Source organism: Myotis myotis, unplaced genomic scaffold (assembly GCF_014108235.1).
Source record: "Myotis myotis isolate mMyoMyo1 unplaced genomic scaffold, mMyoMyo1.p scaffold_m19_p_3, whole genome shotgun sequence".
NCBI lineage: Eukaryota > Metazoa > Chordata > Mammalia > Chiroptera > Vespertilionidae > Myotis > Myotis myotis.
Window position 1 is genome coordinate 102,812,981 of NW_023416335.1, and position 114,573 is coordinate 102,927,553.

General features: G+C 41.2%; 1 pseudogene; it reads right to left on the reverse strand.

Annotated features, from left to right (window-relative positions):
* Window positions 1-1,522: 1,522 nt before the first annotated feature.
* On the reverse strand, window positions 1,523-70,927 carry LOC118650524 (annotated as a pseudogene).
* Between the last annotated feature and the right edge of the window lie 43,646 nt (window positions 70,928-114,573).

The window sequence follows — 114,573 nt, forward strand, 5'->3', positions numbered from 1 at the left end:
CAGCCCGGTGGATGCGAAGGTCCAAGCCCTGCCTCTGCCTGACAGGCTGAAGTGGTACCTCCTCAGTGAGCACAGCAGCCCCGTTGGAGGCTGACATCTGACCGCTCCAGACCGAAGGGACAGTCTGAGCCCCTCAGCCAGCCCGCTGGTGGACTAAAGTCCCGGCGGCCTTGGGGGAACCTTCGGTCCCACCTGTGAGAAGGCACAGGCTGCCTGTCAGAAGGTGTAGGCTGGTACAGGAGAGCCGGCAGCTGCGGTCATTCCTGTGGGAAAGGCTGTGTCTTCAGGGAGATGGCCCCCATCCCTTTGACAGTGACCCAGTTCTCAACCCACATGGGAGAAAATGACAGGGCTTTGATTTGGGACAGGCGTGAAAGGACTGGTGGGCATTCCTGAGCGCAGGACTCCTGTGAACTGCATGGACAGAGCTGAAGCCAGAAGGAACTGGGTGGGCCTTTGTGGGTGCGGCCCAGGCAAGGCCCTTTACTCCACAGAAGGGCTTTGGTGGGCGGGGAGAGAGCGGAGCTACTTCCTGCTGGTGTCGCCGCCCCGCCCACCAGGGCACAGGGCTGTGCCAAACCCAGCTCTTGGGGACCATGCCTTCTGCTAAAAAGCAATCATGCATGACCAGGGACATTCCAAAATGTCTCCCCTGAGGACGAAAGCTACCAGGACTGAAGGCTGACTCCTGCCTGGTGCTGAGCCTCACAAAGCTGTCACGATGGTCCTTGTGAATTGTGTAAATGCCTCAGATATAAGCTAAGGCAACTAAAAGCATATTTATATTACCCAATTAGACTGACTTCTCTGGTCTTAAAAGGTCCTTGATAACATCTCTGCCCCCCATTTCAGGATGAGGAACCTCACAGCGTCCTGGAAGAGGGGGTCAGCACGAGCAGACACTGCATTAGGGCTCAAGTAACACTTGTCCCATAACAAAAACACCACTCCAGATCGTGGGGCCTTCCAACACAGGTATTCACCCTTTTTATTTCTGACTGAAAACGTCTGCCAAGGAGGAACCACAAGGCATGGCCAAGAGTGAGCTGTGGGCCTCTCCGGCTGCGGGCTGCTGTGACCACCACATTAGGGACATGAGGACCCATCACCAGAGGACTTGGAGCATGAACCTGCCACCAGCTGTGATACAGCGGCTGCGCCTCTCCCCAGACGTCATGTCCTCAGCTGCGGTCAGGGTTCTCTTCCTCTTAAGGCGGCCAGGCCTGTGGCTGGTGATGGAAACCAGGAGTCTCCGCTTCTGATGGGTCGCCATACCCCACAGACCTGCACTGCCCAGGCCCCCCCTGAGGGCAGCTGAGCCAGGCCCCTGCCTCACTGCCCATTGGATGGCACTACTCCCCGGTGGGTCCTGTGGTTAAAAAGAGCCTGTATAGCCAGTGGATGGCAGGCAAGTACATTTACTGGCCTCACTCAACTCCTGCGAACCATCGGCATGAGCCTCTGATGGCACCTGGCTGCCAGCTGTCCGCCCCCGCCAGTCCCTCTTGCCCTGCAGCCCTGCTCATCTCAGGGCCAAGCTGTAGACGTGGTAGATCTCAGCGGGGAGGTTCTCCTGCCGCTCCTGGGCGAGGAGGCTGAGGCCTGCGCTGCGGACGATGCCGTGGACCACCTCGAGGTCTCGGCACAGGCTGCTACCCACATTGTCCAGGATCATGCCCTCCTGGGCCATGTTGTCTTTGATGATGATGATGCTGTTGGGGCGCAGGCCCTGCTTGCAGCACCGCAGAACTCGGCCAGGTGATGATCTGTCAGGTGGCCTGGAAGGCAGAGACGTGGGAACAGGATGGTGCAGGCACACTCACCACTGGCTGCTCCTCAGCCACTGCTCATTCCACTTTGCACTTTATGATGACACATAGGGCCAACTGCCCTCAACAGTCCAGGGGGGTCACTGAAGCCCATTTTGTGAAAGAGGAGACTGGGTCGAAGTCACCGAGCCACAGGCAGCCATGAAATGTGCAGCTGGGATTCCACCCTGACCAGTGACTTCAGGCCCTGTCTGACACCTCACTTCACATGCCACCCACCCTCCTAGGCCTGGACCAGGGCGGTGTACCCAACAGTTCATTCCCTCCATTAGAACTCCAGACAGGCTTTTTGGGACCACAGAATACAGGGCCAGATGCAGTAGGTCCCATAGGGTGGTGCTGCCTGCCTGGAAGGGTGGCTGACCACTGGCACAGTGGCCTGCTCAAGGCCAGCAGTCTGGGCAGAGCACCCTGCACGTGTCGTTAGGCCGAGAGGGCGCAGGACATGATGGCAAAGCCGGCTTATTGCCAATAGCAGGGACAGCCAAAGCTTCAACCTTCCTCTTGAAAAAAACCCTTTTATAAAAATAAAAAATAAAAAATTTTCTTTGCTCCTATTCTTAATGCTCATAATTTTAATAATAAACTGCCACATATGCTTAATTATTTTCAAATTGTTATATAAATCGTTGAATGACTGTAAGTACATTTTGATTAAGAAATACATTTTATTTTCTTATAAAATCAAACCTGAAAGAGTAACATTTATTTCTTTTCTTCCTATTCTGAGCTGCTACCCTGAATCAATACTTTCTATTTGCATTAGAGCACTACATCATGGTGCTCTTTTATGCATGACTTCCTTCATTTTGGGGAAGTATTTTATCTACTTCTTTGTACCATACATTTATTTTGATTAAATTTTTAAAATATTGGTTAGCATTTTAAAGACTAACCTTAAGTAGAATTTTAACCTTCTGAATTACATCTATTTGCAAAGTGCTTTTTATTCTATGGTGTATTCTTCCTATATAATGTATTGTGATTTCATCTGAGATAAAATTTTAAGAATTGAAAAATTACAATTTTTAACACAATTGTATATTATGGGAAGATATATTTTGGAGTGATACTTTTTGAAAATATTTTCATAACACATGTGTACATTTCTACTCAGCCTCCCATTTCAAAAGGAATAATTGGAGAAAAGGAGCCAAGTTTAAGATTCTTATCCCCTGGGTGGCAATTTTAGCTCTATTGCTTATCAGTTGTGTAACCTTGGGCATAATATTTTGTTTTCTATACATCAGATTCATCATCTGTAAAATAGGAAGTGTGATAGGACCTGATTCATAATATAGTTATGATGTTTAAATTAATTAATAACTGTAAGTACTAAGAATGTTTTCTGACCCGGAAATGCTATTTTAAAAAAACATTTACTCACAGTTATTTTCAAATACCTGCCTTCAGACAGGCTTTGGTCCATTTTGAAGTTTGCTAGACTCCATTATCAAGAGGCGATAAACTACATTAAGGTGAGATTTTTATAAAACAAAATTATTAATTCATTAGCTAGAATTCTCTTTTATTATGAAAGATAGGTTAGCTCATGACATTTTGGTGACTACATGGCATAAGCTAAGATCTTTAATTCAACATACTTTACGGGAATTTAACATTATCCAGAAGCTCTACAACTATCATACGCAGTGTCCAGCTTAGAATACAAATGTGCAAAAAAAAAAAAATGAATAAATAACATTCTGTCAAAAAATAAAGCAGAAACTTCAGATATTAGAAGGAGCAAAAGAAAAAATATAAAACATAAAGCTGCTATTATGAATGTTTTAAAGGACTTAATTAAACTTATGGTGATAATATACAAAGAGATAGAAAGATATGTTAGCTTATGCCATTTTGGTGACTACATGGCATAAGCTTTTTTTGCGAAATAGTAATCCTAAGTAGAAATCATTATTATTATTCTTGCTATATATGCACTTAATATCTAGAAAAAAGCAGCATTACAAAATGTATTTCATATAAAGTGTTTAAAATTTTATGAACTGAAAAGTTGATAAACCACTGAGTTAGAAAACCTACCCCAATCTATATTTTTCTAGAACTATTCACTTGCAAAGCAGATATATGCAGTAGAAATACTTTAGATATAAAATCAGAAGACCTGAGTTAAAATTCATCTTTTTTATCACTCTGTCACAATAAGCAAATAACAGCTTTTCTTCATTTAAGCTTTCTTAATATTGACAACAGTTAAAATGTATTTCTGTTTTGAAAGAGTAGCTAGTATAGGACTTGGCATTCCAACACTAACTCCTATAAAATTGTATCAAATTTTGAAATCAATATTTTCAGACATTGTAAAAGAGGCAGTTGAGGACAACTATCCTTGGGGAAAGAAAAGAATATAATGTGAGCCCCAGTATTTCAACAATTGCCACAACTTTGTCTAGAGTACTTTACTGACAGAGAGCATAGAAATAGAAACAAACTTGAGTGAAAGTCTTGCTTAACTGAGGAGACAGAGTCTAGATTTACAGGCTACTGAGGCAGTTGGAATTGTAGGAAAAGTATGTAAGATGGAAAGGATATTTCTACTCTTTCATTTTTAAAATGGTTTGGTTGAAAAAGCAAAGGGTTGAGATCTGTCTGGGATTCCCTGGGATTCCTAGAAGAAAATGGTTATTGTGGAGCTGACCTGTGAAAGGAATGGCAGTTTGTCTAAAGTAGGAGGAAATTATGCAGCTTATTGGTCTTCAGTGGAAACCCAAAAAGATCATACATTTTTGTAAAGGCCATATGCAAGAGTAAGAGTAAAGCCTTAGTATTAAGTAAGAATAAAAGCAAAATAAATATTCCTCAGTAACAAATGAATTCAAGTCTTAGTTATCTACCAACAACTTATTTGCCAAAATAAAATTCAACATACTTTAAGGGAACTTAACATTATCCAGAAGCCATACAACTATCCTACTTGGTGTCCAGCTTAGAATACAAAATTACCAAATGTGCAAAGAAAAATAATGATTAAGTAACATTCTGTCAAAAGATAAAGCAGATACTTCAAATATCAGAAGGAGCAGAAGAAAAATATATAACAGAAAGCTGAAACTATGAATATTTTAAGGACTCAATTAAACTTATGGTAATAATACACAATGAGATATGAAAAAGATATGATAAGAAAATATGAAAAAGAAAAACAAAAATATGAGAAATTTCAAAACAACATAATTATATTAAAAAACAGTACTGGATGAGGTTATTGCAGACTGGGATATGAAAAGAAAAAAAGAAGTGAACTTCAAATTATAGTTTGAAATTCTTTGATTAGAAGAACAAATAGAAAAAAAATAGGATGTGAAATATAAGTAGTCTTACTAAATTGTGGGACAATACTGTTTAATAGATATATGTAATTGGAATTACCAAAAGGAGAAAAAAGAATATCAGGCAGAATAAATATGCAAGTAAATAATGGCCACATATCTTCCATATTATGAAGTTCAGCAAATGTCAAATAAGATAAATACAGCAAAAATTACAAACAGGTGCATCATGTTAAAATTACTGATGACCAAGGACAGAAAAATATGAAGAAGCCAAAGTAAAAAAATATTACATGTAGTAAAATAGCAATAGGAATTACTGCATTTTATTATCAGAAAGAAAGATGGAGAGCAAAAAAACATTAAAAAAATCTTTAAAGTTCTGAAATAATAAAAAAGGACAAAACATCAGTTCCAAATGATCTAATCTAATAAAAGAGAAACATGCAAATTGACCACACCTCCACTATGCCCCAAGCACGCCCACCAGCCAATCAGAGCAACTATATGCAAATTAACCCAACCAAGATAGTGACCAGCAGCCACAGAGCTGGAGCAAGCAGGAGGCTTGGTTTCCCCAGTGATGGAGGAAGCCAAGCTTCCTGCCTGCCCTGGCCGGCTGTGGCCACCGCTCGAGGCAACAAAGTTTCAATTATAGAAGATAAATAAATCCCAGATATCTGCTTCCAGCCAGCCTCCACTGGGAGCTTGGTTGGCTGGAGGCCATGGTCAGCATGAAAACAGCCATCAACCCCTCACCCAGGCTGGCCAGGCACTCCAGCAGGGACCCCCACCCTGAAGGGGGTGTGGCCAGTCTGAAAACGGCCCTCAGCCCCTCAAACAGGCTGGCCAGGCACCCCAATGGGACCCCCACACTGATCTGGGACACCCTTCAGGGCAAACCAGCCAGCCCCCACCCATGTACCAGGGCTCTATCCTATATAATAAAAGAGTAATATGCAAATTGACCCTATCAGCAGAATGACTGGGAATTACTGGTCACTATGACACACACTGACCACCAGGGGGCAGATGCTCAATGCAGGAGCTGCCCCCTGGTGGTCAGTGCGCTCCCACAGGGGGAGCTCTGCTCAGCCACAAACCAGGCTGCTGGCTGCCAGTACAGTGGTGGTGGCAGGAGCCTCTCCCGCCTCCTCAGCAGCACTAAGGATGTCTGACTGCAGCTTAGACCTGCTCACCGCTGGCAAATGGACATCCCTTGAGGGCTCCCAGGCTGCCAGAGGGATGTCTGACTGCCAGCGTAGGCCCAGTCCCCTGGGGAGCAGGCCTAAGCCAGCAGGTGGTCATCCCCTGAGGGGTCCCAGACTGTGAGAGGGCACAGGCCGGACTGAGGGACCACCCCGAGTGCAAAAATTTTTGTGCACCGGGCCTCTAGTCTATATATATAAAAGCATAGCCTTAAGAGATGGTGGTTGGCAGGGTGAGGTGAGGGAGAGAAAATGAGTGAGTGAGAGAATGAAAGGAGAGTGTGTGGATGTGTGTGGTGTGTGTGTGAGTGAGTAAGGGACAGTTAAATCCTTCAGGAGCAGCAGGGGCTGGTGCCGGAAGCTGGTCCATCCTTGCTGCTTGACACAGTCGCTGCAGGATAGAAACATCTGCACAGCATATGTTTCAAGGGACCTGGCGTATATAGCATACTGTTCTTAATATGTTTGCTCCCCTTAGCGCTGTGTGTTTTAACCAAGGTCACCTCTCCGAGAAAGGTTGTTTCCCCAGGTAGGGATTTTTCCCTGAAGTTGGGAGGGGATGAAACTCCTTAACTAAGTGCCAGGTGGGTAGTTAATCACTTTAACTACAAACAATCATGCTTAAGCTACATAATCTTTACTCCCTGGAATGGAGATAAGAAACGCCCTAACCTTTGTAATAGAAATTGACAGGATTAAAATCAACTGGTATAAATACGGATGTAATAAGACAATAAACAGCAGAACCTCTCTGGAGATCCAGACCAGAACTTCTCTGGAGATCCAGACCAGAACTTGGCTGGAGATCCTGGCTGGAGATCCTGGCTAGGCCGCTGATCAACTGAATGCTGTCTCTGTGTCATTCCTTCTTCGCCGACTCCGTCCACACCTTTGGGGACCCCTGGACCTGCTGGGTCCCCAATGCCTCAATTATGCTTATGCGGCTTCAGTGCCAGGGCCCTTCAGAGTGCTTCAGTGCGCTGCGCTGACAAACGCACTGCTGGTGCCCCTGTGAGCCGCCACTGGGAGTGCGCACCTATCCACCACAGGTGCAACAGCAAAAACTAAGTCTTCCCACCCCACAGCTGCAGAACTCTGGACTCCACAGTCTCGCCTTTCCAGAGCACAAGCCTCCTAAGCCCACTGCTCCACAGGCAGCTCTTGGGCACCTCTGTAAACCCCCACTGGCACACACTTATACAAACAGGGAGCACTGCTGGGATGTAGACGTGCTGAATTCCCTCTTCTGGAATACCTGCCCACAGACACCACAATCCCATGGCTTCAGCGCTAGGGCCCTTCAGAGTGCATCAGTACAACCTGCTGGCAAACGCACCATGGATGTCCCTCTGAGCTGCCACTGGGGGAACGTGTATCCAATCACAGAAGCAGCAGCAAAAGCTGAGTCTGCCCACCCCACAACACAGAACTCTGGACACCACAGTCACGCCTTTCCAGAGTGCAGGTCTCCTGAGCCCCACCACCCCAACAGATGGTTCCTGGGTGCCATTGTGAGTCCCTGCTGGGCATGGGTGATTTCAACCAAGGGTGCAAGACAGCAAAAATTGGGACCCCACTCCATGGCTGCTGACTTCTAGACACCACAGTTGCACCTTTCCAGCTCACAGGCCTACATCAAGAGAACTCAAATAGCTCAAGTAGGGAGCTACACTAGATTACCAAGTCCAGGAGACCTGAGAGATCACACCAGTAGCACCATTCCCAAAAGAACCTGGTTAGCAAAGCAATTGGATCTACAATTAAAACGTTACAGCAAAACATGGGAAGACAAAAAAGCAATCCCAAAAGGAAAGAAAAAGAAGATCACCAGAATGGGAGTTAAATGAAACTGAGACAAGCAACTTTTCAGAGAAAGAATTCAGAGTAATGGTTATAAGGATGCTCAAATGGCCGGATGACAAATACACACAACTCAATGACAAATACACACAACTCGATGAGAATTACAAGGAGCTGAATGAGAATGTCACCAACATCAAAAGGAACCAAGAGTAAATGAAGAATGACATAGCTGCAATAAAGAACACAATGGAAGGCTTAAACAGTGGACTACCAGAGTCTGAGGACCGCATCAGCGAATTAGAAGACAAGGTAGGAAAATAAACACAAAGACAGGAAAAACAGGAAAAAAACTTAAAAAGCAAGAGGAGAGCCTAAGGGAGCTTTGGGACAATACAAAACAAAACAACATTTGCATAATAGGGATACCAGAAGGAGAGGAAGAGAAGCAAGGAATAGAAAACCTGTTTGAATAAATAATGACAGAAAACTTTCCTCATATTGGCAAGAAAAAAAACTATGCAAGTCCAAGAAGCACATAGAGTCCCAAATAAGATAAACCCCAAAAGACCAGCACCAAGACACATCATAATTAAATTGGCAAACACCAACAACAAAGTAAGAATCTTAAAGGCTGCCAGAGAGAGACAAAAAGTTACCTACAAGGGAGCTTCTATTAGAATATCAACTGGTTTCTCTACAGAAACACACCAGGTCAGAAGGGGATTGAATTAAATATACAAAGTGATGCAAAACAAGGGACTGAATTTGAGAATACTATATCCAGCAAAACTATCATTCAAAATTGAAGGTGGAATCAGGAGCTTCACAGACAAAAAAGGGCTAAGAAAGTTTATTACTACCAAGATAGCAATGCAAGAAATCATAAAGGGACTGCTGTAAAAAGAAGAAACAGAAAGGCAAGAAGAAACACAAACATTAAGAATAAAAATGACAACAAATAAGTACTTATCAATAATAACATTAAATGTAAATTGATTAAATGCATCAATCAAAAGACAAAAGGTAGCTGAATGGATATGAAAACATGGCCCATATATTTGCTGTCTGCAAGAGACCCACCTCAGAACAAAAGATTCACACAGACTGAGAGCAAAGAGATGGAAAAAAATTTTCAGGAAAATGGAAATGAGAAAAAAGCTAGGGTTGCAATACTTATATCTGACAAAATATACCTCAGAGTGAAGATCACAATAAGAGATTAGGAAGGCCAATACATAATACTAAAGGGAGCAATTCAACAAGAAGATATAACTCTGGTAAACATATATGCACCCAATGCAGAAACACCCAAATACATAAAACAACTTCTGGAAGATATCAAGGGAGAGATAGATAGCAATACAGTCAGAGTAGGGGGCTTTAATATCCCACTTACACCACTGGATAAATCCTCTAAACAAAAAAATCAGCAAAGAAACAGCAATCCTAAATGACTCACTAGATCAGGTGGACTTAATTGACATCTTCAGAATATTTCACCTCAAAGCTAGAGAATATACATTCTTCTCCAGTACCACTGGACATTTTCAAAGATAGACTACATATTAAGGCACAGGAAAAGTCTCTTTAAATTCAAAAGGATATAAATCATAATGAGAATCTTCCAGATCACAATGGCATAAAACTAGAAATCAACTACAATAAAAACAATGAAAAAATAAACACTTGGAGGCTAAATAGCATGCTATTAAACAATTATTGGGTTACCAAAGTGATCAAAGAAGAAATCAAAAGCATCCTGGAAACAAATGACAATGAAAACACAGCAATACAGAATCTATGGAACATGATAAAAGCAGTCCTGAGAGGCAAGTTCATAGCTCTACAGTCCTATCACAAAAACAAACAAAAAAAAAACTGGTAATGAACTACTAACCTTGCAACTTAAAGAATTAGAAAGAGAACAACAAAAAAGCCCACAATATCCAGAAGGGAGGAAATAATAAAGATCAGAGCAGAAATAAACAACATAGAGACCAAAAAAAAAAATACAAAAGATCAATGAAACCAGGAGCTGATTCTTTGAAAGCATAAACAAGATTGATAGTCAAGCTCACCAAGAAACAAAGAGAGAGGACTCAAATAAACAAAATCAGAAATGAAAGAGGTGAAGTAACAACCAATCCCACAGAAATACAAAGGATTGTAAAAAAATACTACGAACAACTCAACTCCAAAAAACTTGACAACCTCGTTGAAATGGACACATTCCTAGAAAAATACAAGCTTCCGAAACTCAATCAGGAAAAATAAAAAAATTTGAATAGGCCGATAACTACTGATGAAGTTGAAACAGTAAACAAGAAGCTTCAAGCAAATAAAAGCCCTGGACCAGATGGCTTCATAGGGGAGTTTTACTGAACATTCAAAGAACTAAAACCAAAAAATTCTCAGACTATTGCAAAAAATTCAAGAGGTAGGCATACTTCCAAGCTCTTTCTATGAAGCCAGCATTACCCTAATCCAAAACCAGATAAAGACACTACAAAGAAAGAGAATTATAGGCCAATATCCCTCATGAACATAGATGACAAAATCCACACACAAAATTATAGCAAACCGGATCCAGCATTACATTAGAAAGATCATACACCCACTGGGATTTATTACAAGGATGCAGGGCTAGTACAATATCCGCAAATCAATAAACATGATACATCACATAAACAAATTAGGAGAGAGAAAGAAAATGGCAACCAGCAGGAAGGTAGGGAGGGAGAGAGTGTGAGAGTGCAAGGAAGTGATAGAGGAGTGTGTGGACGTGTGTGGTGTGTGTGTATGAGCTAGGGACAGTTAGATTCTACAGGTCTTCTAAGGGGGATGCTAAACCGGGCAGTCTTAGGCAGCGGAGTACTGCTCCCTGCGTGGACACTCCTGGGCGGCAAGCAGAGGCACAGCGACATTGCCATCTTGGGAAACAGAGCTGCTTGAGATTATGATCCTGGCCTCAGCACTACCCAGTCTGATCTCAGATGCATACCAGGACCCTGCAGCCACTGGGGACAGAGACCTGTGACCACAGCCACAGACCTGCAGACACCAAAAGTTCAGAAATCCATGTGACAGATCCCTGAGTAACAGAGCCCATCACCCCTTCCCACAGGCTCCCAGGAAGCACTATAGTAACTGATAGACCCATCCCTTGCCGGGGCCTCAGTGCCACAGGAACTTTAGCCTGGAAGTGCAGGAGCACCTTGGAACTGATCCCACGTAGGGCCCAGTTCAGGAGTCCTGGGCTGGGAGCAAATGCACAAACACCTGGAACTGATCTGACACGCACGGCCTGCTCCAGGAGACCTGGGCTGGGCAGAAACACCTGGAACTGGTCCTGCTCACACTGCCAGCTTTGGAGCCCTGGGCTGGGAGCAATCACGCAAACACCGAACACCGGGAATTTGTCCCGTGTAGCACAGGCCCAGGGACCCCGATTCTCTGGGCAGGAGGCAGCACCAAGCACCAGTGACTTGACTGTGTTTCTTATCACCTGCGCCTGAGATCCTGATTCCCTGTGCATTCATACTAAGAGCCAGTAACTCCAATTCCTGGTGCAAGGGCACACAGGGACCCTGATTCTCAAGGCGAGATCGCATGAAACAACAGAGACTCCGATACTGGATTCCTGGGGAACTCTGACTCCTGGCACACGCTAGAAGGCTCTGATTTTCAACACACTCCAGGGGGGTCTCTGTTTCAGCACGGTGCAGGCAGTGTCCTGATTCTAAGGGCCCGCACGAGGCCACATTGAGCGCTGGCAACACTAACTCTGAGCGAGCCTGGTTCCCACCAATCCACAACAACCACACATCTTAGTGTCACAGCTCTTCAGTGACACTAGGGTGGTGGGAGGCTCCACTGAACACGGCCCAGGCACACACAACTCGATGTTTGAACCATCGGGAGATAATCAGAATGAAGAGATGACACAACACCCAGAGGAAAGACAATGAGGAGTCGCCAAGAAAGGAAATTAATGAAGTTGAAGCATGCAACATGACAGAAAAAGAATTCAGAATAATGGTTGTACAATTCATTCACCGGATGGATGAGAAAATCAACAACCTATGCAAGAATCAGGAAGAAATGAAAAGGGATATAGCTACAATCAAAAACACCATGGAAAGTTTCAACAGCAGACTAGAAGACACAGAGGACCGAATAGTGAGTTAGAAGATAAGGCAGAGAAACAAGCTCAATCTGAACAGCAACTGGAGAAAAAAATTAAAAAGCAGGAGGAGAGCCTAAGGGAGCTTTGGGACAACATGAAACTAAGTAACATACGAATAATAGGGCTGCAAGAAGGACAAGAAGAGCAGCAAGGATTAGAAAATCTATTTGAAGAAATAATGAAAGAAAAATTCCCAGATATGGGGAAGAAAAAAGTTACAAAAGTACAGAGAGTCCCAGGCAAGATGAACCCCAAAAGACCCACACCAAGACACGTCATAATAATGATGGCAAATGTACAAGACAAAGAGAGAATCTTAAAGGCTGCAAGAGAGAAACAGAGAGTTACCTACAAAGGATCCACCATCAGATTATCAAATGATTTCTCAACAGAAACACATCAGGCCCGAAAAGAATGGACAGCAATTTACAAAGTGATGCAAAGCAAAAGACTGAATCCAAGAATACTCTATGCAGCAAGGCTATCATTCAAAATTGAAGGGGAAATAAGAAGCTTCACAGACAAAAAAAGGCTAAGGGAGTTTATCACCGCCAAGCCAGCAATGCAAATAAAGCTAAAGGGACTGGTGTAAAAAGAAGAAATAAAAAGCGCAAAAAGAAAACAGGCACAAAAAAATAGAAATGGCTACAAACAAGTACCTTTCGATAATAACTTTAAATGGAAAAAGACTAAATGCTCCAATCAAAAGATATCGAGTGGCTGAATGGATAAAAAACATGACCCATATATTTGCTGTCTACAAGAGACCCACCTCATTAGAAGGGACTCACACAGACTGAAAGTGAAGGGATGGAAAAATATCTTTCAGGCAAATGGAAATGAAAAAAAAGCTGGGGTGGCAATACTTATATTGGACAAAAAAGACCTCAAAGTGAAGGCCATAACAAGAGATAAGGAAGGCCACTTCATAATACTAAAGGGATCAATACAATAAGAGGATATAATCCTGATAAACATATATGCACCCAATACAGGAGGACCCACATACATAAGAAAATTCCTGGAAGATATCAGGGGAGAGATCAACAACAATACAATCATAGTAGGGGACTTTAATACACCACTTTCATCACTGATAAATCCTCGAGACAAAAAATCAGCAAAGAAACAGCAATCCTAAATGACTCACTACATAAGATGGACTTAATTGACATCTTCAGAACACTTCACCCCAAAGCCACAAAATATATGTTCTTCTCAGGTGCTCATGGGACATCCTCAAAAATAGACCACATATTGGGTCACAAACAAAGTCTCCCCAAATTCAAGAAGATTGAAATCATACCAAGCATCTTCTCAGACCGGAAGGGCATAATATTAGAAATAAACTGAAATAAAAACAACTCAAAATACACAAACACTTGGAAGCAGAATAGCATGTTATTAAATATTGATTGGGTTACCAATGAGATCAAAGAAGAAATTAAAAACATCCTGGAAACTAATGACAATGAAAACACAACAATACAAAACCTTTGGGACACAATTAAAGCAGTCCTGAGAGGGAACTTAATAGCTCTACAGGCCTATCTCAACAAACAAAAAAAATGGTAGTAAATCATCTAAATGTACAGATCAAAGAATTAGAAACAGAGCAACAAGAAAAGCCCAGAGTGAGCAGAAGGAAGGAGATAATAAAGTTTAGAGCAGAAATAAATGACATAGAGACCAAAAAAACAATACAGAAAATCAATGAAACCAAGAGCTGGTTCTTTGAAAGGTTAAACATAATTGACAAACCTCTATCCAGGCTCACCAAGAAGCAAAGAGAGAGGACCCAAATAAACAAAATCAGAAATGATAGGGGTGAAATAACAACAGACCCCACAGAAATACAAATGATTGTTATAAAAAAAAAAAAACAAAAAAAAACTATGGACAACTCTACTCCAACAAACTAGACAACCTGGAGGAAATGGACATATTCCTAGAAAAATACAACATTCCAAAGCTTAATCAGGAAGAGTCTAAAAATCTCAATAGGCCAATAACTATGGAAGAAATTGAAGCAGTCATCAAAAAGCTTCCAGCAAACAAAAGCCCAGGACCAGACGGCTTCACAGGGGAGTGTTACCAAACATTCAAGGAAGAAATAAAACCTATCCTCCTCAAACTACTACAAAAAATCCAAGAGTAAGGAACACTTCTAAGCTCATTCTATGAAACCAGCATCACCCTAATACCAAAACCAGGTAAAGACAACACAATGAGAGAGAATTACAGGCCAATATCCCTCATGAACATAGATGCCAAAATCCTCAACAAGATCTTAGCAAATCGGATCCAGCAGAACATCAGAATGATCATACACCATGACCAAGTAGGATTTATCCCAGGGATGCAAGGATGGTACAATATCCGCAAATCAATAAACGTGATACATCACTTAAACAAATTGAAAGAAAAAAACCACATAGTCATATCAATTGATGCACAAAAAGTGTTTGACAAAATTCAACACCCATTTTTGATAAAAACTCTCAGCAAGGTGGGAATAAAAGGATCATACCTCAACATAATAAAAGCCATATATGACAAACCCACAGCCAACATCATACTCAGTGGACAAAAACCAACACCATTTCCCCTAAGAACAGGAACAAGACAGGGATGCCCACTCTCACCACTCCTGTTTGACATAGTACTGGAAGTATTAGCCATTGCAATTAGAGAAGAAGAAGAAATAAAAGGCATCCAAATTGGAAAAGAAGAAGTAATACTGTCCTTATTTGCAGATGACATGATATCATACTTAAAAAACCCTAAAGACTCCATCAAAAAACGATTAGACTTTATGTAAGAATTTGGCAATATAGCAGGATACAAAATTAATGCCAAGAAATCTATGGCATTTCTATACACCAATAGTGAACTTACAGAAAGAGAAACTAAAAAAGCAATCCCATTTACCATCGCACCAAAAAAATTAAGCTACCTAGGAATAAACTAAACTAAAGAGGTAAAAGACCTCTACTCAGAAAACTACAGGACATTGAAAAAAAGAGATAGAGGTAGACATAAAGAGATGGAAGAACATACCATGTTCTTGGATTGGTAGAATCAACATCATTAAAATGTCCATACTACCCAAAGCAATCTATAAATTCAATGCACTTCCCATTAAAATACCAATGGCATATTTCACAGACCTAGAACAAACTCTCCAAAAATTCATCTGGAATAAAAAACGACCCTGAATAGCTGCAGCAATTCTGAGAAAGAACAAAGTAGGTGGGATCTCAATACCACATATCAAGCTGTATTACAAAGCCACTGTTCTCAAAACTGCCTGGTATTGACACAAGAACAGACATATAGATCAATGGAATAGAATAGAGAGCCCAGAAAGCAGCCCCAACCAAAACGCTCAATTAATATTTGACAAAGGAGGCAAGAACATACAATGGAGTCAAGATAGTCTCTTCAATAAATGGTGTTGGGAAAATTGGACAGATACATGCAAGAAAATGAAACTACACCACCAACTTACACCATACACAAAAATAAACTCAAAATGGATAAAGGACTTAAAAATACGAATGGAAACCATAAAAATACTAGAAGAATACAAAGGCAACAAAATCTCAGACATATGCCAAAGCAATTTCTTCACCGATACAGATCCTAGGGCATTGGAAACTAATGAGAAAATAAACCAATGGGACTACATCAAAATAAAAAGTTTCTGCACAGCAAAAGAAACCATCAACAAAACAACAAGAAAGCCCACTACATGGGAGAACATATTTGCCAATGCTATCACTGATAAGGGTTTAACCTCCAACATTTATAGGGAACTCATACAACTCAACAAAAGGAAGATAAACAATCCAATCAAAAAATGGGCAAAGGACCTAAATAGACACCTTTCAAAAGAGGACATTCAGAAAGCCAAGAGACATATGAAAAGATGCTCAAAGTCACTAATCATCCGAGAGATGCAAATCAAAACAACAATGAGGCACCATCTCACACCTGTCAGAATGGCTATCATCAACAAATCAACAAACGACAAATGCTGGAGAGGATGTGGAGAAAAAGGAACACTCCTGCACTGCTAGTGGGAATGCAGACTGTGCAGCCACTATGGAAGACAGTATGGAGTTTCTTCAAAAATCTAAAAATGGAACTCCCATTTGACCCTTGATCCCACTTCTAGGAATATATGCCAAGAAACCAGAAACACCAATCAGAAAGGATACATGCACCCCTATGTTCATAGCAGCACAATTCACCATAGCTAAGATCTGAAACCGCCTAGGTTCCCATCTGGAGATGAATGGATTAGAAAACTGTGGTACATCTGCATGATGGAATACTATGCTGCTGTAAAAAAAGAAGGAACTTTTACCATTTGCAACAGCATGGATGGAACTGGAGAGCATTATGCTAAGTGAAATAAGCCAGTCAATGAAGGAAAATACCACATGATCTCACTCATTTATGGATAATAAAGACCATTATAAACTTTTGAACAAAAATAGATACAGAGGCAGAGCTGCCTCGAACAGATTGTCAAACTACAGCAGGAAGGCCAGGGAGGGTGGGAGGACAGGGGTGTGGGGTTAAGAAATCAACCGAAGGACTTGTATGCATGCATATAAGCATAACCAATGGACATAAGACACTGGGGGGTAGGGGAGGCCAGGGGATTGTCAAGGGCGGGGAAAGAAAAAGGAGACATATGTAATACTCTTTGTAATACTTTAAGCTATATATATATTATATATATATGACATTATATATATATATATATGACATATATATATATATATGACATATATATATATATGACATATATATGACATATATATATATATATGACATATATATGACATATATGACATTAGGAGTCAAAAATCACATAAACTTATCAATCTATTGGGAGGGAAAGCATTTGACAAAATCCAACACCCTTTCTTGGTAAAAACCCTCAGCAAATGAGAATAGAGGGGTCATACCTCAACACAATAAAAGCCGTAAATGACAAACCTACAGCCAACATCATACTCAATGGGCAAAAACCAAAATCTTTCCCTTAAGAACAGGAACAAGACAGGATGCCTGCTTTCACCATTCCTGTTCAACATAGTACTAGAAGTACTAGCCATAGCAATCAGACAAGAAGAAGAAATAAAAGGCATCCAAATTGGAAAAGAAGTAAAATTGTCATTATTCGCAGATGACATAATACTGTATATAGAAAATCCTAAAGACTCCATCAAAAAATTATTATACTTAATAAATGAATTTTGCAATGTAGCAGGATATAAAATTAACACCAAGAAATCTTTGGCATTTTTATACAACAATAGTGAATTTACAGAAAGAGAATTTACAAAAACAATCCCTTTTACCACTGCATAAAACAAAAATTAAGATAAACTTAACTAAGGAGGTAAAAGACCTGTCCTCAGAAAACTGCAGGACACTTAAAAAAGAGATAGAGGAAGACATAAACAGATGGAAGAATATACCATTTTCATGGATTGTTAAAATCCACATGATTAAAATGCCCATACTACCCCAAGCAATCTATAGATTCAATGCACTCCCCATTAAAATACCAACAGCATATTTCACAGAGCTAGGAAGAACTCTCCAAAAATTCATCTGGAATAAATAAAGACCACAAGTAGCTGCAGCAATCCTGAGAAAGAAGAACAAAGTAGGAGGGACCTCAATACCAGATATCAAGATGTATTACAAAGCCACTGTACTCAATACTGCCTGGTACTGGCACAAGAACAAAAATATAGACCAACTAAGGCCTGGTGCATGAAATTCATGCAGGGGATTGTCCCTCAGCCCAGCCTGCACCCTCTCCAATCTGGGACCCTTTGGGGGATGTCCGACTGCCGGTTTAAACAGGCAAGGCAATCAAGCATCCTTCTCACAATCCAAAATTGCTGGCTTCCAACCACTCGCCTGCCTGCCTGATCACACCCTAACCACTCCCATGCCAGCCTGATCGATGCCTAACTGCTCCCCTGCACTCCCGATTGTCCCTAACTGCCCTCCCCTCCTGGCCTTGTTGCACCTAACTTTCTTCCCTTGTAGGCCTGCTCGCCCCTAACTGCCCTCCCTTGCCAGCCTGGTAACCCCTAACTTCCCTCTCCTGCTGGCCTAGTTGCCCCTAACTGTCCTCCCCTGAAGGCCTGGACACCTACAACTACCCTCCCCAGCTGGACTGGTTGCCCCTAACTGCCCTCCCCTGCTGGCCTGGTCCCCCGCAACTTCCCTCCTCTGCAGGCTTTGTCCCTCCCAACTACCTTCCCCTGCCAACCTGGTCTGTCCCAACTAACCTCCCCTGCAGACCTGGTTACTCCTAACTGTCCTCCACTGCAGGCCTGTTCGCCTCCAACTGCCCTTCCTTACAGGCCTGGTCCCTCTCAGCTGCCCTCCCTTGTAGGCCTGATCATGAAGAACTGCCCTCCCCTGCTGGCCTTCTTGTGTCCACATGGGTGCAGCCATCTTGTGTGTTGGAGTGATGGTCAATTTGCATATTACTCTTTTATTAGATAGGATGTAATAGAATAGAGAACCCTGAAATTGACCCAAACCATTATGTTCAATTAATATTTGACAAAGGAGTTAAGAACATAAAATGGAGTAAAGACAGTCTCTTCAATAAATGGCGCTGGGAAATTTGGTCAGATACATGCAAAAAAATGAAACTAGACCACCAACTTACACCATACACAAAAATAAACGCAAAATGAATAAAGGACTTAAATGTAAGAGGGCAAACCATAAAAATATTAGAGGAACCCACAGGCAGCAAGATCTCAAAAATATGTTGAAGCAATATCTTCACCAATACAGCTCCAAGGGCAATGGAAACTAAAGGGAAAATAAACAAATGAGACTACATCAAAATAAAAAGCTTCTGCACACCAAAAGAAACCATCAACAAAACAACAAGAAAACACACTGCATGGGAGAACATATTTGCTAATGATATCTCCGGTAAGGGTTTAATCACCAACATTTACAGGGAACTCATGCAACTGAACAAAAGGAAGATGAACAACCCAATCAAAAAATGGGCAACAAACCTAAATAGACACATCTTGAAAGAAGACATACAGAAGGCTGAGAGACATATGAAAACAAGCTCAAAGTCACTAATCATCCAAGAGATGCAAATCAAAACAACAAGGCACCATCTCACACCTGTCAGAATGGTTATCATCAACAAATCAACAAATCACAAGTGCTGGCAAGGAAGCAGAGAAAAAGGAACGCTTGTGCACTGCTAGTGGGATGCAGACTGGTGCAGCCACTGTAGAGAACAGTATGGAATTTCCTCCAAAAACTGAAAAAGGAACTCCCATTTGACCCAGTGATCCCACTTCTGGAAATATATTCCAAAAAACCAGAAACACCAATCAAAAGGATATATGCACCCCTATGTTAATAGTCGCACAATTTACAATAGCTAAGATTTGAAAACAGCCTAAGTGCCCATCAGCAAATGAGTGGATTAAAAAACTTTGGCACATCTACACAATGGAATACTATGCAGCTGTAAAAAGGAAGGAACTCCTACAATTTACAACAGCATGGATGGAGCTGGAGAGCATTATGCTAAGTGAAATAAGTCAGTCAGAGAAAGATAATTATTCATAATCTCACTCATCTGTGGATTATAATGAACAACATAAACTGATGAACAAAAACGGATCCAGAGGCAGAGAAGCATCAATCAGATGCTCAAACCTCAGAGGGGATTTAGGGGAGGGTGGATGTAAGAGGGAGAGATCAACCAAAGGACTTTTATGCATGCATATAAGCATAAGCGATGGACACAGACAACAGGGGGTGAGGGTGAGGGCAGAACTGGGGGGATGAGGGGACAATGGGGGGGATAAAGACACATTTGTAATACCTTAACCAATAAAAATTAATAAATCCTGTCTAATAAAAGAGAAACATGGTAATTAGCTGTACCTCCGCTACCCTTCCCATTGGCTAATCAGGGAGATATGCAAATTAACTGTCAGCCAAAATGGTGACCAGCAGCCAGGCAGCTTGAAACGAACATGAGGCTTGCTTGCTTCAGTGACAGAGGACTCCAACGTTCCCCGCCTGCCGCTGCCAGCCTCTGAGCTTGCAGTTTGACACATTGTTACAAATATAGAAGCTAAACAAAACCCCAGAAACCTGCTTTCAGCCAGCTGGGATCTCAGAGCTGGAGTTGAAACAGTGTTTCGATTATAGAACCCAAACAAACCAGATACCTGCTTTCAGCAGCCGAGGCCTCAGAGCTGGAGCCAAGCCTCAGAGCTAAAGCTGGCCCAGAATATAAAAAAAGAAAAAAAGGAGTGACTGGGAGCTTCAGTCACCCGCCAGCCTGAAAAGAGCCCTCAGCCCCTCACCCAGACTGGCCAGGCTCCCCAGTGGGGACCCCTACCCTGAAGGGGGTGTGACCAGCTGCAAACAGCCATCATCCCCTCATCCAGGCTGGCCAGGCACCCCAGTGAGGACCCCCACCCTGATCCAGGACACCCTTCAGGGCAAACCAACTGGCCCCCACCTGTGCACCAGGCCTCTATCCTATATAGTAAAAGGTTAATATGCCTCCCAGCACCGGGATCAGCAGAGCCGTGAGGCCTCGCGGCACCGGGATCAGCGTGACAGGGGGGCAGCACCCAAACCCGCTGATTGCCCTGCTGTTCTGTGTGTGACAGGGGGCAGGGCCACAACCTCCCTATCCACCCTGCTCTGTTCGTGATAGGGGAAGGCACCCCAACCCCATGATCAGCTGTGCTCTGTGCCTGATAGGGAGGAGCTCCCCAACCCGCTGATCGCCCTGCAGCTCTGTCTGTGACAGGGTGTGGCACCCCAACCCCCTGATCAGCCCTGCTCTGTGTGTGACAGGGTGCGGCGCCCCCCCCCCTTCCCCACGGGTCCTGCTCTGTTTGTGATGGTGTAGAGCCATAACCTCCCCATCGGCCCTGCCCTGAGTGTGACAGGGTGCGGCGCTCCAACACCCTGATCCGCCCTGCTCTGTGTGTGATGCGGGGGGGGGGGGGTGCCCCAACTCCCCTATCGGCCCTACTCTGTGAGTGACAGATGGGAGCTCCTCAACCCCCTGATCAGCCCTTCTCTGTGCATGACAGTGGGGAGCTCCCCAACCCCCTGATCAACCCTGCCTTGAGTGTGACAGGGGGCGGTGCCCCAACCCCCCCATCGGCCCTACCCTTAGCGTGACTGAGGGTGGCATCGCAACCTCCCGATCCGCCCTGCTCTGTGCATGACAGGGGGCAGTGCCACAACTCCCCAATCAGCCCTGCTCTGAGCCCGACTAGGGGCTGCACCTAGGGATTGGGCCTGCCCTCTGCCATGCGGGAGCAGGCCTAAGCCAGCAGGTCGTTATCTCCCAAGGGGTCCCAGACTCCGAGAGGGAACAGGCCGGGCTGAGGGACCTCCCCATGCCCCCCAAGTGCACAAATTTTTGTGCACCGGGCCTCTAGTAAATATATAAAATAAAAGCATAATATGCAAATTGACTAGACTAAGGAACAACTGGCCACTATAATGAGCACTGACCGGTCACTATAGTGCTTCCTCCTGCCCACAGGCCTCAAGCAACAGATCGGAGCCTGCTGGCCAAACTCTGGGCACCTCCCCCGGCCAGCAGGCTCTGATCACCTGATGGTGAACAGGGAACTGGGGATGGGTGGCAGCAGACCCATGTAGCACCAGGCCAAGGCAGATGTGAGCGGGGCACTGATCGTCCCACCAGTTGCCCCACACACAGAGGGTGACTGGAGGTGGTGGCAGCAGGGGAGGTGGGGGGGAGTGGAGGGCTGCAGCAGCAGGAGGGCTGGACCAGCTACCGGCAGTCTTTGCAGATCAACCTTGATTCCAGGCCAGGCCTACGGACCCTACCCGTGCACAAATTTTGTGTGCTGGGCCTCTACTATAAAGAATAAAAATTTATATTAAGGTGAGGTAATATTTCTGATAAGTAAGACCAGAGATAATTCACTACCACAGATTTGCACTATCAGACACACTAAATAAATTAATTTGAAGGAATAAAAGATATATATAAAAAAAGGAAAAGAACTAGAAGTTGAAAGCATGTAGAGAATATGTATATAAATATATGTCCATGAATCTATATTGTATACCCTTTATTATCTTATTTTTTAAAAGCATGAAACTGTTTAAAATAATATAGGTATTATTTTAATTATATATATTAATTAATATATATTACATTATTGTGGAAAATTTCTCACATTGTTTATCATGAATAGGTATTGTATTTTATCAATTGACTTTCCTGCATCAATTGATATACTTATGTGTTGCTTTAATCTAGACTGTAAATATGATGGAATATAGTAGTTGACTTTCAAAATTGAACTCATTTTCCATTCTTGCAAAAAATGCCATTTCCTAATGGAATATTACTCTTTAATATGCTGTTATATTCTAATAGTAGCCCGGTGCACAAAATTCGTGCACATTAAAAGGGAACTAATTAGCAGAAATATTTTAATATTGATATTTGCCCTTTCTCTATAATAGAAGTGTGAGAGATGAAAGGAAATTAGTAAAATGTAAATGAAAATAATATATAAATTTATTAATAAATAAACAGTAACAAAAGGATATAACAGCAACAGAGGCATGATATAAAAACGACAAAAACATGATATGAAAACAACAAAAACATGATATAAAAACAACAGTGATGCAAACAATGACTGATAAAGTGATTCATCTTATTCTAATATCTCCTTGTACACCACATTAAGAGTGAAAACACTTTCAGAGTGCTTGATTAATTTCAATAGTACCCATTCTTTTTTTGTTGTTGTTTATTGTGCTATTATTATTTATTTATTTATTTATTTTTATTGCTTAAAGTATTACAAAGAGTATTACATATGTCTCCTTTTTTTCCCCCCGCCCTTGACAATCCCCTGGCCTCCCCTACCCCCCAGTGTCTTATGTCCATTGGTTATGCTTATATGCATGCATACAAGTCCTTCGTTTGATCTCTTACCCCCCCCCACTCCTGCCTTCCCACCCTCCCTGGCCTTCCTGCTGTAGTTTGACAATCTGTTCGAGGCAGCTCTGCCTCTGTATCTATTTTTGTTCACAAGTTTATAATGGTCTTTATTATCCATAAATGAGTGAGATAATGTGGTATTTTTCTTTCATTGACTGGCTTATTTCACTTAACATAATGCTCTCCAGTTCCATCCATGCTGTTGCAAATGGTAAAAGTTCCTTCTTTTATACAGCAGCATAGTATTCCATTGTGTAGATGTACCACAATTTTCTAATCCATTCATCTGCTGATGGGCACTTAGGCTGTTTTCAAATCTTAGCTATGGTAAATTGTACTGCTATGAACATAGGGATGCATGTATCATTTCTGACTGGTGTTTCTCTTTTCTTCAGATATATTCCTAGAAGTGGGATCACTGGGTCAAATGGGAGTTCCATTTTTAGTTTTTTGAGGAAACTCCGAACTGTCTTCCATAGTGGCTGCACCAGTCTGCATTCCCACCAGAAGTGCACAAGTGTTCCTTTTTCTCCACATCCTCTCCAGCACTTGTCGTTTGTTGAATTGTTGATGATAGCCATTCTGACAGGTGCGAGATGGTACCTCATTGTTGTTTTGATTTGCATCTCTTGGATGATTAGCGACTTTGAGCATGTTTTCATATGTCTCTTGGCTTTCTAAATGTCCTCTTTTAAAACGTGTCTATTTAGGTCCTTTGCCCACTTTTTGATTGGATTGTTTATCTTCCTTTTGTTGAGTTGTATGAGTTCCCTATAAATGTTGGAGGTTAAACCCTTATCAGTGATAGCATTGGCAAATATGTTCTCCCATGTAGTGGGCTTTCTTGTTGTTTTGTTGATGGTTTCTTTTGCTGTGCAGAAACTTTTTATTTTGATGTAGTCCCATTGGTTTATTTTCTCTTTAGTTTCCAATGCCCTAGGATCTGTATCGGTGAATAAATTGCTTTGGCATATGTCTGAGATTTTGTTGCCTTTGGATTCTTCTAGTATTTTTATGGTTTCCAGTCGTATTTTTAAGTCCTTTATCCATTTTGAGTTTATTTTTGTGTATGGTGTAAGTTGGTGGTGTAGTTTCATTTTCTTGCATGTATCTGTCCAATTTTCCCAACACCATTTATTGAAGAGACTATCTTGACTCCATTGTATGTTCTTGCCTCCTTTGTCAAATATTAATTGAGCGTTTTGGTTGGGGCTGCTTTCTGGGCTCTCTATTCTATTCCATTGATCTATATGTCTGTTCTTGTGTCAATACCAGGCAGTTTTGAGAACAGTGGCTTTGTAATACAGCTTGATATGTGGTATTGAGATCCCACCTCCTTTGTTCTTTCTCAAGATCGCTGCAGCTATTCGGGGTTGTTTTTTATTCCAGATGAATTTTTGGAGAGTTTGTTCTAGGTCTGTGAAATATGCCATTGGTATTTTATTGTATTTATTTTTTTAATATATTTTATTGATTTTTTACAGAGAGGAAGGGAGATCGAGAGCTAGAAGCATCGATGAGAGAGAAACATCGATCAGGTGCCCCCTGCACACCCCCCACCGGGAATGTGCCTGCAACCCAGGCAAATGCCCTTGACCGGAATCGAACCCGGGACCCTTCAGTCCACAGGCCGAAGCTCTATCCACTGAGACAAACTGGTTTCGGCGCCATTGGTATTTTAATGGGAAGTGCATTGAATTTATAGATTGCTTTGGGCAGTATGGACATTTTAATGATGTTGATTCTACCAATCCAAGAACATAGTATGTTCTTCCATCTCTTTATGTCTACCTCTATCTCTTTTTTCAATGTCCTGTAGTTTCCTGAGTAGAGGTCTTTTACCTCTTTAGTTAAGTTTATTCCTAGGTAGCTTAATTTCTTTGGTGCGATGGTAAATGGGATTGCTTTTTTAGTTTCTCTTTCTGCAAATTCACTATTGGTGTATAGAAATGCCATAGATTTCTTGGCATTAATTTTGTATCCTGCTAATTGCCAAATTCTTTTATAAAGTCTAATCATTTTTTGATGGAGTGTTTAGGGTTTTTTAAGTATAATATCGTCATCTGCAAATAAGGACAGTTTTACTTCTTCTTTTCCAATTTGGATGCCTTTTATTTCTTCTTCTTCTCTAATTGCAATGGCTAATACTTCCAGTACTAGGTTGAACAGGAGTGGTGAGAGTGGGCATCCCTGTCTTGTTCCTGTTCTTAGGGGAAATGGTGTTGGTTTTTGTCCACTGAGTATGATGTTGGCTGTGGGTTTGTCATATATGGCTTTTATTATGTTGAGGTATGATCCTTTTATTCCCACCTTGCTGAGAGTTTTTATCAAAAATGGGTGTTGAATTTTGTCAAACACTTTTTGTGCATCAATTGATATGACTATGTGGTTTTTTTCTTTCAATTTGTTTAAGTGATGTATCACGTTTATTGATTTGCAGATATTGTACCATCCTTGCATCCCTGGGATAAATCCTACTTGGTCATGGTGTATGATCATTCTGATGTTCTGCTGGATCCGATTTGCTAAAATCTTGTTGAGGATTTTGGCATCTGTTCCTGAGGGATATTGGCCTGTAATTCTCTTTCATTGTGTTGTCTTTATCTGGTTTTTGTATTAGGGTGATGCTGGCTTCATAGAATGAGCTTAGAAGTGTTCCCTCCTCTTGGATTTTTTGTAGTAGTCTGAGGAGGATAGGTTTTAGTTCTTCCTTGAATGTTTGGTAACACTCCCCTGTGAAGCCGTCTGGTCCTGGGCTTTTGTTTGCTGGAAGCTTTTTGATGACTGCTTCAATTTCTTCCATAGTTATTGGCCTATTGAGATTTTTAGACTCTTCCTGATTAAGCTTTGGAATGTTGTATTTTTCTAGGAATATGTCCATTTCCTCCAGGTTGTCTAGTTTGTTGGAGTAGAGTTGTCCATAGTTTTTTTTGTTTTTTTTTTTATAACAATCATTTGTATTTCTGTGGGGTCTGTTGTTATTTCACCCCTATCATTTCTGATTTTGTTTATTTGGGTCCTCTCTCTTTGCTTCTTGGTGAGCCTGGATAGAGGTTTGTCAATTATGTTTAACCTTTCAAAGAACCAGCTCTTGGTTTCATTGATTTTCTGTATTGTTTTTTTGGTCTCTATGTCATTTATTTCTGCTCTAAACTTTATTATCTCCTTCCTTCTGCTCACTCTGGGCTTTTCTTGTTGCTCTCTTTCTAATTCTTTGATCTGTGCATTTAGATGATTTACTACCATTTTTTCTTGTTTGTTGAAATAGGCCTGTAGAGCTACAAACTTCCCTCTCAGGTCTGTTTTCATTGTGTCCCAAAGGTTTTGTATTGTTGTGTTTTCATTGTCATTAGTTTCCAGGATGTTTTTAATTTCTTCTTTGATCTCATTGGTAACCCAATCAATACATGCTTCCAAGTGTTTGTGTATTTTGAGTTGTTTTTATTTCAGTTTATTTCTAATATTATGCCCTTCCGGTCTGAGAAGATGCTTGGTATGATTTCAATCTTCTTGAATTTGGGGAGACTTTGTTTGTGACCCAATATGTGGTCTATTTTTGAGGATGTCCCATGTGCACTTGAGAAGAATGTATATTTTGTGGCTTTGGGGTGAAGTGTTCTGAAGATGTCAATTAAGTCCATTGATCTAATGAGTCATTTAGGATTGCTGTTTCTTTGCTGAGTTTTTGTCTAGCGGATTCATCCAGTGATGTCTGTGGTGTATTAAAGTCCCCTACTATGATTGTATTGTTGTCGATCTCTCCCCTGATATCTTCCAGGAATTTTCTTATGTATGTGGGTCCTCCTGCATTGGGTGCATATATGTTTATCAGGGTTATATCCTCTTATTGTATTGATCCCTTTAGTATTATGAAGTGGCCTTCCTTATCTCTTCTTATGGCCTTCACTTTGAGGTCTATTTTGTCCGATATAAGTATTGCTACCCCAGATTTTTTTTCATTTCCATTTCCCTGAAAGTTATTTTTCCATCCCTTCACTTTCAGTCTGTGTGAGTCCCTTCTAATGAGGTGGGTCTCTTGTAGACAGCAAATATATGGGTCATGTTTTTTTATCCATTCAGCCACTCGATGTCTTTTGATTGGACCATATAGTCCATTTACGTTTAAAGTTATTATCGAAAGGTACTTGTTTGTAGCAATTTCTATTTTTTTGTGGCTGTTTTCTTTTTGCGCTTTTTATTTCTTCTTTTTACACCAGTTCCTTTAGCATTTCTTGCATTGTTGGCTCAGTGGTGATAAACTCCCTTAGCTTTTTTTTGCCTGTGAAGCTTCTTCTTTCCCCTTCAATTTTGAATGATAGCCTTGCTGCATAGAGTATTCTTGGATTCAGTCTTTTGCTTTGCATCACTTTGTAAATTGCTGTCCATTCTTTTCGGGCCTGATGTGTTTCTGTTGAGAAATCATTTGATAATCTGATGGTGGATCCTTTGTAGGTAACTCTCTGTTTCTCTCTTGCAGCCTTTAAGATTCTCTCTTTGTCTTGTACATTTGCCATCATTATTATGATGTGTCTTGGTGTGGGTCTTTTGGGGTTCATCTTGCCTGGGACTCTCTGTATTTGTGTAACTTTTTTCTTCCCCATATCTGGGAATTTTTCTTTCATTATTTCTTCAAATAGATTTTCTAATCCTTGCTGCTCTTCTTGTCCTTCTTGCAGCCCTATTATTCGTATGTTACTTAGTTTCATGTTGTCCCAAAGCTCCCTTAGGCTCTCCTCCTGCTTTTTAATTTTTTTTCTCCAGTTGCTGTTCAGATTGAGCTTGTTTCTCTGCCTTATCTTCTAACTCACTAATTCGGTCCTCTGTGTCTTCTAGTCTGCTGTTGAAACTTTCCATGGTGTTTTTGATTGTAGCTATATCCCTTTTCATTTCTTCCTGATTCTTGCATAGGTTGTTGATTTTCTCATCCATCCGGTGAATGAATTGTACAACCATTATTCTGAATTCTTTTTCTGTCATGTTGAATGCTTCAACTTCATTAATTTCCTTTCTTGGCGACCCCTCATTGTCTTTCCTCTGGGTGTTGTGTCGTCTCTTCATTCTGATTATCTCCCGATGGTTCAAACGTCGAGTTGCGTGTGCCTGGGCCGTGTGCAGTGGGAGCCTCCCACCACCCTAGTGTCACTGATGAGCTCTGACACTAAGATGTGTGGTTGTTGTGGGTTGGTGGGAACTAGGCTCGGTCAGAGTCAGTGTTGTCAGCACTCAATGTGGCCTCATACGCGCCCTTAGAATCAGGGACCCTGACTGCACAGTGCTGAAACAGAGACCCCTCTGGAGCATGTTGAAAACCAGAGCCCCCTAGCTTGTGCCAGGAGTCAGAATTCCCCAAGAATCCAGTATCAGAGTCTCTGTTGCCTCGCTCGACCTTGCCTTGAGAATCAGGGTCCCTGTGTGCCCTTGCACCATGAATTGGAGTCACTGGCTCTTAGTATGAATGCACAGGGAATCAGGATCTCAGGCGCAGGTGATAAGAAACACAGTCAAGTCACTGGTGTTTGGTGCTGCCTCCTGCCCAGAGAATTGGGGTCCCTGGGCCTGTGCTACGCGGGACAAATTCCCGGTGTTCGGTGTTTGAGTGATTGCTCCCAGCCCAGGGCTCCAAAGCTAGCAGTGAGCATAGGATCAGTTCCTGGGGTTCACGTGTTTGCTCCCAGCCCAGGGCTCCGAAGCTGTCAGTGTGCGTAGGACCAGTTCCCGGTGTTAGTGTGATTGCTCCCAGCCCAGGACTCCTGAACCAGGCCCTACACGGGATCAGTTCCAAGGTGCTAGCACACTTCCAGGCCAAAGTTCCTGCAGCGCTGAGGCCCGGGCAAGGGGTGGGTCTATCATTTAGTTACTCTGGCACTGCCTGCAAGCCTGTGGGAAGGGGGGATGGGCTCTGTTACTCACTGATCTGCCACATGGATTTCTGAACTTTTGGTGTCCGCAGGTCTGTAGCTGTGGTCACAGGTCTCTGTCCCCAGTGGCTGCAGGGTCCTGATATGCGTCTGAGATCAGACTGCATGGTGCTGAGGCCAGGATCCTAGTCTCAAGCAGCTCTGTTTCCCAAGATGGCGTGGTCGCTGGCCCTCTGCTGGCCGCCCAGGAGTGTTCACACAGGGAGCGGGACTCCGCAGCCTAAGACTGCCCGGTTTAGCAGCCCCTTAGAAGACCTGCAGAATCTAACTGTCCCTAGCTCATACACACACACCACACACGTCCACACACTCCTCTATCACTTCCTTGCAGTCTCACACTCTCTCCGTCCCTACCTTCCTGCTGGTCTCCATTTTTCTCTCCAATAGTACCCATTCTTAAATGAAAACTGCTATCAAGTTTGCCATCTCCAAGTTTTACTAACTATTCACTATAACAGAATCCTCTGATCTCATATTAGTTTTAAGAGACAACTTTCTGAAACATCCCCAAACATCACAGTACTTTAAACTCGTTTGTACTATGACCGATCCCATAGCATGTGGTACAATACTGAGACATTGTCGAAAATCCCCTCCAAGAAGAAGTTTCCCACCAAATACAACATTCAAATTCGTAATTTCTCTTAGTAATCTGTCTATGGCATTTATAGCATGACTGGATGCATTCATCAATAATGAGAAGTTGGGCCTTTTTAATAGTTTTAGCAACTTCACTGTTTATATTGTCTAGAAATTAAAGTTTCATTTAATGGAATTGATCATTTATATTGGGAATGAAAGGTTCTTCCACCAAGAAGTAAATTTTCAGCAATTCCTGTAGACACTGTGGGTAAAACAGTACCACCACAACCTCCAATATAATGTATTAAAACTTTACTTTGGGGAGCCGCTACAGTGTTTTGGACAGGGTCAAACCTTGAACTGATGAGAGGGCGCAGTCCTCTCATTGTCACGTGCAAGTCCCAGCTTGGAGGGCAGGGCTCTACCAGCACAATTATAACCAACAGTTATAGTTGCAAGCTTGAACCTATGGTCCAAACACATGGCCCCATGTGCCTGAATGATATAGGCTTGATTGAGTTCAGGTGCATGTAGTTGAGTAGGATTGTAACCCAGGAGAATGTTGTAAACATCTTGGTCATGCTCTTACTTTGCCTTGTGGCATCTGCTATAAAATAAAGACATGGCTGTGGGTGTGGTCACTGTCTCTCAGAGAAGCAGCGTCCCACCGAGACCCATCTTTCATTCTCTTGTCTGTCTTTTCTAAGCCTTTCAGCCACCCCCACTCAGGTTCACCCTTGGCCATGCTGGCGTGGCACACTTTATAAAGATATGCCTCCATGCTCCAAAGGCGGGTTCCTGCCTCAAACCTCACCCTTACCGGAAACAGCTCTAGGAAACAGCTCAGGAGAGGGTGCAGCTGTTTCCAAGACAACCTCTGCAGGACTGACTTCCTTCTGGTTGGTCGTGCCTCTGGTGGTGATGTTACACCCAGGGTTTTTATATAAGTAGATTAATGTTTGATTGAGGGTTGTTGCATCTATGTTCATGAGGGATTTTTATGTTTTGTTTTTTTATCTATATTTGTGAAGGTCTTTCATTTTGTTATGTTTGGAACTATCTGGTTGTGATATTAGGATAAATCTGGCCTCATAAAATGAGTTGGGAAGTATTTTCTCCTTTCTGTTTTTCTGAAAGAGATTGTGTAGAATTCACCCATGAAAACATCTGAAACTGTAGCTGTTTTTGTTTGTTTGTTTGTTTGTTTGTTTCCATAACATTTTATAATGTGGAGTCAATTTCTTTGATCATAAACTCAATTTTGACAATAAATTCAATAAATAGTTAGATAATTTTTCTGGTTGTCTGATTCATCCTGGAGAAAAGATTTTGTATTCTTCTCTTTGTGGATTTTGAAAAATCAGTTCATATCATTTAAATAGTAGAACTAATCTAAAATAAAATAATTTCTTTAGAAAGTAAGAAGAAAGACTTGAACAGACACATTGCCAAAGAGGACATAGAGATGGCAATGCCATATAAAATCATATTCAGCACCATTATTTATTATGGAAATGCTATTTAAAATCATGATAAACTAACACTATGTAGTTATTAGAATTACTAAAAATTAAAAGAGTGAAAATATCCACAGAAATACAATACCATAAGGTTATGTACTATATTATTTTATTTATAAATTATCCTCAAAAATGACAAAATCATAGTGATAAAAATAGATCATATGTTGCCAGAAATTTAGGTTGGGCAGATACTATGCCTATAAAAGGGTGACATTAGGAACTTTCTTTGAGTGTTTGAGTGATGTGTAGCCTGTACATCATCTATCTCTCTATCTTATACCTATCATCATCACATTGTGGCTAGGTTCATGGAAATTTCAGACAGTCTCTACAAATTGGCCTTCTATCAACATACACCAAAAAAACAGAAACATTCACCCAATAAACAGCAAGGAACTAAGTCCTGGCAACAACTTGAATGGGATTTAAAAAAAAAAAAAAAAGGTAGGTTAGGTAAGATTAGGTCTCTATTATGACTACCTCAAGCCAACTAATTAGTAACCAACACAGTCCTCACCAACACTCAAGAGGAGAGAATGATAAATAGGTTTATACATCAAGGAATGGAAATATTGGGTGGGGTGTGAAGGTGACTCATCTTAGAATTCTGTCTACCATAGCAGAAGAATAATTCACAAGGTGATGGGTTGTTAAACCAGGTGTTTGCAATGCTGTATTTGTGAAACTGGTATTTTTTGGGGGAATATTGGAATTGCTATTCCATAAATTAATAAAAGTTAATAAAAGTTTAACTGTAAAATGAAGGCAATGTCTGTGTATATAAGGTATGCGAGAAAAAAGAAACCTTTTAGAAAACAATATCAATGTAAACAAAATAACCTCCAAAAGAGCAGACACAAATATTAAGGTAAAATACTATGCCATTGAAATAATTATGTAAACACTGAAACTACTCATATAAACCCATGCTTTTTAATTTAATGAAGATTTGTAAGTAGAAAAACTAATTTTCTCCTATAGTACTTATATCATTTCATTATTAAGCTAGAGGCCTGGTGTATGAATTTGTGCACGGGTGGTCCCTCTGGGCGGCCTCACAGTCCAATGCTGCCTGCAGCTACTACCTGCCACTCCCTTTCATCCTGGCCCCACTGTGCTTGCTGTGGGCTCACGCCCAATCAGTCCCAATCAGGAGAGGCTTGCACTGCTGCAGCCGTGAGCCCTGCATCTGGCTCCCTCCCATGAGCCCTGTGTTTGGTGCCCTCCCAAGAGGAGTGGCCTGCGATCAGGCTGAAACCAGCTCTCTGACATCCCCCCGGGGGGTCCCAGATTGTGAGAGGGTGCAGGCCAGGCTGAGGGACCACACCAGTGCACGATCTGGCTGGAGAGGGACCGCCATAGGGCTCCAGGGCATGTCTGCCCCATCTTGCTCAGTCCCAATTGATCAGCTGGACCCCAGCAGTAAGTGAACTTACTGGTTGGAGCATAACCCCTGGTGGTCTATGCACTTCATAGCGACTGATTGACCAGTTGACTGTCTGCCTCCAGTGGTCAGTGCACCTCATAGCGAGCTGTTGAGCAGCCTTAACATATCATTAGCATATTACACTTTGATTGATTTTTTCAGTTGTTCTGCCTTTTGGTCTATTTGCATAGTACCCTTTTATTATATAGGATCTTCTCTAATCTCTTCTTAGTTTTTCTCAATAAATATTTTGGAGTATATATGACAAGATAATTAAGAGATTTAGGAGAATTAGGGCAGTATAAAAGCAAACTAAGGCACATATTTTAGTAATAATCTAGTAATGAAAAATAATTTAGTGTATATCATAAACAATGATTTTTTTGGAGTTGGCACCAAAAATGAAGGCAAAAGAAGCAAAAATAAAATTTGATATTTCATCAGAATAAAAAGTTTCACCATAACAAAGGAAACAATGAGTAAAATGAAAAGTGTAGGGTCACTAAAAGAGGAATGCATAAGGCTGAGTGGTGAGCGATTATGAATTTCTTAGGTCATCTGGATACCAGATGGGCTGAGCCCCAAAAGAGCGCCAGCACTCAGGGTTGGGAAGTGAGAGGTTTTAAAGGACTCTAGGTGGGATTTTTCTGGGTAGAGAATTCTTTGTGCAGGTCTGTGTGGGAAGCCACCTATTGTCTTCACTAGCAGAGAGGTGTGGACAAGGAACCCGGAAGGCTGGTGACCCTTGAAGGCCTGGCAAAGGTCGGGGCTGTGCACCCATTGTTAGTCCAGACAATAGTAGCTGAAGCAACTTCCCCATTTATTATTATGTAAATCCTTGCTGATGGGCTAGTCTGCCTGTTACTGGAAATTGCCTGCCTAAGGGCTATGGGTGTATCCCAAACCAATAAAAGGTTGGTGAGGCCTGAGCACCAGTGCAAGTCCTTCCCCTTGAGTTGGACTTGCCTGCCTTGCCCCCCAGTATTTCCGAATTATCTCTTGTCTCTTCGCTTTCATTTGTGTGTGGCTCCTCTTCCAGATCCTGAACCCTGAACCACACGGGACGTGGGGGGGAAACTTTACACAGGTCTGGATTCTGGGAAGGTTCAAAGGGGAGAGATAATTGTCTTAGCAAATGCAATATGGTCTAAGTGAAAGGGAATGTCCATTGTGAAGTGGCATAAAGGTCAGTTCCCAGGGGATAGGTATTGATTCAATTATTTGATCAAACCTAACATTCTAGCCTTTTTGTTTTATGGAATAGGGATGAAGGTCATATCTTCCATAGTTACTTCCTGCTGAGGGGGGACATAAAGATAATAGGGGGAGGGACTTTTAATGTAGTTGGCTGGAACACTGTATATATTTCTCCTGGTTGGGTGGAAGGTCACAACAGCATAATTTCCCTGAGAGACTGGTTGGAGAAGGCTTGAAAGCATTCCTGTTGAGTGACTTGGGAGATAAAAGCTGGTCTTGAGGCTGCCACAGGTCACTTGTCTAGTTTTATTGCTTTCCTGGACCTGGAGCTTAAAGACAACTGAGGCCTAGATGTTATTTATTTATTTATTTTTGTTGAAAATTTTACATATGTATCCTTTTTCCCCAATTGACCCTCCTCCCCCCCGCAGCCATTCCCACCCCTGAGGGCAAGCCCCCACTGTCCCAGTGTCTGTGTTCATTGGTTATGCTAATATGCATGCATACAAGTCCTTTGGTTGATCACTATCCCCCCACCTCCCCAGCCATTTGTCTCTGGATCTATTTTTGTTCATCAGTTTATGTTGATCATTATATCGCACATATGAGTGAGATCATGTGATATTTATATTTCTTCGACTGGCTTATTTCGCTTAGCATAATGCTCTCCTGTTCCATCTATGCTATTGCAAATGGTAAAAGTTCCTTCTTTTTTATAGAGGCATAGTGTTCCATTGTGTAGATGTAGGCTGGATTAGCGTCACTCTGCAACTCACTACAAGGGTCCCAAAGCCTGTGACAGTGGGGGGAGGATGTCTCATAGTCTGTGGTTGAGGCAGTGGGACTCTGACAAAAGTGATTTCCCTCTCTGAATCATGAAGGTGTTCAGGATCCAGCATCTGGGGAAGTGGGAATCTTGGAGTCTGGCTGAAACAATGCGAACCTGTCCAGTGAGGTGAGTCCTCAGTAACTTACCAAGCTGTCCAAAGGTAGGTAGCTTAGAGGGTAATGTTGTGGATCCTGCTGAGGCAGATGTGCATCCTTGGTTGGAGAGGCACACACCCAGTGGCAACTCACAGAGGTGCCCAGGAGCCGTCTGCCATGGGTGGGTGCTCATGGGGCCCACATGCTGGATAAGAGCAATTGTGGTGTGCCACCGGTCCCATGGAGGGAGAGTCCCAGTTTCTGCTTTGGGAGATGTGCATCCCTGGTTGGCTACACATTCCCAGTGGCTGCTTACAGAGGCACCCAAGAGCTGTCTGCTGGGGCAATGGGCACAGGAGGCCTATGTGCTTGAGCAGTGCTATTGTGGGCACTGGATGCCGGAAGCCTGGGTTGTGCCTTAAGGCAGCTCAGTAAAGCACCTGGGGGTGCCTGCCAGGGCAGCAAGCTCAGGGAGCTTGGGTGCTGGATAGGTACAACTGCAGTGACTAGAGGTGGGCAGCCAAGGAGGGGGAAGTCCGAGTTTCTGATGCTGGGGCCTTGTGCCCTTGGTTGTATATGAGTGCACCTAGTAGCAGCTCACAGAGGCACCCAGGAGTCATCTGCCAGGGTGGCAGCCTCAAGGGGGCTGTGTGCTAAAACCACACAACTCTAGTGCCCTTGGGGAGGCAGCTGGGAAGGGGTAAGTTCCAATTTCTACTGCCTGGGCTATGCACCCTTGTTTGGATATGAGTACGCTCAGTGGGGGCCCAAGGAGGCACCCAGGAACTACCTATAGGGGCAGCAGGCTCAGTTGCCTGCGTGCTGGAAAGTTGTAACTGTGGTGCCCAGAGGTCAGCAGCCTGGGAGGGGGAAGTTCCAATTTTTGCTGCCTTGCATCCTTGGTTAAATTTATGCATTCCCTGTGGGGGTTCACAGAGGATCCTGGGATCTACCTGTTGGGGTGGCAAGGCTAAGTAGGCCTGTGCACTGGAAAGACATGACTGCAGTGTCCAGCAGTCAGCAGCTGTGGAGGGGGAAGACTCAGTTTTTTTCTGCTGGGGCATTGCACCTTGGTTGGATTTGTGCACACCCAGCAGCAGCTCACAGACACACCCAGGAGTCCTTTGCCAGGGCAGCACACTCAGAGGGGCAGAAGCCACATGACTGCAGTGTCTGTGTACAGGTAGGTGGGAAGGTGTAAGATCAAGTTTCTGTTGCAGGGGCCATGTGCCCTTGTTTGGATACGAGCACACCCAGCAGGGGCTAACAGGGGCACCCAAGAACAGCCTGTGGGGTGGTGGGCTCAGGAGGCCTGCACTCTAGGAAGGCGCAACTGAGGTGTCCAGAGGTCGGCAGCCGGGGACAGGGAAGTTGAAGTTACTGCTGCAGGAGCTGTGCAGCCTTAGAGGTGGACATCTTAGGGTCTGCTGGTCTGCAGATCTGCAGGTTGGCAGCATAGCAGAATTTTGGCTGGAGTTTCTTCAGGGTCGCAGGCAGTGTCCAAGGCCAGTCTGGGTGGTGGTACTGATGAGTTCCTAAAAGAGGCTGCTCTCCCCTTCAAGATGGCATGGGCTCGGGCCTGACCCTCGCAGCCTGGGGAGTACCCATGGTGGTGGAAGGTGCTCCCTGGTCAAGAGAGCCTGGTCTACCATCCCCTGATACTCCTGCCAGGTTTAACTGTCCCACATTCACTCACAAATACACCTCACTGGTCCACACACTTTCCTTTCAATCCTTAACTCATTCACACCCTCTCCCTCACCTCCATCCTGCTAGCCCTCATCTTCCCCTCCCCATTTTTAACATTTTGAGGAAACTACATACTTCTTCCACAATGGCTGTACCAGTCTGCATTTGTACTAGTAGTGCACAAGGGGTCCTTTTTCTCCACATCCTCACCAGCACTTGTCATTTGTTGATTTGTTGATGATAGTCACTCTGACAGGTGTGAGAAGGTATCTCATTTTGTTTTCATTTGCATCTCTCGGATAATTAGTGACTTTGAGCATGTTTTCATATGTTTCTCAGCCTTCAGTACATCCTCTTTTCGAAAAGTGTCGATTTAGGTCCTTTGCCCATTTTTTAATTGGATTTTTTTATCTTCCTTTTGTTAAGTTGTATGAATTCTCTATAAATTTTGGAGATTAAACACTTATCTGAAATAGCATTGGCAAATATATTCTCCCATGCAGTGGGCTTTCTTGCTGTTTTGTTGATAGTTTCTTTGGCTGTGCAGGAGCTTTTTATTTCTTATTTTTATTTTTTTTAATTTTAATAAATCTTTATTGTTCAGATTATTCCAGTTGTTCCTCTTTTTTCCTCCCATAGCTCCCCTCCACCTGGTTCCCACCCCACCCTCTGCCCTTACCCCCCCCACCACCACCACTGTCCTCATCCATAGGTGTACGATTTTAGTCCAGTCTCTTCCCCCAACCCCCGAAACAAATTTGCCCCCAAGAATTGTCAGTCCACTCCCTTTCTATGCCCCTGATTCTATTATAATCACCAGTTCATTCTGTTCATCAAAGTTTTTATTCACTTGATTTTTAAATTCACTTGTTGATAGATATGTATTTGTTCATAATTGTTATCTTTATCTTTTTCTTCTTCCTCCTCTTCTTAAAGAATACCTTTCAGCATTTCATATAATACTGGTTTGGTGGTGATGAACTCCTTTAGCTTTTTCTTATCTGTGAAGCTCTTTATCTGACCTTCTATTCAGAATGATAGCTTTGCTGGGTAAAGTAATCTTGGTTGTAGATTCTTGGCATTCATCACTTTGAATGTTTCTTGCCACTTCCTTCTGGCCTGCAAAGTTTCTGTTGAGAAATCAGCTGACAGTCATATGGGTACTTCCTTGTAGGGAACTGACTGTTTTTCTCTTGCTGCTTTTAAGATTCTCTCTTTGTCTTTTGCTCTTGGCATTTTAATTATGATGTGTCTTGGTGTGGTCCTCTTTGGATTCCTTTTGTTTGGGTTCTCTGCACTTCCCGGACTTGTAAGTCTATGTCTTTCACCAGGTAGGGGAAGTTTTCTGTCATTATTTCTTCAAATAGGTTTTCAATATCTTGTTCTCTCTCTTCTTCTGGCACCCCCAAAATTCAGATGTTGGTACGCTTGAAGTTGTCTCAGAGACTACTTACACTATCTTCATATTTTTGGATTCTTTTTTCTTTTTGCTTTTCCAGTTGGGTGTTTTTTTCTTCTTTGTATTTCAAATCTTTGACTTGATTCTTGTGATCCTCTAGTCTGCTGTTGTATCTCTGTATATTATTCTTTATTTCAGTCAGTGTATGCTTAATTTCCAGTTAGTCCTTTTTCATATCCTCGAGGGTCTCACTAAATTTATCAGCAGTTTCTAGGAAATTCTTGAAAAGCCTTAAAAGTGTGGTTTTGAACTCTATATCCAGTAGTTTGCTTTCCTCCATTTCTGTCATTTATGACCTGTTTCTTTGTCTCCACATTTTGGCTGTGTCCTATAGGGCCCAGTGGCTCAGCCTCCCCATTTATCTGAGGTGGATTCTTGGTGCACCCCTTTGTGGGCTATGTGCACAATCTTGTTGTAGTTAAGCCTTGATTGTTGTTGGTATCACTGGGAGGAATTGACCTCCTGGCCAATTGGCTGTGAGAATCAGCTATGTCTACAGTGGGAGGATTTCTGTGCTGAAGACACCCTTTTGAGGCAAGACTTGCTTCAGTTGGGCTTTGGTGCTCACTGAATCTGCCCCTTGAGTGTGTCCCTTATGGATCTGAGGAGTTGTAATCTGGATGGTCCCACTCTGACCGCTGGGTACACTGGCTCTTGGATCTCTAAGGAGGTGCTAATTTAGCTTCTGCCTGAGGCTACCCAACAGGAGCTAGGAGAGATCTGCAGATTCCTCTTCCTTGTTTGGGATTTGGAGGTGCCCAGATGAGGCCCAGCTGTGAAGCAATGCAAGCTGCTGTGGGGCTTTGGGCCTTCTTTTGGATGTTCTGGGTCTCTCTGACCCAGCTGCAGCTTGTTAGGTAATTATAGATTGCAAAGGGCCAGGCCATTCATATGCAAAAGCCTCTGCACACATCTTGGGTTTCAGGGAATCAACAGGGTGGAGCAAACAGCTATGGTTGATCCTCGGCCCTGCCCTAAGAGGCCCTAGGTCACAGTGTCCCGTGGTAATCACTGCAAGCACCTCTGAAAGAAAGCCGTCCTCGAGTTCTGCCAATGCCAGGCTAGTTTCTCCCCGTATGAGTCTGGGTCTCCAGAGACACACCCGGAACTGGAGTTCAGAGCAGTCGGCAGCTTGTGTCTCCCTCCCTATTGAAAAAGATAACCACATCATCAGTTGCCAGCCCTTTCCGAGTGCACCTCCATACCTCTGCACTTTACTTCCGCAACTCCTCTGAGTCTCAGTGTGCTTTTCTCTTTCCTTCTAGTCGTAGAATTTCCACTCAGCCAGCCTTCCTGTGGTTCTGGATGATGTCTGTTTTGTATTTTAGTTGCAGTTTTGAAGTGGTTGTGCGAGGCAGCAATTTCAGGTGTTTACCTATGCCGCCATCTTCATTTCCCAGAAGCTTTTTATTTTGATGTAGTCACATTTGTTTATTTTCTCCTTAGTCTCCACTGCCCTAGCAGTTGTATCAGCAAAGATATTGCTACGACATATGTCTGCTATTTAGCTGTCTATGGATTTTCATGGTTTCCCATCTTACATTCAAGTCCATTAGCCATTTTGAGTTTGTTTTTGTGTATGGTGTAAGTTGATGATCTAGTTTCATTTTTTTGCATGTATATGACCAAATTTCCCAGCACCATTTATTGAAGAGACTGTCTTGAGTCCATTGTATGCTATTGCCTCCTTTGTCAAATATTAATTGAGCATAATGGTTTGTGTTGATTTCTGGGTTCTCTGTTCTGTTCCATTGGTCTATATGTCTGTTCTTGTGCCAATTCCAGGCAGTTTTCAGAACCATGGCTTGGTAATATACCTTGATATCAGGTATTGTGATCCCTCCAACTTTGTTCTTCTTTCTCAGGATTGCTGGGGCTATTCGCGGGTCTTTTTTTATTCCAGATGAATTTTTCGAGAGTTTGTTCTAGATCTTTGAAATATGATTTTGGTATTTTAATTGGGATTGTATTGAATCTGTTGATTGCTTTGGATAGTATGGACATTTTAATGATATTGATTCCACCAATCCTTGAAAATAGTATGTTCTTCCATTCTTTCTGTGAGTTCATTAGTGGTGTATAAAAAGGCCATAGATTCCTGGGTGTTAATTTTGTATCCTGCTACATTGCCAAATTCATTTATTAGGTCAAGTAGTTTTTTGATGGAGTCTTTGGGGTTTTCGAAATACCGAACTATGTCATCTGTGAATATTGACAGCTTTACTTCGTCTTTTCCAATTTGAATGCCTTTTATTTCTTCTTCTTGTGTTATCGCTATGGCTATCACTTCCTGTACTATATCGAACAGGAGTGGTGACAGTGGGCATCCCTGTCTTGTTCCTGTTCTTAGGGGAAATGGATTTAGTTTTTGCCCATTGAGTATGATATTGGCTGTAGGTTTGTCATATAAGGCTTTTATTGTGTTGAGGTATGATCCCTCTATTCCCATTTGCTGAGGGTTTTTACCAAGAAATGGTGTTGGATTTTGTCAAATGCTTTTTTTTTCATAGATTGATATGTTTACGTGATTTTTGGATTTCACATTGTTTATGTGATGTATCATGTTTATTGATTTGTGGATATTGTACCAATATTGCATCCCTGGAATAAATTTCACTTGGTCATGATGTATAATCTTTCTGATGTAATGCTGAATCTGATTTGCCTGTATTTTGTTGAGGATTTTGTCATCTATATTCATGAGGGATATTGGCCTGTAATTCTCTTTCTTTGTATTGTCTTTAACTGGTTTTGGAATTAGTGTAATGCTGGCTTCAGGGAAAGAGCTTGGGAATGTGCTTTCCTCTTGAATTTTTTGGAATAGTCTGAGGAGGATAGGTTTTAGTCCTTCTTTGAATGCTTGGTAGAAATCCCCTGTAAAGCATCCAGACTAGGCCTTTTGTTTGCTGAAAGATTTTTGATTAATGCTTTAATTTATTTGGTAGTTATTGGCCCATCAGGTTTCTTTATTCTTCCTGATTCTGTTTTGCAATCTTTATTTTTCTAGGAATATGTCCATTTTGACTAGGTTGTTCATTTTGTTGGAATAGAGTTGTTCATAGCATGTTTTTACAATACTTAGTATATTTATGGAATCTTCTTTCATCTGATTTTGTTTATTACGGTCCTCACTCTTTGTTTCTTTGTTTCTTGGCTAGAGGTTCATCAATATTGCTTATCCTTTCAAAGAACTAACTCTAGGCTTTGTTGATCTTTTGTATTGTGTTTGGTTTTTTGTATCTATGTCGATTATTTCTGCTCTGATCTTTATTATTTCCTTCCTTCTGCTTACACTGGGCTTTCTTGTTGCTCTTTTTCTAACTCTTTGAGTTGTAGTGTTAGATAATTTATTACCATTATTTCTTGTTGTTTGAGGTAGGCCTGGAGAGCTATGAAGTTTTCTCTCAAGACTGCTTTCATTTGTCCCATAGATTTTGGATTATTATGTTTTCATTGTCATTTGTTACCAGGATGCTTTTTATTTCTTCTTAGATCTCTTTGGTAACCCAAACATTTTTTAATAGCATGATATTTACCCTCCAAGTGTTTGATTTTTTTCATTGCTTTTATTGTTCTTAATTTCTTATTTTATGTCATTGTGATCTGAGATGCTTGATATGATTTCTATCTTCTTGAATTTGAAGAGACTTTGCTTGTGTCCCAATATGTTGTCATTCTTTTAAAATTAACCATGTGCACTTCAGAAGAATATATATTCTGTGGCTTTGGGAGGAAATGATCTGAAGATAATAATTAATTCCATCTCATATAGTGTGTCATTTAGGTTTGCTGTTTCTTTGCTGATTTTTTGTTTAGAGAAATTATTCAGTGGTGTTAGTGGGGTTTTAAAGTCCCCTGCTGTGACTGTATTTCTGTCGACCTCTTCCTTTATATCTTCCAGAAGTTTATTTATGTATTTGGGTGCTCCTATATTGTGTGCATATGTATTTACCAGAGTTATGTCTTCTTGTTGAATTGCTCCCTTTATTCTTATGAAGTGGTCTTTGCTATCTCTTGTTATGGCTTTCACTTTGAGGTCTATTTTGTCAGGTACAAGTATTGCTACCCCAGATTTATTTTCATTTTCGTTCGCCTGAAAAAAAATATTTTTCATTTCTTCACTATCAGTCTGTGTTAGTTTTTGTTCTGAAGTGGGTCTCCTGTAGAGAGCAGATATATTGGTCATTTTTTAATTCATTGAACTACCCTATATCTTTTGATTGGGGCATTTAATTCTTTTACAATTTAAGTTATTATTGATAGGTACATGTTTGTCGCAATTTTTAATTTTTATGCCTGTGTTCCTTCTTCCCTTCCTATTTATTCTTTTACAACAGTCCCTTTATGATTTCTTGCATTGCTGGTTTGGTGGTAATAAACTCCCTTACTCCTTTTTTTTTGTCTGTGAAGCTCCTGATTTCAACTTTAATTTTGAATTATAGCCTTGCTGAGTGTATTATTCTTGGATTCAGACTTTTGTTTTGCATGACTTTGTATATTTCATTCCATTCCCTTCTGGCCTGGTGTGTTTCTGTTGAGAAATAAGTTTACAGTCTAGTTGTAGATCACTTGTAGGTAACTGTCTGTCTCTCTCTGGAAGCCTTTAAGATTCTTACTTTGTCATTGATGTTTGCCAATTTAATTATGATGTGTCTTGGTGTTGGTCTTTTTGGGCTCATCTTATTTGGGACTCCGTGAGCTTCATGAACTTGTGTGAGTTTTTTCTTCCCAATATCAGCTCACCCTCCTTCTGTCATTGTTTATTCAAACAGGGTTTCTGTTCCTTGCTCAGATTCCTCTCCTTCTGGAACCCATATTTTGTGGGTGTTGTTTTGTTTCATGTTGATCTAAAGCTTCCTTATGTTCTCCACCTGATTTTTTTAAAAATATATTTTATTGATTTTTTATAGAGAGGAAGAGAGAGAGATAGAGAGTTAGAAGCATCAATGAGAGAAAAACATTGATCAGCTGCCTCCTGCAAATCTCCCACAGGGAATGTGCCCGCAACCCAGGTACATGCCCTTGACCGGAATCGAACCTGGGACCCTTCAGTCTGCAGGCTAACGCTCCATCCACTGAGCCAAACCAGTTTCGGCTCCACCTGATGTTTAAGTTATTGGTTTTTATTTTTTTCCAGTTGCTGCTCTGCTTGGGTATTCTGTTCTACATTGTTTTCTAGCTCACTAATGTGGTCTTCCACTTCTTCTAGTCTACTCTTGATGCTTTCTGTTGCATCTATGTCATTTTTCATTTCTTCATGGTTTTTCTTCATTTCTTCTTGGTTCTTACACATGTTGTTGAATTTGTCCTCTATCCTTTTCAGCATCCTTATGGCCATTGCTCTGAATTATTTCTCTGACATATTTCTTACCTTTATTTTGTTTGCTTCCTTTTCTGGTGATTCCTCCTTTTCTTTCATATGGAGGCTGTTTCTTTGTCTCCCCATTTTCTCTCCTGTCACGGCGTCTGGTTTTGTAGCTCAATCTCTACTGCGTTGACTTAAAGGCACAAAATACATGAGAAGACACAACCCAGAGTGTACCAAACACAAATGTGTTCATGATACCAATAATCCCAAATAAATGTGGCCACTAGAGAAAAATGTTTAGGAGAGAGAAAAGAGTGCAAAAATGATATTGAGAGAAGTAAAAAATGTAAGAGAGAAAAGAAAGAGAAGAAAATAGAAGGGTAAAAATAGATATGTATATGGGGAGAAAACTCCAAAAAAGAAGCAACTAATGCAAAAAACAAACCCCCAGAAAAGATTAAGAGGGAAGCTAAATCTGAAGGGGCAGAGCTTATTTCTGAATGTAAGGTCAAGGTATTGAATGAATGGGTAAATGACCATGATTCTATATAGAGGAGATAGAAAGAGAATGAGTGTATAAGAAGAAAAGTAAAAAAAACCCAAAATACTAAAAATAAAATAGATAAAAAATAAAAAATAATTGAAAAAATATATATTAATATATATATATAAGAAAAATATATATATACACATATATAATTTTCCCTTTCTTTAATTTATCTATGTATTCATCTATTTTTGGAAAAGGAGAATACAGAGTAGACAGGCCTGAGTTGGTGATTGACACTAATTAAGCTATTAGTAGAAGAAGAGAAAAAGTGAGGAGAGGAAAAACAGAAGCATAAAAAATAAAAACAGAAAATAACAAGCTAACAAACAATCAAACAACAACAATAAAGGAAAAAAATGAAAAAATTGGCTGGTGAAGAAAGAGAAAAAGAGAAGTGTGCATGGACTTGGATCAGGGGAGAGGAAATTAGGTATATGAGTAAGATCAATTTTTAAAAGGGAGTAAAAAAGGATAGTGAAAAACTAAAGCAGGAACAGGGGAAGAGAAACAGGATAAAAAAGGGAAAATGTGAGTAAGGAAGTGTTGGCATAAAGGAAAAATTAAGAGAGAGTAAAATAATGTTAAAAAATAAAATAGAATGTAGAACACTAATAAAAAAAACAAAATAAAAGTTAAAAATGTAAAATCATAGTAGTAAAAATAATAAATAAAAATATAATAATAAATAGTAAAATAAAGTGAGAAAAATGTTTAGTTTCTTAAGTAAAAGATAAAAAATAAAAATGTGAACTAGTGAAATTTGTTCACTTCAGCAGAGCTCCAATGACCCATGGTGAATGGTTTAAGACCCATCTCTACTGTTCTACCTGGCATGTCTGTTTCCTGACAGATAGTCAGCACAGTGTTGAAGTTCCCAGAGATCCACCGCTCTTCTCTGTCAAACCACAACCTTGGTTTCAAGCAGGTGTGATCACTCTGCTCAGTTTGTTTCTCTTCCTGCCTTCAGTTGCACTGTATTTACACAAGTGTCTATTTATGACACATCCCCTGGATGGTGGTGTTTCTGTATTAGTTTCCAGAACCAAATGGCCTGTCAATCCATTCCCCCAGGGTTCCCTGGGGGTGTATAGACTCTTCCTTTCCCTGCCACACTCAGGACTGGGTTGGAGGAACGGACTGTCCCAGAGTTGGTTTCCTGCTCGTCTCTTCCTATTCTTCTCCCCAGTCTCCACAAAAACCATCTTCTCTGCAGTCTTGGTGAGTGTTTTTAATTGAAAAAGCCCATGCACTGGGTTTAGCAAGTAAAAGCAATGAAATTATAAAGACAATGCAACCACACCATCTCTCGTCTTTTTCCCCCATCACTGCACGGCTGGTATAGAACTTCAGGCTGCCTTTCTGAGCACAGTCCCACAGCTTAAATCTAGAGTCTCCCACTTCCAGCAGCACTGTGGATCCCTTTCCACATTCGAGGGCTACACTGACCGCAAGGGCTGCGGATTTGGTGCAGCACAGTCTCCCCTCCGAGATTCTAGTCCCCTCTCAGTATGTTTCTCCCTCCACCTGGATCCCAGATCCCACCTCTCTCCAGGCAATCTCTGACCTTTCCATACATGGATTGCCTCACCAGCTGTGTTTAACTTGCAAATTCCTGGTGGATGTTATTGGATTCAGCTGTTTCTTCTATCTGCTCTGTGTGAAGGTGCAGGACCCATTTGCATATTTGGCCGCCACCTTGTCTCCCCCTGGACAAACTTTTTATGTGCCCATGGCTGGGGAGGCTGGAGTCTCAGTGTTCGTGGGTTCACAGCTGAGGCAGCTGGTCCCTGGGCGTTGTGGCTATAGAGTCCTGGGAGGTATCTGACGTCTCCCCAGGTTAAGGTAAGGCTGGGCTTCTGATCACAGCCACTCTCCCCTTCAAGATGGCATGATCTCTGTGGCATAGCCAGCCACTCCAGGAGAGATTTCAGTGATAGTATAAATCTGGTCCACCAGTCCCCGACAGTCCTGTGGAATATAACTGTCCATCACTCACAAATACACACACTCCCCACACATCCACTCACTATCCTTCGCTCTTTCACTCATTCACACTATCTTGCTTACTGCCATCCCATTGGCCACTATCTTGGATCTTGTAGATGTTATCTTTAGGGAGAAAAAGATCAGGGGTCTGAGTTCCCTGACTAGTGATATGAAAGAGGAGGATAGGTTACTCTGGGGATGAGGTTCTTGTTTAACCAGTTTTTCCCCTTGCTAGGCATCCAGAGCTTTCTTGTAGGTACTGAGACAGGATTTCAAAATAGGATGTTGCAGTGGTTAGGCCCCCTACGCCAGTTCCAACCCTTGTTTTGATGCCAAGGGTTATTAGGAGAGGAATTATCTGGACTGCCCTTTTATGTCGGATATGATGGGGTATGGGGACAGGTAAAGATTTATTATTAGGGGCTATATCTATTGGGTGAGAGATAGATGAGAGTACAGGCTGCTCTCCAGTTGGTCAGGGGCAGATGTATGTTTTCTCCCCACAGAGAAAGAAAATTCCCTGATTATGGAGACAATGTGAAAGGTGTAAGGAGAAGAGGTGGAATAAAGGGTATGAGGTTCCCTTCCCCAGTTCTGGAATCCAAACCAAGAGGGTAGTCACCATGGAACTAATGATAAGGGGTGACAGATGAGTGGTTGAGATTTTATTACAGTGAAAGTGGGTAGGAATGCTAGAATGGCTGTTATTCAAGGGAAAAGTGAAAGGGAAGAAAAAGAGCAGTTGAAGACTTGGGCCTGGATGGTTGGATAAGGAGTAAAATGGATCTGCTGTAGGAAATAACTGGAGGAAAGAGCTACCTTAGTAAGAGATTGAATATAAGCACAAAAAAGAGGGGAAGCTTTATTTTCCTGTGCTTTAAGATAATTACCTAGAAGTGTGTCTGCTTTTTGAGAAACCCTTTTTACAAGCTAGAGAGATTTTTGCCTGATTCCATCTCTTGATTGGTATAAGAATGGTGGTATATGCTAAAGAGGTGTGGTAAAGGCAGAGCCAGAAATTTCTGGTTTAGGAGGGAATGGGTGAGGTTTGAGATGAGTAGAGGTGAGAAAGTTGTTTATGGGTGTAGCTTATGGGTGTAGGAGAGGAGGGCTGGAATAGGATGAGAAGGAGAGCTAATCCCCACTTCTAGGATTGGGATTGTCCCAAGGGGAGAAAGGGTATGTTTGGGATCTAGAAAGAAGAAAATTTCGTCCCATGGGTAATCAAAGTCCCGTTGTAGAAAGACTTAAATAACATAAAATACTGAAACATTGATAGCAAGACAAGTTTTAAAATTTTCTGCTCTTAGTTTTTATTATAGACTAGTAGCCCGGTGCACAAAATTCGTGCACTGGGGTGGGGACGGGGGGGATGGGCCCCTCAGTCTGGCCTTCACCCTCTCCAATCTGAGACCCCTCAGGGAATGTCCAACTACCTGTTTGTGTCCACACTTTTAACAGATAACAGCTCCATTGTTGTTTCTTTCTTATGCTTAAAACCATTGGAATTAGTAGGTATTCAGAGTGTGGATACATTTTGGGGGGACACCCTGTATATCTCTAGTCAGCGGTGAAAGAAACCAACAGCAGATTTGGAACCCCCAGACAGGGAACCTCGCTCACTCCCCACATGTCTCCCCACTTCACTTTCCACCTTCGTGCGCAGCAGGAGAATCAACATTTTCTCTCATTAATTTGGAAAAGCACGTCCTGTGACCCGCTGCCCGGCAGGAGTGCGCTAGGCCCCAAGCAAGCGAGGCTCAGTCAGGGCAGCCTTCTCTCATGGGTGCTGGCACCCAAAGTGCACATTCCTCCTCTACAGTTGCCCCGACTATCCCACTGTTTCACTGAGAGGATGGAATTCCTCTCCACCTCTGGGTTCTTGATCTTGAACGCTGACCGAAGGCACCTCAGCGAGGGCTGCCCTTGCCCACCAGGTGTGTCTGCCTGCATCTGCTCCCGCCTCAGCACCTGCATTAACCCCCTAGAGGTGATCTCGTAGCTGCACTGGCCTCCATGGGAACAGGGCATCACCACTCCACCCTCTCACTGTCATTTCGCAAGTGCCCACCCTCAGCACCCAGAACACCCAGACACTCTCCAAAAAACGTGAGCGCATCATAGAGGATGTGTGCACATCCTGTGGGGGTGTTAGGCATGCTGAGTTGATGGAAGTGTGGTGGAGAGGCAGGGGGAACTTGTGCACACCTTGGTTTGCAACTGTTGCAGGTGCGGGAGGGTGACAGTGTGCTGGGGGATGTTCACACGCCAGCAGGGGATGTGCACACCGGAGGCCTCTGGCTTTGCAGATCCACAAACCCTCGTGGTGCGGCCAGGAGGACATCAGTCTGGCCCACCACGGTGGCTGTCCCTGCATCCTGCACCTTCTGGGCCAGGAGGCGGTTCTTGCGCAGCCACTCCTGAGCGCTGATGGCCTGCAGGTGCTACTTCAGCTCAGCCTGCAGACTCCGCTTGGCGCGCTCACAGCTGTCACCACCGCCATGTAGGGAGTACAGGCCGTCCTCCGCCAGCCTGCCTCCCCTGTCCAGAGGCTCTCTGCGCTGCTCACCTGCTCAGAGTGACTGGGGCTGGGTGGAAGGCAGGCGTCCTGCCCTGCCCAACCCCAGCCTATCTGCCCCTGTGCAAGCTGCCGCCCCACAGGGAAGGGTCATGGATCCGAGTCCTGGGACCACAGACAGCCTCAAACACTGCCCCCGCCCGGCAGGGTCACAGATCTGGTCCCAGACCGCAGACAGCCTTGCCCGCTGCTGCCTGCCTTCAGTATGCAAATTAGCCACCATCTTGTTGCTTCATGGTGGGAGTCCCCCCTGGGGTGCCTGGTCAGTCAGCCCGCACCCCCTTCAGGGTGGGGGTCCCCACTGGGGTGCCTGGCCAACCTGGATGAGGGGATGATGGCTGTTTGCAGCTGGTCACACCCCCTTCAGGGTGGGGATCCCCACTGGGGTGACTGGCCAGTCTGGGTGAGGGGCTGAGGGCCGTTTTCAGGCTGGCGGGTGACTGAAGCTCCAACTTCTCCTTTTTTTTATTTTATTCTGGGATGTATTTACCTTCTATGGCTGTCACTGGAGCTGAGAGCCAGCTTTAGCTCTGAGGCCCAGCTGCAGCTCTGAGACCTGGTTGTCACCTTTATTGGGATTATCGATGTCATGAATACATTCCTAGTCTGTTCCCTCTGTGTTGTGTCTTGTCAAGTGTTATTTTGTGACTTTTGGTCAACACGGTAGAGAATGAGCCATGTAACCAAAAAACCTGAGAGGAGCAAAAATGGGAAGATAAAGAAATAGCCCCTATATGAAAGAAAAAGAGGAATCACCAGAATAGGAAGTAAATAAAATGGAGGTAAGCAATTTGTCAGAGGAAAAATAAAGAGCGATGGTCATAAGGATGCTGAAAAGGATGGAAGACCAATTCAACAACATGTGTAAGAATAAAGAGGAAATGAAGAAGAATCAGGAAGAAATGAAGAATGACATAGCTGCAACAAAGAACACAATAAAAAGCATCAACAGTAGACTAGATGAAGCTGAGGACCGCATCAGCAAGCTAGAAGGCAAGATGGGAAAAACACCTAAGTAGAGCAACAACTAAAAATAAAACCTAAAAGAAGGAGGAGTGCCAAAGGGAGCTTTGGATCAACACAAAACAAAACAACATCTGTATAACAGGGGTGCCAGAGGAGAGGAATCTGAGAAAGGAAGAGAAAAGCTGTTTTAAGAAATAATGACAGAAAACTTCCCTGATATTGGAAAGAAAAATATCACCCAAGTTCAAGGAGCACACTGAGTCCCAAACAAGATGAACCCAAAAATACCGACACCAAAACACAACATAATTAAATTGGCAAACACCAATGGAAAAGTAAGAATCTTAAAGGCTGCCAGAGAGAGACAGAAAGTTACCTACAAGGGATCTACAATTAGATTATCAACTTATTTCTTAACAGAAACACATCAGCCCAGAAGAAAATGGAATGAAATATACAAAGTGATGCAAACCAAGGGACTGAATCAAAGAATACTATATCCAATAAGGCTATCATTCAAAATTGAAGGTGAAATCAGAATCTTCACAGACAAAAAAGGGCTAAGGCTAAGGGAGTTTATTACCACCAAGCAAACAATGCAAGAAATGCTAAAGGGACTGATGTAAAAAGAAGAAATAAGAAGGGAAGAAGAAACACAGGCATAAAAAATAAAAATGGTGACAAACCAGTACCTATCAATAATAACCTTAAACATAATTGAATTAAATGCTCCAAACAAAAGACATAGGGAAGCTAAATGAATGAGAAAAAATTACCCATTTATCTGCTATCTACAAGAGACTCAACTCAAAACAAAGGACTCACACAGACTGATAGTGAAGGAATGGGAAAAAATTTTCCAGGAGAATGTAAAGTAAAAAAAAAAAAAAAAAGCTGGGTAGCAATACTTATATAAGACAAAATAGACCTCAAAGTGAAGGCCATAACAAGAGATAAGGAAGACCACTTCATAATACTAAAGGGAGCAATTCAACAGGAGGATATAACTCTTGTAAACTTATATGCTCCCAATACAGGAGCATATAAATACTTAAGAAATCTTCTGGAATATATCAAGGGAGAGATCAACAGCAATACAATCATAGTCATGGACTTTAATACCCCATTGACACCATTGGATAAATCCTCTAAACAAAAACTCAACAAATGGACAGCAATGCTAAATGACTAACTAGATCTAATGAAATTCACATCTTCAGGACATTTCACCCCAAAGCTACAGAATATGCATTCTCCTCAAGTACACATGGGATATTTTCAAAGATAAACTACATATTGGGACACAGCCAAAGTCTTTTCAAATTCAAGTAGATTAAAATCCTAACAAGCATCTTCTCAGATCACAATTGAATAAAATTAGAAATTAACTACAATAAAATCAATGAAAATAAATCAAACACTGGGAATCAAATAGCATGCTATTAAACAATGATTGGGTTACCAAAGAGATTAAAGAAGAAATAAAAAGCATCCTGGTAACAAATGACAATGAAAATACAACAATCCAAAACCTATGGGACACAGTGAAAGCAGTCCTGAGAGCGAAACTCATAGCTCTACAGGCCTACCTCAAAAAATAAGAAAAATGGTAATAAATTATCTAACCCTACAACTTAAAGAATTAGAAAGAAAGAAACAAGAACAACTGAAAGTAAGTAGAAGGAAGGGAATAATAAAGATCAGAGCAGAAATAAATGACATAGAGGCAAAAAAAATTACAAAAGAACAAAAACACCAAGATCTGGTTCTTTGAAAGGATAAACAAGATTGATGAACCTCTAGCCAGGCTCACCAAGAAACAAAGAAAGAGGACCATAATAAACAAAATCAGAAATGAAAGAGGTGAAGTAACAACAGATCCCACAAAAATAAAAAGGATTGTAAAAAAATACTATGAACAACTCTATTCCAACAAACTGGACAACCTAGAGAAATGGGCATATTCTTAGAAAGATAAAGGTCCCAAAACAGAATCAGGAAGAGGAAGAAAACATGAATAGGCAAATAAGTACTGTTGATATTGAAGCTGTAATCAAAAATCTTCTAGCAAACAAAAGCCCTGGTCTGTAAGGCTTTATAGGGGAGTTCTACCAAACTTTCAAAGAAGAATTAAAACCTATCCTCCTCAGACTATTCCAAAAAATTCATGAGGGAGGCACACTTCCAAGCTCTTTCTATGAAGCCAGAATTACCCTAATTCCAAAACCAGATAAAGATACCACAAAGAAAGAGAACTATAGGCCAATATCCCTGATGAACATAGATGCTAAAATCCTCAACAAAATTCAAGCAAATCAGATCCAGCATTAGATTAGTAAGACATACACTATGACCAAGTGGGATTTATCCAGAGATGCAAGGATGGTACAATATCCACAAATCAATAAACATGATACATCATATAAACAACTTGAGAGACAAAATTCACTTAACCATATCAGTCAATTCATAAAAAGCATTTGACAAAATCCAACATCCTTTCTTGACAAAATCTCTCAGCAAAGTGGGAATAGAGAAATCATACCTCAACATAATAAAAGCCTTATATGAAAAGCCTTATATAGCCAACATCATACTCAATGATCAAAAACAAACCATTTCCCCTAAGAACAGGAACAAGACAAGGATGCCCACTTTCACCACTCCTATTCAATATAGTACTAGAAGTGCTAGTCATAGCAATCAGACCAGAAGAAGAAATAAAAGGCATCCAAATTGGAAAAGAAGACATAAAACTGTCATTATTTGCAGATGACATGATATTGTACATAGAAAATCCTAAAGACCCCATCAAAAACTACTATACTAAATAAATGAATTTGGCAATGTACTAGGATACAAAATTAACACCCAGAAACCTATGGCTTTTTTATACACCAAAAATGAACTCACAGGAACAGAAACTACAAAACAATCCCATGCACCAAAAAAATTAGGTACCAAGGAATAAACTTAACTAAGGAGGTAAAAGACCTGTACTCAGAAAAATACAGGGCATTAAAAAAAAAGATAGCAGAAGACATAAACAAATGGAAGAACATACCGTGTTTTGGATTGGTAGAATCAACATAATTAAAATGTCCATACTATCCAAAGCAATTTATAGATTCAATTTAATCCAAATTAAAATACCAACTGCATATTTCACAGACCTAGAACAAACTCTTCAAAAATTTATCTGGAATAAAAAAGTACCCCAAATAGCCACAGCAACTCTGAAAAAGAACAAAGTTGGAAAGATCACAATACCAGATATCAAGCTATATCACAAAGCCACTCTTCTCAAAACTGCCTGTTACTGGCACAAAAACAGACATATAGACCAACGGAACAGAACAGAGAACCCAGAAACACACCCAAGCCATCATGCTTAATTAATATCTGACAAAGAAGAATACAATGGACTCGAGACAGTCTCTTCAATAAAGTGTTGAGAAAATTGGACAGATACATGCAAAAACAATGAAACTAGATCACCAACTTACACCATACACAAAAATAAACTCAAAATGAATAAAGGACTTAAATGTAAGATGGGAAACCATAAAAATCTTAGAAGACTCTATAGGCAGAAAAATAAATAAAGAAATATCTTTACCAATACTGTTCCTAGGGCAATGGAAACTAAGGAGAAAATAAACTACATCAACATAAAAACTTCTGCACAGCAAAAGAAACCATCATCAAAACAAGAAGAAAGCCCACTGCATGGGAGAACATATTTGCCAATGCATCTCAGATAATGGTTTAATCTCCAAAACTTACAGAGAACTCATACATCTTAACAAAAGGAAGATAAACAATCCAATAAAAAAATTGGCAAAAGACCTAAATAGACAGTTTTCAAAAGAGGACATACAGAAGGCCCAGAGACATATCAAAACATGCTCAAAGTCACTAATAATCCAAGAGATGCAAATCAAAACAACAATTAGGTACATCTCACACTTGTCATAATAGCTATCATCAACAAATCAACAAACTACAAGTGCTGGAGAAGAAGTGGAGAAAAAGGAATCCTTGTGCACTGCTGGTGGGATTGCAGACTGGTACAGCCACTGTGGAAAACTGTATGGAGATTCCTCAAAAAATTGGAAATGGAACTCTCATTCAACCCAGTAATCCCACTTCTATGAATATATCCCAAGAAGTCAGAAACACCAATCAGAAAGAATATATGCACACCTATGTCCATAGCAGCACAATTTATAATAGCTAAGATTTGCAAACAACCTAAGTGCCCGTCAACAGATGAGTGGATTAGAAAACGGTGGTACATCTACACAATGGAATACTATCCTATATAATAAAAAGCTAATATGCAAATTGTCCCCTCGCCCAAGTGTTTGACCAGGGTGTAGGGCCAACAGGCCAACCATCTGTGGCCACCTCCCTAGCCATCCCTGTCCAATCGGCCCCGATTGGGGCAGGCTGGCCAGACCCCACCCATGCACGAATTCATGCACCAGGCCTCTAGTGCTGCTATAAAAAAGAAGGAACTTTTATCATTTGCAACAGCGTGGATGAACTGGAGAGCATTATGCTAAGCAAAATAAGCCAGTCAGAGAAAGATAAATATCACATGATCTCACTTATATGTGGGATATAGTGAACCACACAAACTGATGAAAATAGATTCAGAGATAAAGAAACACTGAATAGACCTTCCAACCTCAGAGAGAAGGCAGGATGGGGAGTAAGAGATCAATCAAAGTACTTGTATCCATGTATATTAGTATAACCAATGGACATGGACACTGGGGTGGAGAGGGCTTGTCCTGTGGTGTGGGAGTGTTGGAGGGTTAGATCAGAGAAAAAGGAGACATATGTAATACTTTAAACAATTAAAAAATCTTACATAATAAAAGCCTAATATGCTAAGTGTCCAGTTGTCCGGTTGGCCATTCAACCAATCAAAGTGTAATATGCTAATGATATGCTAAGGCTGCTCAACCACTTGTTATGATGTGCACTGACTACCAATGGGCAGACGCTCCGACCGGTAGGTTAGCTTGCTGCTGGGGTCTGGCTGATCAGGACTGAGCTAGACGGGCCAGGCACACCCTGGAGCCCTCTCATGGTTCCTCCCCAGCTAGCCAACCTCCCAAATCCCTCCCCGGCCCCTATCGTGCACTGGTGGGGTCCCTCGGCCTGGCCTGCACCCTCTCACAATCCAGAACCCCTCAGGAGATGTTGGAGAGCTGGTTTTGGCCCAATCCTGAAGGCCAGGCCTAGGGACCCCACTGGTGCCCGAATTCGTGCACCGGGCCTCTAGTAAAATAATAAAATAAAATAAAAGAGAGATATTTGGTTCTTTTAATAAAGAACAGGAAAGTAAAGTCTTGTCCAAGGTTTTGGCCCCTTGTCTGAGGAGTGGGGAAAGAAGGAGGTCTAACCTGTCCTTAGGGAGATATTGAGTAACAAGTAGAACAGGTGTTGATATATCTTGCACTAGGGAGGCTAGGGTAGGCCATATTATGAGGGGCTTTAGGAGTTGTAAATGTGGTCTGTATCCTATATGTAAGGAATTGTGAGTAGCCTGTAAGATATTGCGGGCCTGTCCTTTGGGAAGGATATATTTTCCCTGAAATTTTAACCATGGGTCTTCCCAAGTGGTCTCAAGAGCAAATATGGCCTTAAGTTCCTCTGGAGTGTATTTGGGTGTTGTATAAGGCAGAGCTAAGAGTTGGAGAGATAGAGGCTTCCTCTGAGTCACTGCCTTGGCCTCTTGTTCTGCTTTGTTATATCCCTGTATTATGGAATCTTTCCCTACTTGGTGTCCTTTACAGTGTATGACTTTTAAGAAGGCTAGAAAAGGGGAGAGAAGTTCTTAAATACCAAGCAAGAAGACCTGTTGAGGCTTTCAATGATAGTGTCAAGGACTGTGAATGAGTGTTGGAAATAAAGAAAGTCTAGACTCCAGTCTAAGGATATAAGCAACAGGAGAGAGCCTGGGCAGGGTTGCTTTAGCTTACTAGGAGAGAAGGGGTCCCTTCAGATATCAGGGGTGATCAGGTACTGGCTCACTGGACAAAATTGTCTACAAGTTTCACAAATCTATCCATTCACAAATAACCAGTTTAGTAAACAACCAGCATTTACATTTATGAACACACTTTAAATACACTCTTACTTTCAAGAAAATATACCTTCAACGAAGTACAAGAGACCATCTGTCATAAAAGCTAAGAGCAGGCAAATTTAAAACTTGTCTAGCTATCAATGTTTCAGTATTTTATGTTATTTTAAAACATTTAGATGTTTTCAGTAATGCTCCAAGTTATCAAAGACTTTGGAAAATTATGTAATGGCCTATAAGGGTGGAGAAAAGGCAGAGGGAGGAAGGAGCAGGCCCTGCAGCCTGTTCTAAGTCTGCAGCAGCTTGCATTTAAAACTGCCACATTTTCCCTTAGAGATAACATGCTAAGGTTTGGGTGATAATGAGTTCAGCTTATGATAGTAGCAGGACTGGTAAGTAAGGATTTGCAGTTTTGTAGTAAAGAACGTTGTTCTTTGGGAAGGGGGGCGGGGTGAGAAGGTGCTGAGGTGAGAGTAGTTTTCAGAGCATTAAAGGGGATGAGAATGCTGGCTTTGAGATCTAAAGGCTCACTGAGGGATCCTTTCATTCATCATAGAGGGCTTTGTGAGAAGACTAAAGTTTGGAATCCAGAGGCAAAAGTACCCAGCAAGCCCAAGAAAGGATAATATTTCTTGACTAGAGGAGGGGACAGTCATGGAGGAGATAAGGCATTCATGGTCCAAGGTAATGGCTTGGCTTTGTGGGGTGAGAGTTAAAATGAGGTAAATGACTGCGGTTTGGGGCAACTGGGCTTTATGAGGGGATGTGCAGTAGCTCTGGCTGGGCATTCAGGTGGAATGAGAAAGGTGAATAAAGGGGGTGTTTAGTAAAATGCAGTGCTGAGGTGAGGTGACTAATGGTTGTGAGACTAGTCCACCAACCCCCCATAATAGAGACTGAAGAGGGAACAAGGGTCCCAGCAAATTTGGAGAGGGCAGAATAAGTGGCCACAGTGTCAATTAAAAGGAGATCAGCTTACCTGCCACTCCAATCATTACCCAAAGCTCTGTCCTGGTGATCTAAGTCTGCAGGGCCTTGTCAGGAACTGGGCAGCTTCAGTCTTCAGTGGCCAGTCACAGGAGATCTGGAGGCTTGAAACCACATCCACAGTGTGGCCTTGTAGAACTGACTAAAGTCCTACCTGGAGAGGGCAGACTACAGTTTGATTTCTAGTGGCCTTCCCTTCCACACCTTGGCCAGGGCCCAGGAAGAGATCTCAGGGCTGGACAGGAGTTGGTCCAGTGTCCTTTGTTGCATTTGAAGCATGGGCCTGAAGGCAGCTTAGCCTTTGACTTACCCTTGGTTGGGGGACTGGCACTTTGTTTGGGGTTTCTGAGAGAAGTGGCTGAGCTGAGAAGCCTACTTTTATGACCCTATTTTGGCCTGAACTCCCCATTGTTTTTGGATTTTGGTCTCCTCATCTCTATTATTACAGACTTTAAAGGAAAGGTTAAAAAGGTCTTTTTGAGGAGTTTGTGGACCTATGTCTATTTTTTGAAGTTTGCGATGTATGTTGGGGACTGATTGGGATATAAAATGGGTGTTTAGAAGAAGGATTCCCTCTGGGGAGGTGGGGTCTAAGGTGGTAAATTTCTGTAAGGCATCTGTGAAGCAGAAGAGGAGGAGAGCTGGGTTTTTGTCAGGGCCCTGAGTGATTTTATTAAGTTTGTCATAGTTGACCGCCTTATGGGCAGCCTTTTTGGGTCTAGCAATGAGACAGGTGATTATATGGCTACAGAGACCGCACCCTGGAGCATGAATCTGATAGTCCCATCTCAGGTTAGTTCAAGGGACTGCATCAGTGCCAACCAGGTAGACTGCCATGTCCTGTCTATGAGAGGTCATGGGCATGGTCCTGAGCTGATAGCCAAATGAGCTCCTTCTCCTCTGGGGTGAGAGAGGAGGACAGAATGACTTAGATGTCATGCCAGGTCACGTCATAGGACTGGGTCAGGTACTCAAATTTCTTAGTAAAGGTTATGAGTTGGTGGAAAAAGAGCTGAGATGCCTCACAATCTGTGTGAGGTCAGACATGGAAACTGGGATGTGTACCCAGACAATACCCTTGGTTCCTGCTACCTCTCTCAGGGGTAGAATGGGCTTGGGAATAGAAGAGTCTTTTGAGGAAGGCAGTCTTTCAGTGATCTGAGAGCAAATGTTAGGTGGGAAAAGTCTGTATTGAAGCTCGAGCTCTCAGGATTTGGGCCCTCGGGGGCTGGGGTAGAAGGTGGTTGCTAATTAGTAGGGTCTGGGTTTTGAGAATCTACTGCAGGTGAGGGGAGAGGTGCATAAGGGAGTGGAGATCGGTGGTCTACTGGGTCAAAGTAGATGCAGAATCACAAGTGTTGGGGGTATGATGTTTTGCATGAAGGAGAAGGATGTGATGGGTAGAGTAGGACTGACTGAGGGAGGGTCAGGACCAAAAGGTTAAAAAGGCCTGGATATAGGGAATCTGACATTTTCCATTGTAGTGACAGCAATTATCTAAATTGTACAATGTGCTAAAATTGAAAGTGCAGTTTTCAGACTATTTCAGGCTATTGAGACTTATTATTTAGTTTATATTGTGACAAAACAGTATTACAAAAGAAAATGAGGTACTTGGGCCTGATCTCCCTGTAAGTGTGTAGAGCAGCGGTTCTCAACCTGTGGGTCACAACCCCTTCGGGGGTCGAACGACCCTTTCACAGGGGTCGCCTAAGACCATCGGAAAACACATATATAATTAAATACTGTTTGTGATTAATCACTATGCTTTAATTATGCTCAATTTGTAACAATGAAATTGGGGGTCACCACAACATGAGGAACTGTATTAAAGGGTTGCAGCATTAGGAAATTTGAGAACCACTGGTGTAGACGGAGTGTAACATGGCCCATGAAAGAGAGATAGATTGAGTGACAGACCACAAATCCAAAGGTGACTGTTTAGGACAGGCATTTCCACTGCTAAACAAATCACCATGAGAAATAAAGGGGTGACCCTCTGAACTGAGCATCCCCAATCCAGAAGGACCCACAGCCAAATGTCTGAGGAATCTTCTGGCCTAGCGCTAGGACTTTCGAGATGAGAGACCTTTGAGAAGTCAGTGAGAAAGAGTGGGCAGAAGACTCAAGACAAGGAAAATTTTAGAATGTCACTCACCTAGAGAAGATTGGCCAGTGTGGAATGGAGGGTCAGCAATGGAGAAGGAGAGATTCCTCATCCAGAGTCCCCCTTGGCTGGTTCAGGAGGGCCCGCTAGGGAGCGAGGCCTAATCGAGGCTGTCAATCAAGTCACCAGAGTAGGATTCGGAGGTAAGCCCAGGACCAGCTACCGCTGCCTACTGCTCTCTGAGTAGCAAACTTGGGGTGACCAAAGCCAAGGAGATGGCATCCCTTCCCCATGGAACTCTCCCGGGTTTCAGCACCAAATGTTAGGGTTGTTGAAGGAGGAATGCATGAGGCCGAAGTGATGAGTGATTATGAATTTATTAGGTCATCTGGATACCAGATGGGCTATCCCAAAATGGTGCCAGCACCCAGGGCTGGGGAGTCAGAGATTTTTTCTGGGCAGAGAATTCTCTGTTCAGGTCTGGATCCTGGGAAGGTTCAGAGGGGAAGTATAATTGTCTTAGCAAGTGGAATGTGGTCTATGTGAAAAGGAATGTCTGTTGTGAGTGGCCTAAAGGTCAGTTCCCAGGGAAGGGGGTATTGATTCAATTATTTGATCAAACCTAACGAAAAGGTGATCTGTGGAATGGGAAAAATGTTTTCAAACCATATATCTGATAAGGGGTTAGTATAAAAAATATACAATGAATTTTTAAAACTCAACAGCACAAAAATAATCCAATTAAAAATGGGCAAAGAACTTAGACATTTTTCAATCCTTATTTTTTATGGTTGACACTATTACAAATGTCTCCTTTTTTTTTTCTTTTTTTGCACGTTTGCATACCTCTACCAGGTCCTTGTCCCCACTTTGCTCTAGCCAGCACCAAACTATTGTCTGGGTATATGGGTTATGCATATATGTTCTTTGGCTAATTACTTTACCTTCTTTCATCTAGTCACCCCTCCCACCTCACCTCTGACTTCTGTCAGTCTACTCTATGTATCCATGCCTCTGTTTCCATTTTGTTCATCAGTTGAATTTGTTTATTAGATTCCACATATAAGTGAGATAATATGGTATTTGTCTTTTTTATGTCTGGCTTATTTCATGATAATTTCCAGGTCCATTCATGCTGTGGCAAAAGATGAGTTCCTTTTTTTTTTTGTTTTACATTGTGTAAATGTACCACAGCTGTTATTATCCAGTGATCTACTGATGGGCACTTGGGCTGTTTCCATATCTATTGTAAATAACACTGCTGTGCATATATTCTTTGTGATTGGTGTTTTAGGCTTCTTAGGATATATTCCTCAAGGTGATATCACTGGGTCAAAAGACAGCTCCTTTTTTTTTTTTTTTTTGAAATTCCATACTGTTTTCCACAGTGGCTGCATCAGTCTACATTTCCACCAACAATAAACTAGGGTTCCCAATTCTTCACATCCTCACCAGCACTTGTTGTCTGTTTATTTATTGATAGTAGCCATTCTGACAGGTATGAGGTAATATGTCTTTGTGGTTTTAGCTTGCAGCTCTCTGATGATTAGTGAAGTTGAGCATTTTTTTTTTCATACATCTATTGTCCATCTGTATATTGTCTTTGGAGAAGTGTCTATTCAGGTCCTTTGCTCATTTTTAAATTGGATTGTTTCTCTTCCTGGTATTGAGTTATATAAGTCCTTTATATTTTTTGAAAATTAACTCATTATCAGATGTCTCAGTGGCAAATATGTTCTCCCATAGTATGGGCTCCCATTTCATTTTGTTGAAGGTTTCCTTAGCTGTGCATAAGTTTTTAGTTTGATGTAGCACCATTTGTTTATTTTCCTTTGTTTCCTTTGTCCTACAAAATATATCAGCAAAAAATATTGCTACCAGTGATATCTGAGATTTTACTGCCTATGGCTTCTTCTAAGATTTTTTTGAGATTTTTTTTAACTAATAGTTAAGTATTTTATCCATTTGGAGATTATTCTTGTGTATGGTGTAAGTTGGTGGTCTAGTTTCACTTTTTTGCATATACTGAAGTATGGTAGCAATCATTTCAGATTGAAACTGTAGTTTATCTCTAACCCTGTTGTTTGGCTTAACAATAGAAAAATTACTTTGATTTTCTGAATTGTATAAATCATCCCATTTGATTGAATGATTATCCCATTGACTGTTATTTTACTGGTTTTAGAAAGCACATTCCTCTGTATCTGGGAACCAGGACAGCACAATTGTCCCAAGACCCGAGGGTTCCAGATAATGTGTTTCAGTCAACTCAGTGGTCCTAAGACTAGGACAGTATAATTACTCTAAATTGCCTCGATGGCTCTAGCTAATGACTTCCTGCCAACTCAGTGGTTCGAGACCTGAGGGCTCTAGATAATGTGTTCCTGTCAACCCAGTGGTCCCAGATGATGTGTTTCTGTCAACTCAGTGATCTGGAGACCCAAAACTGTAATTGACATGCTTAATTTCTGCTTCTGCAAACTGCTTTTTTTGCGAACCAGGTTCCTCATTCCAAACCCTGAGATGTAATCAATAACTTTGTGATTTTTTGCCTATATAACCCTGGAACTGTGTCCAAATAACTACTATGAGATTTAGGAATGACCCCTCATAGTCCCGGATTGCAATAAATGTGACTCTATAATTCAACTTCTTTTTTTTTGTCTTTTTTTTTGATTAATTAAATCTTTATTGTTAAGATTATCACATTTGTTCCTCTTTTTACCACCCATAACTCCCCTCTACTCAGTTCACACCCCACTCTCCTCCCTCACTCCCCACCCACTGTCCTCATCCATAGGTGCACAATTTTTGTCCAGTCTCTTCCTGCATCTCCCTCACTCCTTTCCCCCTCAAGAACAGTCAGTCCACTCCCTTTCTATGCCCCTGATTCTATTATAATCACCAGTTCATTCTGTTCATCAGATTATTCACTTGATTTTCAGATTCACTTGATAGATGTGCATTTGTTGTTCATAATTTGTATCTTTACCTTTTTCTTCTTCCTCCTCTTCTTAAATGATACTTTTCAGCATTTCATATAATACTGGTTTGGTGGTGATGAACTCCTTTAGCTTTTTCTTATCTGTGAAGCTCTTTATCTGACCTTCAATTCTGAATGAGAGCTTTGCTGGGTAAAGTAATCTTGGTTGTAGGTTCTTGGCATTCATCACTTTGAATGTTTCTTGCCACTTCCTTCTGGGCTGCAAAGTTTCCGTTGAGAAATCAGCTGACAGTCATATGGGTACTCCCTTGTAGGTAACTGAGTTTCTTTCTCTTGCTGCTTTTAAGATTTTCTCTTTGTCTTTTGCTCTTGGCATTTTAATTATGATGTGTCTTGGTGTGGTCCTCTTTGGATTCCTTTTGTTTGGGGTTCTCTGTGCTTCCTGGACTTGTAAGTCTATTTCTTTCACCAGGTAGGGGAAAATTTTCTGTCATTATTTCTTCAAATAGGTTTTCAATATCTTGCTCTCTTTCTTCTTCTGGCACCCCTATAATTCAGAGGTTGGTATGCTTGAAGCTGTCCCAGAGACTCCTTTCACTATCTTCATATTTTTGGATTCTTTTTTAATTTTGCTTTTCCGGTTGGGTGTTTTTTTCTTCTTTGTATTTCAAATTGTTGACTTGATTCTTGCAATCCTTTAGTCTGCTGTTGGGAGTCTGTATAATATTCTTTCTTTCAGTCAGTGTATGCTTAATTTCTAGTTGGTCCTTTATCACAACCTCGAGGGTCTCATTAGATTTCCTGTAGGTCTCATTAAGTTTATTGGCAGTTTCTAGAAAATTCCTAAAAGTGTGGTTTTGAACTCTATATCCAGTAGTTTGCTTTCCTCTGTTTCTGTCATTTGTGTCCTTTTTCTTTGTCTATGCATTTTTTATGCTTCCTTGTGTTGATAAGGTGGTTTTCTGTGCTAAGTGTCCTCTAGGGCCCAGTGGTTCAGCCTCCCCAATTACCTGAGGAGGACACTTTTGGTGCACCCCCTTGTGGTCTTTGTGCACAGTCTTGTTGTAGTTAAGCCTTGATTGTTGTAGTTATCACTGGGAGGAATTGACCTCCAGGCCAATTGGCTGTGAGAATCAGCTGTGTCTGAAGTGGGAGAACTTCTGTACTGGAGACACCCCTCCGGGGCAAGACTTGTTTCAATGGGGCTTTGGTGCTCACTGAGTCTGCCCCTGAGTGTGTCCTTTATGGTTCCACCCTGACTTCTGGGTACACGGCTCCTGGATCTCTAGGGAGGTGCTAATCTAGCCTCTGCCTTAGGCTATCCAGCCAAAGCCTCCCTGCAGGGCTTGGGCGGGGTGGGTCCCACAGGATCAATAGGGCAGGGCTAGCCGTTACGGCTGCTCTCAGAGGCCCCACTTCTCAATTGCTGTAAGCCCCTCCGAGAGAAAGGTGCCCTCGAGTTCTGACTGATGCCAGACAGTCCTGCTTCTCCCGTATGAGTCTGGGTCCCCAGAGACTCGCCCGGAACTGGAGCTCAGAGCCTGAGACTCCCTCCCTATTGAAAATGACAACTGCACCCTCAGCCGCCAGCCTCCTCCATGTGCACCTCTGTACCTTAGTATTTTACTTCCGTACTGCACCTCCTCTGAGTCTCAGTATGCTTTTCTCTTTCCTTCTAGTTGTAGAATTTCCACTCAGCCAGCCTTCCTGTGGTTCTGGATGATGTCTGTTCTGTCTTTTAGTTGTATTTTTGAAGTTGTTGTTCAAGACAGCAAACTCTGGTCTTTACCTATGCCGCCATCTTGGTTTCTCCTAATTCGACTTCTTGAGGCATCCTTCTGTGATTCGCGGGGTACGTTACAATACCTGTCTAATTTCCCCAGTAACATTTATTTTATGCTTTACCTCCTTTGACTCAGAGGCTCACTCCCAACCACAGTGTGCAAATAGCTGTGCAGACCAAAAAAATAAATAATAAGAAAAAAATAGGAAAGAAAAAGAATGAAAATAAATATGCAAAGAAAGGAGAATAAGAGGAAAAAGAAAAGGGGAAGAAAAAATGGAAAAAAATAAAAAAGAATTTGCCTCAGCAGAGTTTAGTGCCTGCTACAATTTCTCTTTTGATATGCTATTTGTGAAATTACTGGATTCTGCTCTGATGTTTTCTGAAGCTGGCCACTTGATAGGTTTGTTTGGGGATCCTAGGGAGGGTTCTGGTTCAGGCTAATATTAGATACTTTCTGTTCCTGACCCTCAGTTTAATATAGTTTCGATGCGGTTTCTGTGAATCCTTGATTATAAGACTCCTCTTCAACTAGTCTTCTGTTGGTTTTCAGAGTGAATGTTTTTTAATTTTATTTGAATAAACATTTTCTGAAAACATGTACAATGGCAAAGAGGTATATGAAAAGGTGCTCAACCTTATCAATCATTAATACCAATTAAATATCACCTAATATTTTTTAGGATGGCTATTATCAAAAAGAAAAATAAATAAATGTTGGCAAGGATATGGATAAAAGAGAATACTTGTACATTGTTTGTGGGAATGTAAATGTATAAAATAAAATGTGATTATATATAATGGAATATTATCAGCCTTAAAAACAAAGGAAATCTTGCCCTTTGCAAAAATATGGATGGCCCAGATAGCATGACTCAGTAGTTTAATGTTGACCTATGAACCAGGGGGTCACAGTTTGATTCCCAGTCAGGGCACATGTCTGGGTTGTGGGCTTGATTCCGGTGGGTGCATGCAGGAGACAGCCACTCAAGGGTTCTCTCTCATCATTGATGTTTCTACCTCTCTCTCTCTTTCCATCCCCTCTGAAATCAATAAAAATATACTTAAAAAAAAGAAAATATGAATGGACCTGGAGGTCATTGTGCTAAATATAACAAGCCAGAGAAAGAACTTCATGTTTCATTTACATGTGAAATCTCAAAAAAAAAAAAAAAATCAAACTGATAGAAACAGAGTAGAATGGGGGTTGTAGCAGGGAGTGTGAGGGTAAGGCAAATTGGAAGAGGTTGGGGAAGGCTTTCAAGGTGATTTATGAACAGTGGCTTGAGATAGGTGAGGAGTGAGTCTTCAGGGGAAAGGCACTTGCAAGAACTAAAGCAGGGTCATGTATCAACATGATAGTTGGGTACCAGCACATCTGATGGGAAGACAAGTATTTCCTAAACACAGTACCTCATGTTCCAAATTCATATCTCATAAATGCAGTAGTTATGTGTAACCATTTAGGAGTCATGTGTTACAAGCTATATAAGTTTTTTGAGGACTCATGCATCAAGTAGCTTGATAACCTTCTATAGATTCTCAAGATCTGGTGCCATTCCCAAATCCCATATTTTGAAGCTATGTTCATTAGGAAACTATTTTTAGGTATTCAGATCTTAGGGAAATGCATTAGTCCATGTGCAAGTTATATAATTTTTTAAAAAATGAAGTCATAAGAAATTACATAATAATTCCCCAAGTTCTAAAGCATAAACCTGCCTTTTGATTTTTTGAATTTTCCATGCAGACATCCTCTTTATGGAGATCTGCAAGTAATAAAATTTGGGTGTTTCTCATTTAGTTTTTATTAGCAACTGGAAGTTTCAGGAGGTTTATTTCTTAGACTTTGATTCTGTGTTCTTTACTTTTAGTGCCTCCATTTTATTAACTTCCTGTAGTTGCCCTATAGTTGGTATTAAGAGCCAGGTCAATGTCTTCCTATAGGCATCCCACTTATCTCTGGGAAATAATGGCTGAGAAGAAGAATGTGTTGCTCAGCTGTTCCAAGATAGGGGTGCACAATGGTACTCTTATCATTGTAATGTTGTGTCTATAAATTGTGCAAACCTGCTTTCTTCATTTGATTTTACATCATAAGTATCCTCTATGTCATTTAAACTCTTCATAAATATTGTTCTTTTTAACACTTTAAAACATTTTTAAATACTGAAGTAATAAACATTCGATATGAATAACTTAGAAATAGATAATGCAAAGATAAAGTAACACACAAAATCATCTACTCTAAAACCTTGACATCTATATTTTCAGTATTTTCTTATCATATTTTTTCATATCTTTTATTTTTCATTTATCATTGTATAATGAACACTTTCATGTCATTTTGTATTTTTCTCACTATGATTATTTTTAATATTAGAATATCATCAGAGTATCTATTGCTCACTTTTGCCATAACTTTATCAATGATCACGTGTTAGAATTTAGATTTTTTAAATTAAAAATTGTGATGATTTTCCTTATACATATAGTTTTTTAGAAAGTTGCCTTAAAATTATATTACTGAATTCAATGAAAATTAATGACCTTGTAAGGCATTTAAAGTACTTTGCCAAATTGCCTCCTATACAGGCTGATAAAATATGCACTCCATTGGTGATACATGAAGGTGCCTACTTTTATATACTTTGGCTGCCCAACAAACAACACAAATAATTATAGTTCTTCATGAATTATTTCCAAAGAGAGAGAAACTTATACATTTTGACTTATTTTGCAATAAAATACTTGCATTAACACTGTCTGCTTTTAGGTTGGATGCCTAAGAATATAGTGCTATTATTTTAATATAGACAAGCTAGTATTTCCAAGAAATGGCCTCCTTGCTAAATATGCAAATATTCTCACATTTTTGGTCCCCCTCAGAGTATATTCTTTTCTTTGGTTCTTTGAAGAATATTATTAGTAAATTTACACCAAAGTTGTTTTATGTAGTTGACTAGAGGCCCGGTGCACAAAAATTTGTGCACTCAGGGAGGTCCCTCAGCCGGGCCTGTGCCCTCTCACAGTCTGGGACCCCTCAGGGGATGTTCACCTGCTGGCTTAGGTCTGCTCCCCCCGGGTATCAGGCCTAAGCTGGCAGTCAGACATCCTTCTGGCAGCCCAGGAGCCCTGGGGGGATGTCCACTTGCCAGTGGGGAGCCGGCCTAAGCTGCAGTTGGACATCCTTAGCACTGCTGAGGAGGTGGGAGAGGCTCCCACCACCAGCGCTGTTCTGGCAGCCGTCAGCCTGGCTTGTGGCTGAGCAGAGCTCCCCCTGTGGACTCTCACTGCCCAACAGGGGGCAGCTCCTGCATTGAGCATCTGCCCCCTGGTGATCAGAGTGTGTCACAGTGAGCAGTCATTATCAGTCATTCTGCTGTTAGGGTCAATTTGTATATTACCCTTTTATTATATAGGATAGAGGCCTGGTGCATGGGTGGGGGCCCGCTGGTTTGCCCTGAAGGGTGTCTCGGAATAGGGTGCGAGTCCTCCTGCAGTGCCTGGCCAGCCTGGGTGAGGGGCTGATCGCTGTTTTCAGGCTGGCCACACCCCCCAGAGACCCAAGCTCCCAGCCTCTCCTTTTTTTCTTTTTTCTTTTTCAGTGCCTCCTTGAGCGGAGGCCAAGGCAGGCTGGAAGCAGGTATCTGGGATTTATTTATGTTCTATAATTGAAACTCTGTAGCCTTGAGTGGAGCCCAGGGCCAGCCAGGGCAGGTGGGAAGCTTGGATTCCTCCATCACTGGGGGCAACCCAAGCCTCTTGCTCGTTCCAGCTCCATGGCCGTGACCATCTTAGTTAGGTTAATTTGCATACTCGCTCCTGATTGGCTGGTTGGCGTGGCTTGTGGGTGTGATGGAGTGGTGGAGTGATGGTTAATTTGTATGATTCTCTTTTATTAGTGTAGTTAGTTGATGGCTTAATAAATGATGACAAAGTATGATAGATCATGTTGATGTAATACTTGTGATATGTGATATAGAATTTTTTAACAATTCATAAGTTTTATTTAGTTACTAGGGGCCCAATGCACAAAATTCGTGCACTTGGAGGGGTGGGATCCCTCAGCCCAGCCTTCCCCCTCTGACATACTGGGAGCCCTCAGGGGATGTCCTACTGAAGGCTTAAGCCTGCTCCCTGCTCCCCTTGGGGAGCGAGCCTAAGCCACAGTCTGGCCTCCCTTTGTGGGAGGTGACCAGGCTGATCAGGGGAAGGCACCAGGCCCATCACCCTGCTGCTGCAGCCACTGCCAGTCACTGCAGCCACCAAGGTGTTTTCATCAACACAGACTCCAGTCCCTTCACCATGAAAAAATGACAACTTTCTTTAGGCATTTTCAAGATGTGTCTTTCATAGGATATGACATTTCTTTCTTTATTATTGTTTTTATCCTCACCTAAGGATATGTTTCCATTGATTTTTAGAGAATGTGGAAGAGAAAGGGAAAGACAGACAGAAACATCAAATTGAGAGGAACACTTTGATTGGTTGCCTCCTGCATGAGCCCTGACCTGGGCCCTGGCCAGGGAGGATCCTGCAACGTAGGTACATATACTTATCAGAATTGAACCCAGACCCTGCGGTCAGCAGGCTGAGGCTCTATCCACTGAGCCAAACTGGCTAGGAGAGGATATAACATTTCTTAGCCCTCCAGCAGTGGACTTGCTTTTTTTTCTCAAGAAGTGTGGTGGAAAAACCCTAGATTACCTTTTTGGATTTTTATTCCCCAAGTTACTAAGAATATTACCAGTGACATACAGGGAGCTTAGCCAATGAGAGGTCAGAAAAGGTGTTTCCTCTGTTGTTCATACCAATCCCTGGCTCAGACCCTGCCCAGGCCTAAAGCCTCAGGGCCTGGGCAGGGGACCCCAAGCTCCCTCCAAATGCCAGCTCCCCCACTTCTTCCACCGATTGTGGGCTCCGCCTCTCGGCTCTGATAGCAGGCTCAGGACCCCCCTGGCTCAGGCCCTTCCTAGGCTGCTCTACCTTTGAATGACCTGGGTGCCCGATGATGTTCCTGGGACCCAGGCCACTGGGCACCTATGTATGCAAATTAACTGCCATCTTTGTTTGGTTAATTTGCATACTCTCCTGATTGGCTGGTGAGCGTAGCAGAGGGATGGTCAATTTACATGTGTGTCTATTATTAGGTAAGGTTAATTTTAATTGAACTCATTGGAGTGCCATGCAGATTTTGAGTGCATAACTCAATAAAACATTATCTGCACACTCCATTGTACACCTATTACCCAAAGCAGTCTCTTTATGTATACATTTGTATTCCCTTTGTCTACCTCCAACTACTCCCAACCAATCAACCAATTTCCCTCTGGAAATTATATATATATACTAGAGGCCAGATGCACTAAAATTCATGCACTGGTGGGGGGGGAGGGTGTCCCTCAGCCCAGCCTGCACCCTCTCGCAATCAGGGACCCGGTCCCTTGGCCTGGCCTGAGATCAGGGGCTATCAGTGATTTTCTTCCCCTGGCTGCTGGCAGCTGGTCCTGCCCCCACTGCTGCCACTGCTTGCCATCTGTGCAGTGCTGCCCCCCTTCCCCTGCCCCCACTCACCTCACTCTGCAGGCGACAGGCATGGGGTGTGATCGCTTGGCTGGCCTGAGCCTCTCTTTGCAGGGTGGTCACTGACCACCCCTGCACACCTGCCACAGTGTTGCTGGACAGTGGCCTGGGCCTCCCTCTCTGGGGCAATCCATGGAGGGGGAGGGAGGGTCCAGATCAATCACCTTACAGAGGGAGGCCCCGCCCACCCACTGCAGTGCCACTGGATGGATAGCCTGGGCCTCCCTCTTTCTTTTTTTCTTTTTAAGTAAGTGTAATGTTTACTGAGCGATACAGAAATGAGTACTATGAAGGGTTTACCAGGTTGGAAGCACACCGCACCTCCACCTCTGCCACCCCCAACACTCAGAGACTACAGTACTTTGAAGTTACACGCAATAGCCATAACTGCTGAATATCTGGTCATAACAAACAAACCATAGGATATTTATACTGTATCACATTGAGTAATTATAGAAATCCATTTATGTATTGCTTGTATAAGCTCTTTTAAAAAAAACACACATTTCTTTATTGATTTCAGAGAGGAAGGGAGAAGGAGAGAGAGAGATAGAAACATCAATGATGAGAGAGAATCATTGATTGGCTGCCTCCTGCACACCCCCTACTGGGGAACGAGCCCGCCACCCAGGCATGTGCCCTTGGCCGGAATCGAACCTGGGACCCTTCAGTCCGCAGGCTGACGCTCTATCCACTGAGCCAAGCCGGCTAGGGCTAAACTCTTTTTTTGTAAAAAAATATTTTTAAAAAAAGAAAGTATAAAAAACTTGTGCATTTGAAAGCCTTGCCAGGACAGCCAGTCTGTAAACATTCAGTGAATATGTGCCCTTCCAAAGCACATATTCACTGAATGTGTGCTTTGGAAGGGCACAAGTGCCTCGTGCCCACAGCAACTCCAGCAGGGCCAGTGAGGGTGTGCCATGGCTACCACTCCAGGCGGGACTTAGCTGGACCATGGTGGGTGGGTACAGCAGAGTCCGTCACTATGCCCTTCTCCAGCCTTGCATCAGGATCAGGGTCAGGGCTGGGGGCAGGCAGATTGCAGTTTCACTCTGAGTTCCATACTCAGCCTAATTTTGGCTGCAACTCATGGCTTTTCCTGGCTGCTTGGAGATTCTTTGGGTGGGTGCCCTGGCAGAGAGGCAAGAGAAGCTACCAGGTTGGGCGTCTCTCTGGCCCAAAGCCTCTGTGATGCCTCTTGTAAGCCTGGCCCCAGGCAGAACAGCCCACCCTCAGGAATAATTTGGTCTCAACACTTGGTCCTGGGTTTCATCAGCCTGGGTTTCTTCCCCTGGTGTGGCTGATCTGAGTTTCACAAAAAAGCCTGGCCGATGCTGGCTGTGCTGAGCCTCATTGAAGAGTTTTCCATGTAGCAAGGAAGAGCCCTCTGGGACCCTCCTCTTCCTCCCTCTGCTCATCTCCTCCTCCTCTTCTTCCTCCTCCCAGCCCATGGTGACTTCTTCTCCAGCTGCTCCAGTGGTGGGTTGCATTCTGAGTTGGGGATCTTAACGCTGTTGGTCCTGACATGCATGTGGAGCAATGCTGGCTGAGCATAAGGATGAGCTTCTGCTGCTCCTGCTTCAGCTCCTCCACCTGCGTTTTTCAGCTCAGCATTCATGAGCTCCAGCCACTCAGATTCCCGCTGCAGAAACTCCGTTTGCTCCTTGTTCTTGTTCTGGCATGGGGCTGCCGGCACTTTGTTCTTTTCCTGGTGCCTTTTCCTCCACTCCTCTTCCTCATCTAGCTCACTTTTCACAGGTTGAGGCCTCTTCCCCAGTTTCACCTCCAGGAAGTGCAAAGGGGTGATCATGGCAACAATGTTGTGGTTGTCAGCATATTTCAGCTCCTCTGCAGTCAGGGCTGTGCTGGGGAGTGCGGTCAGGAGGCCAAGGCCTGGCAGAGAGCCCACATTCATGGAAGGGTCATGGATCTGCCCAGGCATTATAGCAGGAGGAGTGGCAGTCCAGCCCTGCAGAAGCCATGGACAGAGGCTGCAGGCACCATGCTTGCTCAGAAGCCGCCATGGAACCAGCTCCACCCTGCAGTGTCCACTGCTGCTAGCGTCTCCCGTCGCAGCCACCACCTCCCAGCCTCCAGCCACCAAGTGTCCCTCCCAAAGGCTGTGACAGGCGGCCTGGGTCTCCCATTTTGAAGCGATGGATCATAAGGCTCTGCCTGCCTGCCTCATCGTCCCTAACCACTGGCCTGCCTACCTGATAGCCCCTAACTTCCTCTGCCTAGGCCCCTGCCACTGTGGCTTAGTCCGGAAGGACGTCTGGTGATGTCCGGAAGATGTATGGTCTATCCAGTCTAATTAAAATATTACCCTTTTATTAGTATACTAGAGGCCCAGTGCACAAAAATTTGTGCACTCGGGGGGGAGGGGAGGTCCCTCAGCCCGGCCTGTGCCCTCTCGCAGTCTGGGACCCCTCGGGAGATAACAACCTGCTGGCTTAGGCCTGCTCCCGGGTGGCAGAGGGCAGGCCCAATCCCTAGGTGCAGCCCCTGGTCGGACTCAGAGCAGGGCTGATTAGGGAGTTGGGGCGCCACCCCCTGTCATGCACAGAGCAGGGCAGATCAGGAGGTTGCGATGCCACCCTCAGTCACGCTCAGGGTAGGGCCGATTGGGGGGTTGGGGCACCGCCCCCTGTCACACTCAAGGCAGGGTCGATAGGGAGGTTGCGGCGCCACCCCCTGTCACGCACAGAGCAGGGCCCATCAGGGGGTTGGGCACTGCCCCCTGTCACCCACAGAGCAGGGCCGATCAGGAGGTTGGGGTGCCGCCACTTTCACACTCAGGGCAGGGCTGATGGGGAGGCTAGGGCTCTACCCCATCACAAACAGAGCAGGTCCCTTGGAGGGGGGTTGGGGCACCGCCCTCTATCACCCACAGAGCAGGGCCGATCAGGGGGTTGGGGCACCGCCACTGTCACACTCAGGGCAGGGCCGATGGGGAGGTTATGGCTCTACCCCGTCACACACAGAGCAGGGCCCATGAGGAGGGGGGGGGGGTACCACAGCCTGTCACACACAGAGCCGGAGGGAGATCAGGGGGTTGGGGAGCTCCCCCCCATCAGGCACAGAGCAGGGCTGATCAGGGGGTTGGGGCGCCTTCACCTGTCACGAACAGAACAGGGCCGATAGGGAGATTGTGGCCCTGGCCCCTGTCACACACAGAGCCGCAGGGCGATCAGGGGGTTTGGGCGCTGCCCCCTCTCACACTGATCCCGGTGCTTGGAGGCCTCTTAGCTCCTCTGATCCCAGTGCTGGGAGGCCTCGCGGCTCTGCTGATCCCTGTGCTGGGAGGCATATTACCCTTTTATTATATAGGATAGAGGCCTGGTGCATGGGTGGGGGCCAGCTGGTTTGCCCTGGAGGGTGTCCTGGATCAGGGTGGGGGTCCCCACTGGGGTGCCTGGCCAGTCTGGGTGAGGGGCTGAGGGGCTGAGGGCTGTTTTCAGGCTGGCGGGTGACTGAAGCTCCCAACTGCTCCTTTTTTTCTTTTTTTTTCTTTTTATTCTGGGCCAGCTTTAGCTCTGGCTCCAGCTCTGAGGCCTCGGCTGCTGAAAGCAGGTATCTGGTTTGTTTGGGTTCTATAATCGAAACACTGTATCAACTCCAGCTCTGAGATTCCCGCGGGCTGAAAGCAGGTTTCTGGGGTTTTGTTTAGCTTCTATATTTGTAACAATGTTTCAAACTGCAAGCTCAGAGGCCAGCAAGGCAGGAGGGGAATGTTGGTTTCCTCCGTCACTGAAGCAAGCAAGCCTCATGTTAGCTTCAAGCTGCCTGGCTGCCGGCCGCCATCTTGGCTGGCAGTTTATTTGCATATCTCGCTGATTAGCCAATGGGAAGGGTAGTGGACGTATGCTAATTACCATGTTTCTCTTTTATTAGATAGGACTAGTGGCTTGGTGCACAAAATTTGTGCATGGAGGGGGCGTGTTTCCTCAGACCAGCCTGCACCTCTCTAATTGGGGACCCCTTGGGGGATGCCCTAACTGCTCTCCCCTGCTGGCCTGGTTGCCCCAAAATGCCCTCTCCTGCCAGCCTGATCTTGCCACAAACTGCCCTTCTTTGTTGGCCTGGTTGCCAACTGCCCTCCCTTGCTCTCCTGATCTCACCCCCAACTGCCCTCCTTTGCTGGCTAATTTGGTTCTGATTGGTCGGTTTCTATCCAATCAGCGTCAAAAGTTCCGCCTCCTAGGCAGCCATTGGCTCCTCACAATTGACCCAGATCTTGTTCTGATTTGTCAGTTTCTATGCCAGTCAATGTCAAAAGCTCTGCCCCTTAGGCAGCCATTGGCTCCTCACACTTCACCCAGATTTGGTTATGATTGGTCAGTTTCTATGCCAGTCAGCATCTCTGAGCCTATCAAGGGGGCCTGTTCAGAAAGGCAGGGCTGATCAGCAACCCTGGTGGAGGCTTGGAGAGAAATGAAGGCATGGCTGCTGGCCCCACCTGGAGAGAAAGAGAGACAATTGCTGATAAACATCTGCCACACAAGCTATGGATCAGACCCTGCTTCTCTCTTCAGGTCTCTCTCCAGGCCTGATTTGCAGCCCCCTCAGCAGTTAGTGCTGGGTTACAGCGCCTGCAGCCACAGCAGTCAGTGCTGGGTTGCCACGGCAACCCAGCGCTGACTGCATGACTGACTTCTTTGTCATTTTTTTCCAAGGTGTTTTGTATTTCTTCTTTTATCTCTTTTGTAATATACTCATTGTTTAATAGCATGCTATTTATCCTCAAAGTATTTTATCATTTTTTATTGTTTTTAATGTAGTTGATTTCTAACTTTATGCTATTGTGATCTGAGAAGATGCTTAAAATGATTTCAATCTTCTTGAATTTGTAGAGCCTTAGCCTGTGTCCTAATATTTGGTCTATCTTTGAAAATGTACAATGTGCACTTAAGAAGAACGTATATTCCATAGCTTTGGGGTGAAATATTCTGAAGATGTCAATTAGTTCCATCTGATCTAGTGAGTCATTTAGGATTGCTGTTTCTTTGCTGATTTTCTGTCCAGAAGATTTATCCAGTGATGTCAATGGGGTATTAAAGCCCCCTACTGTGATTGTATTGCTGTCAATCTCTCTCTTGATATCTTCCAGAAGCTTTTTGATGTATTTGGGTGCTCCTGTATTGGGGGCATATATGTGTACCAGAGTTATAGCCTCTTGTATGTCAATCCCTTTAGTATTATGAAGTGGCCTTCCTTATCTCTTGTTATGGTCTTCACTTTGAGGTCGTTTTTTCCAATCTAAGTATCTCTACCCTAGCTTTTTTTTTCATTTGCTTGAAACTATTTTTCACATCCCTTCACTTTCAGTCTGTGTGAGTGCTTTGTTCTGATGTGGGTCTCTTGTAGACAGCATATATATGGGTCATCTATTTTTATCCATTCAGCCCCCGTATGTCTTTTGATTGGAGCATTTAATCAATTTACATTTAGGGTTATTATTGATAAGTATTGTTTGTTGCCATTTTTATTCTTTATGTCTGTTTCTCCATCTCCTTCTATTCCTATTTTTTTTACATCAATTCCTTTAGGATTTCTTGCATTGCTGGCTTGATGGTAATAATTTCCCTTAGCCTTTTTTTTTGTTTGTGAAGCTCCTGATTTCCCTTTCAATTTTGAATAATAGCCTTGCTGGATAGAGTATTCTTGGATTTAGTCCCTTGCTTTTCATTACTTTGTATACTTCATTCAATTCCCTTTTGGCCGATGTGTTTCTGTTGAAAAAGCATTTGATAGTCTAATGGGAGATACCTAAGGCTTAGGTAACTTTCTGTCTCTATCTTGCAGCTCTTAAGATTATTTATTTTTCATTAACATTTGCCATTGTAATAACAACTTATCTTGTTATGGGCCTTTTTGGGTTCTTCTTGTTTGGGACTCTCTGTGCTTGTGTGACTATTGTTTTCCACAAGTCAGGGAATTTTTCTGTCAATATTTCTTCAAATAGGTTTTCTATTCCTTGCTCAACTTCAACCTCTTCTTCCACCTCTATTATTCAGATGTTTCTTTGTTTCATGTTGTCCCAAATCTCTCTTAAACTTTCTTCCTGATTTTTATTTATTTTTTCCTATTGCTGTTCATATTGAGTGTTTTATTTTTCTACATTGTCTTCTAACTTGCTGATTGAATCCTCAGCTTCTTCTAGTCTACTGTTGAAATTTCCATTGTGCGCTCTATTGCAACTATGTCATTCTTCATTTCCTCTTGATTCTTACACATGTTGGTGAATTTCTCAGTCAGATGTTTGAGCATCCTTATAACCATTACTCTGAATTCTTCCTCTGGCAAATTGCTTGTCTCCATTTCATTTAGTTTTATCTCTAGTGATGCCTCATCTTCTTTCCTTCGGGCATTGTTTTTTTGTCTTCCCATTATCACTGTCTCTTTGTATTTGTTTCTATGTAATGTGAGTTGCTGAAACTTTTTGGTTCTGGGCAACCTGCTTGAGTTCTGAGAAATTGAAGCCTCTAGTGGTCTAATGGTCCGGTACTCCTTATCCCAAAGACTGAGTCTCCCTTGAGTCTCATGTCTTTAATGTCTCTGCTCTGAGTTGTATTCTCTTCCTTCCACCTTTGTCCACTGAAGGTACACGGAGTTGGTGAGGGCACCTGCACAGATCCTCTGGTGTGTGACTCCTGTGAGGTCCAAGAGCTCTCTGGCATGCAACTCACTGTATCACCCTAGTGTTCATGACAAGTTTGTGCCCTAGCACTCTCTGGCTTTCCCTCTATGCCAGTCCTTGGAGCTGAATGGGGTGCCGGGCTGAGTGACCCCAGATAGCACTGTTCCACACAGTCCTTGGGACTGGGTGGGGCACCAGGTTGGAGGTCCCCAACCTGCACTTTGGGCCCAATCCTTAGGGGTGGGTGAGGTGGGGTGCATGGCCCCTCTGACTTGCACTCACCACACCATGTCTGGGAGCACAGGGTGGAGGAGTGCCGGGTCCAGAAGTGCAAGGTCCAGGATCTTGCTAGGGAGGTTCAGTGTGAGAAGTCTCTATGGCCTGCAGTCACTGCAGGTATCTCAGAGCCAGTGGCAAGGTAGGATAGTACTCACTACAGGGACCCAGATGTGGTCCCTCATGAGTTATGGATGGTAAGTGACTCACTGCTTGGGTTCAGGGTGTCCTCAGGCAGTATGGGTATTGGGGTGGTCACGCTCCTGGCCTCCACTGCTCTCCTCTTCAAGATCTTGCCTTCAGTTTTAAATGGTAAGTTTGCTACATAGAATAGTCTAGGTTGTAGGTCCTTGCTTTCCTCTCTTGGGATATTTTATGCCATTCACTTCTGGCCTGAAATGTTTCTGTTGATAAATCAGCTGAAAGTTTTATGTGAGCTTTGTTGTAAGTAACCAATTTGCTGTCTTTAAGAATCTCTGTTTGCCTTTTACCTTTGACATTTTAGCTATGATGTACCTTGGTGCGGGCATCTTTGGGTTCATCTTAATTTAAACTCTACATTTCCTGAACTTATGTGCTGTTTCCTTTTGAAGATTAGGGAAGTTTTCAGCCATTATTTCTTCAAACAGGGCCTCAGACTTTGCTTACTCTTTTCTCCTTCTATTATCCCTTTTATGTAGATGTTGTTATGCTTGCTGTTTCAGAGGGCCCTTAGACTTTCCTCAATTAAAAAAAATCTATTCTTTTTGATGTTCTGCCTAGGTGCTTAGTGTTATCTTTGTCTCTAAATTGCTTATTCAATTCTCGCTTCATTTAACCTGCTGTTGATTTCTAGTGTATTCTTCACTTCACATATTATATTCTTCATTTTTATTGATTCTTTTTAATGATTTTATGTCCTTTTAAATGTTTCCTATCTCTTTGTTTAAGTTCTCACTAAGATTATTCATTGTTTCCCTAAAGTCATTGAGCATCTTTATTACCATCGTTTTAAACTCTGCATCTTATATTTTTGTTTTCTCTACTTCATTTCAATTTTTTTTCTGAGGATTTCTCTTATTTCTTTATTTGGAGCATTAGGTATATCTGCTATTATTCCAAAACTTATTATTATGGCTTTATAATATAGTATATATGGCTATATGGCTTCTTCTGTAAATCCTTGGTTGTAATATTTCAATTAGCTTTCAATTTATTATTCAGTTGAGTGTTCTATAATTCAGCTGTAAATCTGGTTTGGGGCCAGGAGCAGGCAAGTGTAGCTTTCACCTACTCTGTAGCCATCTTGAAATTTGTAGATTTAAGATTTTATATTTTGGAGTATATTAATTACCCAATAGCAAAAAAAAAAAAGAATGTTAGTAGAAGATGTAATATGTGATATTTTAGCACAACAAAATCGAGTGATAGAAAATAAAGAGGATTCAGCATAAAAATGTAATTTGAATCCTATCTAATAAAGAGGCAATATGCAAATTGACCATCACTTCAACACATAAAATGGCTGCCCCCATGTGGTCAAAGATGGCCAGCAGGGGAAGGCAGTTAGGGTGACCAGGCCTGCAGGGGAGGGCAGTTGGGGGAGACCAGGCCAGCAGGGGAGGGCAGTTGGGGGGGACCAGGCCTGGAGGGGAGGACAGTGGGGGGAACCAAGCCTGCAGTGGGGGGCAGTTGGGGGCCACTGGGCCTGTAGGGGGGCAGTTGGGGGTGACTGGGCTGGCAGGGGAGGGAAGTTAGGGGTGACCAGGCTGGCAAGGGAGAGCACTTAGGCATGACTGGGCCAGCAGGGGAGGGCAGTTGGGGGCAACCAGGCCGCAGAGGAGCTCAGTTAGGGGTAATCAGACTGGCAGGGGAGGGCAGTTAGGCACAATCAGGCCAGCAGGGAGACAGTTAAATGTTGATCAGGCTGGCAGGGGAGTTGTTAGGGTGTGATCAGGCTGACAGGCAGAAGTTGTTAGGGGCAATCAGGCAGGCAGGCAGGTGAGCAGTTGGGAGCCAGCAGTCCCAGGTTGGAGAGGCTGCAGGATGGGCTGAGGGACACACACACACACACACACACACCCGCCGCAGGAATTTCATGCACCAGGCCTCTAGTCCTATCTAATAAAAGAGAAACATGGTAATTGGCGTACGACCGCTACCCTTCCCATTGGCTAATCAGGGAGATATGCAAATTAACTGCCAGCCAAGATGGTGGCCGGCAGCCAGGCAGCTTGAAACTAACATGAGGCTTGCTTGCTTCAGTGACAGAGGACTCCAACATTCCCCACCTGCAGCTGCAGGCCTCTGAGCTGCAACTCTAAGCAACTATGTAACAAATATAGAAGCTAAACAAAACCCCAGCAACCTGCTTTAGTCCACCAGGCTTCAGCCAGCAGGATCGCAACATTGTAAGCAAAGGCCAGAAACCTACTTTCAGCCCCGGAGGCCTAAGAGCTGGAGCCAAGCCTCAAAGCTAAAGCTGGCCCAGAATAAAAAAAAAGAAAGAAAGAAAAAAAGGAGCAGTTGGGAGCTTCAGTCACCCCCAACCTGAAAATAGCCCTCAGCCCCTCACCCAGACTGGCCAGGCACCCCAGTGGGGACCCCCACCCTGAAGGGTGTGTGACCAGCTGCAAACAGCCCTCAGCCCCTCACCCAGGCTGGCCAAGCACCCCAGTGGGACCCCCACCCTGATCCAGGACACCCTTCTGGGCAAACCAGCCGGCCCCACCCATGCACCAGGCCTCTACCCTATATAGTAAAAGGGCAATATGCCTCCCAGCACCGGGATCAGTGGAGCCGCAAGGCCTCCCGGCACCAGGATCAGCATGACAGGGGGCAGCGCCCAAACCCCCTGATCACCCTGCGGCTCTGTGTGTGAGAGGGGGCGGGGCGACAACCTCCCTATCCACCCTGCTCTGTTCCTGACAGGGGAAGGCGCCCCAACCCCCTGATCAACCCTGCAGCTCTGTGTGTGACAGGGTAGAGCCATTACCTCCCCATCGTCCCTGCCCTGAGTGTGAGAGTGGCGGCTCCCCAACCCCCTGATCGGCCCTGCTCTGTGAGTGATAGAGGGCGGCGCCCCAACCCCCACCCCATGGGCCCTGCTCTGTTTGTGATGGGGGTAGAGCCATTATCTCCCCATCGGCCCTGCCCTGAGTGTGACAGTGGCGGCACCCCAACCCCCTGATCCGCCCCGCTTTCTGTGTGACAGGAGGTGGTGCTCCAACTCCCCTATGGTCCCTACTCTGTGAGTGACAGGGTGGACCTCCCCAACCCCCTGATGGACCCTGCTCTGTGCAGTGACAGGGTATGGAGCCCCAAACCCCGGATTGGCCCTGCTCTGTGTGTGACAGGGGGTGGAGCCACAACCTCCCAATTGGCCCTACCCTGAGCGTGACTGAGGGTGGCATCACAACCTCCCGATTGCCCTGCTCTGTGCATGACAGGGGGCGGTGCCCCAACTCCCCAATCGGCCTGCTCTGAGCCCAACCAGGGGCTGCACCTAGGGATTGGGCCTGCCCTCTGCCACCCGGGAGCAGGCCTAAGCCAGCAGGTTGTTATCTCCTGAGGGGTCCCAGACTGCGAGAGGGCACAGGTCTGACTGAGGGACCTCCCCTCCCCCCCGAGTGCACAAATTTTTGTGCACCAGGCCTCTAGTTATTATATATGAAAGCATTCAAGGGAAAATATTTTCATGTAGCATCAATTAAAAAGTGTATATTCAACACATATGGATTTGGATAAGTATACATTCAGTATCTGCTAGTTATTTTTCAGAAAAAAAAAACATTTTCTTATACATTTATGGTTTATTTTTATTAAAAGGCAAGCTTTTGCATTCTTAATATTTTAAATTACATCATATTGAACCCATATGTGATAATCCATAAGACTTTACTTTATACCCGAAACCTACATGCTGAAAAAAATAAACACAGAAAATACAATTTACAATTTAGTTTATATGTATGAAAAGAGTCTCCTTTGAAAAGACTGTTAATCCAGTTCCTAATAAACAACTGCTTTGGACATTTACAGGGGAAAAAAAAAGGGCATGAGTTTCCTTGGAAACTGAAGCCATATGCAGTCAGAACATCTCCTCCTACACTCAAGTTTCCTAGGTAGCAGGCTGCATATATTTCATAAAGACAATTGGGATAATGGGACAGATACTACCCTGTTAAACCCTGCATGTAAAAAGCTTCAATTGGAAAGATGCACTTTCTGTAATAACTGGTAATTTGAGTGAAAATATTAATTGTATAATGAGGTTTATTTCTTTGTCTAATTCAGGATTTACAGTTTAATCAAGGTCCAAAATATACTTAGGTATTCCTAAAAAATATATATTTTTTAAAGGTAGAAAAAAAAATCCTCCTCTCTACATCACCCCTACCACTCCATCAACAACTTAGCTTATATATGCTTCTATCTAAAGGTAAAGGTAATTTTCAGATGAGGACTTTCAAGGTAAATATCAGTTATTTCATAGTTTAATCAGAGCTCTGTCACAAGACCAGATAAGCTGTTTTATTTCACATTAATAGAAATAAGCTAAATTTATTCTGAAATTGACTCTAAAATGTCAAGTTTAAAACCTCTAAGTAAAACTTGTCTATAGATCAAGAAAATACTAGAAAATAAATTATGAATGACCTAAAGTAAATTAATACTTAGAGTAAAATAAAACAATTAAAGGAGAAATTATTGAGAAAAATAATATACAGGGTTATTTTCTGGGTATAGGGATGGTTGGAAAAATTAATTAAATTCCTTTACATCATGCAAATTCTGTTTTGCTAACAGAGAACATTCAGCAGAGATAAAATTAAAGAGCAGATGTTTATTATTATTACTAGTAAATATGGATAGAGCTAATGAAACATTTTCTGGCTAATTTGGAATCTTTACAAGTCAAATATTTTAAAAATTATTTTTGAAACCTTTCTAAATTTCTAATTTCATGTAATAGGAGCTCCTATTTCTAGTCATGCAACTCCTATTCTCTCACAATACAATGAAGTATAACTATCTATTGAGTTGCACACAAAGAAAAATATAATTTGTGTGTAATTAATCAGCTCAGTAACTTTGCAAGTGTTGTTTAAACCTGATTTTCTGAATACTTAGTAAAAAATCTACAACTAGAACTTAAAGGAAATTATATCATAATACACTTATTTTAATGCCCTTATTAATATATATGAAGTATTATATATGAAGTATATAATGAAGTTTTTATATATGTTCATTTTGAATCAAAATTGGGACTTTTTCAATAAAAACTTGAAACATAAATATTTTAGATTACTTTTCAAATAATTTTCTCTTTGTTTCTGTAACACACACACAGACACACACACATATTTTTTATCCAGTCATTTTTATTGGATTAATTAAAATAATGTTTTTACTAAAGCATCCTAGACATTTTTCAGGTAAACAAAATGTAGTTATTTTAATATATATCTTTTACTTTAGTGTATAAATTTAATGTAAATTACTTAAATATTCCTTCTATGATTGATACTTTACTAAATTTACTTCAAATATATACACAATACACACAGACACAAAAACTTGTGCATTTTTAAATACTTATGTAATTTCAGTCAGTGGGGGATTCGGGATTTTAGAATTAGTTTTAGAAAGTGTCTTTCAGATTACAATAATGGACTATACATAATTATGACAATAACAGCACAGATTTCTTATATTTGGAAATGTTAATTTAGTATATTATATGGTATGACAAAATCCTCCATTTGCAGGTTTTCTTATGTCTCCATGCAGATTTGCTTCAGTTTGTGTTCAGCTACATCCATTTTATTTTTTATTTTTCTTTGCAAGCTTTTAATGAATTACAATGACTAAAAACAGGAAGATGTTAAAATTTATTATTACAGAAGAACAATGGGACTGAATTAAATAATGACAGCTCAAACTGTGTGAAAGTTTTAATTTTGAAATTCTCTAATTCTCTAATTGCACTTTGAGGTGTCTTGATTTGGATTTTATTGATGGATTACCTGTTTTATTGGATAAATTTACATTTTGTACCTTAATAGAATAAAATAAAGGATATCATTTGGCGTCATCTAAATTTGGTAAAACATTTCAAAGGTTCATAAAGAGAGACAACTTTTTGATGAATTTTGTTAAGTAAAAAACATTTATTGAAGATAAATATTGAGGTCTTCCAAAGCCTGATTCAAATGTTTGATCTCTCATACAGACACATCAAGCTCATATTAGACCTGATCCTCTCAGCCACTAAAAAGCAAGCTGTATTAGAAAAAGCAAGAGAATTTTGGAATGAATGTTTTATTACTTATGCTCGGGGAAGTAGAGGACATTGAGGGAAGGAGAGGGAGTTTCTTAATAGGACAGGAGGCAGTCCTTCCTGTAGACCCTCTATAGAACCCTGAAACTGAGAGGTGGAAGATAAAGCACTACCAGTTCTGTATTATAGAAGGCCTCAGATGTAGTAAAACAAAGCCTGTTAATTACTCTAAACTAAACACCATTAATCAAGGGGCTGACGAAAACTCCTTGGTGTTTTTTTTTAGTGAGGCTCAGGGAGGCATTGGTTAAGCACACCAACATGACCCCAGGTACAGAAGAGGGACAACTAAATTTAAAAGACAAATTTATCACTCATATGACCCCGGCCAACAGGAGAAAGTTACAAAAATTGGCTATTAGTCCTGAAAGAACCTCTTGAGAGTTGCCACCTCTGTGTTCTATAATAAAGACCAGGAGGAGGAAGAGAGGAGAAACAAGAAAGACCAGGCCAAGACTACAGAAATAAAAAAGATAATAGTAGCCACACTCTGGGAGGCTACTAAGAGTTGGCAGGCAGACATCCCCCAAGGGGTCCCGGACTGCGAGAGGGCACAGGCCAAGCTGAGGGATCCCCCAGTGCACAAATTTTATGCACCGGGCCTCTAGTATAAAAATAAAAAGCTTCTTCCCAGCAAAAGAAACCAACAAAATGAAAAGAGAGCCTACTCTACAGGAGAACATATTGCCAATGATATATCTTATAAGGGGTTAATATCCAAAATATACAAGGAACTCATACAACTTAATGTTTAGGTATGTTTAGATTCACAAACAATTCCATTTGTGTTGCAATTGCCTACAGTATACAGTACAGTAGCATGCTGTACAGTTTTGTAGCCTAGGAGCATTGGTCTATAACATATAGTCTAGGTGTGCAGTAAGCTTTACCATCTAGGCTTGTGTAGGCATATTCTATGTTTGCTTGGCAAAATTGCTTAATGATGCATTTCTCAAAACATATCTAGTCATTAATTGATGCATTAGTCTACTAAAATCTGGATTTTGTAGAAGCAATGCTTAGTTTTATTAATTATAAAACTATTTATCATTTACAATAAAGAACTAGTTGCCACGTAGCATCGTAATTCCAAAGAAAGGATGTCAGAGTAATTTGTGTACATGTTCTACCATAGTTAAATTTTATTTTATGCTGTATAACCCTAAAATCAAGCCTAGAAATATTTACTTTAATACACTTCTAATTTTTATTATTTGGTTTATATATTACTATACCATATTTTAAAATATGTTTGAATTGAACAAAAGCTATTAATTTAGTTTGATAAATGAATAAACATTCATGCGATGTTGCAAACAGAATCTCTTGCTTGCACAGATTTGTTTAGATATGCTTCCTAAGCCTGTTTCCATCTCTAAGATATTCTAATTCTCATGCTGTAGTCTTATAATATGATCATTATTAAAGTGTTTGTATGGTGAACTTTGTCCACTTTAAATCAAATCAGCTCCATTAGCCACAGATGGAACCCATTTGCTCCCTTTTAGCAGAATGGTTAATCTTTAAAACTGGTAGAGATTTTTTATTAGTTGAAGCTATGGTGTAATTAAAATACATCTTGCTTGCTCCTTTGGAAATACTAAATATTTCTTACATGAAAGTGGAAACAATGTTTTACCCAAAATAAATCCATTTGTAAATGGTATGAATGCATGACTGAAGAAAACAGTGCACAAAAGTCATTTTCAATTTGAAGTCTATTGAAGTGCATAAAATACATTTTTCAATAACTTGTTAGGAGACTATAAAAATGGCTTAAAAATCTGAATGGCTTAAAAATAATTTTGATATTTAAAAATACATTTACTAGGTTTAGAGGGCAGGCAGGGACTTGGTGATCTAAAGACACGTTTGTTGTGGAGACATTGTACCAACCGCAGGGAACAACATTTCACTAACAAACTAAATTGGAATTCTAGAGCAAGGACCCTGGCCATGAGTTCATTAACTCAGTAGAGTAGGAAGATCATGAGTTCATCTCTTCTCATTGACACCAAAACCAAAACTACATAAGGAACAGCTATATCCAAGCAGAAAATACTCTTTAGAACTACAAATATAAAGAAAAAGCTACTTTGAGATGGTCAGAGATTCAGTCTAGTCAGGACCCACTGTATCCCCCACTCCCTGTGTGGTGACCTATAAGGGGAAAGGATAGCATAACCACAGAGGACCCCTTCAAAGAGTGAGGTGTCCAAGCTCAAGCCTGTGCGACCTGCACCAGGAAGAAAAACTCCATTAACCACCCTTTGAAAACCAGTGGGCTTATGCCTGGGAGAACCAAAGGGCTATAGGAATCCAAGGTTGTATTCTTTCCAAGTCTCAGAGCAGAGGCAACAGTTTTAAAAGCACCTGGGTCATACATGAGCGTGATACATTGACTAATTTTAGGGCATACGCTGGAGGGATAGGGATCTGTTGAAACTTTCTTCAGAGTCAGAGATGCTGGAGGGTGCCATTTCCCCCCACCTTTAACCTAGCTGGTCTTACACTGGCAGGCTCCATTTCTGACAGTCTTTATTAGCCTTGCTAACACTGTTTACCCAACCCTGGAGTTTCCGTAAGGAAATCACCAAAGTGGCGCCCCTTAGAAGTGGTTACTGCACTGCCACACCTGGTGAGAAACCTCACTCAGCACCAGTACATAGTGCTGTGTCTGAAATAGCCCAGACTGAGCCTTGCCACACACAAATGTACAGCCATACTAAAAGCCTGACCTGAACACCAGCAACAGTTGCATCCAGGCCTCACAATCAATCAGGTTCAGTGTGTCATAGCATCTGTGGCCCAACCACAACAAGAGGACACACTAGTCCACACAGGGAATACCTCTGGAGCATCAGACACTGGTGATTTTGGTGATTTCATCCCTAGGCCCCACAGGACACCTTCTAAATATTGCCAATATTTTACAACCAGGAGATATAGCCTACCTAAATAATATTTAGAAACAAACCAACAGGTAAAATGAGGAGACAAAGAACATGTTCCAAGAAAAAGGCAAAAACCCCAGAAAAATAAATAAAATAAACAGAAATAAGCTGTCTAATAGATGAAAAGTTCAAGTACTAGTCACAAAGATGCTTATCAAACTGCAGGCAAATAGATAAACTTGATGAAAACTTCAACAAAGAGATAGAAATTATTTAAAAAAGAACCTACCAGAACTGAAAAATATAACTGAAGCTAAAATAAAAATACATGAGAAGAAATCAATATCAGAGCAGATGATGCTGAAAAATCAGGTTGCTTCTGATCAGTGAGGAAATCACCCAATTTGATGATCAAAGCAAAAATAATTCAATAGAATGAGGATAGCATAAGGGAAGTCTGGGATGCCATAAAATGTACTACATTCACATCATAGGAGTCCCACAAAGAAAGAGACAGAGAAAGGGACAGAAAATCTTTTTGAAGAAATAATGGTTCAAAACTTTTCCAACCTGGAGAAGGAAACAGACATCCTAGTCCAGGAAGTACAGAGCAAAATGAACCTATAGAGATCCATACCAAGATACAGCATAATTAAAATGTGAAAATTTAAAGAGAGAATCTTAAAAGCAGCAAACAAAAAATAACTAGTTATATACATACGAGGGCTTGACCATAAGATTATTAGCTGATTTTTCAACAGAAACTTTGTAGGCCAGAAGGCATTGACATGATATATTCAACATAATGAAAGGAAAACCCTACAACCAAGAATACTCTACCTGGCAAGGTTATCATCCAAATATATATTTTTTCATTTTTCATATATTTTTGTTGATAGTACTTTCAACTGCTCTGTGAATTTATATTTAAAGTTCATTTATTTAACCATGCCATGCCACCTTGAAAAACAGAGCTGCTTGAGACCTGGATCCCGGCCTCAACACCACCCAGTCTGGTCTCAGATGCAAACTGGGTCCCTACAGCCACTGAGGGACAGAGACCGGTGACCACAGTTGCAGACCCAGAGACACCAAGAATCCAGACATCCCAGCCATGGATTTCTGTAAGTCACAGAGCCCATCCCCCTCCCCGCAGGCTGGCTGCAGCACCATAGGAACTGCTAGACCCAACCCTTGCACAGGGCCACAGTGCTGCTACAGGAATTTGAGCCTGGGCTTGCGCAGACACTGGGAATCAGTTTCCCACAAGGCAATTGGTGACCAAACCCCACGCCAACACAGGGCGGCAGTGTCACCTGACTTCGATTCTGGGCAAGCGCACATGGAAGTCTGTTTTCCACAGCATAGGAGTGGACCTCCTGCCGACACAGTGCTACTGGGAAACCTGGTCCCCCAAGTAGACCGGGGACCCTGATTCTCTGCACATGAGAGGCAGCACTGAGCACCAGTGACTTGACTCTCTTTCTCCTCTTGTGCGCCTGGGATCCCAGATTCCCAGTGCATTCACACTAAGAGCCAGTGACTACAATTATTGGTGCATGTACACACAGGGACCGTGATTCTCGTCTCGAGGCCTCACCTAGCAACAGAGACCCTGATACTCAATTCTTGGTGCGGGCAGAGGGGAACTCTGACTCTTGACCCTCGCTGGGGACTCTGATTTTTGACACATGCAGGCAGGGTCTCTGTTTCAGTATGCCTCAGGCAGGGTCCCTGATTCTAGGTGCATGCACCAGGCCACACTGAGCACCGGTGACTCTGATCCTGGGCAAACATGGCTCCCACCAACACACAGCAACCACACGTTTTGGTGTAGGAGCTCCTCAGTGACACTCGGTTGGTGCAAAACTCCCACTGCACATGGCCCAGGCCCATGCAACTCGGCATTTGAACCTTCTGGTGATAGTCAGAATGGGGAGATGACACAATCCTCAGAGGAAAGAAAATGAGGAGTCACCAAGAAAGGAAATAAGTGGAGTGGAAGCATGCAACATGACAGAAAAAGAATTCATGGTAATAAAGTTCATACACAGGATGGATGACAAAATCAACAACTTATGCAAAAATCAGGAAGAAATCAAAAGTGATATAGCTACAGTCAAAACCACCATGGAAGGTTTCAACAGTAAACTAGAAGAATCAGAGGACCAAATTAGTAAGTTAGAAGATAAGGTAGAGAAACAAGCTCAATCTGAACAGCAACTGGAGAAAAAAATTAAAAATCAGGAGGAGAACCTAAGGGAGCTTTGGGACAACACAAAACGAAGTAACATACGTATAATAGGGCTGCCAGAAGGACAAGAAGAGCAGCAAGGATTAGAAAATGTATTTGAAGAAATAATGAAAGAAAACTTCCCGGATATGGGGAAGAAAAAAGTTCCACAAGTGCAGAGTTCCAAGCAAGATGAATCCCAAAAGACCCACACCAAGACACCTCATAATTACAATGGCAAATGTTAACAACAAAAGGAGAATCTTAAAGGCTTCAAGAGAGACAGAGTTACCTACAAAGTATCCCCCATCAGATTATCAAATGATTTCTCAACAGAAACACATCAAGCAAGAAGAGAATGGATGGAGGTATACAAAGTGATGCAAAGCAAAGGATTGAATTCAAGAATACTCTATCCAACAAGACTATCAATCAAAATTGAAGGGGAAATGAGGAGCTTCACAGAAAAACAACAACAACTAAGGGAGTTTATCACTACCAAGCCAGCAATGCAAGAAATGCTAAACAGAATGCTGTAAAAACAAGAAATAGAAAGGGAGGAGGGAACACAGGCATAAAGTACAGAAATGGCTACAAACAAGTACCTATCAATAATAACATTAAATGTAAATGGATTAAATGCTCGAATCAAAAGACATCAAGTGAGTGAATGGATAAGAAAACATGATATATATATATATATATATATATATATATATATATATATATATATATATATATATATATATGCTCTCTCTAGGAGACCCACCTCAGAATAAGGGACTCACACAGACTGGAAGTGAAGAGATGGGAAAATGTCTATCAGGCAAATGGAAATGAAAAAAAGCTGGGGTAGCAATACTTATATCTGACAAAATAGACCTCAAAGTGAAGACCATAACAAGCGATCCCCATTATACCAATGGCATACCTCAAAAACCTAGAAAAATTCTCCAAAAATTTATCTAGAATTTAAAAAAAGACCCCTAATAATAGCTGCAGCAATCTTGAGAAAGAAGAACAATGTTGGAGGGATCACAATACCAGATATCAAGCTATGCTACAAAGCCACTGTTCTCAAAACTGTCTGGTACTGGCACAAGAACAGACATATAGACCAGTGGAACAGAACAGAGAACCCAGAAATTGACACAAGCCAGTATGCTCAATTAATACTTGACAAAGGAGGCAAGAACATACAATGGAGACAAGACTGTTTCTTCAATAAATGGTTTTGGGAAAACTGGACAGATACTTGCAAAAAAAGGAAACTAGACCACCAACTTACACCATGCACAAAAATAAACTCAAAATGGATAAAGGACTTAAACGTAAGAGGGGAAACCATAAAAATCTTAGAAGAAGCCATAGGCAACAAAATAGCAGACATTTGTCATGGCAACATTTTTACCGATACAGCTCCTAGGGCAATGGGAACTAAAGAGAAAATAAATAAATAGGACTACATCAAAATAAAAAGCTTCTGCATAGCAAAAGAAACCATCAACAAAAACGACAAGAAAGCCCACTGCATGGGAGAACATACTTGCCAATGTTATCTCTGATAAGGGTTTAATCTCCAACATTTACAAGGAACTCATACAACTTAACAAAAGAAAGATAAACAACCCAATCAAAAAATGGGCAACAGACCTAAATAGACACTTTTTAAAAGAAGACATTTAGAAAGCCAAGAGACATATGAAAATGTGCTCAAAGTCATTAATCATCTGAGAGATGCAAATCAAAACAACGAGGTACCATCTCACACTTGTGAGAATGGCTATCATGAACAAATCAACAAATGACAAGTGCTGGAAAGGATGTGGAGAAAAAAGAATCCTTCACTGCTGGTGGGAATGCAGACTGGTGCAGCCACTGTGGAAAACAATATGGTGTTTCCTCAAAAAATTAAAAATGCAGCTGCCATTTGGCCCAGTAATCCCACCTCTAGGACTATATCCCAAGAAAACAGAAACACCAATCAGAAAGGATACATGCACCCTATGTTCATAGCAGCACAATTTACAATAGCTAAGATTTGGAAACAGCCTAAATGCCCATCAGCAAATGAGTAGATTAAAAAATTGTGGCACATCTACACAATGGAATACTATGCTGCTATAAAAAGAAGAAACTTTTACCATTTGCAACAGCATGAGTGGACCTGAAGAGCATTATGCTAAGTGAAATAAGCCAGTCAGTGAAAGATAAATAGCACATGATCTCACTCGTTTATGGATAACAAAGAACATTACAAACTGTTGCACAAAAATAGAAGCAAAGAAGCATTGAACAGACTGTCAAACTACAGCGGAAGGTAAGGGAGGTTTGGGGGGAGGGGCAGTAAAAGATAAACGAAGGACTTGTATGCAAGCATATAAGCACAATCAACAGACGCAAGATACTGGGGGCAAGGAGACAGACACTGGGGGCAAGGGGACGAGGGCAAGTGCCGGGGTAGGGGATGCTGGGGGGAGGTCAGTGGGGAACAAAAAGAGACATTATGTGCTACTATTTGTAATACCTTAAAAAATAAAATAAAATTTAGAAAAAGAAGAAACTCATTTTCAGTTGTGTAAATTTGTGTGTATAACATCGCATCCATTCTAAAAAAAATAAAAAAATAAAGTTTATTTATTTAGAAACCATATTGAGTTGATATTGTTGTTTTTAATTCATGGTTTTAAGTTCTGCCTTACAGAACTCATGTTTATTTTATTAACATTTAGTGTAATTGTCAATAAAGTTGGATTTTTCTACCATTTAATTACTGATTTCTTCTGTGTCATCTCTTTTTATTTCAACAATTTACTTCAACATAAAATAAATGGTTTAATTTTCTTGCCAAGTTCCCAAGTCCCTTCTCTAGTTTCCTTAATTATTTTAAAATGTTGTTTTCAATTTTTATCTATTTTACATGTATTTAACTTAGAACTTAAATAAAGGAGTATTCTGAAAAATGCTTATTATTTTAGCTTGTTTTAATTTATGTCTCTCCGATGATTAGTGACTTTGAAAATGTTTTCATATGTCCCTTGGTCACCTGTATGTCCACTGTTGAGAAATGTCTATTTAGGCCCTTTGCCCATTTTTAAATTTGGATTGTGTGTCTTCGTTTTGTTAAGTTGTATGAGTTCCTTATATATTTTGGATATCAACCCCTTCTCAGATATATCATTGGCACATATATTCTCCTGTAGAGTAAGCTCTGTTTTCATTTTGTTGATGGTTTCTTTTGCTGTGCAAACATTTTTTTTTTTTAATTTTGATGTAGTCCCATTTGTTTATTTTCTCCTTAGTTTCCTTTGCTCTAGGAGATGTATCTGTAAAAAACATTGCTACAAGAGATGTCTGATACTTTGCTGCCTATGTTTTCTTCTAGAATTTTTATAGTTTCACAATTTACATTTAAGACTTTTATCCATTTTGAGTTTATTCTTGTGTATGGTGTAAGTTGGAGGTCTAGTTTAATTTTTTTTGCATTTCCCGTCCAATTTTCCGCAACACCATTTATTGAAGAGACTATCTTAATTCCATTTTATACTTTTGCTTCTTTTGTCAAATATTAATTTAGTGTAATGGATTGGGTCAATTTCTGGGGTCTCTGTTCTGTTCCATTGATCTATACGCCTGTATAATCTCATACCTGTAAGAATGGCTACCATAAACCAATGACAAGTGCTGGCAAGAATGTGGAGAAAAAGGAACGCTGGTACACTGCTGGTGAGAAAGCAGATTGGTGCAACCACTATGGAAAACAGTATGGAGTTTCATCAGAACAATAAATATGGAAATACCATTTGACCCAGTGATCCAACTTTTGGGAATATACCCTAAGAAACCAGAGAAACCAAATAGAGAGAATATATGCACCACTATGTTCATAGAAGCACAATTTTTAATGGCTAAAAAAAAAAAATCTGGAAACAGCCCAATGCCCTTAACCTAATATTTGTCTCTCGCAACGGCCAGAGTTGGACATCACTCAAGTAATATTATTACTCACATTACTCGTGATCAATAATGCAATTCTAAAACCAGATGTAAACATGTACATCAGTGTTGCGTAGCAAAGATACATAGTGAAAGCATCCAAGATACATTGTTCCAATATTGACATTAATACAAAAAGGTTAAGAATTGCACTATAAAGAGATTAATCTTTACTAATGACATTTTTACTCGAGTGACAAAATGCCCAGTTCTGGAAGCAGCCTCATTATTGTCAACATGTGCATCGGGTAAGCTTCCTGTGTGTTCGGGTGCATTCGGCAAACAGACGCACTTGATAGCCATGTTCATTAGGAGACAGGAGTGGGAGGGTTAGAAGAAAAAGATATACAGTGCAACAGTGCTCGACGAGACATTCTGCATGTCGGATAATTGATTACAGCACCATATATTTGTTGGTTATACATACTATCTTTGAATTGTTTTGCACCAGGAGTCAGTGCAACAACACTGCAAAAAGTTAATAGGTAAGAAACCTATCAACCTTTTATAAAAAAACACCATGATTTATATTTATTTATTTTTGCAGCCTTATGATGGAGAATCAAAAAAATAAAAAAGCAAGATTGAATGATAAAGGAAGTGGAAGTAGCAGTAGCCGACCCTTTCAAGACATAGAGACCGAGATGTATGGGATTGTTGACAGAAACAACAGATCATTGTGTATACTGTGTAATGAAACGGTAGTAAGCAGAACGTGGAATGTAAAGACATTTTGAAACTAATCATTGTCAGCTCTTGAAAAAAAGTATCGATGAAAGGAAGGAATACATTTCTAGGCAGCTGCACCTCTATAAAAGTCAATCAAATTCCATCATTAAATTTGTAAGATGCTCTACAAATTTAACATCAGCAAGTTACTGTATTGCTCACTCCATAGCTCAGCATGGAAAAGCCCTCAGTGACGGAGAATTTATTAAGGAAACATTTCTAAGATGTGTACCAGCTCTATTTCACGATATGAAAAATAAAAATGATATTATTAAAAGAAATTCTGAGTTACCACTCGGTAGAAATACTATCAAAGACAGAATAATAGATCTTTAAAAAAAATGTACATCAATTAAAAAAAGACTTAAATAGTTGTAAATACTTTTCAATTTCTCTTGATGAAACTACTGATGTCACATCAAATGCTCGGTTGGCCATTATTGCTAGATATTCTGATGGTCTCACAATGAGAGAAGAGTTGATAAAGTTGGAATCAGTGCCAATAAGTACATCAGGAAACAAAATATGTAAGGTTGTTATAAAAACATTCAGTGACCTAACTATTGATATCTCTAAAATTGTGTCAGTCACGACAGATGGGGCACCAAATATGGTGGGAAAAAATGTGGGATTCCTGAAATTGTTTATGGAAGCTATTTAGACATCCACTTGTACCTTTTCATTGCATTATCCATCAGGAGGTGTTGTGTGCCAAATCGGGATTCTCAGGATTGAATGATTTAATGTCAGTTCTAACAAAAATTGTGAATTTTATAGCTTCTCGACCCCTTCACAAGCGAGAATTTTCTGCACTTTTACAGGAAGTTGATTCAACCTATGGTGTACTACAGATATTCAATAATGTGAGATGGCTGAGTTGAGGTAAAGTTCTTGAGCGATTTGTGGAGTGCTTTGAAGAAATTACGGTATTTATTGAGAATAAGGATCTGGCAAACTTTCCTCAGATCAATGATCATAAGTGGGTCAGCAATTTGATGTTTTTTACAGATCTCTCTGTTCATATAAATGAACTGAACTTAAAATTACAAGGTTTTGGCAAAAGTATTGACGTTGTGTTTGGATACATCAAATCTTTTGAAAGTAAACTTAAAATTTTCAAGCGAGATATTGAAACTAAAACTTATAAGTATTTTCCTCGGATAAAAAAGTATTTTGAGAAGGCCACTACAACAAGTGTAATGGAGTCCATACTTATGTACCAGAATATAGTAAACTCGTTATTTGAACAGTTCAGCAAAAGATTCGACCAATTTAGAAGCCTAGAACAGACCATTAAAATAATTAAGTATCCGGATGTAGTTGTTTACAGTACTTTGGAATTAAAGAATTTCCAATGGATGAAAATTGACGATTTAGAGATGAAACTTGTAGATTTTCAAGGTAGCATTTGGACTCATGTGTTTGTGGACTTAAGGTCGAAACTTGAAAATCTGGAACGAAATCGTTTGAATAATGAAGAAGAGTGCAACTATGAACAAGAAATTTTGAGTGCTTGGAACAGAGTACCTGACACTTTTAGCGACATAAAAAATCTAGCGATGGCTTTGCTAACAATTTTTTCATCAACATATGTTTGTGAGACTTTGTTCTCAGCATTAAATAATATTAAAACGAACAAAAGAAACCGGCTAACAGATGAAGTTAGTGGCGCTTGCTTGGCTTTGAAGTGCACCAAGTATGAACCTGCAATCGAAGAATTAGAAGACAAACTTCAGCACCAAAAAAGTCACTAATTTCTAGTTTTCGTACCATTTGATTATCATTGTTTCTATTATTATTTTTTCCTACATGTACATTGTTTTTTCTGTTTTTGTTCATTTTATACATATTTTTTGGTTGATTTTTCTTTGTTAAATGGCATTTAAATATATAAAATAAATATCCAAAATATAAATCTATTTTTTACTATGGTTGCAAATATATTTAAAAAAAAGAATATTTCTATATGTGACACGGCACCAGAGTTAAGTTAGGGTTTTTCAAAATTTGGACACGCCGAGCTCAAAAAGTTCACCATCACTGCCTTAGGAGATAGGCAAGAGCTTGCTAGGAGGGGTCAATGGGGGGAAAAAGGGATATCTGTAATACTTTTAACAATAAAGATAAAGTAAAAAACAATTATTACTTTAGTAATTGTACTTGAAACCATCATACAGTATATCACAGTCACTTTATAGTACTTGATCATGTCTAGTACTGAGATCCTATGAGAAATTTAAAGGAGTATGTCAAAATTAGGCACAAAATCAATTAATAAGAAATAATAAAATTACAAATTCAATATATGATCTCTGGGAACAAAGAGATGCAGCAATAATTAATTGTAGGCACAATATTTTAAGCACTACGTTTCATGCTATTTACAAACTATGTCCACATAGCCACTGGCTTCCCCTAGTTACTAATTGTCTGTCCTGAATGATTTATTTTTCCCTGTCTCCTCCTTTTGTCTTCTTAGCCATTAAATCATTTACATGCTCAGTGATTCATGCCATCATCAACAACTTTTCTACCAACATACTGATTAAATTCTGCATGTGGAGTTCACAGCTGCAGGATTATTGATAAAAATTTGAAAACAAGGAATGATTTATTTTTGTACTGTTCAACTAGTGACACTTTAGATTTTTATGTGTTTCCTTATAAAACTAACTGCCCCAAACTTATTTTTCTACAGTGTTCTGATTTCTTCTACCAGCAATATGTTTAATATTCTAAAACCTAAGTAATATCTTCCCTAAAATTTTACGTTTGAAGTTAAAAATAATATATATACCTCTGCTAGATGATACAAATTATTTTATAGCAACAGATTTTTGTCAGCAATACAACAGAATATTTTCTTATCTTTTAATGTAGTAATTGCTTATATATGAATGTTTTCTAAGGGATTATTATCAATACCTTACTAATTTGTGAGTTTTTATTATATATAGATTATTTTATAATCTAAATATTTTCAAGAAATAAGCAAGAAAAGATATTATTTATGACTTATGGATGAATAAAATATGGCAAACAATGGAATCAACAAGTTATTGAATGAAAATAAAGACAAATTCTAATTTCTTGGATCTTATAATGTCCATCATTATTAACAGATTATACAGCATTGATTGCTTTTATTTATTTATTTTTAATTTTTTTGTTTGTTTGTTTGTTTGTTTTTGTTAATCCTCACCCAAGGATAGTTTTCCATTTTTAGGGAGAGTGGAAGAGAGAGGGAAAGACAGAGAGAAACAATGACGAGAGAGAACCATATCAGTTGGTTGCCTCCTGCCTGCACTCTGACCAGGGTTCAGGCCGGGCAGGAGCCTGAAATCAAGGTACATGCCCTTGATCAGAATTGAACCTGGGACCCTTTGATCTGAAGGCTGACGCTCTATCCACTGAGACTAACCAGCTAGGGAAGCAGCATCAATTGCTTTTAAAAATAGACTTTGTAGTGTGTAGAGTTTTGAGGCAGTTAAAAGAAAAATAGAAAAAGTGTTAAATAAATTGGGAATTCAGAAATCCTTGGATTTCACTATCACCAACATTTTCATCTTATTGAAGCTTGTTTTTTTCTTTTACTTCAGCAAAGAAGAAAGTGTGTCAACTTAGTAAGTCATAAATGATATTTCATGTTGCTATTATTTATTAATATAAAACTGCATGTAGACATCACTGGAATTTTGCCATGACATAATAGAAAACTCATGTAAAAGTATAGAATAGAATAGTACCAAAATCAAGATCATATGTAGATCTCTTAAGTGTGCTTTTTCTACATTTCCTCAAGGTAACACAAAAAAAGGAATAATTAACATTAGAAATATTTTCTACATTCCTGGCCTATTAAATTAATAATGATAATAATAATAAATTAAGTAATAAAAATAATAATTAAATTATTATTTAATCCTAACAAAACCAATGCATTGCTGCATGCCTATCTATAATAATAAAAGCATAATATGCTAATTTGACCAGATGTCCTTCCAGACAACCTTCCAGATGAAGCCGGGGCTGTGAGGAAAGCCCAAATCCCAGATACCAGAGGGAAGTCAATGCCGGCAGCCTGGGGAGGGAAGGCCTACTCTTGCATGAATTTCATGCATTGAGCCTCTAGTTTTATAGGTAATGATAAAACTAAATTTCACATAGAGGAAGTGATGTGTTCAAGATCACATTATTGAAGGTGTCAAAATCAAGATTCAAAACAAGGTCTTTCTGTCTAAAACACTCATGATGTTTACACTATACTGTATGGGAAAGAGGAGGTATGGAAATGGAGATAAGACAAATAGAGGGTAAAAGTAAATCTAAGTTTCAGTGCTAGATAATTTCACAATATTTCATTATTTTCAATATAGTTTGTTAATATTAATTCCTTTTATCTTTAACAAGTTAGTAAACTGAAATTCAGAAATTAATAACTGTGTCCTAGGTAAGGGTGGAGCTAAAATTCAAAAATAAGTATTATTATTCCTACATCAAAATGTTCTTTTCTTCTAAAATCAAGGCCCACATAGCAACTATTAAAAATGTACAAGAGGCCGAAACCGGTTTGGCTCAGTGGATAGAGCGTCGGCTTGCGGACTGAAGGGTCCCAGGTTCGATTCCGGTCAGGGGCATGTACCTGGGTTGCGGGCACATCCCCAGTAGGAGATGTGCAGGAGGCAGCTGATCGATGTTTCTCTCTCATCGATGTTTCTAACTCTCTGTCTCCCTTCCTCTCTGTAAAAAAAATCAATAAAATATATTTTTAAAAAAATAAAAAATAAATAAAATAAAAATGTACAAGAGGAAAAAATAGTGGCCAAATAGGCAGATGTGTCCTGGACCTTGTCCTGGGGCTAGAGTGGAAATACAAATAAATTGGAAAACATCCACCCAGAATTAATGAATTAGACACAGATAAAGAGATAATTTACAACAATGAAGGGCAGAAGACACCTGGAGACTGGGAAGAATGGGGACATGGGCTTGAGAAGGGTGGAAGGGCAGCAGGCCAAGAGGGTGAGGAGAAAGCTGCATTGCACCAAAGCCTGTCCCTTGATGACAGGCATAATATGCAACTATGAAAAATAAATGCTGCAGAGCTTCTGGCAGCTGAGGAATCATGACCCAAGACCACAGCCGCAAAAGACTGTGCAGCAAATGGTTGCCCAAGCAGCACAGTGCTAGGGGGAAAGAAACCTTCAGTTTCCTAGTTGTTTTGGTTTTGTTTTGTCTTTGATTTTATTTGGTAAACCCAGACAGAATTTTTCAATTGCAAACACTGATCTTAGGCTTTGGTGCAGGGAGAGAAGCACAGACTTGAGGTGCCTGAGAAGAGGTCAGGGAGGGAATCAGGCCAGGAAGACATGACCAGTACTCCTGCATTGGGACATTCTTAAGCTTCCAAACATCAGTAGCCATTTCTCCAAAGAAGAGCTAGCCCAGCCCAGTAGTCTCAAGGCAGGTGATATAGCATGCCACACCCTGCATTTTGAGCTTTACAGAGGAAAGAAAAGCAGAGGCCAAGCTCACCGGTGTGAATAGCACCAAAGAGTCCTCAGTGACTGGGTTGGAAGAGGCATCAGTCCACCCCACTATTCTTGGAACTAGACTGATAAAAACCCTAGGTTGCCAGCCACCCCCATTGGTTTTCATACAAGTATCTCTGATCAACCAAAACCAGATTAATATTTTGGGCTAATCATAGAGGAGTAGTTCTGGGTCAGAAAAAAAACACTCATCTTATTCCCTGAAAGCAAAAACAGTACCAACCCTACCTAAACCCCTGTCAGAAACATTTGCTTGAGTTATTAAGACTGACAGCTGGCAGACAGGCAAAGACAGTAGATTGGTCCCACCTGATTGGTCCTAAAACAGCTCCCATGGGGCATTAAAACTTAGCTGAAGTGAACAAATGACACTTCATCATTTTATTTTTAATTGTTATTATTTAAATGTTTATTAATTTTTTATTTAATTTTATTTTTTATTTTTATTCCTCACTTCTCTGTTTTTCCTCCTGTTTTTCTCCTCCTTTCACCACTTCAGTTTTTCTCTTTCCTTTCTTTTTTACCCTTCAAAAATAGAACTTTATCTGCTTTATTGATGTGTTATTATTCTAGTCTCTGTTGGTTTATACATATATCTAATTTCCTCTTCCCTACTCTAACTTCAGTTCCCCTTCTTTTTTACTTCACTACAAAAATTTTTATCTCTTTTCTTGCTCTTTGCTTCTCCTAATTTTGAAACTTGTTTCACTTCCTAAATTTATGCCTATCTGCTCTCACCTCTATTCTCCTTTTCAAAAAATTTGTTATTTATTTATTTATTTATTTATTTATTTATTTATTTATTTATTTATTCTTGTCTACTCATTTCTTTTCTTCCTCCTCTATTCTAATTGTGGTCCTTCCTAGTCACCCAATTCCTTAACCTTATTTTCTCTATTTAAGCTATTCATCTACAGATTCTGCTGCGGCCTCCCCCCTTGTGGGGTGAATTTTATTTTTGCTTTTTCTTTTATTTGCTTTTTTGTTGGGTTTTCTATCCATATTCTTTCTTCTTTTCTCACTATCATTCTTGCTTTCTGTTGTCTTTCCTAATTCTATTTTACATGGTGGTCAATTTTATTGGGGTTATATGTGTCTTGTGTACATTCATGTTCTGTTCCTTCTGTGTCATGTCTTGACATGTTTCATTTTGTGCCCTTTGGTCAGCACTTCCACAACTATTGGTATGAGGGAGTGAGCCACATAATCAGGCACCCTGAGAGGAAACTCTATCCATGAATGGGACAATAACATTCAATGCTCCACTACATCAGTAGAATCCAAATATCTCAAATAGGGAGCCTTACTAGGATACCCAGCTCAGGATACCCTGAAACACTGAACCAGTGGGCCCCACAAAACATTTGCTACATAAGATTAAATAAAATAACATAGCAGTTTGATCTAATATATAAAAAAAATTACAAAGAAACAGTAAAAATGGGGAGACAAAGAAACATTCTTCAAATGAAAGAAAAGAGGAACCACCAGAAAAAGAACTAAATGAAATGGAGTAAGCAATTTGTCAGAGAAATAATTGAAGTAATGGTTATAAGGATGCTCAAATATATGAATGATAAATTTACCAACATGTATAAGAATCAAGAAATAAAGAATGACATTACTGCAATAAAAAGCACAATAGAAAGTTTCAACAGTAGACTAGGAAAAGCTGAGGACCAAATCAGTAGACTAGAAAAAGCTGAGGGCTGAAGATAAGGTAGAAAAAAACACACAAGCAGAGCAGCAACTGCAAAAATTAAAAATCAGGAGGAAAGTCTAAGGGAGTTCTGGGACAACATGAAACGAAACAACATCCTAATAGGGGTTCCAGAAGGAGGGGAAGTTGAGCAAGGAATAGAAAATCTGTTTGAAGAAATAATGACAGGAAACTTTCCTGACTTTGGGAAGACAAAAGTCACACAAGTACAAGAAGCACAGAGGGTCCCAAACAAGATGAATCCCAAAAGACTGACACCTAGACACATTGTAATTAAATTGACAAAGTGGAATCTTAAAGGCTGCCAGAGAGAGACAAAAAGTTTTCTACAAGGGATCTCCCATTAGACTATCAACTGATTTCTCCACAGAAACACATCAGGCCAGAAGCGAATGGAATGAAGTAAACAAAGTGATGCATAGCAAGGGACTGAATCCCAGAATACTCTATCGTGCAAGGCTATCATTTAAAATTGAAGATGAAATCAGGAACTTTGCAGGCAAGAAAAGGCAAATGGAGTTTATTACCACCAAGCCAGCATTGCAAGACATGCTAAAGGGACTATTGTAAAAAGAAGAAACATGAAGGGAAGACGGAATACAGGCATAAAGAATGAAAATGGCAACAACTACCTATCAATAATACCTTAAACTTAAATGGATTAAATGCTCCGATCAAAACACATAGGGTAGTTGAATGGGGGGGAAAATGACCCATATAAGTGCTGTCTACAAGAGACCCACCTTAGAACAAAGTACTCACACAGATTTAATGTGAAGGGATGGAAAAATTTTTTTCAGGCAAATGGAAATGTAAAACAAGAAGGGATAGCAATACTTATATCTGACAAAATAGACCTCAAAATGAAGGCCATAACAAGAGATAAAGAAGGCCACTTCATAACACTACAAGGATAGATATAGCAAGAGGCTCTAACTCTGGTAAACATATATGCACCCAATACTGGAATATATATATAACTTTTGGAGGATATCAAGGAAGAGATGAACAACAATACACTCATAGTAGGTGACTTTAATACCTCACTGATATCACTGGATAAATCTTCTAGACACAAAATCAACAAGGAAACAGCGATCTTAAATTACACTCTAGAACAGATGGAATTAATTCACATCTTCAGAACATTCTACTGCAAAGCTACGGAATACACATTCTTCTCAAGTGCACATGGGACATTTTCAAACATAGACCACATGTTAGGACACAAGCTAAGTCTCTATAAATTTAAGAAGATTGAAATAATATAAAGCATCTTCTCAGACACAGTGGCATGAAATTATAACTCAATTACAATAAAAGCACTAAAAATGATCAAATACATGGAGGCTAAATAGCATACTATTAAACAATAAATGGATGGCAAAAGATATCAAAGAAGAAATAAAATAATCCTGGAAACAAATGAAAATGAACACACAACAATCCAAAACCTATGGAACACAGTCAAAGCAATCCTTAGAGAAAAGTTCATAACACTACCGCCCTTCCTAAAAAAATAAAAAAACAAAACAAAAAACTGGTAATAAGTGATCTAACACTACAACTTAAAGAATTAGAAAGAGAGCCCTGGCTGGTTTGGCTCAGTGGATGGAGCATCGGCCTGCAGACTGAAGGGTCCCGGGTTCGATTCTGGTCAAGGGCATATGCCTGGGTCCCAGGCTCGGTCCCCAGTGAGGGGCATATGGGAGGCAGCCAATCAATGATTCTTTCATCATTGATGCTTCTCTCTCTCTTCTATTCCCTTCCTCTCTGATACCAATCAAAATATATTTTTAAAAAAAGAATTAGAAAGAGAAAAATAAGGGAAAAAAAACAGAATAAGTAGAATGAAGAAAATAATAAAGATCAGAGAGATAATAAATGACACAGAGACCAATAATAATATACAGAAGATCAATAAAACCAAGAGCTGTTTCTTCAAAAGGATAAACAAGATTGATGAACCTCTAACCTGGCTCACCAGGAAGGAGAAAAAAAAAGAGAGAGGAATCAAATAAACAAAATCAGAAAAGACAGAGATAAACTAACAGCTGACACTACAAAAATACAAAGGGTTGTAATAAAATACTATGAATGACTTTTTTCCAACAGAAGGGACAACCTGGATGAAATGGCATATTCCTAGAAAAATACAACCTTCCAATACTCAATCAGGAAGAATCAGAAAACCTGAATAGGCTGATAACTAATAATGAAATTGAAGCAGTAATAAGAAAAACTCCCAGTAAACAAAAGCCTTGATCCAGACAGATTCACAGGGGAGTTTTACCAAATATTCAAAGAACTAACACCTCTACTCTTCAAACTTTTCCAAAAATTTCAAGAGCAAAGAACACTTCCATCACCCTAATTCCAAAACTGGATAAAGACACAGCAAAGAAAGAGAACTACAGGTCAATATCTCTGATGAACATAGACACTAATGCCGGGGTCCAGCCCCAGCAGGTCCAGGGGTTCCCAAAGGCGTAGACGGAGTTGGCAAAGAAGGAAGGACATGGAGACAGTGTTCAGTTGATCAGCAGCCTAGCCAGGATCTCCAGCCAGGATCTCCAGCCAGGATCTCCAGCCAAGTTCTGGTCTGGATCTCCAGAGAGGTTCTGCCTAGGATCTCCAGCCAGGTTCTGTGTCCATGTTGTCTTGCTAGGTTCTCCAGGTTCTCCAGCCAGGTTGTGTAGCCATGTTCCCTCGCTAGGTTCTCCAGCCAGGTTCAGTTACCAGGTTCTAGTCAGGTTCTCTTGCCAATTTCTATAGTCAGGTTCAGTCCAGGATCTTTTGCCATGTTCTCTCGCTAGGTTCTGTCTCTAGGTTCTGAGGCCAGTTTCTGTCCAGGAACTTTTGCCATGTTCTCTCCAGCGAAGTTCTTCTGTCTCTAGAGAACGTTCTGTGTAGGTTCTGTGCCTAGGTTCTGTCTCTCTTGGCTCTGTCTTCTTATATCTGTATTTATACCAGTTGATTCCAATCCTATCAATCTCTATTTCAAAGGTTAGGGCGTTTCTTATCTCCATTCCAGGGAGTAAAGATTATGTAGCTTAAGCATGATTGTTCATAGTTAAAGTGATTACCCACCTGGCACTTAGTTAAGAGGTTTTATTCCCTCCCTAACTTCAGGGGAAAATCCCTACCTGGGGAAACAACCTTTCTCAGAGACCTTTGTTAAAACACATAGTGCCAAGAAGGTGAGCAAACATATTAAGAACAGTATGCCATATATGCCAGGTCCCTTGAAACAGCAAGCATGGACCGGCTCCCGGCACACTAAAATCATCAAAAAAAACTTTATCAAATTGGATCCAGCAATACATTAAAATGATCATACATCATGACTGATATTTGTTCTGTGGATGCAAGGGAGGTACAATATTCTCAAATCAACAAATGTGATACCACACATAAACAGATTGCAAGAGAAAAATCACAGGATCATATCAATAAATGCAAAAAAAAAAGCATTTGACACAATCCCAAACCCTTTTTTTGATTAAAAACAACAACAACGACAAAAACTCAGTAAAGTGGGAATAGAGGGAGCATACCACAAGATGATAAAGGCCAAATATGATAAACCTACAGTCAACATCATAATCAATGGGAAAAAAATTAAAATTTTCCCTAAGAACAGGAATAAGACAGGGAAGCCTTCCTTTACCATTCTTATTCAACATAGCTCTGGAATTCCTGGCCATGTCAATCAGACAAGAGCATAGGAGACTTGGATGGAAAGTTTGTAAGGAGGAAATCCCGACCCAGGGGAGTTGGCTGAAGGTGGCCTGCCCCTCTTTATTGGAATTCTAACTTAGGGAAGTTGGCTGAAGGTAGAACTCCTAATTACTCCTTGACCTTTCCAGACAAAGCTGTTCACGTGCAGACCCTCGGGTGTTTACTGGAATATTTATGCTTAATCTTTAGGTGTCCTTGCTTGAAGGACACTGCAAACACATGTGTCCTCCCAAGATTACTTACCCTACTGATTGTATCTAAAAGATATATTTTACCTCAAACTGCTGTTACAATAAAAGCCTGAAGAGGCAGGTGAATGAGCCTGTCTGGTTCCTTTAACCAGGCATTCCGTTAGCCCTCTCTTATACTACAATCCTGTGTCAGAAAAATCATTCATCCATTGCTTGGGGTCTGCTGATCAGCCCTGGCAGAAGAAGAAATAAAAGGAATATGCATTGGTAATGAGGAAGTAAAACTCATTATTCACAGAAAACATGATACTGTACATTGAAAACCCTATTGACTCCATAAAAAACTACTAGATTTCATTAATTTGGCAACATTTTAACATCCAAAAATCCATAGCATTTTATACATCAATAGTGAAATCTCAGAAAGAGATATTAAAAAACAATCCCATTTACCATTGCAACAAAAAAATTAAGATGCATAGGAATAAACTTAACCAAGGAGGGAAAAGACCTGTACTCAGAAAACTGTAAGATATTGAAAAAAGAGATAGAGGAATATATAAACAAGTGGAAGAATATACCATGTTCATGGATGGTAGAATCAACATTATTAAAATGTCCATACCACCCAAAGCAATCTATAGATTCAATGCAGTCCCTATTAAAATACCAACGGCATATATCACAGACCTAGAACAAACACTCCAAAATGTTATATGCATCCATAAATGACCCTGAATAGCTGCAGAAATCTTGAGAAAGAATAAAGTTGGAGGAATCACAATACCAGATATCAAGTGATATAAAGCCATTGTTCTCAAAACAGCCTGGTACTGGCACAAGAACAGGCATATAGGTCAATGGAAGAGGACCAGTTCATAGAACATTTCAAATATAATCACTTACCCATGGCTGAGGTGCAGGTAGAGGTGCAGACTTGTGGAGTCTGGGGAGAGGCTGGGGAGAGAAGAGGGTCTGAGAGAGATGGCCGGGAGTCTGGCACTGAGACATACCTGCTGACACACTGGACTTAAGCAGCCATTTTCTCCTGAAGAGATAGCCCCTCCCTGCAGTCACCAGGCAACCAATAAAGCCACACCCAGACTACAACCTGAGTGTTACAAAGGATACAAAAAAAAAAATCTGAATAGTTCCTGAGAGCCCTCAGGGACTGGGCTAAAGAGAGGCCGTTCAGTCCCAGCAACCTCCCCAACTATAGAGCACTGTCAGAAACAGCTGATTGAGAGATTAAGATTGACAGCAGGCAGGCAGGTTAAGTGGAAAGATTGGTCCCACCAGCTGGCAGTGAAGGCTGTGGATATAGACACAAACAGAGGAGCGGTGGACCACTTGGAACTTCAACAATCTAACAGGAAACTGAGAAGTGGCAGACAGTACAGAAGAGTGGGATCTTAAACAAGCCCCCATGGGGCATTAAAACTCAGCAGAAAGGAACCACACTTCACTTTTTTTAATCTTATTATTATTTTGTTATCTCTTTTTTATTTATTTCCTTTATTCATTTTTTCTCTTTATTTTTATTTCTTTTTGCTTTATTTTCTTCATTCTATTTTAATTTTTTTATTTTATCCTACTTTTTAATTAATTTTTTCTTTTTTTTCTTTTTCTGTTTCTCTTTCTCTTTCTTCTTATCCACTCATCCTCTTTCTACTTGCTCTATACTAAACTGGGGTCCTCTCCATACTCATCCAACTCCTTAACCTTATTTTCTGTATATAAGCTTGGCCTCTACAGATTCTGCCCCCAACCTCTTTTCTGGGTGTTTGGTGTTTGCATTTTTTGGTTTGTCTGTTTGTTCTGTGGTGTTTTCTCCCCATATATATATATTTTTCTTTTTTCTTTTTCTTTTTTCTTTTCTTCTGTTTCTTTTCTCTCTTACCACTTTTTCTCTCTTCAATATCATTTGTGATTTTTTTTCTCTCCCCTAATTCTATTTTCTCTGTTGGTCACTTATATTGGGGTTATTGGTGTCATAAGTACATCTGTGTTTTGTTCCCTTTGTGTCATGTCTTGTTGAGTTGCATTTTGTCCTGTTTGGTCAATGTGGTAGAGAGTGAGCCACATAACCAGACACCTGGAGAGGAGACTCCATCCACAAACAGGTCAATAACACTCCAGACCCAACTACAGAGGCAGAAAGATGGCGGCAGTGAAGGAGAGCATGTGAATGAGTGATGAAGTGAAAGGGGATTGTGTTTGGTGTGTGTGTGAATGAGGGACAGTTAGATCCTGCAGGACCTTCAGGGGAAAGCAGACCAGGCTCGTGTAACCAAGCAGTCTCTGCTACCATTGAAAATAGTCATGGGGTGGCCGGTTCTACCACAAAGGCCACAACTTTTTTAAAAAAATTTTAATATATGTTATTGATTTTTTTACAGAGAGGAAGGGAGAGGGATAGTGAGTTATTGATGAGAGAGAAACATTGATCAGCTGCTTCCTGCACACTTCCTACTGGGGATGTGCCTGCAACCAAGGTACATGCCCTTGACCGGAATAGAACCTGGGACCTCTCAATCCACAGGCCAACACTCTATCCACTGAACCAAACTGGTTAGGGCAAGGCCACAACTTCTTGAAGGGGAGAGCTGTTGGGATTGGGAGCACAGCCTCACCTCCACTCACAGTGCCCTCAGACACCACCCGGAACTCTACAGCCACCCCAGCCAAGGACCTGCAGCCTCAGTTGTGGTCCCACAGTCCCCAAGATTCCAGTCATTGTGGGCCCGGGCTCCTATGAGTTCCAAAGTGTGCTCAGCCTCTGGCCGGCCCAACCCTTTAGCCCAGGGTGCCATGACCACATGAGCAGCAGCCATGTGAGCAGCCTGCCCCTATCTGAGGAGCAACAGCCACACCCTGCCTGCATCTGTCAGTGGAGTAGCAGTTGCATGAGCTTCCCACCCACATTTAATGAGCACCAGCTGCACACAGCCCATCCCCTTCCAAGGAGCAGGAGGCTTAAATGGCCAGCCACCATCTTAGGAGCAGCATCCCCATGTAGCCCACCCCCACTTAATGAGCAGGAGCTGAGTGCAGCCTCTCCCATCCAAGGAGCAGCAGCCTCTCAAGCAGCCTGAACCCATCCGAGGAGCAGCAGCCTCACATGGCTAGCCACCATCTGAGGAGAAGCAGCCTCGTGCAGCCTTCCCCTGTCCAAAGAGCAGTGGTCATGAGAGCAGCCTGCCCCATCCAAGTAACAGCAGCCGTGCACAGCCCACCTCCATCCAAGAAGCAGCAACTGAACTAGCTGCTTGCCCCCATTCAATGACCAGCAGCCGCACGCAGCCTGCCCTCATCTGAGGAGTAGCAGACACACAAACAGCCCATCCCCTTCCAAGGAGCAACAGTGGTGCAACAAGTCTGCCCCCACTCACCCTAAAAGCAGCAGCCACGTGCAGCCTGTTCCCATATGAGGAGCAGCAGCCCTGCGAGCAGCCTGCCCTTGTCCGAGGAGCAACAGCCCTGTGAGCAGCCTGTTCTTTTCTGAATAGCAGCAGCCATGTGAGCAGCTCACCCGCACCAGCCAGAGGAGCCACTACTGCTGCAAACATCCGTGACAGCAGCGCCCACCAAAGGAGTCTCTGGCACCTGAGGAGTAGAAACTTTCATGACTGTCCAAGGAGCAGCCCCCACACCTTGACACTTAGATTCTTCAGTGAGAGCATAAAAGGGGAGACAAAGAAACCCCCAAAGGAAAGAAAAGGAAGATCACCAGAAAAGGAGCTGAGTGAAATGGAGGCATGCAATATGTCAGAAAAAATAATTCAGAATAAGGGTCATACAGTTCATAAACCAGATGGATGAAAAAAATCAACAACTTATGTATGAATCAAGAAGAAATAAAGAGTGATATAGCTGCAATAAAAACACTATGAAAAATTTCAACAATAGATAGGAGGAGTGGAGGACCAAATTAGTGAATTAAAAGACAGGGAAGCAAAACGCACCTAAACAAAACTGCAATAGGAGAAAAAAATTAAAAGACAGGAGGAGAGCCTAAGGGAGACAACATGAAACAAAGCAACATACCAATAATAGGAGTGCCAGAACTACAGGAAGAAGACCAAGGGTTAGAAAACCTATTTGAAGAAATAATGTCAGAAAACTTCCCTGATGTGGGGAAGAAAAAAGTCACACAAGCACAGAGAGTCACAAACAAGATGAACCTGAAAAGACCCACACCAAGACATGTCATAATTATGATGGCAAATGTTCAGGTCATAAAGAGAATCTTAAAGGCTGCAAGAGAGAGACAGAAAGTTATGTACAAGGGATCTCCCATTTGTTAATCAAATGATTTCTCAACAGAAAACACATCAGGCCAGAAAGGAATGGAAGGCAGTGTACAAAGTAATACAAAGCAATGACCTGAATCCAAGAATAACCTATCCAGCAAGACTATCATTAAAAATTGAAGGGGAAATAAGGAGCTTCACAGAAACAGAAAAAAGGCTAAGGGAATTTATCACTACCAAGCCAGCAATGCAAGAAACGTTAAAGGGAATGCTGTAAAAAGAAGAAATAAAAAGGGGAGAAGGAATATAGGCACAAAAAATAAAAATGGAAACAAGTACCTATCAATAATAACTTTAACGTAAACAGAATAAATGCTCCAATCAAAAGACATTGAGTGGGTGAATGGATAAGAAAACATGACCCATATATATGCTGTCTACAAGAGACCCACCTCAGAACAAGGGACTCACACATACTGAAAGCGAAGAGATAGAAAAATATATTTCAGGCAAATGGCAATAAAAAAAAATAGCTGGGGTAGCAATACTTACATCTGACAAAATAGACCACAAAGTGAGAGCCATAACAACAGATAGGGAAGGTCTCTTCATAATACTAAAGGGATCAATACAACAAGAGGATATAACCCTGGTAAACATATATGCTGCCAATGCAGAAGCACCTAAATACATTAAAAAAAAAAAAACCTCCAGAAAGATATCAATGGAGAGATCAAAAACATTACAATCATACTAGGAGACTTTAATACCCCACTGACAGCACTGGATAAATCCTCTAGACCAGTGGTCAGCAAACTCATTAGTCAGCAGAGCCAAATATCAACAGTACTTCTTCAAAATAGACTCGCCCAGGCTGAAAACTGACTTCTGCGCATGGGCCACGAAGTTTCAATTGCACTGTATATGCTCCCGCACTTGGTATTTTGTGGAAGAGCCACACTCAAGGGGCCAAAAAGCTGCATGTGGCTTGTGAGCCACAGTTTGCCAACCACGGATGTAGACAAAAAAATCAGCAAAAAAACAGCAACCCTAAATGACTCACTAGATCAGATGGAGCTAATTCACATCTTCAGAACATTTCACCCAAAAGAAACAGAATATACGTACTTCTCAAGTGGAAATGGGACATTTTCAAAGATAAACCACATATTGGGTCAAAGGCAAAGTCTCCCCAAATTCAAGAAGATTGAAATCATATCATGCATTTTCTCAGAGCACATAGCATAATATTAGAAATAAATTACAATAAAAACAATCAAAAAATTCTAGCACTTAGAAGCTGAATATCATGCTATTATAAGCAACGACTGGGTTACCAAAGAGATCAAAGAAGAAATTAAAAACATCTTGGAAAAGAATGACAATGAAAACACAACAATCCAAAATCTATGAGACACAGTGGAAGCAGTCTTGAGAGGAAGGTTTATAGCTCTACAGTCATACCTCAAAAAACAAGAAAAAATGTTAATAAATCATCTAACTCTACAACTTGAAGAATTGGAAAGAGAGCAACAAGATAAGCCCAGAGAGAGAAGGAAGGATATAATAAAGATCAGAGCAGAAATACATGACAGAGAGACCAAAAAAAAGATACGAAAGATCAATGAAACCAAGAGCTGGTCCTTTGAAAGGATAAACAATATTGAGGACCCTGTAGCCAGGCTCACCAAAAAGCAAAGAGAGAGGGCCCAAATAAACAAAATCAGAAATGAAAGAGGCAAAATAACAACAAACCCCACAGAAATACAAAGGATTGTTAAAAAATACTATGAACAACTCTATTCCAATAAACTGGACAAGCTGGAGAAAATGGACATATTCCTAGAAAAATACAACCTTCCAAACTCAATCAGGTAGAATCAAAAAATCTCAATAGACTGATAACTATAGAAGAAATCAAAGGTGTCATCAAAAAGCTTCCAGCAAACAAAAGACTGGGGTGAGAGGGCTTCACAGGGGAGTTTTACCAAACATTCAAGGAAGAACTAAAACCTATCCTCCTCAGACTACTACAAAAATTCAATAGGAAGGCACACTTCCAAGCTCATTCTATTAAGCCAGCATTACCCTAATACCAAAACCAGATAAAGACATGAAAAAGAAAGAGAATTACAGGCCAATAGCCTTCATGAACATAGATGCCAAAATCCTCAACAACATTCTAACAAATTGGATCCAGCATTACATCAGAAAGATCATTCACCATGACGCAGTAGGATGTATCCAAGGAATGCAAGGATGGTACAATTTCTGCAAATCAAAAAAATGTGACACATCACATAAACAAATTGAGGATAAAAATCACAGTCATGTCAATTGATGCAGAAAAAGCATTTGACAAAATCCAACACCCTCTCTTGATAAAAAAAAAAAAAAAAAAAACAACTCTCAGCAATGTGGTAATAGAGGGACCATACCAAAACGTAATAAAAGTCTTATATGACAGCCCTAGCCAGTTTGGCTCAGTAGATAGAGCATTGGCCTGTGGACTGAAGGATCCCAGGTTCAATTCCGGCCAAGGGCACATGCCCAGGTTGTGGGATCAAACACCAGTGGGGGGCATGCAGGAGGCAGCCAATCAATGATTCTCTCTTATCATTGATGTTTCTATCCCTCTCTCCCTCTTTCTTCATCTCTGAAATCAATAAAGAAATATATATATATTTAAAAGTCTTATATGACAAACCTACAGCCAACATCTATTCAATGGGCAAAAACTAAAACCATTTCATCTAAGAACAGGAACTAGACAGAGATGCCCGCTTTCACTACTCCTGTTTGACATAGTACTGGAAGTGCTAGCCATAGCAATTAGAAAAGAATAAGAAATAAAAGGTATCCAAATTGGAAAAAAATATGTAAAACTGTGATTATTTATTCACAGATGACATGATACTGTACAAAGAAAACCCCAAAGACTCCATCAAAAAAAAAAAAACTACTAGACTTAATAAATGAATTTGGCAATGTAGCAGGATACAAAAGTAATGCCCAGAAATCTATGTCATTTTTATACACCAAATAGAGATTAAAGAAGCAATCCCACTTATCATTGCACCAAAATAAAGCTTAGATACCTGGAAATTAACTTAACTAAGGAAGTAAACGACCTGTACTAGGAAAACTACAGGACACTGAAAAAAAAAAAGAGATAAAGGAAGACATAAACAGATGGAAGAACATGCCATGCTCATGGATTGGTAGAACCAACATCATTAAAATGTCCATACTACCCAGAATATCAAGATATTCAATACACTCCTCTTTAAATAATCAACAGCTTATTTCACAGACCTAGAACAAACTCACCAATAATTCATCTGGAATTCAAAAAGATCCTGAATAGCTGCAGCAATCCTGAGAAAGAAGTACAAAGTTAGTGGGTTCTCAATACCAGATGTCAAGCTGTATTACAAAGCCACTATTCTCAAAATTCCCTGGTACTGGCACAAGAACAGACATATAGATCAATGGAATAGAATAGAGAACCCAGAAATTGACCCAGACACTATGCTCAATTAGTATTCAACAAAGGAGGCATGAACATACAATGGAGTCAAGACAGCCTCTTCAATAAATGGTATTGGGGAAATTGGTCAGATACATGCAAAAAAAATGAAACTAGACCACCAACTTACACCATACACAAAAATAAACTCAAAATGGATAAAGGACTTAAACATAAGACGGGAAACCATAAAAATACTAGAGGAATCCACAGGCAGCGAAATCGCAGACATATGCCAAAGCATTTTCTTCACTGATACTGCTCCTAGGGCAATGGACACTAAAGAGAAAATAAAGAAATGGGACTACATCAAAATAAAATCTTTTGCACAGCAAAGGAAACCATCAACAAAATGACAAGAAAGCCCACTACATGGGAGAACATATTTGCAAATGTTATCACTGATGAGGGTTAATTCTCCAACATTTACAGGGAACTCATACAACTTAACAAAAGGAAGATAAACAACCCAATCAAAAAAAATGGGCAATGGACCTAAATAGATACTTACCGAAAGAAGACAGAAGAAGGGCCAAAAGACATATGAAAACATGCTCAAAGTCACTAATCTTCTGAGAGATGCAAATCAAAACGACAATGAGATACCGTCTTACACCTGTCAGAATGGCTATCATCAACAAATCAACAAAGGACAAATGCTGGTGCGGATGTGAAGAAAAAGTAACCCTTGTGCACTTCTGGTGGGAATGCAGACTGGTGCAGCCACTGTGGAGAACAGTATGGAGTTTCCTCAAAAAACTAAAAATGGAACTCCCATCTGACCCAGTGATCCCACTTCTAGGAATATATCCCAAGAAACTAGAAACACCAATTCGAAAGGACATATGCCCCCCTATGTTCATAGCAGCACAATTTACAATAGCTAAGATTTGGAATCAGCCTAAGTGCCCATCAGAAGATGAGTGGATTAAAAAACGTTGGCACATCAATGCAATGGAATACTATGCTGCAGTAAAAATGAAGGAACTCCTACCATTTGCAACAGCATAGATGGAGCTGGAGAGCATTATGCTAAGTGAAATAAGCCAGTCAGAGAAAGATAAATACCACATGATCTCACTCATTTGTGGAATATAATGAACAAGATAAACTGATGAACAATAACAGATCCAGAGACAGAGAAGCATCGATCTGACCGTCAAACCTCAGAGGGAAGGTAGGTGAGGGTGGGGGTAAGGGGGAGAGATCAACCAAAGGACTTACATGCAAGCATATAGGCCTAACCAATGGACACAGACACCAGGGGAGTGAAGGCATGAGTGGGGGGTAAAGGGGTAATGTGGGGATAAGGACTCATATGTAATATCTTAATCAATAAAAAAATTAAATAAAAAAGACACACATATGACGAATTAAAAGAAAAATCTTACCAGTTATTTATTTTTCAAGTACAGTTTACTTTCAATATTATTCTACATTAGTTTCAGATGTTCAGCAAAATGGTTAGAAAATCATGTACTTACAGAGTGGTCCCCCCACTAATCTTAAGCACCCATTTGGTCCTTACATGGTTCTCACAATATTGACTATATTCGCCATGTGTAAAATAATCTACATCTCCATGACCATTCTGCAACTACCAATTTGTAGTGCTTAATCCTTTTACCTTTTTAAAATCAGTCCCCTAACCTTTTCCCCTCTGATAACTGTCTGTCTGTTATTTGTTTCTGAGTCTGTTTCTATTTTATGTGTTTATTTCATTTTGTAGATTCTACATGTAAGTAAAATCATATGTCTTCTGTAAAACAGTTTTAAATAAAGGAGAAAACATGTCAGATTTGGGTGCAAAAATGAATTTTCTTCCAAACTTTTTCACCTTAAGTTTATTGTATTTATGTCTGACTAAAATCACCAGATAGTTCAATTATGTAATCCTGGAAGGTTTACACTGGGATATAAATCTTAGGATCTTAAACCCCAAAGACTTCATATTTTAAACAAATTTTAGCCTGAACAATTAATAATAAGGGAATATTTTTATTGTGTTGAATTTGGTAATTTTTCCCTTCTATTACCTTTCTCACCCTATAATCCTGTAAGGGGTTTTGATATCATTGGGCAATGAGAATAATAATGGATCAAAATTTATCTTGTATTATGTTAAGCATTTAGTATAAATGGAATCACAAAACTATAAAAGTAAAATGCAAATGTTGTTTAAAAATATAAACAAGTGTCAGCTTGCCGGGCCCGGCTGCTGGGTGCAGGGATGTGTGACCTGAACATTGCCGCTATTCTATGCCCTCAAAACTCATTTGGTGAGTGGTGGAGTGAGATGATATGTATTCTTAGAAATAGAAACTATAAGTATGTACTCTAATCTCTTCATTGTTATTTGACACCAGGTAAACACAATCAGTTTTCTCCTTATTGCTATTTTAAAATACTTTAGTCACACCAACCAATCCCATTGTTTCAGCTATTAATATTATAACTGCTGATCCCCAAATCTATCAATCAACATCTCTTTCTAGAATATGGCAAGATTTATGTCTTTTAAAGCTATGACAAAGACTGTCATGAGAATGTTGGAGTCTTACTTTCCTACTCAGAATCTTCTTTCTTTTCATGGGGAGATGTGACAGTACAAGAGCAGTTTGCTGCAAAATTATGGCAAAGATGAAATTCCCATAACTCTTAAATATGCATAACATGATATCCATTAAAGAAAATTGTGGGGAAGCACGGGACTTGCTTGGAAATCTCTGAAAGGTCAGGGGATACTGGAGGACCTTGCTGAAGGTGACAGACCCTGCCTTGACTTTTCCAAGCAAATCTGAGCCCCCAGGTGTTTTACTGGAATCTTTATACTTAGTCTTTAGACGTCCTTCCTTAAAGGACACTGCAGATGCATGTGTCTTCTCAAGAATACTTACCTTGCTGATAGTATCTAGAAGTTAATTTTAGTTCAAGCTGTTGCTACAATAAAAGCCTAAGGAGGCAGGTGAATGAGGCTGTTTGGTTTTTCAAGCTAAGCAGTCCCTTAGCCCTCTCATGTGTCAGAGTAATCATTCATCCATGCTCAGGGTCTGCCAGTCAGCCCCAGCAGAAAATTTGATCTACACACACACACACACACACACACACACGCACGCACACACACACAATGTAATATTATTCAGTCATAAAAAAAAATGATCTATTTGCAACAACATGGAGGAACCTTCTTGAGGGATTTATACTTGGTGAAATAAGTCAGCAAGAAAGACAAATAGTGTATGATTCATTTACATGTGGAATCTAAAAAAATAAACAAGGTTGTAGATATTATGAACAGATTAGTATTTGGGGGAATGGGTGAAGAAGTTCAAAGGGTACAAACTTTCAGTTATAAAATAAGTCATGGGATGGATGTAATGTAAAGAAAATAATCTCACATAATATTCTAAAGATTAACTAGATCACCTCATTATTTTAATGCCTATCTGTATCCAATATTTCTTAAAAAGAGCATTGCATGCATTGTGATAGGGATGCTTATTTTTTAA